The following is a 137,809-nucleotide window of genomic DNA, read 5'->3' on the forward strand; positions in this document are numbered from 1 at the left end:
TATAAGTAAGTTATTCGTAATTATTTTTTTTCTGTAACATAAAACAGTAAACAGTATATGAGTTTGCAGCCAAACTGGAATAATTTTAATAGTTTTAAAATTAAGAAAATATATTCATGTGTATTTGTGTTATTTGTAACGCCGAAGCAACTACCCACGTGACGGTGAAAAAATGGTCACTGACTGTATGTTTGCTTCCTTTTCCGTGCCGTTTAAGAGGGAAGGGCGAATGGGGTTCAACCGGTGCACGGTGCCACCCAAATCGAACCCACCCGGCAAAACCGATAGATCAACGGTGGATTTCAGCTCAAGTGCTTCGGTCGCGTTACCGGCCGACCGGGTGTGCAGATACCACACATTTTCGTAAGCTTTATTTACACGTACGCCGTAACGTGCCTGCGTGCAGACGGTGACAACGGTGACAAAGCTGTGATCAAACAATTTCACCCAAGGGTGGTATATAAAGCCGGCGACAATTGATCGTACTGCATCATTCACAGTACTTAGCGCATCGTGCGATCATCTGCCCACTCGGGAAGCCAGCCTTAATCGAACGGGTTCCAGCCCTGACAGTAGAAAACAGCAAACGGTATCAACGATGAAGCTGCTAATTGTGGTAGGTTGCACTGAGTTAAGGAAGTCCTGGACGAAACGACACCAAATTCTACTCTAATCGTACCAATGGTCGCCCTCTACCCAACAGTCCTTCGCTCTGTTTGTTCTGGCTGTGACGCTCGTGTCGGCGCTGCCAGCCGTCCAGGATGAGTCCATTCTCGGTGGGGACGTGTTCGAGGCGGAAGTAGACAGCTTCAACCCGCAAGATCCGCAGGCCTTCCTGAAGCTGAAGAAGTTGAAGAAACTGCTCTTCCTCGGTTAAATCCTGCTCCGGGTAGTTGTTTTGTTTTCTTACGAAGGAACTACGTGCTCAAGATGGATCATCACAATTCCGTACGCAGTGCAAAGTTCTTTAAGCCATTCATCCACTTCGTCTAGTGCCGTTCAACGCATCTCAGTACCATAGAATTATGCAGATGTTGAAGCAATGTTGTCCATTTTCACTGCAAGATGTCATACTGCCGGCGCACTTAGGGCCTTGAGAGTTTGTAATTAGTTACAATTTCACCCACCTTTATCATATGTTTTTTTTTAAATATACACTTTTATTTTGTTAGTGTTGTTGTTTATTTCTTAAAATCTAGTGTGAAAAAATTTATCATTTAAGTTCTTATTCCTTCGCTCCTTCTTTGGACATGCACCACAATTAGAGTACATCATGAGAACGATCACGATTCAATGTCGTCTGATGTTAGTTCCAATAATCCTTCGAGACTGTCTGTCGTATACTGTCTTAACAAGCTTAAGCGCAATCAGACGTGTTGCGACTGACTATGAATCACCGACTAAACCCTAGCTCAACGTATTCTGTTTACGGAGCGATCGTGCCTTATTCCACCTCTCTTTTGAAGATCAGCCAAGCTACTGTTTGTTCTTCTTCACGCTTGCCAGATAGTTCCCACCGTCTGCTTGTTTCATAACACTACGATTGGAACAGGCGACAGTTCAGAACGTTAGTCGCGAGTAACGGCCTCTAAACCGGTTCTAATACCTCAGACTGACGAATGCTAATAAGAGCTGCCCCCTTTTTAGAGTAAAAATGCGTTGACACACTCACAGGTCATTCACGCGATTCATTAATTTGAAATCGAAAAAAAAACCGCCATCTAGCGGTAAAAAGACTAAGTTTTATAGGCATTTATGTTACGTCTTTTGGCTGTCACACTAGTTTTTTTAAAGGAAAGTAATCGTTTTTATAATATTGATAACAATTCTAATATTTCCCATTCTAAGTATTAAGTAAGTGATATCTTACTTCTTTACTATCGTGGACGCTGACACCACAGGTGCGGTGTTAGACGATAGTCTGAAAGACACTGACCGTAGCAGTTGCTTGTCCCTGTCTATCTAGCATCCCATGCACTTTCGATGAGCCTTCTGAAACACTAGCCTTGTCCACCCTGTGACGATAGAACTGCTGGATGTTAGCAATAATAATTCCTCGCAAAATGTTTAAAGTACGATTAAAAAACCTTGTCAGTATCATCCAGAGACTAGAGCTATTCTTCCCAACAGAGCACTGTTGGGCATTTAGGGAAGTAATTTTCTGACACTAAGCCAACATCTTGATGTTGGTAACTTCACAGATATTTGATGCATAAGATTGAACGATCTGGTCTAGACATTCACTTTAAGTCATTCTTTCAAGATCACGTGACACGATCATTCTGTTCCAGTATAAACTTCAATAGACCACGCTTTATGGCTTTATTGAGATCTGAGATTTTTGAAAGTTCTAGTCATTTACTTTGCAAGATCTAGCCATAGAACTTTGCGAGAAGAACTTAATAAGCTCGTTCTTATTTGCTAGCGTCAGACACAGCTGAAGAGCTGATGTATTACAACTGTCCCGAGATCGATGTGTAATTGCCTGTTGTTGATCGTCATATTGTGATGCTTGAAGGCATATCAACTGTTTTATTCGATCTGCCAATGAGATTAGCTAATAAAGCTCGAATAATCGTGGTTTCGGTGATCCTGCTCCGGATTAGCCTTGAGCTTAAAGTAGATTTACTGATCAACCTCGAATTCATAAGGAAGTCATCAGAGCACCCTTAAAGATACAAGTAGTCTACATGGTATGTTGCAGTAGACCGTATTGGTTCTAGAGATTGGACAGCTCTAGATTAGCCTTGAGTTTAAAGTAGATGTACTGATCATTCTCGACTTCATCAAGAAATCGCCAGAGCACCCTTAAAACTACGTCATTGCTGGTCTCCATGATATGTTAGTTGGAGGAGATCAGTTTAAGTAATTAGCAAAGAGTAACAAATTAATTAAATTGTACTTTGACATTTCACATCAACAACGATATTGCAATCTTCCATATTAAAGCTTCTATCTGTCAGTCATTGTTTACAGCCTTTTAGATTGAGCAACTTATGCTTAGGATTTTATGCTAAGTAACTTAAGCGATGCTTAAAATGCAGTTCTCGCCTACGATACAAGCTGCTAAACCTTCTTGATGTAGCTCATGTAAAATGTATGAATCCAACGCCCAAAACCACAGATAGCTGCCAGTACCTTCCAAAATGCATGCCGCATGATCAATTTAATCGCTCCGCTTCTCGATATCCTAACAACCGGCGTCGGAAAGGGTCCAGTTTCATTCACGGTGGTCAATGCCAATGGTTATCGGGGTGCCCTTTACTGACGCTGCTGCATCTTTGGGGCGTAGCGGATGATAAATAGGTGGAAACGAGTCGCAAGCTGATAGGAAAAAACAGTAACCACAAATAAAATCCCCCAAAAAATAAGAAACCCCCCCGGACGCACTTTCGATTTCATTTGCATAGGAAATTTGCATACTTCACAGACGCGTGTAAATTAACTGGGGGTGACTGATTATGGTGATATGAGTTGGTGTAGCCCCCACCCATACTCCTCCCCCTGCCCCCGCATCCTAACATCCGAAAACTGGACAACCGAATACGGTATGATGTAGCCGTGTGGCTACCGAAGGTCATTGTCACCGATGTTGCAATGGCGCGGCCTCGCGGCAGTTCAGTGCCTCGTAAACCGTTGATCAATAGAAGCCGAAGGTTGGTGTTAGTTGTATGCTAATGGGTTTAGGGCCACCCAGCCGCCATAAAGTTGGGTAATCGTACCAAGCATGTAGACCCAGTTTTCACCGGTTTATTGCTCCTGTTTCGGGGCAGCTCGAAAACTCTGGACTGGCATACTTAAGAAGCATTAATTTTATTATATTTATCGTCGGAAATACAGCTTTCGGAGGGTGTTTTCGTTACCATGCAAATCCCCGCTGGGGATGCATTCCGCACCGTCCTTCAATCAACGATCAACACGATCGTTGATCGATGTCACACGTAGGATAACGTTAGCGTGCCAAAACATTGTAACGTTTCCTTTTACTGCACGTTTGTTGCGTTACGTGCATGGATGGAGGCACGCACTGTTTCATGCCGTACCGAACTACCGAACGGGACGATAAACTACTCCATGATGCGATGGATACGTGAACTGTCACACGCACGTGTCGGTGTACGGGCTGCATAATCAATCATAGCCTACTAGATGCGTATCGGTGACGTGTTGTCTGCTGCATCCTGATCGTATCCGTTAGATTGTTGACGGATGCTCTCAAAAACACTGGAGACTAAAATAGTATACAGTCGACCCTCACTGGTTGGAATTATCGATGGTTGGCACCTCAATAGTTGGGTTGCACTTCCCACTACCAACGAGGATGTTTTTTCAATTAACATGGCCTACTAAGCATGATTTTTTTTCTTTGCACAGTCAAGTCTCCCTAAGGTAGTATCTCTCAAAGCATCTACATTTGCGACAGTCCCTTCAATTGCAATACATTTTATGTCTCTCAAAGCTGCGAAATTTCCTCAACATCACTTTCTCTAAGCTGCACATGATATTTGTACACCAATGTCTCTCTTAAGTAGCCGTGTTTTGGTGTTTGCCACTGACAGCTCCCTATGGCTGTGTTTACAGAGCATGGTTGAAGCCTTTGATAAATAAAACGAGGTGTTACGTACTGTTTTCACCTTTTAGTTCAAAACTTCAGCTCTACATTTCAGAATAATTCATTATTCACGCATTTGATGCACCTATCCACGTGTAACCTTCAAAAAATCAGCAAACCAACATCAACCATTGGAATCTGTTTCCGACTACTTGACGCACGAGTGAACCTGAACTAGTTATCACTAGGAAGCACACCAGCTTGTTGTGCAGCTAGCCCCGGAAACAATCACTTTCTTGCAGACAATCATCATCATGCGCGATCGTCAGCAGTAACACAAACATTTCCTTACACTCCATGAGCACCCTGCCACCCTTCGTCAACCCGCCGGGTGGATACAGTAACGGTCCAATATGGACAAGATGATTCTACCCAGTCCCGCACTGCCGCTTCAAAATCCCGCATGATGCAGCAACAATTTGCCGCCCATCATCGTGTGGGCCTAAGTGTGTGAACAAAATATTTCCATCCGTCCAGCCGCCGTTAACAAATTGTCCATACCGGGTGTACGGAACAGCATTTACGCAAGCGAAGAGATGTGGACGATTGTGGACGTGACAATCAAACATCCTAAAAAAAAAAGAAAAGGAAGCACACACACGGCACAGCGTCTCTTTAAACACATGAACACACTTTTTGACGGAAGATTCTCTGCGGGAGGGGGAGTTTTTTTTCACACTTTTGTGTAAGTTTTTCTAATGACCCTCGATCGTCTCAATGCGATCGAGGTACCTGATCGAAAAGTGGTAAAGTACCACCGTTTACTTCCGAGTCGGTCCACCCCGATTGGTTTTTTTTTTTTTAGGAGGGAGGGTTCGTTGCTTTCCGGCATTGAAGTCGTTTGTTTACCGACGCGGCCAGCCGTCAAACGGGAAATGATAGTAATGAATCGAAATGATTTGTCTAGCGTGGCACAACGAAAATAAAAAAAAACCCTAAAAACGAACGAAAAGCCAAATCAACATAATTAAAAATTGATTTTATGCGTTTTTTTTTTACAATAAAAAACTATATTTTTTTTACAATAAAGAAGCCTTTTTGGGTGAGGTATTCTTTGGTGCGCTGTTTGTGTTTCAATTATTTTTTTTTAATTCAATCAATTGCTGCTGGAAGAGGTATGTTTAAATAATTACAATTTAAGCAAAAAATATCATAAAAAACGAATTTAGTTTAAGTTTATTATTATTGTTTATTATTTAAGTGCTTCTTCTTCACCTTCCACACTTCAGTACTTTAATGCAATAGTAGTAAATTGTGTACTTAAAGCACTACCAGACCCTGTAAGGTTGTTCAATCTCTCTTTGCGTTTATATTTCATCGTGGAAGAATTAAATTACGAAAACAATAAACAGCACCTCGTTAGTATTGGAAATAGTTTCATCTTTGCCGAATGAAATCGGACAAAAAAAAGTGTGTGATGGAAAGCATTTATTTAATACAAACAGTAAAGTAAATATGAAAAACCAAACAAACAAAGCGAAATTTTGAGAAATGCTAGATTTCAGCCTCTATAAACGGTTTATTAAAATCGTCGTCGGAAAGTTCCTACCGCATTCTACCCCACAAAAAAACGCGATCACGCACACACATTATTCCCATTCTTCCGCCCATGTTTGCGGTGCAAATATTAGCCAGAAGGCCATAAGGTTTTGTAGGAAAGTAAAAAGAGCCTCTTCGGGGCCCGAAACTCCCAAAAAATGCCCAAACTTCGAACGATGAAGTTCGGGACTGTAGCGACTACATATGCGACCGGGGCGCGTCTCAGTAGCGCAGGTGTGATAGATTTGCATTTTGTTGTGTTGTTTTGAAATTCCAATTCAAGATCCACCTCCCCCCAACCATCCCCTTCACCCTCCCACCCTCCCACGATACGTCACCCATTCGCTGCGATCGTCTATGTAAATGAATCCTGTTCATTCCGTTCGGCATCTCGGAAGCTTTACGGGATCTGCACGATCGTACTGCGCGCGTCGTGAGTTGTGACTTTTTGCGCCGTTCTGTTCTGGTGAAAAGCACTTCTTCCTGGTTGGTGACGTATGCAATGGGGGGGTGGAAAAAACCATCCGACCACATATGTTTTTAATATGCAACAGAGAGGATTCACGAACGACTATAAATACCTCCCATTCCGGATCAACTCAAATGACGCCATTTTTTTTTTGTTTTTTTGCATAAAACAATGGCGCAACAATGCTGAGGAAACATCATCGATCAGCTGCACACGCACAGCAATGATAAATGTGACACCTTTTCCAATGCCGACTGGTGACTGATTGACGTTCGAAGGAGGGGTAGGGGGGTGGTAGGGGGAGAGTTTCGGCACACAGGTCAACCGACCGTTCGGCTAAAATCGTTGAAGGCCCTTCAGACCGGCTTACCCGCCCGGGTAAGGTCATTGCAGGATGGTCACCGTTTAACGCCTCGATCCGACCAAACCGTGGGCCGCCATAACGACCGCACTGGGTGAAAATTTGTGCTGGGGCGGGAGATGTTACAAAAGAACGCGCCACGCACGCCACCTTATCAGCCGCTCGGATGCACGGCACAAACCCTTGGCATTGGGTTTGGCAGTGTAGCAACAGTGCGGCAACAGCCCATCCCGTGCCGTGACACACCCGAAACGGCAACATCCCCATCAGTGACGGTTCGTAGGGCAGCTCGAACAACTCGATCACCAATTGCTCGGGTAGGGGGAGGGGAGGCTTGTCACGATGGGGTTAAGTGTGTACAGAAGAAAAAAAAAACCGGGAACCACACACAGACCGACCGCCCGATAAGCAGGCTGACGTGAGTGTGTGTGAGAGAGCGAGCGAGAAGGCGAGCGAGAGAGCGAGGACGTTGGTACGCGGAACCACGGTACGGTGACGGTGCGCACCATCTCGCCACGGACCCACGGCCCATCTTGAAGGTGTACAGGTCGATTCGTGGCAGGGACCGGTAGATCCGAACAAAAGCAAACAGCAAGATTCACCACCGTGCGTCGCATCGCCGGTCGTTGATGGTGGAATCATATAAAAGTGGCGGGCAGGTCGACGATCAGCATCAAGTTGCGTTCAGCTCACCGCACGGTAGACAGTTCTTCGATCGCCGGATTCGCGTCCCAGTGTTGCCAAAAACCCAAAAAAAAACCCTCAACACCGCCTCAACATGAAATTCTTGATCATGGTACGTTACTGCACGATCGATCTGCGGGATATCTTCGTGGAGCACTGTGAACGAGTGATACAGAACAGTGAAGTGAAGCCGATTTTTTCGGCCCATTGTTAAGCGTTGCTGCAAAGGCGTTACCGATAAAAGCCCGCAAAATTTTGGCAAAAGCAAACCGTTCCGGGCAAATAGAAGAACAGAGTGTAGATGCCTCAGTGGGGAAGATTTTACTGGGGGCTTTCTGTCCAAAAGTCGCATCTCTTGGAGTGTTACTCTGCAGGTGTTGAAGATGTCCGAGTGCCATATCGAATGACATTCGGTAGACGGGTTTTTGTTTAGTGCGATCTTTAATGTCCTCAGAGTTGTTTTCCTGTGACAAGAAGTTGTTTCCAATGTAGTTCTCGATGGTGTTTCCAAAACACAGGAAACTCCCCAGAGTTTTTGCCCAACATAGACATAGATGATCATTTGAAGTGATTGGTTCGTTGAGTCTTGGTGCTCCGGAGGGTTAAGAACAGTTTGCGACTGGCATTTGTGATGCTCTTGAACGTTCCAAATGATGTGAAAATATTTGGCCAATTAACTTAATGTTTGAACCATTTCCTCGGGAAGAATTTCTTTGCAAAAAAGCTAATCTGTCCGTTTGTTTTGCTTTCCCACAGACTATCTGCCTGTTCGTGCTGGCCTTCGCCCTGGTGTCGGCCGTCCCAGCAGTGCAGGACGAGGGTATCTTCGGTGCCGATGGAGCTGCGGACGAAACCCTGAACGTCCAGGACCCGCAGGCCTTCCTGCTGAAGAAGCTGCTGCTCAAGAAGAAATTGCTACTGCTCGGTTAAGAAACGTCAAACTCGTCCAGTCCACCCCTCCCCCCCTCCACCCCCACGTTCTCTTCTAATAGTAATAAGTGTTCGGGAAAACAATGCTCACAACCTCCCTTCCCAATGACCCCGTCTCCACCGAAACCCCTGCTCTTGGACAGTGTCCCAAGTGTGGTTCTTTATTCGACGGTTGGACGCGCTGCACGAAACGAAGGACTACGACACGCGCCCCGTCAACCGGGATGCATAATGGCGTTGGTCATTTCGTGTCCGCATCGCTCCGGAAACCTCCCGAGAAAAGCCCCCCGGTAGTCTAGCAAACGAGCCAACCCCAGTCACGGCTCCAGCAGGGCGTCAAGAACCATGCGAAGAAAGAGAAAGGCACGGTGCAGAGGAGGGCAACTACTATTAAGGTGCAATATGTAGGATCTACGCTACAGCGAGTATGAGCGAAAGGAGTTTATTTTTATACGTAAATGATAGCCTGCGTCTGTGTGTGTGGTGTTTTTTTTTTTTTTGTAACTAGACCGCGCGCTATCAACCGGGCCCGCGAGAATCTACTTCAAACAAATGAAATAAAACAAACAAACAAACAAACAAAACAGTTGCCAATCGTTACATATTTGTCCGAAAATACTACCCAACAGGATCTTGGGGATATTCGGCATTGAGAGGTGCTAATTTGTTGGACCACGACTTTTTCCTACTTCAAACACAGCTGCTGCTGAGTTCTTCTCGGAAGATCTTTCTAGAAATTCGTTTGAGGCTGATGCAACACAGCCCGAAATAAAAATTCGGAACAATGCCGAAGACCATTACAAACTGTTTACATAACAAATTCTAATGTGATTATTTCATCTACAAAATTACGGTGATATGTTACCATCGTTAATAAGTTGGGGCTGTCTACACAAACTCTCGACTCTAATAATAAGCTACATAATGGCATTCATTCACCTGTGCCACGTGCCAGTTGAGTTGAATGGTTTCTGGTGTTTTTTTTTTTGGTATGTGCTTATTTCGGGGCTGAAGAAAAGTTCCCACCCAATCAATTAACGCATCAAAGCAAAGTGGCTTTGCTCACGCACACACCACCGCCCGCCGCCATTATCTTCTCTGTCGCAAACCGCATTTTGTTTGATAATTTTACCTTCCATGCTGAAACGAAAGTGAAATACCAAATGAGTGTGCTGGCTTAAGACCACCTCCCCACCTACTTACATCATTGACCCCACTTGGAGTGTTTTATTGACCCGAAGAGAGTTTTTTTTGCTGTTGTTATCGTCAAAGTAGATCAAAGTAGCCGGTGATCTACTTTTTTTGTTTTGCTTTTTTGACGCATGGAAATGAGAAACTCGATTAATGTTTTGTTCAATATTGTTTTTTATTACTACTTAAGAAGTTTAGTACAGCATGTTAACAAAACAATCGGATCTACTTGCTAAGAAAGGTGTCTATTTTATCGTCCACTTTAGACAAAAAATCTTCGAGAGACAAGTTACTGATAAAAAAAAACATAATTAAACGACTATTTTCCTCCTAATCAAATAATCTTACGGACGAGGACAGGAAAGTTATGTTAAATACAGTAAATAATTTTGCTTAATAGCTTTTGCATCAATGATGCTGCCGCAATAATGTCCGCCAATTAGTAAGTAATGTTCTTCAAACACGAGCGAGTGATGCAAATTGCCTACCAGCAGGCGTTTATCTTTCAATTTGCAACGTTTATTGTCTCATACATTTTAAATTAATGGGTCAACTATTCGTAGCCTAGTTTTGTTTAATTTTTGTTTTTTTTTAAGTAATAAAATGGAAAAAAAACATAAAATACAGTGAAGTCTAAAAAATAATTTAAACAACTTTCTTCCATCAATATATTGTCTTTTAGGCAAAAAGACTAGAGAAAAATATCATAATCATACTGCAATATTACCCCTAGAGCATTTATAACTTTGTAGAACTTTTAATAAATGTAATAAAAGCAATTCCAACAATGATATAAAACATATTTGAATTAAAAACATATCCACATTGCATTGTAATATTGAGGTGACAAAAGATAAATGTTAGAGCAAGAGGTTCACACAACAAGCGATAAGAGAGTTGTAAAGCGTCAAGTGATAAACATTACAACAGTGAGTAGATTAGCTTGTTAAAAATGTTTTTGTGACCACATTTATGCATCCATAGCCGGAACACTTTCAGAAACAAAATAAAAAAACCAAACATTGAGTAATACTAAACGATTATATTTATTTGTTATTGTGTCAGTAAAAACAAAATTTGTTCACAAAACGTTGACAAACATTTGGCAGAATGTGTTTTTGCGTTTTTTGTTTTCTTTTTTTGTGTGTGTTGAACGTAACGCTCACTTCAAGCGTGTGGAAAGCTCCGCCGCGCACGGTACTGCTGCCGTTCATCCCAAAAAGAGAAGCTTCTTGATTTGCCGCCATTTGAGAAAGGCTTGCGGGTCCTGCGGGTTGAAGGTGTCCGCCTGCTGCACCTCTAGCGACGGCCCGAACAGTGACTCGTCCTGTGAGGCGGGTAAGCTCAGGACGGCGGCAGTGAACAGCAAAACCGCCAACACAATCATCTGCAAAGCAGACACGAACGGGGGAAGCACATGTTAGCGACCGTAACTTTTTTCTGCAAAGAAACACCTCCAAAACTTACCGTAATTCTTGCGTTCATCGTGATAAACCCTTTGGTGACACAGGCGGGACGATCTTTCTTTTGCTCGCGCTAGTCGGACGTACACTTGCTCGGGTGCAACTGATTCCCTCCGTACGAGTCCTGACACTTTTTATACGTGCCGGGCCGAGAGAAGCCACACACCGGTAACGAAGGCGATCAAGAAGAAAAGATCGCTGCGCAATGCAGCGCTACGCAACGAAACCATCCCCCGACCAGCCCACGTGGAGAAGAAAGCACTCGAAGAAGGGATAAAACGAGTACTTAGCACGTATACTTGGACGTGGTTGCAGGGTGCACGTCATGGCAACTGTGGGTCCCTCTTGTCGGATTTTGACAGAATTTTATTAGATGGCACGATTGATGACATTTGCAGTAAACTTCTATGATTTGTTCTAGGTCTATATAACCCTCACAAATTTACTAAAGATTCACTAATTATTTGTCTAATTATTTTGTTGTCTTATCGACTAATTATTTCCTGTTGTGTTTACTTATCATGTCAACATTACTAAATGACCCTAATACTAATAGATAAATTAAATCGAACGTGTCACATTCATTCCACATGCCAAAGGGCGTAAAACAATTACCCCGTGCGAAAGAATCCCAACCCCTTCAGCTCAGTTGATCCCCAAATTCCTCCACCGGCACATCGGCACGGATTGATGGATTGCATTACGGTGGGAACTTATCGCATCGCAGCCACATAATACCCTTTGCTACCAGACGCGAGGAGAGAATGAAAGTGGAATTGATGATGGCACGCATATGTCTAAATCGCAAACCGGTCCCGGTTTTGCGTCCACCTGGCCAGGATCATCTAACAGTTGGCACGGTGCGGTGTTTGCCCTACTCTCAATATGGTTAGCACCTCACCGGGTTTTGCAGGTGGCGGGATTGTTTTTCCTCCCCCCCGTATCAATGGGGAGATGCTGGAACTTTCATGCTCGGGCGATCATTACGTCCAGTGCAAGCCATACACGGTGGTGAGTTACTTGATATTGGAGACAGTCACAGCCATTACGGGGTGCAAAGAACAGTCCAGAATTATTGGCAAATGCTTCTTTTAAAATATTTCATCATCGTTTAATTGAATTGTTATGTTGCGTTATAGGACTGTGTCAACTACTCGTGTTCTACTATTTGTTAGAATAAATTAAAAAGGGATAGACAACAATGACGTTTAGAAAGAAGCTATTTGTGAGTGATTTTCGAACAGTTTCAACATATTTGAATGGATTATTTACAAAGCATTCTGTAACAGATCATCTGGAATCCATCTGTAGCACCTCATCATTAAAAGTAGTGTTGGATGAATCTGATTCAGATTCGTGAATCAGAATTAATCTTTAAACAGAATTAATGAATCTGAATCTCCATTCCAAAGATTCAAGAATCCTCAGAGATTCATAAACCTCTAAAGAAACATGATTTTCAGATTTGTTTTTCATTTTGATTCTAAAATCACAATTTGTATACAACTGATATAAATTGAAGTATAAGTACAAGTTTAAGTTTAATAAAAACTTTCGTTATTTTGGGAACATTTTGGGAAAAAAGTTGTCTTAAAGTGATGTGAACATATTATTTCTTCGAAGTTTGAAGTACTTGCGTTTAAAATAATTTAATTATATTTCATACAATTACTATTAGCTATTACGGAATTCCTTTTAAAATAATTACAATTTTCATTAACACAAAATTAACACGTAGTATTTAACTACAGCGAACTCTGCTAAGGGTAACACAAAGTGGTGTATACATAATATAAACTAAAATAACTACTAAACACAAAAGGCGGCTCGATTGCATCTTTTATAAAAATCAGAAACAAAACGAATAAAAATTACCCTTAAGCCATGTTTCCGGGGGGATCATTGAATCGGTGAGAATTCATGAATTTTTGCGTATATAGTCGAAAGAAAACCGTGAAAAGATTAAATAAGTATTGTTTACTATTGCTTTTGTGGGCAAAATCTCACATTTTTCACGGTTAAGTATATTACTAGTAGTAAACACACACCCCTGTCAAGTGGTTGTCAGCTATTCAAAGCTGTTTATATTGCACATTTCAATTCTTTAAACCCATTCGCCACGATCGATCCCGTGTAGTGATTTACCAGACAGGGTATTTTCAATGTTACGTAAAATTCACCAAGTAAAAACGTATTTTAAAAGTAATTTGGGAACTTTTTTTGTCATTTAAACAAAAGTTTTTCCCCAATTGATGGGGTTTTCCCGACGAAAAAAAAAACCTCACATTAAAATACTAATACAAAGCAAACAGGACTGGTTTACCCATGACTGGCCATTTACATCACCGAACACGTGCACAGTTTACATTTCGTTTAACGCTGTCGCGATTTCGTTGCCATCTGCGGCAGGATGCGATAAGGCATGTTTCAGATAACAATACCATTCCTTCAACTGCCCACCAACTGGAACACGGCCCTCGGTGGATCTTGGTTGCCCGCGGTACGCTTCATCTGTCTTCGAGGATGTAACCTTTTTCCCCAAAACCGTGTCACCGAAACAAATGACCACCCATTTTGTTTCCCCTTTTGCTTTTGGGGTAGGATGACGTTCGGCCCTGTACGCTGCGAGGGTTACGCATAACGGGCAGCGGGCATGGCTTCCCACCCCCCCCTCCCCCCCTTGCTGATGCGGTAATCGCAGCGCAAATGCATCGAACGAAAAGAATTGGCCCTTATCTGATTGGCGGTGCGATCGTCGGCACAATCGGAGCACGCGGACCCGGCGGCCCGGCGTTACCGTTAGTGCGAACAATGTTGATTAGCAACGCGTCCTGCCCGGCCCTTCGCGTGTGCGCGGCCCAACGCTGCCGGACGGTCGGACGCACGCGTTCCCGGGTGTGAGCATGCCCGGCGCGCATACGGTGGGCACCGCTTATGTAAGCACCTGCGACCCGCGACAGAAAAGGTAACTAAAGATAAAGATTTACGCGACAACAGGCCACTCAGGTGGAGAAAGCGGGCGGGAATGGGGCGGGTAATGTGAGTCACGAACGGGTTGCCGGGAGGGGAGGTGTCACGTAGATCGTGAATGAGTTCATTCCATTTTTGTGCCACACTAGCGAACGCGGTGCAGCGCCAACGGTGGGCTGTGTGGGATGATGATGGTACGGAGCAGTTGTGTCCAGCCAATGGTCGATTGTAAAAACAATAAAACCTACCCCACAGTGGAGAAGCGCCGGCACAATCAGATGCAACGGATCTTCAGCAAACAAAGGGCAAAGCAAATGTTCATGGTCAGCGATCGAACGAGCGCTTCCCGGCGGGAAATTCCAATACCATCCAATCATCGCAAAATTCAATAAAGGCCCAACATTCCGAAAGTTCACCGAATGATGAATGAAACGCCCCGAAGACCTGACCTACGGTGGTAAAGCGATACGAATAAAACAAGCTGGGTGTGTGACAGCGTGCGGTCAGACGTACTTACCCGATTATTACCTAATACAGTCAGCTGCGAACCAATCGCGGCGGTGCGTAACAAGCATCAAAACTGAACGGCAATTATCCGCCAGCTCCGGTGGTCACACCACACTCCGGGCACATACAATTTTACATAAACTCCAATAACTCCAAACGCCAAGTGTGAGTTGGCGTAGCACAGGTTTGTAACCTCAGAAGTTCCAGAAGCATCCCAAATAGCCCATGGTAGTGAAAGATATCTGAAATGCTCGATCGTGCAATCGGATGCATATCTTTATTTATGTCGTGGAGTTTTTGGTAAAAATGAAATAGACAAACTCCACACCCGAATCTTGGATGTACAAGTGCAGTTCATCAATGCGACGAAGACATAGAACTTGTTTGCCGGAGGCTCTGACCGTGATAGGGTCCTCCTCGAGAGCAGCGAGTATCAGTTGACGATGGCGATCTTGAGGTTGCACAGGTGTTCTGCTACCTTGCTACGATCGTAACTTCGGATAACAACCTCACCAGCGTAATCAGCAGGCGCATCGTGGAGTCCACAAACGATCCAGAAGACTCCAACGAGCGGCAGGTGTTACGGACTATCTTTGTAAGTGGGGCATGTGGAGATGATTGAACCACAAAGGCTAGTTAAGCTGTTTGGCGGAGCAGACATCCTGACAGTGTCCCAGGCCAGAAGTATACAGGGCCCTTTGCTACCTCCAAGGGTCTGTGCCAAACGGATGGGCTAGCTTGTCTATAATTCAACCTAGCGCTGGAGAAAGCCTTCCGCGACTCGGTGGACTTCCTGGACCGTCTTCTATAAGTCAATCCACCTCGTGGAATACGCTCATGACATAGACATCATTCGTTTACGGCTCTTCTCCGGTAACGAATGCTTCCCAAAGGATTGAGTTGATGGTGGCACCACTAGCGACTTTGCTAACAAACCCTAACTTACGCAGGGGTGACGTACAAACAGTTGAGCGCACTTTCAAAGTCTTCCAAAATTTTACCTATCTTGGGTTAAAGGTCAGGACCGACAACAACATTGATGTTGTTACACATGAACTTTGTCCAAAACTGACGAATCGCTCTTTGAATCTTAGTGTTCGAGAGGAAGATGCCATGAAGGATTTTAAGCCCCCATATGTGTGGAAGGACAATGGAGGAGCCGCTACAATGACGAGCATGATCCGGTAGGCTGGTCACATCATGAGAATGACCGCGGATGACCCAACTCGTATTCTCGCCTAGGACAGGACCGATTTCTCAATAAGAAATATCAACAAACTATTTCTATTCCTCAATTTTATTTACTTACCTATCAGATGCTGGAATGATTTTGCGATCCTTGGTCTGCTGAAAATTGTACATCGTCTGTCCATCGATCATCTCAGAGTTTTCTGATGTATGTGCCATCCTTCTCAGCTTTAGTTTTACCAGCAGCTTGGCTTGAACTGTAGACTTAGTTGTACCATTCATAGAGCTCGTCTTGTTTTTGCCTCAATGGTTTGCGAGATTTCTTCTTGGGCGAACCTTCCATGACCTTCTCAAGCACCTCACCGACAAATAAGCAATCCACAAGAATCTTCTTTCACATTTCATCCAATTCTTTTCATAGTTTATATGAATTAATGTTTATTTTGGCTTACACGACTAGATATGCATCCCTGTGTGGTACGAATACTGTAGCGTTACTGCGCTTTGCTGCGCCGGTTACGGTACATACTGATGTACGCCGTGCTCAGCAGATTAAACACATTCATCCCGAACAGTCCTCCTATCGAGCCGACCACATTCGGGATGGGATAGACCTGCCACGGTCGATCCCAATCCAGCGGAGCAACCACCGACGCACCCCAGGCACCCAAAATTACACCGATGCAGTTGTTCTTAAGCAAATTTAGATAACTATTCGCAAGCGGGCTCTTCAATTCCAGCGTTTCCGATAGCAGCAGTTGATAGGTTTGCGATTGTCCAAGAAGCAACATGATCGGAAATATGGTTACAGTCGTCAGGGTCACTGCCAGGGAGAGCGTTTCTTCATACTGATCCAGTGGTGCGCCAACAACAACGCATATAAATGCATAGAAAAGTGTGGCCAGTGCGAACAGCACTACAGAACCGAACCATTCACTCCAGCGTGCTTTGGTGGCTTTGGCATTCGACGCTCCCGAGCCTCTTCCCGTCGAAGGTTGTGCGGTGGTTTTCGGTCCGGCTTCCAATTGAAATGTGCGCTTTATGTAGAGATGTTTTAATATCTCCGACAGTGGTAAAATTAGCAGCACGAAAGATGAACAGCACTTTCCCACATCGTAAAGCCGGTTGCTGTACAGCAAATAACCAAAAAACGACGAGTTCAGCGCAATCGACAGAACGCTGATGTTGATAAACATCTTCGACGCTATAATGCTTTGCTGCAGGGCGTCCATGTTCTTTACAAATTGCCTCTGAAATATAGCCAACATAGTTAATGAAACTTGCAAAACTTTTAATTAAAATTCATGCTCTTACTTACGCTACATTCGGGAAAAGTGTATCAGCAAAATATCAGGTGAAATCCAGCTCACAAAACTTTTGTTTATGTTTAAGCGTCTGACGTTTCTGCATTTGTTTGCCGAAACGTCTTACGTCTGATGGGCAAGTAATGTCGTACCCAAGCAGCAAACATTAGTCGGTGACTACACATGGCAAACAAAGGGGTTTTGTGAAAAATGCAGGGCTCGTCGTTAAAGTGAAAACATGAAACCACCCTTTTCCTCGACTTCTAGCTAATAAAAATTAATTATACCGAAAACTATAGAAAAGCAAACTAAATTCTCTTGCTAATGCTACACCAATGCGAGAGATGGTGATATGTTGCAAATCCAAACCGCATACCCACCTTTCGACAAGTGCACCGCGCAAACATTGATTACCAACCATTCGCGTGACCAGCCAGCCTCTTTATTCAGCTCGTACAGGGGGAAAAGAAACACTCAATTAGATAGATTTCATTGATTCAGTCTGTATTGTAGCGCCAATTTCATTATTTGATTCGTCATTATTCTATCATTAGTCATTCAGATTATACGTCATTCCTTACTCCCAAACACAAAGATGGATAGTGTGTAGCATTCGAATCGATTCGCTCCATTCCGTATTCCAGAGATCACGTAGTGTGTATATATGTGTTTATGTGTGAGTGGTTCTGTGTGCAAGCGCGATATGAATCGCTTCCATTTTTCATCTGGTCATATGCATATTGTGCATTTATATCAATTTACAGCAAGCACACGTTGCATTTGCAAGTCATTGATGCGTCCGATTCAGAGTTGGTATGTTGTAGGTGTTTACTATCGTCTGACAATGGTTATCAGTTGAATGAAAACGAAAACCTTTCTAGAATATTTCCCAAAGACGTACGACGCACACATTTAAACATAAAAGATAGGCAGTGATCCTCCACCTTGACGCGTTTGACAAATACCCCTTCAACCAGCGAGGAGTGTTGTCATTCTATTCCGTGGGTCATGAACTATGTCAGATTTCATCACCAGCAGCCCATTGTACTGTCACAAAGACAAGCCCTGTGACGGATTTCCGTCATCAGTGACGAGAATCTGTCAACATGATACCGACACTTTACGCAATGCCGGCCCCCACATCCGCAGGGACACAGAGATAAAACACGACAAAAGGAAAACAGAGCAACTTCTCTCGTCAGCCAGTTATTAGCAAACATATACTTAAGGCTCGTTGTCACCGGACACACTTGATCTACCCCTGACTCTCTGTCTCTCTCGTACAAACAACAAAAATGGCCATTCGCTCATGGTGTGGTTTGAATTAAGTATTTTAAATTTGTATTTGTTTGCTTCTTCCGCTTGTCTTTATGTATGAAAAATGTGTTTATTTTTTATGTACGATACTATCTCGAGTTTATGTATCATGCATATGCGTATGGTATGTTATGCGCGAGTTATAAACGTAAAATGGAACCATTCCTTCCGTATAAGAGATCAACGGACACCGATGATCAGCTGACACTAAATATATTATGTCCTGCTTCCTCCTAACTGGCCTCTCGCTACATCTTTCTCTGTCACCTGTCATGCTCTCTGTCGCCCATACATACTGTTTTTAATCGCTTCGATCTGCTGCATTTTTGCCGTTTTCCTCTTTTTTGTTGTCCTTTCCATCGGTCCGTATGTATGTTTGTGTGTTGGTGTATGTGTGTGATTTTTATCGTTTGTGTTCCGTTTTTTTTGGATGTGTGTGTTTTTGTGGCTGTGTTTTGTTTATTATTGGAAAGAATCTATCGAAAACACACTACCACATGTTTTTTTTACATTATTATAGCGCTCTCTCTGCTGTCTGTCCCACTGCTCTAGCTCTTGCTATTTTCCCTTTGCTCTCACGACTTTAATTCGGCCCAGTCCAATAAGTGGACGACGAATAGGCTTGCTGCTTGCTGCCAGTCTTTCCCTGGTTGTTAGTCTGTGGTCTTTGACCACTGCTGTTGGAATCCTTGGAATGGAAAAGAAAATGTGTTCATTATGCCCGTGGAATTGGGGGGTGTTCTATTTGCGGAGAACCGCATACACAACACAGTCATGTGCGTCACTTTACCTGATGCATGTTTTGATGCATATTGATATTGTGATGCGTAGCCATCGTTGGTATGTACGCCAGATGCTGCCCGTAGGGTTGTGCGGAAGTAGTTCCAGCCGTCTGTGTTCCGGCAATGTTGTACGGCGGCGGTGTTCCAGAATGGAACGATTGTTTGTCATACTGTAACAAATGAAGAAAACACAATAATGAATTGTCGAGAATTCTGTACCGGAAGGACACCTTCCGTCGCCAAACGCTACTTACATTGACTTTGTTAATTGCCACATGATTTTTCCCATACATTGACGGTGCCATGTCAGATCCACTGCCAGTGCCGGACTGTGGATTGGCCACCGTTTGACCCTTCGATTGCTGCTGTCCCACGATCGACGCTTGGTATGCATTCTTGTTGTAGTCCTGCCCCGATTGGCCGAGCGTATCGTACCCGGTTGCCGAACCATATCCTCCCGTATTATACGCAGGCTTCTGGAACTGACCGCCGGATGTTGCCGCGTTTGTGGGCATCTGTTGCTGTTGGTGAGGACGATGTTTATGGATGATGGATGGTAATTTGTTTTTGACAAGTAGGTGTAATTTTGATTTGGTGTGTGCAATTCGAATCGATTTTACGGTCGGGATCGGGGATTTTGGAAGATAATTCGTAATAGGATGAAATGGAGGAATTTGATATTGTGTTTTTTTTCCACGGTTCCATCATATCCGGATTGATGGCGGGCATCACATTCGTTGATATACGGAGGGCGTGTTTCCGTTGGCGGTGTTGGTTGGCAGAGATGAAGTGGTAGGAAGTTGTTTGGTGGATGATGGAGAAACATGCAAAAAAGATACAAAACGGTCAACATTTCTACATTCATATGCGCAATAGCGTACATTACTATGAGCTAAATTCTACTAACAGGATAGACAGGTGTGCCATATTGGAAGCTGCTGGCCGGCATCATATTGCCGCCGTAAAAATAAGCGTATGGCAGGTTCAACATAGGACCACCAGACCCTGTTTGTTGGGACAAGGAACTGGGAACATTACTAACAGGTGACGAGTTGTTGTCGGTTCGCGTGAACCGACCATCGGACATGGTCGAGTACGCGACGGAACCGAGGTTCGCATCGCGTACACCGGCCGCGCCGAGACTCGTAGGCGTCTGGTAGTTGATGTCGTAAAAGCCAGGCACATGCGGCAGACGCTGCTGCATCAGCTGCAGATCCTCGTACGAATAGACGGCGGCCTGCTGATAGAATGGCATTCCCGGTGCCTGAATGTACGGATTAACCAACGGCATGTTGGTGACCACACCGGTGCCGCTAGTGCTACTGCTGCTTTTCGCTGCAAAAAGAAAGAAAAGCGTGAGACATTCAATTCCGCACGAACAGGGCACTGTTAAACTATTCCTCACACGTACTTGTCGTGGATACCACGGAACTGATGGGCAGCGAAGACGAACTGGTTACATTATTGTTGGAATTATTCGTACTACTGTTCGAAACCGTACTGGATGCCACACTGCAACAAGAAAGTACAACACAAAACACATGAGAAACAAGTTTTCCACTCACTTACGGCCATGTCACACATACTAACGTCCTGGGAACATAATTACTAACAACAAATAAAAAAAGGTCTTTATAAAAAAAACATAGTACAAACGTTTGAAGAAGCTATGTAAATTAAAAACAAATTATTTCTCTATTCACTATAATGAAGCAACATAAATTAATTGTAAAAATGCTTAATTTAAATAATATTTGACAATTCGTGCAGGTTTTTGCTTATGTTTTTAAATATTTAAATAAATGTAAGGTACGAGACATTGTGCAAAAACTGACACGCAAAAAATCTCAGCCGATATATGTAGAAAAAAAAAACATAGAAAAACAAATAAACGGAAAAAGAATCGACAAATGACGGGTTTTGCACAAAAAATTGATGAATGTGAGCGGAATAAAAGCGTCTTACAGATAGTAAATGTGTTATACATTGGTGAACAGCGTAAAACATTGCTTTAAGGTCGAAAATCAAACAGAAACGAGAGAAAACAGAATATGCACCCACATGGATTGTAATAGCACATTAATATAAAATTTAAAAAAAACCGTTATTGTTGAAGGGACAACAACACAAACCTACCTTTCGAATGGCGTTGAAACCACCGGCGTGTCCTTCAGTTTCGACGAGCTAAAATTACTACCATACTGGCCGGATGTAGTGTTTGTGCTTCCGGAATACCTAGAGGGGGGGGTTCGAGTGGTTGTAGTGAAGGAAGCGATTATGTTTTCGTCGGGGAACTCAAAGCATTTGGAATGGGTTTGTGTTTCGTTGCGTTTTGCAAACGTTTTTTGATTGTTTAGAATTTTTGCTCTTTTTTCGCTCTCAATATTATAGAATGATAGCAAAAGGAAACGAAATATTTTGTGTGTTTGCCAATCAAAAGTGAACACGACCATGACACGATACATGAAGCAAATAATTAGAGAAGCAATAAATGTACGTTCACCATGGACATAATAAAAAAAAGTTGGTTAAATGGGAAAGATGAATGATAAATGTTGCAAAAGCATCCCCTTCCTTCGAAAGTTATGATGGTGGCGGTGTGTTTAAAATTAAACACGCTCCAAACATGTTTACAAAGCATAAAATATACAACCGAAAAGAGGCATTCAATATAAATCGATCACGAGATATATGATGTATGGATCAGTTTGGTTAAATGCCACACAGTTTACCTGATACAGCAGAGTAACGTATGTGCGCAAAGTAATGTTCAGCATGACATGGAAAAGGGTTTTAACTACTAACAGCAAAACGTCTAGAATAATCCTTTTACTATTAAATGACATCCATCTGCGCTGGCCGATTGATTTACCAGCATACAGGCAACAAATAGAAGGACAAACAATATATATCCGTAAACTCAGGGGCGTGAGTTGATCAACCGGGTAAGCTATTTACAAACAAACACACACACACAGGCATACCATACCGTGTTCGAGACTTATCCAAAGAAGAAAAAAGAATAGCCAGTGCTTAACAGTATGATTTAACCCACGTCACATCTTCACAAAGCAACACACAAAAACAAAGCTCGTTTAGTTCCTACACGCCACCAATAACCCAAAGCTACCCAACTTACCCTGTGTTGCCGCTGAGTCCGGCATTACCGTACACGTTCTGCGAACTGTTCTGATAGTTCTGCTGTGACGGGAAGGCAGACGACGTCTGGCTCACAGGATACTGGCTGGACAGGTAGCCACCGGAATTATTGTTCGAGCTGCTCGACCAGAATCGACGGCGGCGACGCACGTACACAAATAAAACATTGAATAAGAGGCATTGCATTGTTGTTAGATTCAAACAATAGGAATTTCCATTCGTTTCGTTGTTTAGAAAAGGGGCAGAAGGGACTTAAGTTTTGAGGACACTGATGTCAAACTGGTAGCGACACGCGAGGGAGTGGGGGTCGATCGAACAGTCTCTTATTTCACTCACCTGCTGTTCACGGCGTTGTTGTTGACCGGCAGGTTCGATTGATTCGAAACACCGCCGACGGAGTTGCCCGTGTTGTTGTTCGGTACAACGTTGTTGGTCACGCTACTACTGGGCGGCTGGTAGGCATTCACATTACCCTGGTTGTACGAACCGTAGTTATTCGTCGATGGAGGATAGGCGTTTGTAACCTGAATTGCGGGGAAACAAAAACACATGTGTTTGTTAATAGGCGATAACAGAACTTCTCTTCTCATTTAACATTCTTTGCAAGAAGTTTACATGACAGTTTTAAAGAATTTCTTCAAGAAATTGCTCCAGTCAGGTTGTTTGGCATAACAGGCTTTAGACTGATACATGATGCTTTCAATTCCTTGCACAAAATTTTCTCGATTTAGATGTAAGGCTTAAACTCAACCCGATTAACACTATTATATGCACAGAGACTAGCCATTTCGAATGGTCTTCTTCCTTGTAACCTCATTAGTAATAATCATTACTAAAAAAAAAATAATTGATAGTTGTAGTGTTCTTACCTGGTTACTAGAATAACCCATGTTGTTGTACGCTTGTGGCGCACCGGTAGGAGGATACGACTGCGCTTTATTCGTTTGTGTTGACGAGTAAGGTGCGTTCTGGTATCCACCGGTCAGGGCCGTATTTGTACCAGCCGATTGACCGTACGGATCCGATTTCGTCAGCTGATCCAACGCTGTTAAAGTAAAAAAGGCCAATATTATAATAAATTCCCTATTGCTTATATAATTAGAATCGTATGTCAAATGGATTCTTACCCGCAGCCGCATTGCTCATGGAGTTTACACCCGCACTGACGGACGTGGACACCGATCCGGCTGCATTGTTACGCTGCGAGTAACTGTTGGTAAGCGCATCGTTCTGGGCCGAAAGCGCTTCCGCTGCACCCTGTCCCGGCATAATCTGTGACGATGCCAAACCGGGTGCCACGGGCAGGTTGGACGGTTTGGGCTGCAAATTGTTCGGCACTACAACACTACCCGCTACAACACCGCCGCCAACCTTCGACTGATAATCGTTCACATCCGGTTGCTGGACGGCTTGCTGCGGGGTTTGCGAAACGACCTGTTGCTGTTGCTGCTGCTGCTGCTGCAACTGATTTTGCGTTGGCTGGGGCTGCACGCCGACCGTTGCCTGCGGTACCTGCGTTCCCTGCTGCTGCTGCACGGTCTGGGTTTGGGACGCCTGTGGCTGGCCGACGGATTGTGTCGCTTGCGACACTACTGAAGTTTGGCCAGTTGAAGACGATTGATCCATCACGACACCGCCACCGCTGCCTCCAGAGGAATTGAACTTATCTGACACCACTGCGTCGAACGAATCGTCCGCACCAAAATCGAGGCCACCGAACTGCACATCCAGGTAGCCAATATTGTTCATATTGTCGCCCGGCATTTCGACAGCACTGGATGGAATCTTCGATGGTGGCGGTACCCTTGCCCGTTGCTGCCGCCGCACCGGCGGTTGCTGGGTTGCCGCAGCCGCGTAACTGGTCGGCGCCCCTGCAGTCGCCTCGTTCGTTCCCCCAACGTAAGCGGTCGGATATTGCACGGAATTAGATTGGGGCGGTTGGGCCTGTTGCGCTTGCGGGACCGACGTAGGTTGCTGCTGGGACGGTACCGCACTCGCCTGCGACTGCTGCTGGAAACCGACGGCGCTCGACGTTGGCTGGAGATTGGAATTCTGAGATGATAATGTGCTAAAATACTGACTTTGTTCTGCCGAAAGGGATGAGGACGTGTTCATCGGTGGCATATCGAGCGCCTGCCGCAGGTGCTGTGCGGCGGTTGACGCGTTCGGTGTGCCGGCATGCAGATCCGAATACTGAGGCACAACGCCAGCGACACCGGTGCCGGCGCCGGCACCACCACCAGCTGCAACCGCAGCAGTTGCCGTACTCGACACGACGGTCGTGCTGTACTGCTGCACTAGCTCTGTATCTTTAGGCGGTGGTGGATTTAGTACTTGCTGCTCCAGCCCCGGAGGTGCCGCCAGTTCCGTAACATCTAAAAAAAAAAGAGGAAATTGATCATATATTAAGTTAAATGACCATTGCTTATATTATAATTTGCAAACATTGCGCCACTCACTGGAACCCGCCGTTGATACACCTGTCTGCGTGGATTGCTGCGACTGCTGCTGCTGTGCGCCTGTGGCAGTAGACGGACCCGTTCCAGAAGTGCTGCTTGCGGTAAAAACTTTGGTATCCGACAACGAACCTGTATACTCCTCGTTGTCCCAGTCGCCCCACGTATCGGTGAACGCCGAACATTCTTCCGGTTTGAGATCGTTTGCGTTTGCCGGTGTCGTCACCGGTTCCCACGAGTCGATCTCCTGATGATCGTTGTTCATCATCCGCGAGCCTCGGTTCTGGTCCCGTGAGCCAGGTCCGCGAGTGCCAAGTCTTGGGCCACCACCACGACCACCTCGCGATCCATAGTTACCGCGACCTGGGCCACCCGGTCCGCCACCATCGCGACCACCCCGCATACGACCGCCGTCGCCTCCAGTCCGGTTACGATAGCCACCGCCTTCGCCGCCCTTATCGTACCCATTACGATCACGGTCCCTATCACGATCGCCACCGCCGTCACGATAGCCTCCCGCACGTCCACCACGACCAGGCCCACCGGCAGATCGTTGGTTGCCCGGACCGCCCCGATTGCCGCCACGGCGCTGTTGTTCCTTCAGATCCACATTGATGCCACCGAGCTGAACACCGCTGCCACCGCCACCAGTAACCGCTCCAACCGTGTCCCAGTCACCGTTGTCATCGCCATCTTTCTGCGCCGCCGCCTGAGATTTGCTCTTTTTCTTTTTGGACGTAGTCGCGAACGCACCAACCGGCAGCGTCTCTAGCAGAAAGATGACGGCCCGATCGAGATCGCTGTCACACTCCTGCAGGGCACAGCACACCTCCTCCTCCGACCGTTGGGTCGTTTCCATCAGGCTTTGGATTTTTTCCTGAATCTTCGGATCATCCATGCCGCTCTTGATGTCTGTGATCTGAGCAATGCGGATCTGTTCGGCGGTCGGTTGCTTTGCCTTTACCGCAGTGTGAGTAGCGGATGCACCACCGGTGCCGGTCCCAGCACCACCACCACCACCACCAGACGCTGCTCCTGTAGGTCCACCGGATTTTTCGTTGTTGGTGCCAGTAGTGCCACCGCCACTGCCAGTTTCCTTCTGCTGCTTTTCCTTTACATCAACAACCTTCGGTGCAGCGTTGTCTGTGCCCTTGTGGCCTCCGCTGCCCTTCTGTTTATGATGGTCGCCTCCTTTACCGCCGCCGACAGCAACCCCAGTTCCAGCTGACCCGTCATTTCCACTGACATTGTTCGTGGCCGAACCACCACCTTTCGGGTACTGCTGTGACTGGTTCTGTCCTTCGTCCTTGGCCAGATTTTCCTTGTTTTCATGATGTTTGGCCTTGGACTTGTTACGGCCACCGCCACCGCCGCCACCTCCAGAACGGGTTTGTGTACTCATCTCGCTATATGTACAGTATGTATTTACAAAGTAGCTGAAAAGTTATAACAAAAGAGAAAAGAAAACATTTTCATTAGATTAATTGCGAACTCTTTTACTGTTTGCCACTCTGCAAGCAAACTCAAGATTTGCTGCGGTATTGGTTAACGGGATTTCATCTCTGGTGGAATACACACGCTCGAACGAACACAACGACACGACGTCCGGAAGGTATATAGCAACAAAAACACACACCTGATGAATTTCCCTATGTTGCTATGATGAGCATAGAATATTTATGTAGCGAACTATCCTAAGCAACCTATTGTTCGCAAAAAAAAATGCTTTAATGTTGTTTCACATCATACCCATCCCCGCGCGTGCTTTCCCCTTTTTATCAATGATTACAGTAATTGTATCTGCTGCTTGAAAACACTCCAGCAACACCAACCTCTCAGCTCACACACGCCGTGCCTTTGTCTGTTTGATGACGAATGCGTCTCCGTACGAAACGTCGAAACTGGCTAGCCTCGTCAAAGATTGCAACAAAGTGCACCAAACTGTACAGGCGGCGGCTCTCGCGCAAAATATTAATGCACACAACGCGCTCTCATTGCTTCTCGCGCGGCGTTGATGATGATGATGTATTCCACTGCGCGCTGCTCCACTTCATGTGTTTTTCCTTTCTCTCTATCGAGATAACACACACAACATGTATCCATTTTGCTCCACATTATGTACGGCCAGCTTTAAACTGCTGCGTTCATCGCAAAACAATAAGAGCAACAGATTTTATGACAATTTTGGAGAAAAGAAATACTTTGCACATAATCGCAAGAATTGAACAGTCTGCTTGTCCTCATGGTTGACGTGCCTGAAACTACCTATTATCAACGTCAAGCCGCCTCGCTACATTGGACGTCTGGTTTCTTCTGATAGCTTAATAGCCTTGGCGATACTGACAACAAACGCTATGCTATGCTCCTAAATCTCAAATGAATAAATCCAGCTTCTATTCCGGAAATTAAACACTTTGCCCTAAATTAATGCCCACAAAGCGAAAAAAACACATAACCCTATCATATAAAAGCTCGCCTACTTTCGATGCATTTCTTGTTTTCCTTTCCATACATTGGTGTGAGGAAAATGATGTACCATTTACAAGTTAACGCAACGCATACCGGGGTAATGCACAACTCACGCAAACGCGCTGACTCGTTCATTCTACAATGGCTACAATGTGAAATAAGTTCATGACGGCAAACTTTCTGCGAGAAAAAGAGAACAAATCCCAAGGTAGCTGAGCTTCAGTGTTGGGGGGCTTGGAAATGCTAACACAGCGAAAGACCCTTTAAAGCTTTTAAGGGGGCGCAATGAAGGCGGTCGCTCTGTTATGCGACCTTTAAAAAAACAGCTTCCGTCCAAAATTTCATCCAAATCGCAAGCAAAAACGGGCACTATATTCTCTCATCATTCGCGCGTCCATCATCATCAGCGCGCCCCAACACTGCGGTCTCTTCGGTCCGTGGCCTTTTTTCTGTTGTGTACGGAAGCGTTTATCAATTGATACTGGAAGAGTAGGCTGGATCGATTCGGAGATGGTACGTTAGCTAAACCGTTTCCTTGGTGACACACAACTAGCGTTGATCTGAACAAACATCAATATCTCGTTGTCATTGCATCCGTTTTATAGACTACTTTTCGCTGCCACGTTAATTATCGATTGGTACAGGAGGAACATAGCACTCGATCGCCGCCCGGAAAGATGGATAAATGTCGGAACCCGACAGGGGCTAAATCGAACGCATCAACATGTCTCTCCATTGTTGCGCTCCATTCGTTCTCGAACTGACAATCATCTTGACACGCACACACTCTTGCACTCCCGTAACAGCGTAACATGCACACACTCGCACACACTCTCGCAGTGCCGTTGCAGAGTCGGACGTCCAGTCTAGCAGAGCCCCGCACGTTCTTCAATGGGCTGATTTTCCACCACAGTTCGTCGTAATGTTGCATTAAGAAGAAAGCGAACCTGGTCCATTCAATATCACACGCACGTAACCCGGTGAATGAGGTAGAAATTTTGGGGGATAATAGACAATCGGTCCCAAACAATCGGGTTCCCCTTTTGCATTTTCACACCATATTACAGCCATAGAAACCCCTTTTTTTTCTCCGTAGCAGGCTAACAAAGATTTTCCACACTTATGCACACACCACTCCTACTTGTAACGCCGGAACACACCATCGCGCACACGGTCATCTTGACATCTTGGTAAAAGGTTAATGAGAGCAGGCTATGTACAACCGGTCACTTCCGCTTTTTGCACCTTATTTCTCATTGCATCTTCCAAAATCAATGTGCTTCCGGTATGGTGCGTTTTACAGCGTATTTTACCGACCGCCAGCCATGCCCGAGTGCGGAAGAGGAAGCGCGGATCCCCAACACGGGAGAGGCAGAAAAGGCACGACATCGACGTGATTCACACTTCTTTTATCGCGGCGAATTCCACGAAATCCAATTCGGTAGGGGGTTTTCCTATGTCCAGCGACCATTAAAACCGGACGCTTCACATTGTCGCTTAACACAAGGAAGGAACAAAATGAAGAACCATGTGCCAAATTTCGCTTACTGCTGCTTGCTTGCCTGCTGCTTTTGCTGCTCACACCACTAATGCGTACGCTCTACTACCTCCGGCCGTCTGCTTCGGCGAACTAAAAACTATCCTTGTCGTTGTACAGGTTCAACGTCGCTCAAAAACCAGACGCCATTTGTAGAAATTTAAGTATGCGAAGTATCTCCTGCCAATCCGCGTGTGTGTGCGTGAGCTTTGGTTACCGCTTCAATGTGGAAGTGTGTGCGTGTGTTTTGGGGGCGAAACTATTTTCTTAATACTTTGGCTCTCTCGCAGCGCTACTAGAGGTGCCGCATGTTGCAAATCTCCAAATTTTGCCGGACTCTGCACCGAACATCACTCAAAAACCGCCCTCACATCGTTGATCATTTCATCACGTCATTGATTTATGCCGCCTGGTCGGAGGTCATCGGCATCGCCTGGGGCGGAATAGGTGCGTACTGTTTTACCGTTAATATGCAGTCAACCATTCGAGATCGCCGCTTTCGCTTAAAATCCGCAGTAATATCTCGTTCTATCCGCTTACTCTCAAAAAAACCCAACGCGTTGGCTTCGTACACACGCACACAATCGCACAGACGCATACTACACCCGGCAGACGACGCGCAGCCTGCACCAACTCACTCACACTCTCGTTCAATAGGTGCCCCACCATGGATAAATCTTAACGCACACACACTATTAACGGCTAGCGCGCGCACATCGTGTTACAAGGCACGAGAGAGAAAGAGAGCCGCTCGGCTAGAGCAAAAATCGTTCGCTCGTAACAGGGAGGGAAAAAACAAGAAGCAAAGAAGACATCCGAATGGAGGCAGTCCGAAACCAAATCGTTCGCTTAAAAACGGCGTTGTGAAAAGTGGACAAACGGAAAGTAATCACCGCTTGATACGTATCGTTTCGTCGCTAACTTCCACCAGATTCTAATTCCCTTTCAATACCGATTTTTCTCACCGTTCACGCGCACTAGTTCTTCTTGCTTGGATTGGGATTGAACCTGAAAACGCTGGTAGGTAAGGAAAACTTGCAGCCGTCAAATTGACAGCTCTGCAAAAAAGAAACCGACACCAGATCGCGATAGGAAAGGTGCTGCCATCGAGGTGTAGGGACGCCATGTTGAATTTTCATTTGACAGTGCAAAGAAACATTAATTCAAATTCATTGCGATTTCGTTGACGAATCGATGATAGAAATGCGGTGTTAATGACGATCTTGATTGGGATAAAGTTTAAACTGCCCGCGAACGTTATTCTGATGAAATATAAACCTGGAATCCGTCCAACTTCAAAGTCTTTAAAATTAAAATTCGTGCTAGTTAAATTCAATCACTCGCTTGGATGTATTTACACAGAAATCATTAACTTATCTATGATGGACTTCTGGATGTTGGAATACGATCGATTCCCATCTACATGAATCACGACACAAGAAAGTTGTTGCTGGAGTGCTTCAAGCATTGGTTCATGATGAATATGGTAGAATTTCAGCTAAAAGACAAAAAGTAAATCGTAATTACTATCCCTATTATTCAAGGAAACTAAAACTCTATACCTCCGTTTCGAACATAGTTCTTTGCCAACAGTCTGCGGTCATTTGGCCACAATTCCTTTGTGATAATTTCCTACGCCGACATACGGACTCCTCCGTGTCTATGAACAAAGCACTGCAATTTCGTATAATTAGAATAAAATAGCTTTCTGGACAGTTCTAAAATACTAACATTTTGGGTGTTATTAACAGCTGGTAGAAATTTTTCACATCATCAGCGTTGTTAGGAAAGTCTACTAAAATCCAACCACTTTCAAGACAATCCGGTTGCAGAAGTCGATGTTGCACAATCGACGTTACTAGCTCGGATGTGTGCACATTTTCCAGTGACCCGCAGCTGAGAGCTTTACCAAAGCCATCTAAATTTCGCTCATGTTGCGCAACTAGATCAGATACAGACACTGCAATGAACAATAATGAGTGGAGAGGTGAATCCTTTAAAATAACAAATTGATACCAAACTGTACCTAAACAAACGTTCAATTTCGTTGCTAGCCACTTCGCCACTCGATGTTTACCACAGCCAGGACGGCCCAGGAGTACAATTCGTTGCGCGTGTTTGATAACCGAATGGTGTGGTTCCATCTGAAGCAGTTTAGTGCGTTCGATGATATGTGTATGCAACTTCTGGAGTGGTTTGATATTTGTACTACGCAATGTCTGATGAAAATGGTAGTGTTTTTTCGCTTCACTTAAATATTTTCTATCGCCCAGCATGATAATATTTTTACCATGCATATTTAGTTGTTTGAGTCGATCGTTGAGCGTTTGAATAAATGTTTTCGTTCTTAGTGATTCTTCCAAACTGATCACGGGATAGTATCGATCACTTCGTTGAAATGCACGGAGAAAGGTTTCGGTGTCTGTAAATCAAGTTTGATAATGCTTATAAGTCTAGAACCATCTTCTCGGCTAAAACGGCTTACCAGCATTATCCGCAAGGCTTACGTACGTATTAATTTGGCAATACTTCTTCGAGATGGCGACAATGTGTTCGGCAGCATATTCTTCAATGTTGGCTGGTCGTTCTTTTTGCAACAGAATCATCAAATCCTGGATGAAAGGAAAATCCATAACGATAGGAGCTTTTGCCTAGCATTTCACAAATATTTCCGTATACTCACGAACATGATTTCAAATATGTGATATTTTTCGAAGTAAAGCATCAATTCTGTAGAATAGTACGTTAATCGGTATGAGTTACCCGTTTCGTCCAAAAATTTATCAATTAAAATATCCATTTTGCACCCGAGAATCACCTGAAAGGTAGAACGACGAAAATTATTCTAATGCATAAAACGGTGTCAATGCCTCGTCGATTACGAAACTTACCTGAACGGACATTAGTTTTTACGTCGCCAACAGTCCACTAACGATTGTTTAGCTGCAACTCTTTGCCGGAGATCGGCGTTTTTTATTTCTATCATCAGCTTCTCTTGTTTCTCCAATATGCGAGAGTTTCGTTTGTTTTCTGTCCGATTTTTGTTGGAAAAATGGTGTTCACTGCGAACAGGTTTCATGCTGGCCAGTTAATTTTTTAACTTTGGAAGCATGCCCGCTTGAATTCACGACAGGCAACGTTTACTTGGATCATTTACCATGCATGCGTTTGCGTGCTGTTATTTTTTGTTTGAAACAACATTGTCATCCACGCGGTTAAATTAATTGCACTTTTGTGAATTCAAATTGCGACGATGACGTAACGAGCGCGACTGTCATTTCAATGTTGTTTTCCTAGCCGGCACACGGATAGTTTCCTGCATAAAAAACAACACGAATAGTTGTGCTAAAATCTCTAATTGCTCCAAGTAAAAATGTCGCTAGCTCCGGCCAGTGGTACGGGAAGGTTTTGGGCACGATCGGCGAAAATAATACGCTTTGTACGTCAAGGATGCACCAACAGGCCCTTTTTCCACATCGTGGTAATGGAGGTAGGTGCTAACGCATTTCACCAATCCGCTACGGAACTCATCGACTGTAACCATATTTACAGCGCCGAAAAGACCAATATCAACCGGTTATCGAGCAAGTGGGCACCTATGATCCGATTCCGAACGAGCATAACGAGCAGTTGGTATCGTTTAATTACGAGCGCATTCGACATTGGCTTGGCAGTGGAGCGCACTTGTCGAAACCGGTGGCGGAACTGTTAGGTAACAAACACAGTTGCTAACATCCTCGACGTTTGGTTCCAGTCAATGAAACATCTTTTCACTTTTGTTTTAGGAATTGCTGGTTTGCTTCCAGTACACCCGCAAACCTATATGACTGCATGGAGAAACAGGCAAATGGCTGAGAAGCTGGCTCAGATTGAAGCTGTTAAAAATGCAGAACAAACAGAAAACACTACCAGCAGTTGAACATGATTCAGGTCAAAATCTACATGTTATTGCGCTTGTAGACAACCGTGTACCAAACAATTTGTATAGAGATAATGTTGGATATTCCTTGATGAAGGCAATGCTTGGCTATTTGAAAGCTGCGAAACGTAAAAATTGCACCGCATTTGAACCAGAAATGGATCCAACTTAGAATTTGCCGTACAAGTCCTCACGTCATTAGTAATAAACGAATATTAAAATACCTTAACGTGCAATTTGCAGTATTAGTTCCATCATTAAAAGAAACGAATATCTAAGCACCAAGACAGTTCCAACAGTGGCTCATGTTTCATAATCCCTGGTTGAACAACATTAATTCTCACTAATATCCCGTGTCAAGTGTGGTCGCCAAATTTAATTTCGGATCTATGTAGAGAAAGGGTCGTTATAAGAATAAAAATTACCACAGTCAGATGACTGAAAGCTTCGGAAACTACTTACTCACGCTTCCACCGTTAATAATCCACGCTACAACATCAACGGTTCGTGAAGTATTTTGTAATTTTTTAGTTACACAACCAAAATTAATCATTCCATTCTCTACCCAGTGAATACGCAACATTTCATCAACATCCATCTGTAATACAATAATGCGAGTAAAAAAAACGTGTTGTTTTTGATTGGTGATAAAATTCCATTCTTTTTCATGTTTTCTCTAATTTGCTGTTCATTGCTATTGAACACTTAAAATTAATTCTTGTAACTCATTCCTCTCGCGCGCTCTCTCTCTATCTCTCTCTCCCGCTCTACTATCATTTCACTATCAATGCACAATAAAGCTGCTGGGAAGCAAATAGGGGATCGATTTAAAAGCAAAACTTAAAATTGATTTCAAAAATCGTGTTGGACCGGTCTGTTAAGGATCGCTTCCAAATTACCAACAGAAACGAGGGTCGTAGAGAATTCAGCTAGGACTATTTTTCGTTCGCGTTATAGTAAATCAAAAACTACAATGGTGGCGGTTTACGATGGCGAATGATTTGTATAATTTTTCGTCTTTCTCAATACCCCAACTATGTTCATTTGCTAACAGTTTTCTTTTACTAATGTATGTCGCAAAGTTCGATCGTCCGTCATAGAAGGGGGTTGTGTTAGAAGAGGTCGGGAGGGTTCTTTATATCTATATGTGTTTGTGTGTGCTTAGTGTGTGATTGTTGTGTAAGTGTTGTTGGGAGTAGTGCAAGATATGCAAGTTAGGTTGATTTGACTTTCGAGATCATTTCTCCAGCCGTCTGCTTCAGCTTGTCCGTGGTGTCGCTGATGAAGTTGTCGGCAACTGCGATAGAAAGAGGGAAATTGCCCAATTAAAACAAACAAAAACTAAATAACCAAAGGACAAACGTCCAACGATAAAATGTACGCACCCTTTTCGTATTTCTTGAAGTATGGCTGAATAACCTTATGGTACATGATGGTGGAACCGTTGTTTTCCATCGGTACCATACACCATATGTGGAACAAGCACTGTAAAAAAAAAACACGAGAACGATCAGTATTCGCGGTTCGGAGAGCTGCGGGAAGCTTTACATGCGGTATACCTTCAGCAACCAGTAGAACGGGATGATCTGAACCAGGAAGAAGGAAAAGTGCTCAAATACCGAAAGCACACCGAACGTTACCCAGTACGTTAGCCATTTGGTGTCGTCCTCCTTAGTGCGGGTTTCAATGGCTTTCATCGAGATGTAGGCGGGATAGGCAACTCCAATCACGTTGCAGAGGATCTGTGCTCCATAGCCGAAGGCAAGGTACAGAATAACGACGGCCACGCCACCTGGAGAGGGATGAAACGATGGAAGAGTTCATCAACATTATGTTTTAATTGCAACTATTTGGTCTTCTACCTAAGTCATTTTTATTTACGTTTTAAAATATATATTATTATCGAAATTCTTCATGCTTAGTTGCGATAAACAGTGAAGTATTAGGGGCAATATTTTTAAAAGTCGTTGCTCACAAACACTTCTCGACAGAACCAGTAATCCCATACTCGAGAGGAGCTCGCATTTCTTACTGCGAAAGCGAATCATTATATTTTAAGATCAATTTTCATTTTCACGTGACATGGTGATGATATCCAATAGCAGCAGATTCGATTCAACGCAACCAAATCAAGCGCATCGCGTTGCGGTTGTGCAATTTTCTACGGCTTTATTAAGATCATTGCACCAACCATGGTCTTTCCCAACCAAAATCGTGACATTTACACACACACGCACACATGATGAAGGAAAGCGTTGGAAAAATCTCTCACACAATCAGAATTTGTTTGAATTTTCTCGACATTCGTGCATGCGCCAATTTTATGTGATCGAATATTCGGATTCGCCTGCCACGGTAGTCATGCCCGGCGGCATGACGGCGCGCTGTAAGTTGGACAGGGTTGGATCAATTCTAGCAGCAAACTCATTAGACAACACCGGACACGGATCAACGCGTCCCGATCTAATAAACTCCAATGTTCCGCGGTCGAATGGACCAAACCCCAAACGGTTATAAATAGTACGTCCTAGGTACCCTGGCTGCCACCGTCATATAAAGCATCACATCAAGCGCGTTGAGTGAGTGTTGTCTGCCCGCCCGGACCGGGGCATAATATGCGGCGATGAGTGAGGAAATACGACGAAGAATTGTGCGAGCGCACCGGTCGAACAAAATGAAATCGTTTTATCCTTGATCTTGCAAAATGTCTCGCCCAGCAGGCATGACAGTCGAACTGATTGATGGAAGATCTATCATCTATGACACCGAATTGTTGATTACCTAGTGCAATGTAGCCCGAGTTATCCTTCTGCGCGCCTGTCTCTGCTCCTTCATCGCGGCGTCCACTTTGTGCTGGCATGTTCACTCGTTGATTTCAACTAACTAACCACTAAATTACCGATCTACCAACCCAGTACTGATTCCAAAATGTGCTTAACGATATCACCGCAATTACCGGGTAGTTTGTCTATCTTAGAAGATCACAATTTTTCCTGAGTTAAGGGAAAACATTTAGTACCGAAAAAAAAACCCACTACAACCGTGTATAGAATGCTCCCGATCACTAAATGCTTTCCCGCTCGATCAGTCTTAGAGGTCGCCGTTGAATGCTGGGAGCTTTGTTTTAGGTTTTAACAAGTGATTTTAATTTTACTGACGACATGCGCATGATTACGCTACCACACCCCACACCGCACATCGTAACACAGGTCAGCGCTAAGTACACCGGACCCGGTTCATGAGGTGCTTCTTGGGGCCGTTGTTCCCCTGCGTTGCATTTTACTATTCTACGCCACGCTTGACAACACGTACGGGAGACAGATACAATCGCGACAAGAAGGAAGCAAGCCGAGCTGGTGGTAAAAAAACCACCATCCACACACCAGAAGGAAACGTGTCAAAAGACGAGCATTTGCTGATCATTAAAGCCAGTTGGCGACTGGTGCGCCTTCTTGGCCGAACCAGATTTCAAAGGCAAAAAGATTGGTTTCGCACAGCTGCTCTGCAGTTCGTCGGGGGAAAAAAAGAAATTAAACATACCATTATGAGCAGAACCACATGGGCGGGTAAGGTAAGCAGGCACTGTTGTAAGACACGATTTGGTGGGTTCTAATAATACAGTGACCTATGATCATAAGGCAAAATTCGTCGAAATTATGCCGTTGGGTTCGCTAGGGGAACTTAATAACGAAGATCTGCTCATGATCTGCTAACGATAATTGTTGTAATCGAAGGAGATATAGAGAATTGTAGACGAGAAGGTCATCTACGTGGCATTCAAGTAGAGCAATCGTCAAGGATAACAAGATCGCTTGAACAAGATCACTAATGGGTAAGGATGGGAGGACATTACAAAAAAGTTATCTACGATTAACTGTGTTTATTTTGGTAAGAATTTGTAGCTCTACATTTGAAGACTAGCCTCCACACAGACCCAATCTTCTTTAAGATATCCACCTGATTTGGATTAATATTGTACTGTATTAGAAACAAACCACTAACCACCGATCAGATCTTCACCATGCGGAAGATCTTGGAGAAGATGGCGGAACAGCAGCTACACTCCTTTCATCTCATGATCGACTTCAAGGCCGCATACGACCACAATGAGCTCTTTTGGAATCCCGGTCAAACTTACCAGACTAGTACGAATGACAATGACCAAATGTCACATGCCAGGTGATGTTGGATGGAAAACTCTCAGGGCCCTTTGCTACCACCAAGGGTCTGCGCCAAGGCGATACAGAGGGTCATCCGCAACTCGGAAGGTGGAAATTTCGGGGACCATCCTCAATAAGTCAATCCTACAGCGGATTAGACTCACCAGGCTCCGGTGGGTTGATCACGTCATGAGAATGGCACCGGATGACCCAGCCCGTAAAGTCCTTTTAGGTCGTCCACATGGACAGAGGACGCGTGTTAGGCCCAAATTGAGATGGAGTGATGGCATTTATGCGTCCTCCAGAAAGGCCGGGATAATGGATTGACAGACGGACACGCCTAGTGTTGTGCTGTGATGAACCTTTTGAGAAGAGTCATTGATATGAATCTTTAAGTGAGGAGTCATTAAACTCAGGATTCGACTCCCTGAAGATTAATTAACCCCTAGAGCAGTGGCTGATCATACACCTTTGAAATAGAGATTCACATTCATTCATTCAGTTCCATGAGTCTGAATCAGATTCACTCAACATGATCCACACGGGGTAGAGTATCAGACTTAACGACCTTTTTTTAAAGCTCGATGGTCCCCCAAAAAATAGTGTTTGGGAGTGTTTATACTTCAAAATTACAGAGTCGACTCTCTGTACTTTATTTATATTCAGCAATTGAGTCGACTTTTCGAACGCAAACAGTAATAGGGATTAAAAACAAACCTTTTATACGAAAATAGAAGGTATTTTCGGTCAATTTTTCACCTTTTTGCTTCGTTTTTGTGCTATATACTAACTCAGCTGTCAATCCTCGAATTCGCGTATAAGAGGAACCGCGTTTCTCGGTGAATGTCCCATATATGGACATCTGTGGTATGGACTTTACCTCAAATCCCAAAGAGATAGATAAAATCCATGTTACAAAAAAAGTGTGAAATTCCAATGTACGTCTTTCCGCGGTTTTTTTTTATTCACGTGAAAGGAATATTCATGAAGAAAGCTTTTATTTCATACCATTCGTTCCACATCTACATATGAAACACGGGTCGGAAAGCCTTTCACTGATGTTTGTTTGAATAAAAATACCACAACAACACATTTGGTTACTCTAGTTACGATCCACCCCACAAGATGCCGCGTTGGAAGAGGGAAAATATTACCCCAGTTCCCCACTGCCGAGAGGATCAAATGTTGTGCGTTTGATTCGCTACAGCTCGACAAGTTTAATTTCTTTTACGCCCGAATGATTTTCTCGCTTACAGGACGACGAAACGGACCGAAGCCCTGTTTTACAACAGTAACGATCAACTTACTAATTAACAAAAACTTTGCTGTACTGCACTATACGGTAGCGTATTCGTTAAATAAAAATTACCCTCATACGCTCAGAACAATTAATCCTGACTTATATACACGCACACATACACACAATATACGTCAGCCTATTGCGCATTGTCGGCGGGAGCATTGAGTGCAACGCGGATCACCCAAACGATCGGTCAAAGCAGGAATGTAAGCGTCGCCTCCTATTCGCATTCGGCAAAAAGGCCGCTTTTGCTTTTTATTACACACCGCCGGCACCTGCGACAGAGCATTTGGCATTATAATCGCAGGCATATGCACTCCGAAACAGCGGCGCGCCTAAAAATAACGCTCCTCATAAATCACTGCAGAATGAATGGCCGGTAAATTATGCACCACACGTTCGGCGAAAATTTTTTGGCTTTTTTTTTTGTTTTTGCAGAACGACTCACACACATCAAATTGATTAAAAGAGCTCACATCTGCATTCTTTTTTTTATTGTTGTATTGCTTAAAGTACACCTAATGCAAAGCACCCGCAGCAATCTACGATTATCTAATAATGGTTCGCTACACTTGAACTTGAAATTCAACAGACCCTCCCCTGCTCCGTATTAATCTCGCGCACACGTCCGATCTTCCCGTGATCCGCAAGCAACGGAAGATGCATCGTCAAGCGCATAGGGCTTTAAAGGTTCATTAAGAAGCCACTCATCCCGCAGCTGATTAAGCGTATGCCCTATCAACGCTACGCCCCCCATACGACCCCATGGCTTCCTCATTATCAATTTCAGTGCACTTTTGCGATAAGCGATCATGAATCGAGTGGTAGTGTTGGCTCTCGACTGCTCCTCCATCGGACACAACATTTCACTTTTAATTGGGCACACAACGCAGGCGCCACACCGCACGCACGCCCTCAAGCAACACCGTAATGCTCCGGTTCTTTTCCTTTTAGTTGTTTCTCGGGGGTTTGTGATTTATATAAGTTAAAGTTTGTTTTTCACGTTGACGTGGCTATCGGTGGTGTAAAATTTTCATTTTTGTTTCGTTCATCATCTTCGGAGACGTTGGTTTGGAAAGCGATTCGTTTACGGTGCAATGCGCTCGAAATGGAAAAGATTGTTTTACGCCTGGTACGTGTGTTGCCGAAGCGTGTAAATTGGGTCGTGTGTTTCATTCACTGTTTTGCAAGATGTTTAAAAACTTTCATTTAAATTCCACCTTCGTAATAGGAAATGGTGTGTGAAGGAGCTGCCCAACTTCGCGTGCAGATAGATAACAAAAAGCAATGATAACACCACACTAACACTGAACCGAACTTGATAAATTTTCTCCAGTTTTGCTCGTGTTGCTCTGTCGCGCTTAGTAAAATCTTGACACACTCTTTGTGACACTACAATATCGTCTAATTCCAGCACCGTACCGTGGCTAATTGAATGGTACGCGAATGGAATCGTCTTCCACGTGTGTTTGAGCACAATTTTTGATAAACTAAACCTTCGGTTGGCAACGGTTTGCGTTCACGGCAAAGAATCAACAAAGAACCTCAGCCGCCAATCCGTATCGGTCAGCTGCCCCCGTTACACATAAGCCCCGCACGAAGACACGATTACACACACACACGGTGAAGCACAGTTGATGTTTGGTTGGGGCCAGGTCGACTCACCCAATACATTTGGGCTCTGCGAACGATTCTTGCTGACGTTCTAGCGCGATCAACGATCGACTGAATGAGGGGGGATGAGGAACCTTGTTGTTGGCGGTAATTACAGTCGGTTCCATGGACAAAAAACCAAACCGGTCCGATATCAGCGCATAGCGGAATATGGCTGAGAGCCGCGTGCCTTTTGTCAGCCACGGTCTCAACACACATCTACACACAAAACCCCAAAGTTAAGGAGGTTGCGTGTTGGACCGCCCGGTGAATGATGCCGGTTTAATCAACATAAATGATTTATCATCAAATAACCAAATGTTTCCTCCATAAATGAAAGTAATATTTTAAACAACACGCTGCTTTCATTCAACATTTTAGTTACTTTTCTATAATTTGGGAATTATGTTATCATATAGTAAGTAGAATACACCCTCGGGTTTAGGAGGATGTGGCACAGTCTCTCCGTACGATTGAGACCCTCAATTATAGTTCCCGACCGAAAGGCTACGCACACAAATGCTTCCACGGGTCCAAGACTGGGGAACAGCTTACGATCAGTTTTTCACGCGATCACGAGCAACGTTAATTGTGTTGCAAAAGCTCCGCGTGTCGCATTGTTCTGTCTATAACGGGTTTAAACGTTTCCCAGCTACGTCACTGTTTTCCGTAGCAAGGTTGCAAAAAGTTCCAGCCAATACGTACGCACCGAGCGAATGCAACTGTACACACATACACCATCGGTTTTCAGCGACCCGCCTTGTTGTCAAGTGCAAACGCGCGACTCAATTCCGGAACAACTCGGAGGCCTAAAAGTGAGCGTGAAAAGTGAAAAAGATGATAAAGAGAATAAGAATTTTACAGCACAGATGCCCAAATGGAAATTGATTCAGCTTTCCTCTGTCGGCTTTGTATCGGTGGTAAACCAGATCGATTGAACGATTTGGCCTACACATGATGTGTGCCGATGAATCGCCGTCACCATCGCGTCACCGCCACGCATATTAACTTCGACCGACTTGTTCCGTCTCGTTGGCACAACGGATTTTGCTATCTGCTTATCAAGGTTGTTTCCTTTCAATGAGTTGGCTCCGCAAACACGTCACAGAGACTCGGGCGGCACGGCGTGAGTAGCATGCAGCAACGGAGCAAAATGGAGGGTTTGTACTGTGTGGCTGCCTGTGCGGTATCACCGCCAATCCGATCGCAGTTAATTACGCTGATGACTAACATGAGACGCACACCTTGTACCCGTTGTTGTGTATCGCGATTAAAACCGGAGCAAAAAAAAGCAATTCCTAAAACGGCATTTAGGACTGAATGTGTGTTTTTATGCATCGCTAAAAGGGTAAAAAAAACGAAGACGATCGGAACGGCGCCATTGCAAGTCTCACTGGCAAAGGTCGAAAGGTTTGGTTAACCTTCAATTAAATCATTCCTTAGCACGGCAATGCGTTCGAAACCACTGCAAGCCACATACTTAATTAAACAAATAAGAAAAATAGCCTTTTGTTTCAATAACTTGATTATAGGTATTGAGCAACATGTTTAGATTATAAAGGAACTCGTGGTTAAAGAATGATTATAATAAAATTTACCTTAAATTAATGAAACACAACTCATTTTGCGACAAAATCTGCCTCTCTAGCATTTTCGTATGGCCGTAATGTCATACAGGGCTTCCACAAGCCTTTGGCAAAACCGATCGATCCTAAGTGCCTACACACGGTAGCGATAGGTAGCCAGTGAGCATAGTGACGCCAGACAGCAAGTCGCCTCCAAGCGCATTAAAAAATGTATTAAGTTTTGATGGTGAATTATTGCTGCAAACTAGTATTCCTACTTTTCCTGATATTTTCGGATCATCGTGCATTGACGTCTCTATATAATGCAAGTGCATTTCGAACTCTTGAAGCTCTATGCAGTTCTTACGCAGCAGATGCATTGTTCTATGCGCAGCAAAACCTGTTTGTTTGTTGTGTCGTCGAAAGGCAAACTGCGATAGATTATCTAAACGGCAACTGCTGGCAATAAAAGCCATTTATAGACAAATTCTTCTTTGAACAGCGATAGCATTATCATTCACAAAATTCAATCTAAACACATCGCGCAAAACTTGTCTACGCCCCACGACACTGATGACAGCATCCCACAATCACAAGAACACATCATTAACAAGATTAAGCAGGTTTTTGCTGTAACGCATTTCGCGTTCCTACCCTGACATGGGCAGAATGAACGATTAGGTTCGCCGATGTTATGAAATACGGTTGCTTTTGATCCCTCTAGCCTCTGAACAGGGGACACGAATTTGGTTGCATGGTGTGTACCTTCAACGACAGTAAATGTGCCAGGAGTGACGCGTAAGGTTCTAGAAGATTACCCTTATCGCTGTCTGAAAGATTAGATAATGAGAAAAGTTTGCAGTGAAAGACCCGTCTCTAACGGAAATGCAACACTGCTTGGTCAAGTTGGTACATTGTTCTTTGATTCCACACATTAATGGAACGAAGTCGCAATGTCAAGGACGAAACGTGTGAGCATGGTCAAGTGCAAGTCTTCTGCTTCTTCTTCTTTGTGATAAGCTTCACACAGTTGAACACACCATGCTCAGATAACTAATACGGTGCTAGAAAAGTCGTTCCAAGACTACTCTTACCAATCTCGGGTTGCATTTAATGAACCCGAACAGGTTTGATGGACACTTTCTGTTTGGTGTAACGTCCTGTGTACCAGCCATTTTTGGCTTTTTGAACTTATTTTACCAAGTAAACGGATGGGATTTTGGACCGTTCCTGTCGTCTGAAGACCGGCACTGTTACCAATACACCATTGATGGTGGTGGACATTTTAGCACGTTAGAATCAGATAAGTTTTTACTAGATAAGTCAGCAAATACGTAAACGATCTCATAGAAAACAGAGGATGATTTACACGGTTACTTACGAAAAATATATTTCTTGTAGAACAGCTTAAACACCTTCACACGGCCGTGCGCATTTTGTGAAGTGTGTGCGACAAAAAACCATTAATATAATTTGCACGCGGAGTGAGCACCGTTTTTTTTTTTGTATGGCATCTAACCGTTTGTTGATTGTCCATTCGTCTGGCCCCGTCATTCGCGTATGTACGGAATGATGATGGCAGAACGTGGATGCATGTGAGCGTTACACAGAGACAATTTTCATCGGTTGTGTAACACACAATCCGGATGTATGCACCCCTTATGGTGGCCCCCCGTGTGTGTGTGTGTGACGATAATAATAATGATTATAAAGTCAAACAGGTACTGCCCGTAAACACAATACACCACCATCTACAGTGGCGGCGATGCGTTGTTGCTTCTGTTACTGCACCGGATCGATCCCCGCAATGCGAGCATCTGGATTGATTATTCTATTTCTATCATATCAAACAGCATTAGTGTGGTGCGATGATTTAAGTGGATGAATCTCTTCGCTTTGCCATGTGCGTACCCGGTTGCTACTGGTGCTGCATCAAGCACCCCGGAAAAATGCCATGTTAAACACTTTTGTTTTCCGGTAAGCCGGTGTTCAACTAGCACACAGTGTGCTGGCTCGCGTCCTAAAAATATCTTCGGAAATTCTGCTCCACCTCAAGGTACGTCATCCGGGCGACGGGCGACCCCCGCACCGGCGTTTGCCGTTTGTGGGACGGGTTTTTAGCTTGTGGGGAGTGCCCCGGCCACGGAGAGTGGAACCGCTGGGGAGGGGTTTTTTCGACGAGAATTTGCTTGATTACTACCACTACTTACCCAGAAATATGTATAGCCGGGGGACGTTCGTTTTCTCCTCGGCGAGCTTGAAGAACTGCGTCCATGGTTTCGACTCATCCTTCAGTGACGTCTCGATCGATCCTCGGATTTCTTCCACTTTGCTGGCCATGGCGAATATTTATGTGCTTTTCTTACTGCATTTGGGAAGGTCCGGCGACGCGTGGTGGCCGTTTTTTGAGGCACACATATCCCGCAAAGATGATGTAATGGCATTTATCGACAATTTGCCCCCAACACATCGTATCGGGTTCGAAGCACCGGCGAATTAACGTTGTCATCGTAACACCGATACCGGGGCAATGGGATGTTGATAGATACATACGGAAACGGGAAATGAAAGCAACAAGAAAGGTACGTTACCGGAGAGTGTCAATGAGTAAAGAAGCATGTGTAAAAAATAAATTAAGACCCCTTTCGATATGGCGTCACAAGGACTCCATATGCAAGGAATGTATGGTCGAAGCACATTATGCGACAAAAATAGTACATGATAGCGTTTAAACTGATTCAACGTTTTTTTATCGTTAAATGGCCAACATCCATTCAATAATTCAAAAATGCATCCCACACTCCCAAATGCAACAGAGCTAATGGGACGTGGCTGGGTGGTTATGCATTGTACAATGGAACCACAGCAACGCTCCTTCAAGGACACGGCTTGACAAAACGTTAACACTGACGCACCGCACCGCAAAGGACACGCAGATCGTAAATAACTAAATTTAGATCGCCGGGAACGCACTATAGTTAGGGAATGGTGAAAATTGCAACGCCAAGCAACAATAGGATGCACCGAAAGGTAATTGGTTGGATAAATTTACGCACTTGAGAGATTTCCCGCCGGCAAGTCTAACACCGTTTTACCACTGGCGCGCACACGAGAAAATGCGACCGCAACGGGATGAATTGATTCACGAAAATGGCGAATTTGTTGCCGATTTTGACAGCCGCACACATTTGACAGATGCGCTTCGTTTCGGGCTGGACCATACGGTGATGGGAGACAGATTGGTTCATTCGGAACAAACCTCAAGCGATGGAATGGTGAGGATTTTTCGAGTTTTACTGAGATATGAAAAAAAAAACTAGATGACTGAATTATTTGCTTCAGTTACGAATGCTTTTAAAACTCTAAATAAAACTGTAGGTGCAGTAATGGCGTAGACGTTTTGCAAAACGAGCGTTCAAAGATGGCTTCTCGAACAAGAAAATGTAGCGGCACGGTTTTTTTTACCATTTGGAACCAAACTGTCAAATGGAACACAGCCTTTGATTGTCACATTGGGATAAACAGTCACGGACGCAGCCTAATTTTTCATGTTGGCCTTTTTGAAATGCTGTTTTTCATCGTTTATAGTAAGATTCGTGATTTATGTGCTCTAATATTTGAACCGATGTGTATAAAAACTTTTTAACTTGTGCTCTTATGGTTTTTTTGTGATAATTGTTCAATAAACTGTCACGGGTAATGTATGCGAATTTGCGTAAGCCGATTGGTGTGCACAGCCGGTATGTTTTGTTGTGATCGTGGAACATTGAAAACATTAAACTCAGCTTGAAAATAGTTTTGCTGCAGCACTTGTTCAGCCCACAATTAAACGGATGCACCGGTTATCAGAAAACCATCTATTCGACATAGATGGAAGCGTTCTGGAAGGCGTGAGTAAATATGTTTTCTGTGTGTTTTGGTATGATTTAACACAGATAAATATACACCTTATCGCAGGGCGGTCAGATCTTGCGGATGGCATTATGTTTCAGCGTGCTCACCAAAACGCCGGTACGCATACGCAACATTCGACAAGGTCGTAAAAAACCTGGACTAGCAGCACAACATCTGGCCGGTGTGGAGCTGATGCGTGAGATCTGCCAAGGCCGGGTGCACAAAGCTGCACTCGGGTCAACGGAGATCGAATTTTACCCCGGACACATCGGACATGGACGGTTTGTCGGGCACATACAGACTGCAGGGTAAAATAAATGAGATCTAGAGCAAAGAGAACACCTTAATACATAATTCGATAACCATTTCAGAAGTATAGCCTTGTTGCTGCAAGCAGCACTACCCGTGGCCATATTTAGTGCCGGCCCAGTAACGCTGGATTTGCGTGGTGGTACAAACACGGATCTGGCACCACAGGTGGATTTCTTGACAGAAATATTTCGACCCAATATGGAACGATTTGGTGCCAGCTTTGATTTCGACCTGATGCGAAGGGGCTACTTCCCCAAGGGCGGAGGACAATGTGTGGTGGAAGTAAGGCCAGTACAATCACTACGCCCCATCAGTTTGGTAGAGGTGGGCACGGTGTGCAGATTCTTTGGATGGAGTTTCGTCGCTGGGGTATTACCGTTGAAGGTGATTTGAAGATCATAATGTTTCATTTTTGTAAGATCAAAATAACAGTCTACTGTAAACCTTTTTTGTTTTCAGATTGCACATGAAATGTCCAGTGGCGCAAAATCGATCCTCAACCAAATCGCCGGCAGCAGAGCAGACATTGAAGTTTATAAAGAAAGTGTAGACATGGCACCGGAGGGAAACTGTTCGGGTATCATGTGGGTAAACTGTCGGTCTAGCGTTCCACGCTTTGTAATGTAAACAAACCATCCCGGTCCTTTCTTTTGCACATGTAGTGTCGGCTGTGAAACGAGCACCGGAGCCATCCTTGGCGGTTCCGCACTCGGTGAGGCAAGGAAGAAAAGTTCGCAAAGTGGCGAAGAAGCAGCACGTGAAATTCATAGCGCCCTGTCGGCTGGTGCCTGTGTGGACCGACACGTGCAAGACATGATGGTTGTTCTAATGGCGCTGGCGGACGGGACGAGTCGCATTCGCACCGAACCATTGACGATGCACACCAAAACTGCAATCTATGTGACGGAGTTAATGACGAAGGTGCGTACACAATGTGTGGTCCTTTTGTATCGGAGTTGATAACAATCTGATCATATGGTTGCAGGCTAAATTTAACATAATTGAAGAAGACGGCCGAAATGTGATCATCGAATGCGTTGGCATCGGTCTGCGTAATGTAAATCTTCTTACTAATGCAAGAACGCACTGAGGCGCCAATTGCGAATCATTCCAATTCGGGTAAGTGTAGAGTAAAACATTAGGGTTTTAACGTAAAAGATGGTTGGGTTAAAATTTTATCTACATAAGAGGTTATTGTAAGCAGATCAATAAGCTTGTTACGAAGTTACACCACCATTATTTTTGAATGATGAATCCGTGTTAGTTTTTCATCGTTTAATTGACACCAGTCAGAGCCTTTTTAGCTTTCATGTTCGCTAAAATACATCACTTCTTGCACACCAATCATGATCATAACCGATTTGTGTTGTTGTTCGGGTCCAGAACCGTAGTGTACCTTGCTTGCAGGACATTAATTGATAAATAGTTTCTTAAAGAGCATTGTCTAACAAGCCCCTAGGATAAGTTATGTCAAATTTGTCCATCAATAGCTATTCTACTATCGCCTGTTCATATAGTCATTTAAAGCTTATTACTTATATTAAAGCCAGGCGATTTACCTATCAAAATTTGTTCAAACTATATCTAAAAACTTGAATGGCTCTAATCAAAATTGTATTTTGCAGGGATTTGAGTTATGAGGATTATAATTTGAAATGGAGTTAAGCCGATATATTTACGGAATTGTTATTATTAATATACCTTCACGAACAGTAGTGCATTGAGCAACAAGTTAAAATGTTAATTTCTCAGAATCCTTTTAATTTTTTGACTATTAAACTAATAAGAAAAAAATCCCATTTTCGGTCCTTGCAATTCTAATTTTATATCAGCAGACACTTAACTCCACCGGGCTGGAATTACGTTGCGTTATTTTAATTTCTAGTGTAAACGTACGTACTAATTACATATAGCCACCGCTACCAGCCGGCAGTTTCAATTGGGCAAACTCTGGGACGAAAACAGTCCACCTTTTCGGTGTTTTACTCAATACCAGGCTTACCGTCAAGGTACCGCTTGGCTAAGTTGTACCAAGAATTGATCAAGTAATGCCAGAGATCATTAATACAACTCGTAAACCTTGCGCGGTCTGTTTTAAATATTAATATTCTGATGCAGACTAACACGGTCCTCGTGTATCAAAATGAGGACCTAAGAAGTAGTCGTATTGACGCTTCTACACTGTTTTAGACATTAAATTTCTACCTTCTAGGACGCTTTTAGGTCGGGCAATAAAGTCTATGAATGACTCACCAATGTCTGTTCGCTCTACCGATTCAATACTCAAACCATCCACTTGATTATGTTTAAATACATTGAGAGGCACAGGCCCGAAAGAATTAAATCTTGCGAATTATCGATATGCATGGGACATTTGTATCTAACCTGTCACTGAGCTATTAGACCAATGCCTATCACATCGTGTAGACACGCATATTGGAGTGTAAAATTTGAACTTTTAGCACTTTAATGCCTGTACTTACTTGTGTTGTATCTACTAGACTTCAGGTCATCTGGTCATCAATATATGAATGCTCCTCGTCCTAGCTCATGAGATCATTCGACCAGTGTCTCGTCGTCCCACTGGTCCTTTCGGACTATCGCACACACACAAAAAAAAACTGTCGATGCAACCGATGCAAGCCGTGAAAGGTTAGTGTGGATGTTCTCTCTCTCTCTCCCTCTTCAACACCCGCTCCCCCAACCATCGCGGTCGAACTCGAATGATCGACCGTCGAGCCGTCAACGTGTCGCCCCGACACGGCTTCATTGACCGAATCGAACCAAAGAAAAAAACAAAACCATTCACTCATCGTTCAGTGCCAGTCGCCATTGTCCGTAACGTCCCACCGGGCGTCCGGATACCGTGCGGGGGATTCTCCAACATCCGTCAAGAGCATCCACTTAAGATGCCCTTAAATTTCACGCCACCGTCTTCCACCGCGTCCGTGGCGGTGCAGATCGGTGGGAAGGGAAATATACTCCTCCCTCCTCCACCAAAACACCCTTCGTGGGCGAACATAGCGCGTGCGCATCGGGCCGTGGCCACGGCTGGTCTGGCTGGATGGCAGCGTTGGGGTTTCGCTGTGAATGTGTGGTTTATACACGAATCCGTCCGATCAAGTATGCGGGCCCGAAACACTTACGTAGGTGGATTCTCCACGAAAGGCGGCCTGTGGTGTTTCACGCCACCTTCTGGGTTCACCTTCACATCCGATCCGGTACTAATAATAACACATCGCGCATCTCGCTCATCCGGACCATTTCCCTCGCTCTCCGGGGCTGCGTTTGTGTGTGGGCTTCGCCATGTCATGGCATCCGTGGGTATGTGTGTGTGTGTGTTTTTTTTTTCGCTTCTTTGGTCTGACGACCCACCCATAGGATACACTCCCCATTTTCCCCTCCCGTCCCCACCCGGGGGTACCGTTTTGCAAGCCGGCAAAGCGTTCTTATTTCCTGTCGCCCACGATGGCCCGGCATCGGGTTCGTTCGGTCCCGGCATTCATCGCCGCTCTACCGGTCGGAAGTGGAGGGGTTTTTTTTTCCTCTTCCTCTAGCATTGCCGTTCAATAACATCCACACCACACCAACGGCCCACACGCGACACAACTCAGCGGCCATATCGTCTGTTAATCAACCCCCAAATCACGCCCGCCACCGTTTCCGCCCGCCGGTGCGCTTTGCGTTTGCATCAATGAATCGGGTGATATTTTTAGCGTTCGAATAAAAGCCATTTTTACTACGCGCCACAACCCCTCCACCCCCTGCCCGGATGGGTTGGATCGGTTGGTGACCATCGTTGACAGTGCCCCCGGTGCAATGACAGCATTTCGGGGTAGCTTGTTTATCCGCACTCGGCACTATCGTTGGGTTTCGCTACTCACCAAAGGTTCATTCTTGCATTTGTTTCATTGTGATTTGGGGATGAATGAAGGCAGGGGGTTTGGTTTTTTTTTGTTTTATTTTCGATAGCAAAATTCATTACATCCTCTACACCCGGTGACACTTTTCGTAGGTTAGTTTCGATCTCGATGGAGACAATCATCTCATTAGTGTTTTTTTTTTGTGCTTTTCTTGACTTATTCCTATTTTGTTTACGCATAATTGGTAGCATTTTTTAAGTTTATTTGAATTCTTAATTCATAATTGAAACTCGTTACATGTTTTAAATTCATCTTTCACTTAATGCTACTCTACACTAGCACTGTTAAGGGGGTAGCACACTGTAACGGCTTGGAAAAAATGTGGCTTTAGGGTTTTTTTTTAAATATAAATTTAAATATATTTGCACACAATGGAATCGGGATGTGTTTATTCAACTGTTTTCTGCAAGTAAAAAAATATTTTTGTTGAACAATATCTTCGGCTACAACTTGGTAATTCCCAACATCGTCTTGCTGATCGGCGGACATCACAGTGGGCGCACCGTTGAAGCTAAAACAAAAACCATTATTTTGTCTTTCTCTTCGATCATTTTACTATCATCGTACGTAGTATTATTTCATTATGTTGATAAATGATAGTTTTACAACGTATAAATCAACAACCACAGGTGTTTGGATCCAAAAGTTTTGCATAAGGGCTTACAATCGTTGAACAATATTTCAAACCCAAACACCATTTGAACCCAACATTCAAACTCCGTTTTAATTGGAAGAATCGTTTTAATATACTTATAATGAATCTTCAGAGATTCATGGCGACAACGTTTGCGGCAGTGGTTATACTTTATTCATATGCATAAAAAATCTGCTAGTTTCAGCTTAAAATCATGTTTCCGGAAAGATTCATGAGTCTTTAAAGATTCATGAATCTTTAAGGATTCCTAAATCTTTAAGGGCTCATGAATCTCTGAGGATTCATTACTCTGTAAAGATCCATGAATATGTTGAGAGTCGAATCCTGGATTGAATGGCTCCTCAATGAAGATTCATTTGAATGACTCTTATAAAAGGATTCATTAAGCACAATATAAGCCTAACATCATGTTTCCAGAGAGATGCACGAATCTCGGAAGATTCATAAAATCATTAAAGATTCACAAATCTTTTAAGGGTCAACTTCTGATTTGAATAACTACTCACTAAAGATTCAAACGAATAATTCAACCTCTCACTAAAGATTCATATTAATGACTCTTATCATAAGATTCATTAAGCACAATATAAGCCTAATATCATGTTTCCGGAGAGATGTACGGATCTCAGAAGATTCATAAATCATTAAAGATTCACAAATCTTAAGAGAGTCGACTTTTGATTTGAATGACTGCTCACTAAAGATTCAAACGAGTGATTCAACTCCTCTGTAAAGATTCATATTAATGACTCTTATCATAAGATTCATTAAGCACAATATAAGCCTAAAATCACGTTTCCGCGGGAATATCGCAAGATTCACAAATCTTTTGAGAGTCGACTTCTGATTTGAATAACTGCCCAGTAAAGATTCGAACGAATCTTTACAAAACTACTTCGGTTTTGGATGTGTAACTTTCGAGTTTTGGAGCGAAGTTAACGAAAATAACGAACAGAAACTTCAAAGAATCTTTCGAAGCAAACAAAATAACAATTTGCTGTTACTTCCAGAGTGTACAATCGTTTAAAAAAAAACCCCAGCCGATCACTAAATGCCCCTTAGTACATGTGTATCTAACTCGTTCTCTCTCACGGATTCAGCGTTTGCTGTCATTCATACTTAAAGCGGTTGATAGGTGGCGGATCCGGATGTTTCTTATTTTACCCATCCCATGCATCAGCTCCAGCACCACGACCTCGGTCTTTGCCGTTTGCCCGCTTCTAAAGTATGTGCCTCACATGTGTGTGACGGCTTGGAGCATCTTCTGCGTCGTTGGAAACAAGCGGTTTTTTTCCTTCCTTCTTTGCTCAATTTCACCCCCATACACGCATCAGCGGACGGTTCCGTTTGTCAAAGCAGCAAGCCCTACGGCACAGGTCGCAGGTGAATTCAGATGCGTCGAGAAGGCGCGTAAAGCCATCGAGCACGATCGCGCACTGCAGAACTGGATGGCCGAGAGCGCGCAAGCTTCCAAACGTTAAAACAAAACTGGACTGAAGACAGAAGCCGTTTTGTGTGTCGCAGGCGGACTGAACGTGGAAACAGCGAGCTTATGGTAGCATCGAATGCAGCTTCAATGGATGGCAAGTGAAGAAAAACATCAGGCTCGCTTAAACTCACCCATTCCCTCCCCTGTTTTCGGGCCGATGCTGATGCTGCTTTTGCCATTGAGAAGTTTGGTTTCCCTTCCTTTTCTCTCTATATATATGTGTGTGTGTGTGTGTGTGTGTGTCCGGGGAGAATATACAACACGCGTTATTTATAAATATCGTTGCATCGGAAGATCTGCCCCGGTGTAGCCCATACGAGACCGGAAAAAGTCATTCCAATGTACGGATCGTGCCCGCACTGTGATGTTCCGAAAAGGAGTTGCGATGAAATATAGACGCGGGCCATGTGCCATGTGTGTCCCCACCGTATTCCATCCCCCGAAACAAACACACACACACCCACTGTCTGCTGTGTTCGATCGTATCGGGTGTGTTTAGCTAAAAGCGATTGTTCGCTTGGCAGACTGTTGTCAATCGGGAATCATTCCGCGTCATCAGATCATCGCATTATGGGAGATAAAGTCAAAAGCTAGATAAACGGAAAACTGCACTGAAAAAATAGCAGGAAAAAAGATGCTTGAGAGTGCGCGCGCCCAACGTGGGGCTCGAACCCACGACCCTGAGATTAAGAGTCTCATGCTCTACCGACTGAGCTAGCCGGGCGTCGGTGACGGGTGGCGTGATCGTGACGGTTTGCTTTGCACGATCATACATTTTATTTGCTGTGCCGGTTGTTTTTTCCACCACCGGAAGAAACGTTTGCCGTAAATTATGGTTGCGCTTTTCTTTTTTGCTTGCAAATTCCCTTGTTTTCTCCCATTTCCGCGCACGTGGAAATGTTTCGATCTGTAAAAGATCGAGAGAGCAACTTAACCTTTCTGCCTGTGTATCATATGGTCCACACCATATGGTGTTGGGATGTACATATTTGCTTTAAGATACGAACCACCCAACGCCCTCCCCCAATGCCACCCACAATCTGTCACCATAGCGTCACGAAGCAACCTGTGCGAAGCCTGTGTGAAATATTTCATTGAACTCCTACATACACATCCTACCACATCCTGTTTTTGTTTTTTGCTTTTGGGGTGAAAGGTGGGAGGGGAGTTGTTGGGTGGGAGGGTGTTGTGTTTCGAGAAACGTCGTCGAAACGCGGTTTAAACTTCATTCACTGTTCCGCACACGCTGCGCCTGACTGGTAAAAACACCCTGTGCTCTCCTTACCCCCCTTTGCCGCACCCTGTACGAAAAAAAAAACCACTCATAATGGGGGTAGTAGTAGTAGGTTTCGGAACAGAAACTGTGAGTACGGTGATGGGATGGTGGGTGGCGGGGAGTTGCCTGTAGACCAGGAAAGGTGTACGTAAGTCGTTCAAACAAACGATCACAACCCACACACATACACGGAGGTGTGCACACGTACTCGCTGCTTCGTCCCCATTCATCTCGCGTTTCTGACCAAAACGCTCTTCAATTCACCCCTCCCCACCCCGCCAATCCACCTCCCCCTCCCTGACTGTACCATTCAACCACTGTCATCCGTTCCAATTGAGAAGATGTAAATTTCAATGAAGGCACACCGCTCCACCACATCACCACCTCTCGTTTCTCTGGTCAACCTCCCTTCCCCTCCCCCTCCCACTTCACAGTATGGGGCGGTAGCAGCCGGCACGGGGACGGGGCCTAGTAACACTTTGTTGGCGTAGAAACGACGTCTTCGACCGCCCTTGTGCTGATTTCTGCCATTTGCTCTCTCTCTCGTTCTCTCCCTCTCTCTCTCTCTGTCTCTTTTACTCCGTGTAATGTTCCCTTTTTCCACTCTCTTCCGCCGTTCGTTCATCTCATCTCACGAGATGTCATTTTAAGGAGGCTACCCCTGTTTGAATACTCGGCTGTGTGTTTTTTTTCCCTTTCAATCGAGCTGTTTTTCTGGTCGTGTGTGTGTGTGTTGAACCCCCTATTTCCCCCCCCCCCCCCTTCCTCCCACTTCATCTTCCTCTTGTTACGCACGTGAAACAAATGGCCTGTCGCACCAAAAACCTTCATCCGGTTAGAAGGGGGGTGAAGGGGGGTGGGGGGGAGAGGAAAGCAAAAAAACACAGAAAAAACGCGAACGGCGGCCGGCGCAACGTTTCGCGCAGCTTGCGGCTTGGCGTAGTTGCGCCAACGTAATCATGAATGAATCGAGCCATATACTATAACACACAACGACACGACACGGCAACACACCGCTTCCCTTTCCAGCCCCTTGACAAATATCGCCTCTCCCCCCTCCCTCTCCTCCCCTCCTCCTCTCTCCCACACTTTATCTGTGGGTTGTGGCAAATGGCACACAGCTGCCAACGCTGCTTGTGTGTTTGTGTGCCGTGTCTCTCACCCTCGCGCTGTATGTGTGCGAGAGTGTATGTGTGTACATTTTTCACCGGGTGGAGGGGGGGAGGGGGGGGGGATGCGCTCATCGCACAATAACCACACCGCGCGGTCTCGATTACTCGGTTCCTCCGGTCTTCCGGTTGATTTATTTTATTTTGCTTGCTTTTTTTTGCCACGTTTGCCAAGCGTGTGTGTGTGTGTGTTTTTTTTTGTGTCTTCACTCTCTCGTGGTTTGGTGCGCGTTTTTGTGCGCACGCATGATGCCGGGAGCGGGGGGGGGGGGGGTTCGTAAGGCACACACCTACACCGTGCGTCTCGCGCGGCAATAAAGCGGGCGACACACGACGACGCACCACCCATCCGCTTTTACGCGAGTGCGTCCCACGCAGTAAGTCGCAGGGATGGGGGGAGGGGGGAGGGGGGGAGGAGGGCGACCAGTGCCTACGCCCTACGGCTCACTTGCTCCATCTACGCCACCTACGCACATTCATTGCCTGCCCAATGTGCTTGATCGCTGCCCGTCCCTTCCCCCCCCGGGAACCATCCCCCGTCCCCGCTCCCTGCAAACTGGCCCATTGATATTGTACGACGGGATGGTGGCGTGCACGGGAACGGGTCGCGGGGAAAATATGGACATGAAAAAGAAACACCCGCCCGGTTTCCCGACCCCGCTCCCCCTACACACCCAAAGGGGGGAGTGGGGGGGAGGCACATGATGCCCGGCGAGCGAGTGAGACAGGGCGTACGCTCGGAACGGAAATGCGAACCGGTATGGGACGGGTTTGGTAGATAGATGGCGCAAAAGCTAGGCTAGAAAGAGAGGCGCCGATGTGTGGACGAAACGAGCACAACAACCTCCGAAACCGTAAAGAAAGCAAGCGACAAAATTTCGAAAGCCGTCCGTGCACAACACCAATGTGTATGGATTCTTCTCCGTGCAGTTGGCGTTGGACCCGGTGGTACTTGGTGGTGCGTTTTACCCGCGTGGTGGGTGGTGGTGATGGAGCACACGGATTGATAAGTGCTTTGAGCTGGCACGGTTCCATCGTTTGCAACAAGTAAATAATATGCTGAACTTGGAATAAGCAGCATCGTGATGCTTGTTCGCTGTTTTAAAGGGGCAAACGATCTTTTTTTCAGCCTAGAAGCTGTACCGGGGCTGTATTTGGAATTTTGGATTCATACACTGTCATTTATGAATTTAAATCTACGTTGCATCCGGTTTTTCATCATGTTTTGTTAGATAAAAGTTAAAAAATAATTTACTACCCTGTATTACAGTATTAAAGGCTATATTTTGTTAAGTTCTCTACGACAAGGTGTAAGATCAGGTTAATAATATAATAATAATATTAAATATTGGAGCTTTTCGGATATATTTAGAGGATTTATTCGTTCAATTATATCGGTGGAAATGATAAAGTACAGGGTGTCCCACATGTATCACGGTTGGGACTAGAACCCCCTTAAAAACATGCCGGAACTAAGGTATTATTGAAAAATACTGGGCTATCATGAAGCAGCCACTACGGAAACATTCCATGAAGGTCAATTCTTACGCAGATATAAAGAAAAAGTGAGATTAATTAGTGACAAAACTACAGCTAAAGAATCTGATAAGTTTGAAGAGTTAAACGCAAGGTGCTGAAGTTGAACTGAATGAATTTCCCGAAAAGCTTACTTAAAAGTGATATTGTATTACCACAAAGTTTTAAAAGGATCAAAGACAACATCTTTTAAGCGAGAATATTTTATTTATTTTACTTTAATATCATACATTGTGCTGTAATGGGTTGGCTGCATGTTGCGTGCCCTCTTTAATGTCGTTAACATAATTTGTAGTTAACAATCAATTTCTTATTTATTTATCAGGACTAGCGCACTATTACCAACTGCAGCTGTTCGCTTAAACACCAAAGAACCTCTACTAAACCAGACACGCGTCCTCTGCCAGCCGTTTATCCTTGTTTGGAGGATGCAACAACACCAACACTCCATCCATCCACAACTTGTTCCTCCTAGCGTGGTATGCGGATCAATTGAAAAATACACTGGAGATTGGGTTCGGTCGGTGGAATTCTTATGCAGTCAGCAATCCATATGAGCCAGACAGATCTTACCAACTGTACACTACATTTGTGATCTTCAAGAGCTACTCAGACGATCGTATGGAGGATGGTTTTCTTTTTTAAGCGTAGCTAGATGATAACTTAATGACGGACAAATTAAAGTTCTTATTAGAGCGACCTGTCGCTGCTAAGTTTCTACAAAGGTACCGTTCAATGGGTGTTCAATGTTATGGCTCAAGACAGTAACAGCTGGTAATATTAAGGGTAAATAACTAATTAGGAAACACAACTAGAATGTTTATTAGTTAAAAAAAAAATAACAAAAAACAAGAAAGTGTTCCAACCAAAAAGAATCAAACATTTATGTGACATAAATGAAACGAAACAAAGCTGTAGGTAGTGGAAAGAAAACGTACCATTCTAGATGCTTATCAATCCAGCAAGGCGTAACCGGTGGCGGGAAGATTTTGTCCTCTCCGGTTGACACGAACCAGCGCGACCCGAACAGCGTATGGATGGTGCGATGGGACGGTCGATCGGTGCGCGCGGAGTGCGTTTATGCAAAATACAAATTGTGTATGCATGTATGCGTAGGTAACCGGCCGCCGCGTCCGGTCCCCCGCGCCCCGCCCGTCAATCTTCGCACGAATCGTTCCACAATTGTGTGTTACCGCTCGGGCAGCCTCCACGCACACCGCTGCTCGATTCGTGCGTGCGTATGCATGCCGCCACCGTACGGCAGAAGGAGAGCGACGATGATGACGACGCTTCCAGCTTATGGGCAGCTTCCTCCCTCGTTCCCCCTATCCATCCGTTCTCCCACCCGTTTGCCGGGTCCCGTTTGTACAAACACAATGCTCCCCACAGGCCAGCTCACTTCCTGCCGACGTTCGATGGCCGATAGTCGACGGGCTGTGCGCGCACTCTTAAATATACACCCATTAAAATATACGCGCATGACCGGATGTACTTTCCGGCTTTAGTTAGCAAGTTCGCCCCGCAAACTGCTCCCCCCCATCCCTCCATTACCCCATCGCTGCTTACGCTTTCCGTGCCGAGAGCGTGCGCGAGCCCGCGCGCTCTCCCGTCACCTCGGGCCCGCGTTACCGACCGTTACGTCCCCAACCATCTGTGGCTGTTCGGGGTTTTTTTTGGTTTTAGCTTCACCCGGTGCACAACATGTTTGCGCAGCGGATCAAAATAGTCGAGAACTTTAAACAAGGAGTCGATCGATATCATCATCCCTCCCCATCCCCTCCCCCCTCGTCGAAAACAGGGGGAGGGGGGGGGGGGGGGGCGGAAATGGTTTGCGAGATGCGCGAGCTGGAATTGGTGTTGATGTTGATGAGAATTATGGTGGAAAAAGTTCCCCAAAAGGTGGTAAGTTATGTTTTGTGACATCGACAGTGTGGATCGTCCAAATTCTGGTAGTTTGAAGGTTAATCATTCGTATAGAGTCATTTAATGGATCGATTGTCACTGTTATACTTTACTAGTAACAGGAATAAAAGCTCAGCTGACTGAGTGAAATTAAAATTGGTGAGATAGGACAATGAACATAACAACGAAATAAACGAAATAATGAGTTAACTCTTTAAAACACTCTCTTTAGAGTCCATTGATAACCTAGTTTTGAGTTACAGAACTCAGTAATAATACAAATCAAACTGAGTGGTAAATCATCGTGCAGAATTTCGAATCCCAATCTAACTCACTCACTCTTCCTGGAATCATTCAATGAGTTTTATTAGTCTGTAATGATTAAATTTACTGTTGAGTGTACAATTGCATAATAAAAAAATCTTTGCAGTGATTCGAATTAACTCACTCACTCACTAACTCACTATGATTTATCACACTCAGTCATTCTTACTCCGTTGGCACTAGAGATGGGAAATTTAATTCTTTTCAAGGCTTTAAATCCGAGTTAAAGCGTTAAAATGACGATTTAACTCTTAAACTCACTCTTCAAGGTTATAATAATACAAAATAAGCGACGTGTGGGGAGGTGTTGATGCGGCCTTCAACTCATGATTCAAATTGTGAGTTACCTCGCGATTTAATTCTCCACGACCACCTTTAACTCACGATTTAAATCTTGAGTTCACTCTTGTTAACGTTCATCGTGAGTTATAGGTCGCCGTGAAGAATCAAATTGTGAGTTAACTCCGACAAGAGTTAACTCAAGATTTGAATCGTGAGTTGAAGGTTGCCGTGAAGAGTTAAATCTTAATTATTTTGAATGATTTTATTCTTTGTGAGTGAGTTTAATCTCATAGAGTTATAACTCCTACTGTTCTTGAAGATGTAAATCAACTCATTCCCCGGGAGGGATTTAAATCATTCATTCATTCTGAATCATTCTACACATCACTAGTTTGCACCTCACCTCAGGCACTGCGAGGTGTGTTAAGTATTCACTGTACTACTGCACTGTTGCTGTCAGAATGGATATAATTCCAAGATGAACACGCTTTGATTTGCTCGATAGTATGAATCGTGGACAAGTAAACCTATTTGAGCACTGGGCCAATGTTTGCTACCATTTGCGGTTCATGATCATCTGTGTACGCCTGCGGAGGGTCCCAAACCGGGGATGATCGGGCGAGGTTTATTCCTACATGATGATCGTTTAGCGTATGTAAGGGTTTTGAGCCGAGTTTTTGCTGGTTTGTTGTTGCCTTCTTTCACTATTTTCTTACCCCCCAAAAAAAAAAAAGAAAACAGCCACACTTTAATCTTGCTCGAACGATTAACGAACGGCCACGCAACGCTTTCGGCAGCATGGTGTGTGCACGGATAGGGGCAAATGGAAATCAAAGGCACACTAACTTGTTGTCGGTGATCGGAATTGGGGGAACAAAATCGAGAAGGTTATGGAAGCAACGACGCTATCCTTTAATCTGAGCGAGGGAAATTTAAACATGTCTACTAAGGCAGGGCAACTACATTAGCTGGAAGTTTTGGTCCGATCGTGTGGTGTCAAGCCGGAAATGGCAATGGGAGATAGAAATATGCTTCAATGTTTGCTATATGCATATTGGAGAAATGCTCCAAAACGTCAGACATCAAGGCAAGTTACAGCTGAAGCAATATTTGTTGTTTTTAATGCGAATTGCACATCTTGCGTAGAATTCTAGGAACTCTGGGAATTCTTGACTTTATATTGCTTAAGTTAACATAATCTTCAATCTGAATAGCAAAAGCAATAGGAAAGCTAAGCATAACGATCGTAAATCACTTGATAATCAACAAATAACTCAAGAATTCCCAAAAGGTAATTATTTTATCAGAAGAAAATAAGGGACAAAACACTTCAGAATTGTATTTTTTTTTTGCTGTTGCTCTATTTCTAGTTTTGATACAACACTGAACTAACTGTTACCTTTTACCATTCTTCGTTAGACATTGATCGACGCGAGTGTTCCGAAGCTACGGAGGAGCAGCGACAGATGTGCCTTTCCATTCCGTGTGCGTTTGTGTGCGTGGGCAAGACAGCAACAACGAGCAGAACGACTGAGAATTGGAGAACTAACACACGGCTGTAGCAGATAAGCAAGATGTCCGACGGTGGCCCAAAAGAGCCCACAGCCACATATCCACGCACGCATGTGTATAGACCGCTCGATGCTCTCATAGGCGATCGCACCCAAACAAGATCGAACCCCCGGGGGGGGGGGGGGGGGGGGGGGTGGGGGGGCCGCGGCAGGGCCGAGTATCGAGCGGACACGGACGTGGCGTTGAACGTACTACGTGCGCGAGAAAGAGACGCAGATGGGATAGCGAGAATAAGCGCGAGAGAGAGAACGAGAGAGGGGGAAAAAAAAGCGAACGCTTGGCCTGGTTGTCGCTATCACCACCGGAAGTGGCCAGTTTACCGAATGATTGCGCATCGCATTGTATAACGGCATCGTGGCGGGGTTTGTGTCGAGCGCGTCGAGAAAAGGCGCTCTTGCACGAGCGGGTTTTAGGAGAACTGAACGTACGAGAAGTTAACGAACAGAATGCCGTTTTAGACCGATATATGTCCGGGCGAACTCATGCTACGAAGACGTGGTCCGGGTTCGTGGTGGTAAGTCGTGCGGTTGCAATCGTCTTGTCTTCCTGAGGCTTTGCGGGCTTCTGCGAAAGTTCGACTAGCAGCAGGCACAGTGAGGCATCATTTGTAGATCTTTGCAAGTGTGAGAGTTAACTAAACGAAAGCAAACATGGCCCGGAAGGGATAAGCTAACAATTGGAGGATCTCTCAGCAGCTTACGGTGGGCTTTCGGGAGGGGTTTTTGCACCCTTCAACCAACAATTTAACCAAACTCAACAGCTTTGTTTTCGTACCTACAACACACCACATCCCCGCAAGGAGCGCAACAGCAGCAATGTGGAATCTGTTTCCGGTCCACAACGCACCCACGGTCACACAGGGCAGCCACCCGAGTCCTTTCCGCCAGATGTGTTTTGTTGCACGCAGCAGACGCGCAACATCGGACGATCGACTTTCCCACGCTTCTTGTCGCTCGCAAGCATCCTTCGAACGCGGGTCGCAGGATCAAAGCCAGGCGGGCACCGGTGGCTGCTGTGCCACTGGCAGTGCCTGCCGACGGGCCGGGGAATGCACAGGATGCAGCCAATTGCGCAGCTGAAGCTCCTTGGCCCCGTAGCTAGGGGTGTTAAGTGGCAGTGGAGTGGCCCCGAGACGCAGACGCACAAAGAGTGCAACGGTTTGCCACAAGTCCCAAGTCCCGGGTAGGGCGGACGATCGGTGGATGGGAAGGTGCAAGAAGATGAAGGAACAACGAAAAAAAAAGAATCGGTCGTTGAATAATAAATGAGGGTGTAACGCGTACTGTTTCATTCAGCTTGTCTCACGCGAAGGCGAGCGTCGCGTAGTGGTGTCGACCTACCTCCCATTCATGATCCTTTTAGAACCCCGTCTGTGTGTGTGTGCTGGATGTTTATCGCACCACATCAATATGCTGGTACATTTTAAAATGGCTAGCATTAAATACGAATAAAGCAGGAAGGGCTCTCAACCCTTCTTGTAGTTGGTGTTTTTTTTTATTTTGTCATGTGCCCAAGTGTTTACCCTAACCGAGGCATCCATATAGATCGTCGTCTGGCGAGGTCATAAAAATCTAAATCACAGCTTAAGGAACTGTAGATCGGTAGAGCAGAGCACATAAATCCTTGCTTCTATTGGTACGGTTGATTGACTTAAGGACCAGTTACCAGTGCGGTACCGATCCTCATTTGCCTATCATAAATAATACATGAGATGCTCTAGGATGTGACTCATTATTTATTGTCTAACATTTTCGATTAATGGTTATTATTGATCACATTCCAATTCTCCGAGGAGTGGGCACTCTCATGGAACTGGACAGCACAATTCCACACATCCCGGCTGTCTGCGTACCCATCGAAAGGGAACGTCTCTGTATCCGTTTAGGCAAGAATCTTCAGAATTCTTCTCTTTCTGGAAGGGGTTTTTTTGCTATAACTATTCCTGTCAGAATGTCTTTCTTATAGTACTCTTCCTTTACTCAACATTTCTCGTCTACTCTCCCCATTAAGCTTACTGTTCTCTAAGGTGAGACCATCGACCCTGAAGAATGTCAGATTGCTATCAACTTAAACCTCACACGAGAGTGTTTTATCAGGTTGAGTGCAATGTACTTCCGGTGTCAATTAGGCGACTAGGCGAATTAGTTGTTGTGGTAGTACCTACAGTCGTCTGTGTCATTAGGTTTGGTAGCACGTTCTTTACGATCTCATCTTTGTTGATAGGATCAGTTCTAAGAGATAGTTGATCCGTGACCTTTTTGCCGTAATTGATCTTCATGTGATGGAACGTTAAGTTAAATCCTTGGAAGTTGAAATCTCAAACGTTCCATCGAATTTATATTCAGTGGTTTTCATCTTCGCGGTTAAGGTCTATGTTGGAAAAAGGTGATCTTAAAACACTTCATGCCAATTTATGAGATGACTGTAGGTAAATCTTCGCAGCACCGACTATCCAGCTGTGAAGAAGTCTAGAATTAGCAGGCCAAGAACTCTTGAGGTTGTCGTGGTGGTAAAGAAGTCGTTGGAGAACTTATAACCATCCGAAATGCTGGACATTTAAGCGATGTAAGTTGACGGGGTAATTCTTCATGAGATGCCAAATACAACGCTCTCAATACCGCTTAATTACTTACTTATCAGGATCTCCAGTTGATTGGATGGAGGGCTCTGTTCGGAGGGATTCTGCTGCTGGAATCGTCTAATTCGCTCACAAAGCGAGGATCGTGCTGATGATAGAGCACGTGTTATTCAGACTTCTCTAACTTGAGCTACTGGAGATCTGGGGAAATCCACGTCGTTCAGGACTTAGTGTCTTCTCATACAAGTGAATGGAAAAATAGCATAGATGCTTAACAATTTCCTTCCAATTGTGCACTAAAGGAGGAGAATGATTTAACATTATCGTACCAAATTAAGCGTTGATTCTTGGCTTGCTGTGGTTTTTATGGCTGATGTACTTATGAGTATCATAATGAAGTTTATTTCGTTCACCAGCTCATAGAAGCTTTCGGAGTAGGCGCTGAGAATATTTTGATTACAAAACTTTTGCCATTCTCCTTACGCACAAAACCACTGCATTGAAATACTATAATTAGAGTTGCTTAATGTTTAAGAAAGAAGACGCTCCTCTCCGGTTGCTCACCGTTACCAACCTGCACGGTTTAGCAACGCCCGTCGCTGTGTCCGTTTGTGACTACCAGACTTATTCCCAACTCCCCAATTTGGATCGTTATTCAGCGTTACCGCACTAATGAAGCACAAGCGTTCTGTTTGCTGAGCATACATCCGCCCCGTTTCGCCACACGTACGGTTCGGGCCACATCCGATCGGGTGCCGTGATCGTAGCAAACTAAATAGAAAATAAAATAATCGTGTACGTGGCAACGCGCGTTTGCTCTGTCGCTAGACATGCTGCGATGGAAATGGCCGCGCTAGACGTACGGTTCGCCTCCGGAATGGGATAACCAGCGTAATAGGAAAGAAGACAACAACAACAACAACAACAAAAACCGGCACCCGGTGTGGAATAAGGGTGCGTGGAAACACACACACACACACACACGGACCGACAAAAAAAAACAGGAAAAAGGAGACCCATTTCTATCAATGTATAAATTTAATTAATATCTACTCCGAAGGAAGAATTTCATGAATATTAAATACATTTCAAGCTATCGAATTGAATATTAATTCGATATGTTTTGTTTCTTTCTTCGCCATTGATCTCCCTTTCGATGCGTCCGTTCCCGCCCGACCCAGCCGCATTCCCTTACTCCCATTCCCCCCCTTTCGCGCCCACCAGTGTGCACACCTACGATCACTCTGCGGTACGATGCGAACCACGGGGTTCATATGCGTCCGTTGGACGCTGAAGGTGTCGCCCGTAACCAAAAAAAGTAAAATAAAACAACAACAACAGCCCAACACTCCGATCGTTGGCCAGTGCGCGCGGACGCTACAGGTGCCCGAATAGCTGGGCACCATCTCTGCCGCCACCCTCCCGTACGGCCAGCGTGACCGCGGCAACGGGCGGAGACGGTGGCTTTCCCTTCTCCATTTCCTTTCAATAACAGAAAAGAAATTTCAAACCACGAGCAATCCTTGTGCCCTCCACCGTCCCGAGCGTTGTCGTCGTCGGTCGCCCCGGGTTTTGGGACGAAGCGGCTAAGTGCGGATGCGTTAATCGCTTCTCGATTTCTTTCCCGTTCTACCCCGGGGTCCCCGTGGTGGACCGATTACGAGCGGTTCAGGTTTTTTTTTTTTTCTTTATGGTCCAGGTTTCCCGGTGTTTTCACTTTATTTTTACATTCCATTTTATAAATCAGTCCACACCACCGCCTGTCCACGCGGTGCTGCGGTGGACAATGGAATATTTAAATGATGATCTTCCTTCCAGATCGCAAACCTAGCGACGATCCACCGCATGTTACGCACTTTGATTTCTGGCCGATGGCGAACGATTGGGTGGAGAGAATCTTTAGATGGTGGCTTTATGTTTTATGTTTGTTTCGGAGTCGGAAGCAACGCTAAAGATATTCGAATTTATTGACACGCTCGATCACCAGAAGCTTTACTTACAAGCCATAGACTTTCAGTGCAATCTTGAAGTGCACAAGAAAAGAATACTCGATAGCCGATTGATCTTCAAATGTTAGGGCGAAGGGCGAAGTCGAGTGTAATTCGTTGGAAGATTCGAAGAACACAATCGAAAAATTTTGGAAAATTCCCCAAGTCTTTAGATTGTGTACACTCGAACGATCTCCACTACAACAGGAATGTGCTAGATCGGGATTCACCTCAAGAGTCACTCAGAGGAGATTCAGTTTAAGGTACTTAATCGTTCTCCGGTACAAACATTATTTACTAGAGCAAGTTCGAGTTGCTATTCGTGGAGCTATCTAGGTATTCCAGCTATTCGCATATACTCGATCAATCTCCTTAGAATCGGTACGTGCTAGACCAAATTCTAGAGGAACTCACTGCAAGAGTCGTAACTCTGAAGAAATTCAATTTTAAGTACTCAATCGATCTCCAGTACAAAGAATCTATTTACTAGAGGGAGTTTGAGTGCAATTCGCAACAGTAGTCGAAGAACACAAGCCAAGAATTGGGAAAACTTCCACAAAGACATTGGATTGCATGTACTCGATCGATCTCCTTTAGCATTGCTATGCACTGAGTTCTAACATATTTCGCTGCCAGAGTCGTAACTCTGAAGAAAATCCAATTTTAAGCAATCGATCTCCAGTACAAATACTATTTACTATTCTTAGACTTGCAGGAGTCAAAGAACACACGTAAAAAATTGTAGAAATTGCCCTGGAGAGCTCAGTTTTATATACTCAATTGATATCCACTACAAATTTCCAGTTGTAAAGTGAGTTCTAGTGTAATCCGATGCTAGACTAGTAACTCTAAATAAATTCGACCCAATTCCCAATCGATCTCTGGTACAAATATAATTTATAAGACTTAGACTTGGAGAGTAATTCATTGCAAAATTCCAAGAATACATGTCAAAAATTGCGAAACATTCTACAAACCGATTGGATTGCATAAACTCGAATTGTTTTGTACTAGACCGAGTCATAAAGCCTCATCCGCTGCAAGTCGTTGCGAGTCGTAACTCTGCAGAAATTCGACTTCTACGATCTCCAGTACAAATACTGTTTAATAGACTTAGACTGTTCACTAGACAAGAATTGTAAAAACTGCCCTAAAAACATTAGAGCTCCACTACAAATTTCTTGTATTGAACCCAGTTCTAGTGTCACTTAATGCTAGACTCGTAACTCTAAAGAAGTTAATCTCCGGTACAATTGCTTTGTACCAGACCGAGTTCTAGCCTCATTCGCTGCAAGAGGCGTAACTATAAATTCAATTTTGATCTTCGGTACAAATATAATTTACTGAGCCTAGACGTCGAGTGCAATTCGCTGCAGGAGTCGAAGAACCCCTCTACACCCAAGCCATTGGGTAATTAAATAAGGAACTCAACAAACGCTTGAACACTTGCCGACGCGGGCAGCCCCACCCCCGGATGACAACGTTCCAATTTGCCGTGGCAATCAATTGCCACTAACGGGAAATCCTTCTGAGGGCCCTTTGTGGCCAAACCGTCCCTCAGTCGGTTGCTCTGCCGTGGTGCCAGGTTCTCACGGTTCGTACACTTCCGGTGCTGGCTTTGCTATCGAACGGTGAAATATGATGTCGCAAAATCGCGCTTCTTCAAAACGCTGTAGACCCACGAAAGGAAGGAAGGAAAAAAAAAACACACCCAACGCACAAGAAACAAACGGCACAGCACCAAAACAAATAAGAAGCCGACAACCTGCCTGCCGGAACTGCTGCTGCTGCTGCCCACTGTCTGTTCACTTGCTCGGTTCCCTTTGGTTGCGGTTGTTGCGGTGATGTTTTCCATCCGTTCCGGAGGCCCCCATTGGTTTCGGGTTGTTGGTTTTTTCTTCTTCCTTCTAAATCTTCCTTTGCTGTCCCGTTTCTCGCACGCAACCGTCCATTCGGTACCATCCTTCGTGCATACCGGCCGAAGGTACCAATTGGTGACATCCGGTGCCGGTGGAACACTACGCAAAAGGTGGCTAGTGTGTGCGCCTCCCGGTGTGTGTGTGTCTTTTCACCTTTTCCTCTTTTGGTGCCGTTTTTGCATGCGGCAGCGGACCCCGTGCGGGGGGTTGCAATCGTACCGGCCATCAACCGGTGTGTGGCTTCCGGTTTCCGGTCCCGGCGCAAGCGGATGGGCCGAGGAACCGTTCCTCCTGGCTCTCGACTCACTCGGCAACGGGCGGAAGTCACATCTATGGCCGATGCACCGGGCCAGATAGCTGCTGGCTCAAACACAGCAGGCAAATGCTGTGTATTTGTCTCTCTATCATTCTCTCTCTCTCTATCTCTCCCTCTCTGTACACCCCCTGCAGGGAAGGTAGAAAGCGTACAACATCCGCCGCACGACGGATGTCGACCCAATTTGTCGCCGTGTCCGCTGTGTGAGCAAATAGCAACAAGAAGCAAAAAATTGAATCAAATCCAATCTAATCACCAGCGCCGCTGCACAACGAAACCGCTGGTGGCAGAGTGCAAAAAAAAAAGAAACAGCGTCCGGCGCTCATTTATCAGCGGTGCGTGAAGCCAAAACTCGGCCGGGCCGGTGTACGATGGCATGATAGAATTACATCACTTCCTTACATACAATAATGCACTTTGCTGTACCTGTACCTGTCACACGGCGGAAAATGGACCGCATACAATGTTGAACAGATTTTGTCAACTATTCAAAACTGTCAGTTTGGATGATCTTCTATTAGTTTTGAAAATTAAATTCACTTATTTATTACTCATTACTCGGGTAGAACTCTTTGAAATTTACTGAAATATATTGCTTACACAAACTTCGTAAAGATAGTTAAATAAAAGGGCAACAGAATAAGTATTGTCTTCTTGAAATTCACTAACAGATTAATAAAACCTTGCTTACGGAGGAGTGACACCTTCGAAGTTGTCCAAAATTCCTCCTATTATGCGTCAAAAGTTAGTACCGGCATTGATGTTGAGATTCCCGGTAGAGGGCTCTTTCTACAGTCTGAGGAAACTTCTCTACTCAAAACACCAGTCGCAAAGAACGAAGCTGGGACTGCATAGAACTAGTGTCAATTCCAGTACTCACTTACGTCTCTGAGATATAGACTTTGTCTAAAACAGTCGAAAAGAAATTACTCAGAAGGATTTTTGGGCTCCATTTGTGTGGAAGCACAATGGCGAGCTCTACGAGCTTTACGACGAACTCACTACCATAAAGCGTATTAAATTCGTTAGTTAACGGCGGGCTGGCCACGTCATAAGAATAACACCGGACGATCCAACCCTTAAAGTCCTTTTTTTAGGTCGTCCACATGGACAAAAAAGGCGTGATAGGACCAATTTAAGATGGAGTGATGGCGTTCACGCCACGATTATGGATTGGCAGACGACGGCACTTGATCGGGAGCGGTTTAGAAGACTCCTGAATTAGGCCAAGACCGGTTGTAGTGCCTGATAAGTAAGCAATCATTAAAATTCTAACACTTTTACATTCCCAGTGCTAGAAAACCCCCGTAAAACTGTGTACAGTCAAGGGTACCATTCTCTAAGGTAGTTCTTGATGCCTAGAACCCAGCTTCATGTATATAGTAGTGTTAGTGAAAACATTAGGATAACTAAGTGTAAGTATAAGAATTTGTAAATAAAATTTTAGTCTTAGTTAGCAATCCGTTCCGAGAACAACTCTGTCTTCAGCTATTGAACCGTAGTATCCCTCAAAGATCTCTAAGTCTCTAAGTCTAAGATGAGCATTTTTGACAGTTCCTTCATTTTCAATACAATTATGTCTCTCAAAGCTGCGAAATTCTCCCAAGCATCACTTTCGCTGTTTGTACACCAATGTCTCTCCAAGGTTTTGGGGTTTGCCAATGACAGGTCCCTTCAGCTTGCAGGTTAGCGAGATTTGACTGTAATTCATATAACTGGTATCATCCTGAACATGACCTAGAAAAAGTCGAGCAAAATGATCAAGCAAAAGTATTCTGACAACATTGCTTAAAACCGTCGGATTGGCATCTGTAATAATCTAACCGCCATCCAACTAAATCCGCTAGATGGCGTTAGTGGCAGCATCTGTAGTAACGCTGGTGGCATTAATTCCTTCAGATGGCGCTAATATAAGCTGCTTCATGATCGGGATATTCGTCATAAGGCAGAATAGGCAGACATCCTTAACGGCTTCTTCGCTGAAATGATTTTCCAAGGTGCTTAAGCCAACTTAATATTAAAGTAATCAACTACTACCCAAGTGCCTTAAGATCGTTTCAAAATGATTATTGTTGGTCATGATTCTCGCCACGTTTCCCGTGCAATATCGTTGCATCGGCGGTACGGTGCCGCACTTGGTAACGCTCCTGGGCACCATTCACACTTCTTGCTATCGTTAACATTAAAAGGTGCATAAGGCGCTGGAAAGCAATCGTCATCGCTTTCACGCCGCTCGCCGACCACGTCCCGCGGCTCGGCACGGTCCAGATTTAAATTACGACTCATTCAATAGAACGATGCCGGGGCAACGCGGGGCTAGAAATTGGAGAAATCCGTCCAATCGTGCGGTCCGGGCCCGGTACGGTGAAGGGCGTCCGAAAGGGTGTGCGCTTTATGTGCCTGTGGGGCTCGACGAAGAAAGAATTATAATCAGTGGGCCAGCGCACTGCTGCAACGCTGCGGTAACGGTAATGCTGTGCTGCGTATTGTTTTCCTTATACATTTCCCTGTTGTGCCGGGTTGGGGGCGACCCCCATCTTTATACAGCCCCGGCGTTCACATTTCGCTGGCATCGCAACTTTGGCGGTGCCGATTTCTCCGAAAACCCGTGCCCGCAAGGGAGTGGCCATCGCGAGGGGGACACCGGTGACACCACCCGGGGTGGTGGTTTCGCGTGAGACTTCCGGTCCGGCTCAAAAGCTGACCGAAAAAACGAGTTGACCGTTTTTTTTTTTTGAGACGTCGGCAAAACTGGGCAACAGTTTGCAAACCCTGCCCGCGGGGAGTCGCCGATGAAATTGGGCGAGGCGTGGGTAATGTTTCACTTGCTTACAGTGCGAACGTTCGGTGCGCGGTCGGCTAGGCACTCCGACACTTGGAAAGCATTAGACCCGATGTCAGCAAGCTGAAATGTGAGCATCCGGTTGCGAGCGTACGATCGTTGTTGAATAGTCGTGTCGTCAAAGGTTGAGAGACCTGCAAATGGCAAGTTGTTTGTGTTGGGTGCGAAGGGATGCCCTTTTGAGTACAGAGTTGCAAACGCTCGCAGGATTTGCACAGGAAGTGGACGAATCTCATCAGCGAGACTAACGGAACGGGGAGATATTGAGCAGCTTCAAATTCCGGAGGAATTCCTCAGCAATTGAAGTTCATACGCGAGATCGTGTGCCGAATAAGCGACATAAAACATAAAAGTTCCCCTCACCCCTTTTGATGCAAAGAAAAAGAATAAAACGAACTGCGTTATTATGCTTTTCTGCGCAGCATCAATATCAGAACGAGACGGAGACGCTAGCGAGAGGCACACTCGAAAAGCCTTGAACGCCACTACGGCGAGACCTCGACCTGGAAAGATTGGAGCGCAGTAGAATTCGATAAAAAAAGCACTGTTCTTACATCGCGAGCGAACAACGAACTAAAGAGAGAAAACCCAACTAACAGCAAAGAACAAAAAAAACACCTCGCCTTCTACGCAATGGAGCTTGAAAACAAGACAACCGCCGTCGCCCGACGCATCCGTCCATCCTGACCGCGAGTCCGCGTCGTCCACGTTCGTGCCGAAGGTACACACAGCAAATTTTGAGGAATTTATTTCGCATTCATGCAAGATGGTGGTGCCAACCTCCCCCCCCCAGGAACGACTCGTCCATTCTGGAGATGGATGGAAACCCACCTCTGCCCCCAACGGGTTTGACCCCCCCCCCCCTCCCCCTCCGTGGTGTCGATCTCCGCCCGGGAGGATCATGGGAGCCCCCGTGATGGGCGCGTGAGTGGAAGAAGACCTCTCTGCCTTCTGCAGTAATTTATGTCGAATTCGTTGCATTCCAAAGCGATGAATCATGCAACGAAGAGCCCAAAGAGTTTCGACGCCCCGACGCCCGGTGTCGATCGTTCAGGAGAGAGAGAGAGACAGAGCCTCCAGAATGCCTCCACCGACAGAAATAACCCGAAAAAAAAAACCCCATCCCCCACGGGGATGGTCCAGTACTGGGCCGCACTGGGTGAAGGTTCTCGAACCGGCCGTAGCCAGGCTCTAAACGCCCCAGGTTATCGTAAGGGGGGGCCTCTCCACCATGATCTCGTTCGCCTCGGCCCACTCGGAGGAGGGGGATTTGAGCCCCCCCCCCGGGAGAAGATTGCAAAGCGTTTCGTTTCGGTGGATGGGCGGATGGACAGAAAATGGAAAGATTTTTGGCAATTACTGCCAGGTTTGATCATTAACTTTTTCCCGGATATCGCTCTCTCTCTCTCTCTCACCATCAGACGCTGTGGGCACTTATCCGCTTTGGTACGGTGCGATGCGCCTCTAGTTACATGCGCGCAGGTGCTGTACGTTGTTGCGTAGTAGTCGATCGCAACAGCAGAAGTTGAAATCCTCCTTCGCTCCGAATGGCACACCTTAGCGGCCCGTACGGCTCTACGCAAAACCCATTACACGCTCGCCACCACACAGTGCACGAAATTGGTTAATAGCCAAGCCGTATGCAAAGTCCGTGCGGTTTGATGCCGATGTGTGTGTGCCGTACAGGAACGACAGCGTAATGTAGATCGATCAATCGATCGTTTGCATCGACGATCGGCTGTGCACTACCCACAGCGCGGCACAGTTTGCTCGATGAAACTGTACTGCTCCACCAACGTACACACGGTGCCCCACACACTGCGCCTGTGAGTGTGTGTAGTGCAGAGTAGAGACGCTGCACGTTCAAACAAAGGAACTGTGGGACCCGGGCCCCGAACCTAACGGTGAATGTTTGGCGTGGCTACGGTGTGGATGTGGCGCAGGCACCTGGTTCCTGGTGCTGACACCAGCCACATTGTATCACCCAGCTGCGTACTACCGGCAGCCGAGTGTGATCGCGAGCTCGCCAGATTAGCTTTACAGGGTTTTTGCAACGGACAGGGTATGGCGAACCATATCTAGTTTTTTTTTCCAGCGATTCAGTAAAATGATTTTGTTTTACTATTTACTATTTAACACTAGAACTACCAAGCGTTTTAAGCGTTTTTCAGTGATGGTCACTTTATAAACCATTTCGAAGTCCATGATTAATTTTTAATACGTTTTTGAGTTCGTACTACAGAAAAGATATTTAGATGCCTTGGTATAATTGTTTTACCTCAAAAAATAGTCTAATAAAAATGAAGCGTTTTAGTCAAAATGACTGGTCCGGTAGTTAATAGTATTAACATTCCTGCTTCCGCGTATTCGTTCGTGCGATTCAGTACGTTGGGCTCGCAGCCATGTCTATTGTAAAACCCTGTAAGCATCACCCGACCGGACTCGGGACACCGCCGTTGTTAAAGGGACAGAGCGCAGAGAAAGCTATGTCGAAGCCAACAACAGAAAAGCCACAGCCCGAGGGAGGGGATCTCCGGGTGTTTGGGGTGGTGGGGTAGTACAATGGGCACTGAAATATGGCCGCGATCGCAGCCGATTATAGGCAGGAAACGGGGAGTGTTGTAACGGAAACTCGACCGACCGATCTGCGCGTAGGGGCATCAGCTATCGGGGACCAGTTTCATCGCAGCGCGCCGGTTTGACCCAATGCCTCAAACCTCCGAGCCGGATTCATTCGCTGCAGCGGACTTGGGCCGCCAGAGTGCGCCGGGTTTGCCCACGTCACAGTGTACGGCGCAAGCTGTCAGACGACCTTCTCTTCGGTGCGGTTGTGTTTTTTTTTTATTTGTTTCCTGTCACCCGTTCACTGGGCCGTTCTTCCTCCGGGCTGTTCCCATTTTTGGTCCAGCTGGGTAAGGTGTCAGCCCCCGGCTCACATCGGAGCACACTGTTGGCCTTCTAGGCTAGCGGCTTTTGGGGCGACAAACACTCATCCTTCGAGATATCTCGCTCGAAGGGACGGTCCACCACAGATCTCGGTGTGTTTTGCTGAAGAACTGCAAGTTCCAGGTTGGATAACATTCGTTCACCAATTCCACCGATGAAGTAAACGACATCATCATCACTGTAGAATTCTTTCCCTGCCACGGTACACAGTCACCTCCACGGCTACGAGAATGCGCTTGCGAAGCAGCACCGAACGACGAGAAGAAAAAAAAAACGACACAACAACTTCAAATCTCTGCATGTCGTCGCCCCGCGTTCGGACCGTTCCCGTAAGCAGCGGCCCTGGATTTGCTGGCCGGGGCCCTGTCTGTTCTGCCAAGCAGAGGCGAAGCCTTTTTGTGAATCTTTTTTCACACCGCATCTCTTTCCCACCGCTGTGGAGATGATCGAGACCGAGCGGATCGATTGCGTGCGCTCTCTCGCTCTCCCGCTCTCTCTCTCCCTCGATCGCTACCTACAGCGCTGCAGAGCGTTTGGTATACTGCGCAACGATCACCATCTCATCGCCATCATCATCATCCACTTGTCGTCCACTCTTCTTCGCCAGTGCTGCACGCTCACTCCACGGCTCGGATGATGGAGCGTTCTCCGTATCTCCGTGTGGTGGTGGTAGTGATGCTGCGAGAGTGACAGAGAGAGAGAGAAGCGAGTAGACCCTCGGAATTCAGCGTGCGGGCGCGCATCCGTTTGGACCGGAGACCGCGAGCTGTAGCTCATGGTTCTTTGAGGCAGAGGGGCACAAAAAAAAAAACAACATCAACATACATAGGGCTACCGGCGTTACGCGTTTTGTTTTGTGCGGCCCCTTGTTGTGTGCGCGGTGTACAGCACAAAAACCGGCACGCGGACGAGCGACCCGTTTCGAGCCGGTGAATGGACGCTGGGCGATCGCGACCGATCCGCGATCAATGTGTGTGCGGAGGGAGAAACCTGTGAAGAACTAAGGGGGCAGGAGAGGGAGAGATGGAAAGGGAAGTGAGCGGGATTCGAACCGTTCGTTCGCTCCATAAGCACCACCACACAGCACAGTCGCAACCAAACGGCAATCGCGGCCATCGGGTTTTCGCGGTGTACGGTGCGGTGTGGTTGTGTGGACGTAACGCGCGTACAGCAGAAAAAAAAAACGGAACGAGGAAACACTGTCTGGAGATGCAATACGATCGTGCGCTCGTGGTGTGCCGGGATGCTGTGTAAAGCGCGCGTTGGTACGGGCGTGGTGGTGTGGAGCAGAAATTGAATACCAAAATACTCAACGAGCCAACACGGAACAAATAACAGAAAGAAGAACACGATGTAGCACACACACACACATGTACACAAGGCAGTTGTTTAACATAAAGGCCATGAACGAAGCCTTGCTTCATGGCACTTCAATCTGGTCGTGGTAGGCGACGATTTTGTTTTGTTGAAGGTGCTTTTTTTCGCTGGAGTTGGAACGAGGTGGAGCTCATACATTGGGATATGGATATGGAAAATCAGCGTGCCTCTACGCAATGGGATTACGGCCCAACACCGTGCGGAGGGTGTGTTCTACTTTGTTCGTATTAACAGTCAGACCTTCTGCTTGCGAAGACGACTTCGGATGGAGGTTGTGTTGAGGTGTTGTGCTAAATGAATCTTTAGAGTAGAGTCAGTCACATGAATCTTAAGTGAGGAGTCATTCACATGAATCTTGAGGAATCTACTCTCAAAAGGTTCCATGAATCTTGAGAGCAGTGGTGACTGAATCTTCGTCGATTTATGAATCTTTGAACTGGACTTTCAGATTAAAGATTCACTTAGATCCATGAATCGGAATCAGATTCACTCACTTTAGTAAGGATTTCGTGTAAATCATACTCCACCAAAGCGTTTTTACGTAGTGTTAAGTTCTCCACCCAAGCTACGACTCTGTGAGATGAAGTAGAACACACGCCAAGCAGCAGATCACTCCCGTGTGTTGTACCTGACAGACGCTTTCGATCGAGTACGGGGCACGAGAGAAGCATTTAAGATTATCAAACGCAGGCACTCTCGCAGCACGCGCACGAGGCCGGATCGACGACGCAAGCAGAGAGAGAGAGAAGCAGAACGACCACGCCAAGAGCAGCGGAGATTATTGGCGCGCTCCTGACGGCCAACAGCCGTTTGCCAGCGACGAGTCTGCGGGCAGTGGCGACGCAGAACCAGCCAGCACATCCATCGGCCATCATAATTTTGTGCGCCGTGGGGAGTTCAAGTTCCTGGCGGTACGGCCGGTAGGAAGGGAGACCGGCGCAACGCATCGCTCGGGCGCAATCGCAGTCGATCGCCAACCAAACCCCGGTGCGCGTCGCGTCACTCACCGGGGGGAATCGGGTTTTTGTGAAGCCCGGTAGCTACTGTGTGACCCGGACTGCGTCAGGAGTCGCCTCGTCGCTACCAATGCTCTGTCACTACGCAATGGGACTCCTTCCACACGCCACTCCTTCTGGAGCCCACAGTTCCATGGGCAAAAAAAAAAATCGATCCCGAGCTATCGTGTCGGAAGTTGGAAACGTGCCTTCCCCACCGGTTTTGCGTTACCCCGGTGCCCTGCCCAGACCCAAAACTTGTTCGTCATGTTCTTGCTTTCTTTCTCATTCTCTCATTTCCATCTCTCTTTCGCCTCTCTCTCTCTCTTTCTTTCGCTCTCGCGTATAGCCTTTAGAGTTCGAACTAATTCTTTCTTTTGCCCTTCTTCAAGTGGACTAACAGTCCGCGCCACGCCACGTATATACCCCGCTGTTAGGCTGTAGACGTGTCAGTGCCGCGCGGCACAACGTTACTACCTAAGGCTGTTCCTGCTGCTCCGAAACTCTGTGGGCCCTTTCCGCATCGAACTGTTGACTTTTTGAGGGGCAACAATCGGTTCGATTCTGTTCTATTGCAAACACTCCCCCGCCCCATCTCTCCCCCCACCACTTTGGGTGGAAATGGAAACAAACTGAAATCTGATTGTATCCGGGGACGACACTGGCAAGGGACACGATTATGTTTGGGAAGTAACGCAGCGTAACACCGAAATCGGTTAATCAACTCGGGTCGCTCGGGAGGAAAAACATTGATTGCGCGAAGTTGCGCGGTTGATATATGATTGATCGAGAGCCACACTATTTTATCACCATCAAATGTGGAGGGATCGTACACAACACATGTGCCAGCTATTTAGAATATAGGGTAATAGCTGTAAAGTGTTGGACAAGGTTTAATTATTGGAATGAACTCAGTTGCTTCTGAAGGCTCATTGTTAAGGATGAGGTTTCGAAGGGAAAGTGATTTAGACAACCAGAGTAGTGTTGGGTAAACTTGATTCCGAGTCATGGATCTGAATCAATCTTTGAACTGGATGAATACATCTGTGACTCTATTCCTAGGACTTATACATCTTCAAAGATTCGTGGCACCATTGTTGGCGATAGGGCTTAAACTTAATTCTTCGGCATATCTTCGCCCTTACCCCGTCTTTAATTCAGAAGTAAAACGAATATTATATTTCCACAGAGATTCAAGAATCTTTGAGGATTCAGGAATCTCTGAGGATTTGTGAATATTTGAAGATTAAGGAATCTTTTTGAGAATTGATTTCTGATTCGGATGACTTCAATGAAAATACCCACGAAAAGATACGAATAAAAGTACCCTGGAACTGCGAACAGGAACTTGCAAGTTCTCGAACAAGTAGGTCTAATATGGAATGTTCAGAAGTTGCTCAGTTAGTTGCATTGTGACGTGGTTCAAAAGTTAAGGCTTGGAAATGCAAAACAATAATTCTGAAGATCCCTATAAACCGAAGTATTCATGGAGTTGCAACTGTCCAGAAAAAAGTTTCTGTGCAGGAAGATAAGACCGAAGACATTCTGAAGATGTCTCTAGTATGGAATTAGTTCATTTTTCACCTAAATTATATAATTAATGACTTCAACTTTGAAGCGAATCTTGAAACGCTGTCGAATAATTCGCCATTGGACAGTTCCAGTGTTGGGCAGCAGGAAATGACTCCCAACTCAACATCCGCATCTACATCTCTGTTGCCGTCTAGCAACGTATCCGTACCGCTTCAGAGTGCTTCGAGCAAAATTCGTCCACCTTCATTTGCATTACTACTTCCGCAGAGACGAACCCATCCGTGCCTTTTACGCCGGCATCTACTACTACGCATTCAGAATCCGTTCATGTTTCTCTATCTTGCTTGTCACCGCTCCACGTTGGATGGAAGCAGTGCGCAAAAAGGGACAACGTACGCACGGTTTAAATTTAAACTTTCGAGAAAATGGCAGGTGCTACCCTCCGTCGAGCACTCTCGAACGTCGTGTGCGTCTCTGTGTTGTATGCGGTTGTTGAGGGATTTGAGAGGTGCGTCGTAAATTGCGTCGCTGGAGCGACAGAAAAGGAAATGTCTCGAAGGAAGTGTCTGCACGGGAGCCAACAAGTGTACGGCAACGAACACGCCAACATTTTGACGAGCGAGTGTAATGGGAAGGAAGGTACCGCGGGTGGAGGGAAGGTGATTCGATGATGAGTTCGACTTAGTAACCGGTGATTCGAAATTTGTCTGGGTTTGGGATTTCAATTCAAGCAGGCGAGAAGGCACATTTAGCTTCTTTGCATACTAGATCAGTTTAATTTAGCCCAACTGCCCTTGCCCGCTACTAGATTTAGTTTTTATTTGGAAATTATTGGAAACAAAAATATGTGCCACAGTGCGCCGATTAGAGCCCCGGAGTAACGATTTCCGAATTGGTGTAGAATAATTTGACAATCAATTATAGTGCCTTCTGTACGATCGATTCCGGTTTAGTTCATTCATCTTTATCAAACGGCCAAAACCAAAACCACCATCGGAAACGATTATCAAAAACATAATTATGGGACCGATGGCTGCTCTTATCAAACGCAGCACCAGAAACTTGTACGAATCGACATAGCAGTACGCAGGCTCAAAGACGACTCTGCTCCCCCCTCCCCAAAAAAGTCGTTCTATTTCGTTAAACATGGAACCAAGTTTTTGCCAAACTTTGATATGTTTACGAGGTTTTTGTTGTTGGTTCGAACACGCGGCGAAATAAGTTGAAAAAGTGTTCGGTACGGTACCAACCGAAACCATCCGGCACAAAAGTGCGTCGATGAGAGCGTAACGCTCGTCGCGCTGATAACCTTCTGCGGCTAACCCGAAATGATCAACCCGTTAATCCAGTTTTCCACAAAAAAAAAAAACGCGGGTACCAATTATTGTTGGGGACAGATTACGGACCGGGCATATATTGCAACAACAAACAACAAAAAAAAACCACCGTAACCGGAAGGGGAATGGCACCACACTTCCAACAGCGACACAGCGGATGTGCTGAGTTATGGTGCTCGCGTTTTTTTCATGCCACTGTTGTTGGCAGCCATCAAGCGTACTGCGGTTGTGCTGATTACACTAATGAAATGCAATGAAGCGAAACAATTGCTTTGCTAGTTTTGTAACGGTCGTTCGTTCACACTGCCACAATGCTACTTACTTTGAAATAGGGAAAAAGTGCCACGAAGAACCGCAACACAGAAAAGACTTCTGTAGACTATTTGGATAATGTGTACGGAATTTTGGGAGAATTTTGGACCAAAGCTGTAGGTTTCCAGTTTTCCCTGCTTAACCTTTTCCCTGCTTAAATTCTTAGCATTGCTTAACTTTTTCAAATATATTTCTTTTAGTTTGTCGGAGGAGAGAATCTTCATAGAGAACCCACGTTCAGAGGACGCCTGCGCGTATGCAGGAGGCACCACACCCAGGGAACTGCCCGATTCGCCGGAGCGCCTACGGACTAAAAACTCCTCAGGCCTCAGGACCTATGCTGGTTGGTCCATTAAGACATTACGTCAGCGATATCAAATATATTTAAGAGATGAGAAGTGGACGGTAAGCTTAGTCCTGACTGCATCAAATGTATCTTCTCGTTGTAAGATTACTATGTAAAGTTGCTCTTTCTAGTCATTGAAAGTCGATGAAACTATAACATTGAGAAGTGCTTTTGACGTCGTCTGACGATATCCAATGGTTTTAACTTGATGTAAAAGATGGTGAATTTACCAATGAATCTTATGAACAATGAGACGTTTAACCACTTACCTGTTAAGAAAAGGTTGTGTGAGGACGTAATATAGCGCACTACTCCAGAAGAAGGACAAACGATGAAAAGGAGGCTGTTCGACGATTAAGTTGAGAATGCACTGGGGTACCACGTGTTTCGGGTCCTACATCACTTGATCTTGACACTAAGCTAGCTGCCTCTCTAGATCATTAAAGCTTCACATTAAAGGAGCAAGAATACAAGAATGGTCAAATATGAGTATTCTTTAGCTGCCGATCATCAAGGAGTTGGAGTGCGACTACAAGAATGGTCAGATAAGGGTATTTATATTCACTTGGTCTAGACATTGTATTCCTCCGTAAGTAGTCTTTAGTAGTTTAGGTTACTGACAATCATCTCGTAGTTGGAACAAGAATACGTCATTATTACTATTCGTTCCAGCTGTTGATATCATTGGAATAGCCTCTCCTTTCTATTCGCATGCGATTCTTGAACGTTCTCGAATGGACATTTAGTTATCCCACCAATACTGTCGCATGTTGGTGCAATAGACGTGAAAGCAAACGTCATGAAAAGCACATCATCCTGTCAACTGTCTTTGTCTCCTGTCAACTGTCATAAGTGTACAGCGATACTAACTTCAACGCTTTGTCAAACGGGTCGTCATGGTGATCATAAAAGCAATGGTCAATTGTTTTCATTATCAAGTATTTCGTCCTTTTTAAAGATATTCAATCATTCTTTATACGATTACTTCTTCTAAGGTTTGAAACGCATCTCCCATATGATAGTAAAGGATTCGCATACAAACAAAATTGTACGTATCACAACTCGTCGATACGTTGATAAAAATGGACAAACACAATACAAACCATACAGTTGGAAACTAGCTTGCCGGCCAATCCTCAATTTGTTTAGCGAACAGCGAACCTAGACCGTCGCCAAATGGCACCTCGTGTCCGCGTGGCTGGGTACTACTCCGCGTTGCGTTCCAGCCCGACCAGGGACGCGTTCCCCGTTTGCTTACGGCAAACAGTTTGCATTTACGACGCGCCGGAATGCTGTGAATGGGGCACTGTTTTCCACGGATCCGGCGTGGCCAACCGGCTGTGACAAATGGTACACAAGAGCGTGCGCGCGCGCGCGAACACACTTACCCGCTCGTTCATACGCGCAAAAAAAAAAAAAATACCGAACCGATGTAGAATGGAAATAAATAAATAAACAGCATGACGACGCGACGGCAAACGAATTTCGACCCGAAAAAGTTAAAAGACTAAAAAAGAAAGAAAGCAAACAGCAGTTTTCATATGAACGACGCGGAACTCACGCCGGGTTTTTGGCTGTTAAAGCCTGCAAAGAGCTGGAGGGAGGAGAGGACAAACCCGGCCTATTTTGCCGTGAGACCCCTCCACCGGCAGCAGACCTCCTGTGTGTTGACACCGGTGCCGGAGTTCGAACACATCGCAGGCCCCAGAATCAATGGTGTTGATTATTCAGCCTGTCCCAGGCTGCGGTTTGGGAAGAACCTTTTGGACCCCGGGGTGGATGATGGCGACAGACACGCACGTGTGTATGGGTGTGCTGGGGGGGGGGGGAAGAAAGGTAGCGTGGTGCAGATAGGAAAACCGAACGTAGCCCTCGAAACGCTGATAAGAAGCGCCTTTTGAGCGTGCGACGAGGGAGAAGCGATCGATTCGGACAAATTTCTGGCCGAACACTCCGGGACCCTCAGCCGGTGTGAGTGTGTTGGTAGCGGTTGTGGTTGTGCAATATATGTAATGCGATGTACCGAGATATGGGTTAGGTGGAGATTGATCGATCGCGATCGATGCTTTACGGTGCACGGTTACTACACAGCTAGCTTTTTAGCGCAGGTTGTGTGCCTTATGTGATTGTACACCGTCTGCTGGACAGTACCTGGACTGACTTCTCTTGCCGATCGAGTTGGTAGGTACGATCCTCATATGTATATGTGTCTCTGCGTGTGCGTATTTTTCAACATTCACAGTACGGCAGCAATACGGTTTCCGCTTGGGGCTTGAATGTTGATGGGAATTTGCACATCCCACTTCGACAGCTAAAACAGAGAGAAAGAGAGAGATAGTGAGAGCAAAAATCTGAGACAACCGGGTATACCGTACCATAAGGAATATTTATAGAAATTCACAAACCGACGCCGATCCGATCGCTTCCGCTCTGCCAACTCATACGCGGCGGCGTTGTGTAACGCGGATGGGTGACGTTTCCAGGCCAAACTTCCGAGCGCGATAAGTTTTCCCGAAGCCGTTTTGCCTACCAGAACGCCGCTGCTAATTGCGGTGTCCACGTTTCACCGCGCTTCCGGTCGTTCACAGGGCCGTCTCCCGGTGCCGGTTGCCACTCTGCACTGCCTTTACGTAATACAGCGAGCCCCGGGACGCATGCCTTAGAAAGAGAGAGAGAGAGAGAAAAACAGAGAGAGTGTGTGTGTTTGCTTTGCTTATCAACCGCATGCTGGGGCCCACGATCGCTTGCCGCTGTTATCAATGAGCTGTCAGATTGGCATATTGACCTCCCTGCGCGCAAGTGCCGCGCTGGCTGGGCTGTGCCGTCCTCTCGATTTCATTCCCCAGCATTTGTGCTGGCCACATGCCACATCGATGTCAACGGATGTGTTTTTTCCCCCTACGGTGAAAGCACAAAAAAGGCGAACGCTTCACAGAACGTGCGTGACTCCGTCACCGGAAAACAAACCTGCAAGCGCGTTGCTTCCATCACTAATCGAATCGGCAAGGCGTTCTATTCGAGCAACACCATACCATCACCACCGCCATCGTATCGGTAACGGTGCGAACTGCGGCGGTGTAGTAAGTGCACTAAAAACAGGAGTACGAAAATAGAATATTCCACTTCGGATATATTGTTTTTTTTTTTCTCCTGTGCACTCTCCACCGTTTTTCGACATGGTTTGTTTGAAAGCGGAACGTGCGATGACATACTACGCATTCATAAACGGTTGGGCCTGTGTGCGTTGCTTTGGTAACTGGCTATGGAAGGTCCCTGTAACGTCAATGCACACTAGCATCATCTAAGCATCTCCTGTATCCGAGTACGCGCGTATACTTTGCTAACATCCGAGTGTAATTCTCTTACCAATACCGGTGCGTGTTTCGGGGCCGGGATCGATCGATCGATTCCCCTTCGTGTGCTGTACGTCCGCTTCAGTTCAGCACCGGTGTGTGGTGCAGGTCAAAGTATCTTCTTATCTGACGCTCCGCAGAAAAAAAAGCGTTTGCGTCGCAGCTCCATTTTTTTTCTCTCTCGCTTTAGAATACACGGTGAAAAATAGTTGGCTTGTGGTCGCGGCCGAGAAAAGGCACCCTTGTTTACACAGACCGTGGTATTCGAACGCGCGCATCGTATCCCTTCTCGGGTATGGACGGTTTCCTGCCCTTCTTCTCACGGAACCTCCACCAAAGCGAAGGAAAAATGAATCGGATCGGTGTAAGACAGGCGTTGGCGATGGTGGTGGTGGTGGCTGCTGCCGCTGGGACCATGAATGTAAAGGTGTGTACTAGAAGTAGATCTCTTGCTCCCCCTATATCTCGGGCTGGTGGTGTTTTGTCGAGCAGCATAAAAAAATGTTAATGAAATTGAGTAATTTCTATTTTTAGACAATTCCTATACCCCAACGCACGCTTTCCCGATTTTCCTCTGTTGGTCACGTCGGCACGCACACACACACACGCGCAGCTAAATATACAAACCACTACCGTGCTTCTTTCCGACGAACGGACGGCAGGTTTTCCACCGCCGAATCGGTAATGTTTGGTTTATTAGCTAGCGTTGTTGTTGGCTGCTGCTGCTGCTGCTACTGACGTCCACAACAGGCAGCCATGCTGTGAAAAATGGTTGACACACTCGCTTGCCCATCGAGGGACCGGGAATGCCGGGGCACCGGGGGAAAGATCGCCGAGTAAAACCCAGCTACAAGGACAAATCTTTGGGCGTCTTTCATTCAACTCACTATCACCACCATCACCCGGATAGGGCCGGGAGTTGCTTGCACGTTGATTGTTGCACGATGCGATGCGGAGCACTTGATGGCATTTACTGATACAGCTACTCATTAGCCAATCGGACGGACAGTGCCGTGCAGGGTTCGGCCGTGTTCGAAATCATATCTATCATCAATTATGCTCCCGTCACTGCAGCAGAAACGGCAGATTTTAAACTGCAACCAGAACCAAGAGACGGAACGCATCGTTGGAACGCATTGCTGTGATGGCGCCATACGAAGGTAAGCGGTTTGTGTATTTTGCTCCCCTTTCCACACCGCCCGGGGGTGCGACGAGTTCCTCTCAACGAATGGGTGCATGAGCGCAATGTGAAGCGAAATGTATATTCTGTCGAAAATATTGGACTATTTATGTCAACGGTTAGGGCGCTACCGATGCAGATGTGCAAAACGAAACCGAGTTGAGATTGCACGGCAGGGAAAGGGCAGAAATACTTAACAAAACTGCACAACATTCCAAAAGCACGCGTCGTTGTTCAACTTTACGGGGTGCCAAAATGAGAAGGTGTTATAGTACAACCTGCAATGTGACAGCGCAACTTTTTGGGGCGCCTTGTTTTTAACTTCTACCATACAAGAGTTTTCGGTAAAGAAAGGCACATTTAACCAAGTTTTCTCTTCTCTCATCACCTTGCACCTTGCATCACCTCAGCGGAGTATTACTCCGGCTAGATTAGTCCAATGCAGTGGACTGATCATTTCATTAGAATGGTACCTGACAACCTAGCTCGTAAAGTCCTTTTAGCTTGTTTACATAGACAGAGGGGGCGTGGTAGGCCCAAATGGGGATGGAGTGATGGCATTGGGCTGTCCGTCAAAAGGACCGGTAAGGCGACGACGACCGACATTCGAGCGTGGATCCTGGAGCAAGCCAAGACCACGAAGTCATTATAGCGCTTGAAAATTAAGTCAATAATTAGTAGACCCTTTCAAGATGATTAGATGATCAACATTGGTAAAGGCCTGCAAAGACATCCCGCTGAGTTGAAGCGTTGTCCAGAAACACCAGGATCAGAGGGACAAATAGCTGAGATGGGAATTCCTTATCGGACAGTTGAGTATTTCCACCGAGTATCATAGTGACGCAAGATCAATTTGGAGGTTCAAATCGGTTCGATCGGTTCGGTTCAAGGAGTGGATATCGTGCGTGAAAATAGCAATGATGAAATGATCTCAGCTACACATTTTACTAAGAAGTAATTTGCCGTGTAAGTCAACAACACCTTCGTTTAAATGTGTAAAGCAATATGCTCTAGAAGGACTTCCAGTGATGAAAGATTGTTTATTTATTTATGAAAGATATATAACTGGAGACTTCGCTAAGGCTCTGGTACGAAGTCAGTTGCGAAGCATTGAACTTTGACTCATAAACGCGACGCATGCATGTGTCATCGATGTTTACAAGGCATGCTTTGATTCTACACCGTCTTAGTAGCGCTTTGGTTGGTAGGAAATGATTAAATTATTTGCTTTTTCAGAACTTTATTCGTTCCGGTGGTTAAAATCATTTCTATTTGTCGATTCATCCGTGCCGAGACAGTGCGCAATCGATGTAAACAGTTTGAAGAACATATTTTTTTTTGTTAGTACTGGAGCTTGAGTTAAGTATAGGCACAGTTGAGCTCCGTATGCAGACGCAGACTCCGCATGCGCACGCGGCGGATGTTGTGGTTTTGCACCATTTGGCAAATTGCACTCTAGCGCGTTACGCGTCACACTTCGCTTGCATGGCAGCGGCCGGAAGTGATCAACATCCCAGCCAACCGTTCAGCTTAACAGTTCGTTTATGGTGGGGTAGTAGCGCCTTTCCTGTATGGGAGCTAAATTTAAAGTTTTCGTAACAATGCACCATATCCGGTTGGGACTTTTCTTAGGCCATTAACCCTCTTAGGATCGGTACCATGCAGGGGGAGGGGTGGGAGCAGCACTACCTGTGGTGCATCATCATTTTGGGTTGAGTGTTTTCTCTCTCTCTCTCTCGCTCTCCCGCTCTAGATGCAACTTCCACGATGCGCACCAGAAAACTCAACCAAAAAACCGCCAGACGCGCGTTCTTCATGCCGTGCAATTAATTATAAATAGTTGGTGTGACACAGACAACATACCGCTGTGGTCGCTTTCGTTTAAAAGTCAATGAAATGATATCGTATACGTACGGCAAACCCCCCATCCAACCCATTTGTTTATTTTGCCTCGCCGGCTAAGGTGTTTTCCGTTTGGTGCGGCCATCAAGAAGTACCTGCGTGGTACAGGTTGGGGAGCTTTTCTTTCCTTTTTGTTTTTTTTTTGGTTGATTTTCGTTTGCCTGCCGCTGCTATTAATTTTAACGATATACTAAAAATACGACGATGCAAAAGATCACGTTCACCGGCTGTGACGTTGATGTTTGGTCCCATCAACAATATTCATACTTATGGCGCAAAATCTGCAACTCTCTGTTCCACCTGCTGTATATGCCCGTTGGGGAACCGTTCCTGCAGCTCATTTTGGGTTGAGCTCATTTCCATTCCTTTTTCCTGTTACTTACAAGAACGAGAACAGATTAAGGAAACCTACGACAACTTGCCCCTCGGGATAATCAGAACCACGTGGTAAAACACGATGGAGCCGCCTGGTAGTTTAGTACAAACACATGGCTGCGTAACATTTTCTTTCCAAGCGAAACCGTTTGCACAGAGTCGTGAAACTAAAAGAGAAAAAAAACACGCACACACGTAGATTTTTAAATTGGTCATTATGTTATTATTATTATAAACAGGTAAGGTCATAATTACAGGTTTTGTTTCCGAAATTAATAGATAAAAAAAAACATAATTATTCAAATCGTATAATATAATACATAAATATATATACCTATATACAAAACATGTACAAAAAACAAACAAAAAGCTTTACGCATGTACGGTTTCAAGTAGTAGTAGTATTCACACACACACACACATATTTCGGTCAGTGCATTTAGCATAGTGCTAGCGTGTATGACTGTTTGCATCACTGTGTGTTGTATTTCTTTCTTCACAATTAGTTAGCCGACCATAAAGGAGTACATTTTTGCATGAGTTTGTTTGTTTCTTTTGTTAATTGTTTGCCGTAGAATGTCTAACCGGCTTAAATGTTTTTTTTTTTTTGCTTTTGTTTCTATTTTTGTATTTTGTATTACGGAAACTGCTGCATATTAATATACAAAACACATTTATATGCTGTTTTATCATGGGAGTTATGTGTGTGTGTGTGTGGTTGTTTAGGTTTTTGTTTGTTTGTTTCATACTATGTGGGTTTTACTCACATTCAGTTACAAAAATATGTCTCTAGTAGTTTGATCTTGTTGTTGTTGTTTTTTTTATATGTGTTCTGTTTTCTTTTTGATTTCACTTTTTTGTATTAACAGTTTTTAAAATTGTGTTCTCTTTGCTAGAAACATGTTGCATGTTTAGACGATCATTTAGTAGGTTTATCTTTCCGTTTATCCGTGTTTTTTTTGTTTCCTCACCCGATCTCAGCTGCCCCCCCCCCGGTACGGTCACAGTTACTGGTAAGGTTGTATAAGGTGTTCCGCATAGTAGCTGTGTTTGTATATTGATCTGTATAATAGAACTCTCTTCATCGCCATCACGCCGTAACGTGCGTTACGGCGTTACGCGACCCGCAGCAATTAATCGTATTAGTAATAGTAATCTTAGTTCATTGGTGTTGTCTGATGGATGAGAACATTTTTAACATTCAGGCTTTGCGCGCGCACACAGGTAAACAGTTTTGCTTTGAAGTGATACAAATACACACAGTCAGACAGTGGGGCCATCCGCAAAATAGATCTCGGTTTTTTTTTTGTTGTCGTTTGTCACACATCTGGATTGAATAAACAAAAACAAAACTCTTCTCGTTTGTTTTACACTTCCGTCTCAGGTATGTAGTTACTACATTGCATTTAGGCAACAGTTACACAGTTACATTGGTAGCAGTAGTAAATAGTGGTAGTAGTAGTAGCAATAGTAGTAGTAATAGTGTGCCTTAATTACTTTTCCTTGCGTTTTATCGTGTCGGGAGTTTTTTTAAAGTGGTACCACACGTCCCTTACAACACTATACAATCATGTTCATATCTTTTGGTTTTAGTAAACGTGTAATGTAATGTTTAGGTGTGTTGGTGCGCTTTTTGCTTTTTTTGTTTTTGTCACTTTCCGAATTCCAGTTTAGAATATATGGTTTCAACCAATACGCTTTTCCCTTATCCTATCTACCATCCTCCCACCGTGGTGGCATAGTTTATACAGCACACACACACATACATACGCAGAAGACACACACACATACACACACATATACAGGTGGCTTTAATTGCTGATTTATGTACAATTCATTAATTTCTATTTGTTTCCAACTATCACCCGCCCACACCGCATAATCGCATCCCCTTCTCCCATTCCCTATCCCTATCTCTTTTTTTCCCCCGTTTTGCCCGGTGCTAAAAGTGCTAAATGTGGTTCGCTCATTAGTAAGTAAAAGTCTTCTTCGTTACCAGTTTGATTTTTGAATTAAACTTTCACCTTTTTTTCTTCCTAAACTGTTTGCTCTTTCTGCTCACACATGCACTTGTTGCCTTTGTTTACTATTATTGTGTAGCAATAATAATAATAATAATAATAATGATAATAATAATGATAATAATGATAATCTTACCAATTTGTTTCATAGTTTTGTTTATGCTTACTTCTCGTTTCTTTACACATTTCCATGTGTTTGTTTTCTGTTCTGCTCCCTCGTTAGCGCCACTTTTATGCTTTTAATGCAGTTTCAGTCCATTTTTTGTATGTTTTGTTTGCAACAGTAGGAAGTTTCATGTTTTTCTTTCATCATTTCGGTGCTTATCCCCCTCCTTTTTTTTGCTCTACTTTGACCTTGCACCACGGAAATGCGTATGATTTACAACGTTTGGATTATATTAGTTTTGTTTCCAGGGGGCGGCAATTTTAATCAGTTCAATCATCACTATTATTCCCGATTCAGGTAGCGTAAGGTGTGGTAGAGCTTCGATAGCATCGAGAGATTGCCAGCTGTACTCAGCCCTACACTCACACACGCAGACACATATAAATGTACGATTTGCAGAAATTCTTTCGGTCTTATCTAATGTTGGTTTAGTCATACTCATGCTAATTGCTTCGTCACAATACGTTTCAATGAAGGCCCACAATGATTTGTTTCTTTTGTTTTGTTTTCTAAATGTTTGTTACCTCTTGAAGAACAATGCAGTCGGCGGCGAAGATTGGGGTGGAAAACGCGACAAAGAAATGTGCAACAGGGCGGCAGGGGTCCCACCCTCCCCCCCAGGTCAACAATCAACCCGATACACCCGAAACATATTCGTAAGGAGACCAAAGTGCGCGACAGCCTTTCCTTTTCTTTCTTTCCTTACCGCAACAACAACGGCAACCTCAACAACGCAAACAAACAAGTGCAATGAAGCAGGGGATGCTGCTGCTTGTTCTGGTTGCGATACTTTCCTTCGTTTTCTTTCCACTGCCGAAACCATCCGGTGATCCGAACCCTCTGTCCGAATGTACTCTGTCTCTCTTTGTCGCTCTTTCTCTCTCTTGAATGAATTTGTTCATTTTTTAGTTCTTGTTTTGTTTTAAACTGTTATGGTTTCGATTTGTTAGCTAAATAATTTATTTTCTCTTTCTTCTCTTGTTTACTTAGTATATATTACATTCGCATGGTTTTGTTTGCCTGTTTTCTTCTTCTTCTTCTTCTTCTTCTTCTACCGGAGCAACGAAGCACACACACACACACTCACACTTCCGGCACGTGCATTTTACTTACAGGTTTTTTTTTGTTTTAATATATTCAATGCCTTTTTTTACAAGTTGCTTCGCTTTCTTTTCGTGTGTGTGGGTGTGTGTTTTTGTTTCTTTTTGTTGTCGTTTAAAGCGTCATGGGATTTTCCTTCCGTCTCTTTCGCTCCGGCACTCTAGGTTTTGACGCCTTGCTACGTACATTCTTGCTTCCTACTTAACTAACCTTCCTACCTACAACGCTACATACATACAAACATACATATACATCCTTCCTTTCTCTTTCACTTTCTCTCTCTCTCTCTCTCTCGCGCACATCCGCTTTTGATAGGTCGACAGAATATTTAGCTTAAGCTTAAAGATAGCATAATAATGTTACGCGTGTCCTGCCCCTTAACTTTGCCAAACAATGGTTTTGAAAACAACGCGCAATAAGACACCGATGGATAAGGGGACAACCACCACCACCACCACCTCAGCTGTCACAGCAAACCATTTTGGCGTGTACTAAAAAAACGTTTGCCCATTTGTTCGGCGTTTGTTGCATTTAGTCGTGGAAAATGGAGCAAACAAATAATGCGTGTTTCGTGCATCTCCAAACACGCAATCCACGATTGGAGTTGGTTCCTTGGTTATCGGTTTTTTTTGTTTCAAACGGTTCGCTCCTAGGGCGTGCTCTAGTGTGTACTGTTTTGTTTCGCGTACAATTAAAATAATAATAATAATAATAATAATAATAATTAGCAAATAAAACGTAACATAAAACACAACTAAAACCGGGATTCGACGAATGCACAGAAAAGTAAAAACGGGCATGTGTATGTGTGGGTGTGTGGGTGTGTTACACTAATTTCCTTATAACTTGCTCTTTCGTACACATTTGTTTTTTCGACATCATTTCGACTGTTGTATTTGCTGTTTGTTCTCTCTCTCTCTCTCTCTCTCTCTGTCGTTCTCTTTCGGGTTTTTTTTACATTTATATATCTTAATTTCTCTTTCTTCATCGACCACTTCTTTACATACTTTTTTTTTGTGTGCAGAATTGTTGTCTCTTCACTCCGCAAAAGAATTGTTTCTATTATTTTCTTTTTGTTTTGTAAAACACATCGAACATCGAACACACAGGCTCTCGGTTCGATTCGTGCCTTCTTTGCCCTAAATGTGACACGGAAAACATGGCGAAACACAGCCTTGTTTCGTATGTTTCACGTTTCGTTTTTGTTTTGTTTTGTTTGTTTGTTTTGCATTGCAATGTCTGCCCTTCGTTCCTTTGCTTTTTACAACACTATATAATGCACGACTAGATAATACTGGAAATTAAATCCTACTCGAAATCTTGAGTTCGTTTGCTTTGTTTTTATGTTTTTTTTTTTAATATATATTCTTCTGCTTCTGGTTTCTGTTCTTGTTTGTTTGTTGCTTCCATTTGTTTGCACCGATTTGTCTTTGTTACCTTTCGCTGTTCTTTGTTAAATGTTCCGCTCAGATAGCTTTCTTCCCTTTGGAGGGTGTTTTTTCGAGTGGGGGGGGGGGGGGGGGGGGGAGATGGATCAGGGAAACGGGATAACAGTGGAATGATAATAGTTTAGATAAGAGTTTAGTGTTAAACACAACTACCGAGCAGTTAGGTACGGGTATACCGGAAAGTGAAACATGTCAGACACGGCGCACTGATGTGTGCACAGGGGTGGCGGCGGAGAGCCTGTTTTGGCGCTTGTCCAAAACGGCAAAAGCGGCACCAGCACCAAATCGAGGGCATCCGGTTTTGGATGGAAATTTTTCAAATATTCGCTAGAACGCGATAGAAAGAAAAAAAAGAAGCACAGCAAACATCTAAAGGATCAAACTTATAAATATAGTCACCGCCACCAAAAAAAAAAAAAAAACAAGAGCCGTTACCAACGCCGTCGGGAGTGTTGCACGCGCGAAAGGAAGCAGCCAAACGTTTATGAATGAATTTTATTTTTAAAACTTTCAACTGCCCTTTTTTGAACCGTGCGGGCGCGCGGCCATCCTGCTGCGCACAACATTTCACAACGCGCATTTGCGCACGTAGCGCGCAATCCCAATCGTATCCCTTTTTTTTTGGGATGGAGGGGGGGGGGGGCGAAAACGAATTTTGCCAAATGTTTATTACAAAATTTAAAAAAAAAATAAACAGAAGCAAAAAAAAGGGAAATAAAATTAGACGAATGAGCGTTTTTGTGGCGGTGGGAGGGTTTTTGGGACGGCAACACACAGCCACAAACACAAATAGAGTGTGCGTCCAAAACTGCACCGCATTTTTTCGACCATTTTGTCCGACGCAATCCGGAGCGGATGACGCACGAGCCCGAGTGTCGGTGTGAGCAGCGCCTTTTGTTTGCGTCGATCAGTCAACCATACGACACGCGCACAATAGCGCGCGCATGTGATCCTCCTAAAATACTAAAACACTAACACACCGCCGGTGCGTTCTGCTGTACGGAGAAATGGTTGACGTTGGACGTCTTTTGGCGGGAATGAAACTGCCAACAGCAACAACTAGTATGCAATGCGTAGAGCGCAAATATGGCAATTAACACAACGACATGTTGCGTAGCTGGGCGTGTGTGTGAGTATGCGAAAAGGACAAAGCAAATTTCTAGGAAATATGAGCTTCGGGGTTGAGGAAAAAGAAAAACATGGCCAAAACAGAAGACAAAAAAATGCACACACTCACACCATTGCAGACTTTTGTTGTTTTTTTTTGTTAACGATTCGTGATACAAAATATGCAACGAGAACTATACGAATACTCTGTGTGTGTGTGTGTGTGTGACACGACCCGCTTCGTTTTGTTAGCCGTACCAGATGGTAGGATGCGATCCGATCGGAATTTTGTGGCGAGTTGTTGTTTTGTTGCTTTCGGCTCTTGTTTTCCCCTCCTCCCTTTCCCTTCCTCCGGAGCACGTCCTGATCGATCAGGTACGTGAAAAACGGCATTGCCCAAATGCTAGGACGTCAACAACAAAAAAAAAAGGTGCAGATCACATCCGCGAGCCCCGGGCCATGTGTCCTGGCCGTTAATATCTTCTGCAGAGCTTCTTCGCCTACTGCATCCCACTGCGCAGGAGGGCAGAGTAAAGAATGAAGGTTCTCCAAATGCTACACATTCCACGTACCGTCCCTTTTTGGTGGCCATCAACACCAGTTGGAAAGCGGTAGAGAAGTCCGACATCCGTTGGGATAGAATTCACTATGAAAACAAAAAAAAAACACCTCGGCTGATAACGAACGGAACGGAGGTTGTCTAAGGAAGATGAATGATCTCCAGGGAGAGCATGGGTGATCTTCATCTGCGGCTGATCGTTCCGCGGACACAAACCCATCGTCAGCTGTCGAGACAGCAGAGATGAATGAAAAACCTCGTAAACAAAATGTCATTAACGAACGCTCTCGTTTCGTTACGCACTTCGATCCGATCTTTACGAGATGTGGCGGGATCCTGAAGAACTTGGCGGAGTAGCGAATTGTAAGGGATCTTCATCGATTTCGTGCAATAACGCATTGAGGTTGTTAGGAATTCTGACCAAGCATAGCAAGTTTGAGAGATGGAGAGTGACCCAAAATGGAAGATGACAGTGGATTCCTAAGGACCTATTGGAACCATCAAACATCTCTGCCAGACAAAGACAAGAACGAGTCTTCTGAGGCTCAGTAGTGGAATTACTTGGATCACGCGATAAGTAAATTCAGATCCTGGCATACGTGGAAGATATAGACATCAACATCATCATCTTCAAAGAGTCATCTGAGGTTCAGTAGTGGAATCACCTGGATCACCCGATAGGTCAATCCAGTTCTTGGCATACGTGGAAGATATAGACATCAACATCATCATCTTCAAAGAGTCATCTGAGGTTCAGTAGTGGAATCACCTGGATCACCTGATAAGTCAATTCAGATCCTGGCATACGTGAAAGATATAGACATCAACATCATCATCTTCAAAGAGTCATCTGGGGTTCAGTAGTGGAATCACCTGGATCACCTGATAAGTCAATTCAGATCCTGGCATATGTGGAAGATATAGAAATCATTATCATCTTCAAAGAGTCATCTGAGGCTCAGTAGTGGAGTCACCTGAATCACCCGATAGGTCAATCCAGATCCTGGCATATGTGGAAGATATAGACATCATTGAAACACGACTCTCTTACAACTATTGAAGTTGATCTCCAACGATAAGTGATCGTAGTTGTGAAGCCCGTGCACCATGTTGAGATACGCAAGCGCATTAGTGTTGCTACAGTCTGAGGATACTTCTCGACTCATCTATATCTATATAAGCTATATCTCTGAAGACGAGACCTTCATTGCAGTATACTCCTGACCGTGTTTCTGTGACCGGGTAGTTGGTGCCGGAGGGAAAATGGGAGAGGGGGGGTAATGGTACGATAAGGAGACTCAACACTCGAACACGACCTCCGGGGGAGTGGAAACATAACCCTACAGCAAAAGGATCCCCAGTGCCTGAGGCAGTAGCGGTGAGTTAGCAAATGAGGAACGAAACAATGTGGACACGAACGCGCCACGGTTCTACAGGTGCAACATCATCATAATCATCGTCGAATCATCGTCCTCGTCACCGTCGTGCTCGTCGACGAACGCGTCCCGATCGTAGCAACCCACCGCATCCTGCACCACATCCTCATCCTCCTCCTCCTCCTCCTCCTGCTCCTCCTCGCCATCGGTTTCGGTGTGGAGATGGTCGGTGGCCGACCAACAGTGCCACCACCGTCAGTAGCTGGTATCGGTGCTGGTATCGAGCAGTCGCTTCTCCGGCGTGGTCAGATCGTTCGACGACGCATCCGCCGACCGGTGGTGCAGATGATGCCGCAGTTGGTGGTGCAGATGCTGCAGCGTCGCATCGCCATCCGCCGGGTCGCCCTTCGCCCGCAGCTCGTGCAGCCCGGCCGCGTTTAATGCACCGACGCCACCGCCCGGCCCACCGAGCAGCTCCGTGCCAAACATTGAACCGTTGAGTATGCCACCGGGCGCGCTGTTGCTGGCTCCCCCGGGCGCAGCCGGGTGCTGCGTGCAGCGGCAACCGTGGCGGGAATGTTTGGCGTAGCAGCGGGCACAGATCGCGACGCAGCCGCGCATCGGCCAGTAACACCACAGGCAGGGCAGGGCCACCGACAGCGCGCCGAGACAGCCCCAGCGGGTCGTGCGCTTGTGCGGCACGCAGGAACAGGGATCGTCCGCGCAGGACACGGTTTCCGTCTCGATCGTCCCGTCCGGCCCGACCACCTCCCGCTCGAACTCGTGCTCCTTCGAGCAGTGGTAGTAGAGCGCCTTCACGCAGCACAGACAGGACGCGTAGTCGATGATCGTTTCCGCACTGCACAGGCAGCTCTTGTCGCAGAGCCAGTGCGATGGGAGCGGTCGGGGCTTTTGGCACTCCTCGCACCGGCACCGCCGGCACCGGGGGCACGTGATCGAACCGATGCCGATCAGCCCGTCCGCACCGTTCACACCGGCGGTACCGAGCGCGCCGGGGCTTACCCCACCGACCGTCGCTATCGCCGCCCGGCCGTGGTGCCGATGGTGGTGGTGGTGGTGGTGCTGCAGTTCCAGCTCCAGCAGCTCGTGCCGGTCCGTGCCGTCCTTCTTCTTCGCCGGCTGTTTGGTGATGATGGTCGATCCGCGCGCAATACTGTTCGCGCTCCCGAGCGGCCCGCCACCGACGGTGCCGGTCGGCGCGGTGAGCCCGTGCCGCCCCTCCGTACTCTTCACCACCCGTATCGCGTCACTGTTGCCGATCCCCGGCGGGGACCGCGTCCGGTCGGCCGCGGGCCGCGGCTGCCCCGTTATGACCGGCACCGCCGCATCACCCCCGACCAGCAGGGAGAGGTTGCGGTGCTGCTGGTGCGGGACGGTGCCCGGCTGCAACCCCGACAGCAGTCCGCCGGCCGATGGAATGTTGGGCCCACCGCCGACCGTCGGCCCGCTGGTGCGGCCGAACGGCGTGTCGACGTACTCGTTCGCGAGCCGCTCCGCTTCCGGGCGCGGTGCGGCCAACGTGACCGGGGTCGTCGGGTTGGAGGCGTTCGTGGTGGCGGCCGGTCCGATCGGTTGATCGACCGGCAGCAGCAGCACCGGCGGTGCACCGCCGGTATCGCTGGCCGACCCGTGCGGAATACTTGCGAGATGGGGATGGTGGTGCGCCGGCGGGCTGCCGGCCGACGGGGTGTGCCGGCGGCGGGCAAAGGTACTGCCGGCCGGTGACGTGGGCCGCTGGTGTGGTGGCAGCGGGGGCGGCGGCGGTGTCGCCGATCGGGTGTGGAGCGGCACGAGCGGTGCGATCTGGTGCGGCCTCAGCAGCGCGACCGTCGACGAGCTGGACGATACCGACGACAACGTGGACGAGTTGCTGCCGATGCTTCGATTGCTCTGCTGGTGCGGATGATTGTGCTGATGATGGTGCGGATGCGGATGCGGATGGGGATGGTGCGGATGGGGCTGATGATGCTGATGAGGTTGACTACTGCCGCTTCGGGCATTGTTGCCACCAGTGCTACCGCTACCGCCACTACTACTACTACTGCTATTATTATTATTATTATTATTATTATTATTATTATGATTTAGATTACTATTATTACACCTACTGCTAGCGCTACTGCTGGTGCTATTGCTAGTGCTGCTAGTGCTACTATTACTTCTACTACTGCTATTTATTAGGCTAGCACTGTTAAAACTACTGTCGCCGGTTGGCCCCGCCGCGGCGGCGGCCACCGCGCTCGTATGATTATGAGGATTATTATTCATAAAAATAGTATTATTATTGTTACTGCTGTTATTACTAGCATTATTGTTGCCGTTGCTGCTGATATTATTACACGCGACGCTGCTGCTGCTGTCGTTACCGTTGCTGACGCTACCACCGATCAGGTGTCTCGGTTTCGGTGACAGCTGCGGTGGCGCCCCTGTCGATGCTGCTGGCAGGGCGGACCGCTGCAGGTGGCCGGACCCCGTGCCGGTCGTTGCCCCGGCCCCGCTCATGCTGCCGATCATCGGCGTGGGGTGTGGCGCGGGTGCGACGACGGTGACGGTGGTGGCGTGCGGTTCCGGGGCCCGGGGACGATGGACGCGGGGCAACGATTTTGGGGGCCTTGGGGGCGCCAAACTAGTGCCGCCATTGCGCCGATCCATGAAGACACCCACCCGCGATCGGTCGCGATCCGGTTGCGTTACGACCTGGTTGGTGGGTGGTTCGAGGGGTACGTGAAGATGTTTCGCGACGGTTCCTTCCGGATGAATGGGCCAGCAGGTGAAGGGGGGTGGGGGAAGGGGGCGCGGGGTGGAAGAGGGAGGAAGGAGGGGGAGGGCGGGGGAGAAAGGATTTAGCGTTGCCCTTCTTCGTTGGTCGCTGCTGGGTGGTTTCGGGACCGTAACGACGCACTTCTCGTTCTGCTCGTCGCTGGTTTCGTTCTTCGTCTGCCGCTCAATGCGTTGTTCGTTGCGCCGTTACCGTTGCTTTGGTAGCGATAGGAATAATGCTGCTGCTGTTGCTGCACACAGTCAAACGCCTCCACGTGGCGGGTAAGTTTTCGCTTTGTCGTCTGCTTCTGCTTCGTCTTCATCAGCCGAAGGTCACCAAAATCCGTCGTCATCGTTTTGTTAATCGCCTTCTGGAACCGAACGCAGGATGGGTTTTGCGGATCGAACGGAAAAGAAGAAGAAGGAAAAGAAGAAAAACAACACACAATTAGATAAGTTTATCGCATGAAGTTAAAAAAAAAGTTTGTAAAAAAACCGCAAAAAAGGAAATTGAAATATTTTGTTCACTTAGGTCAAACTTCCACTGGACCTTATGATACTTTATTGAAGATACCCCCTTCGGACAGTAGAATATGCTAAGGAAGAACCTATACTATAGCAGAATAATTAGAATTCGCAAAAATTCATAGCATAGCAGAATAACTGGAACGTGGAAGTCTATTGAGAAATTTGGGTTTCATAGTGTTTTGTTTGAATTTCCTACACCTATGTAGTGGTGTGATGATTTTCCACGAAAAAAACGGTACTGTGGATAGCAATCCTCACTCCCAAGAGCTGTCAAAATCCCTCCTTCTACGAGTACTTTATATTAAATAGACCTAGATGTAGATCTCTATTACCAAGACAAACGCAAATGCCGGTCAGTAGTCAGTTCATCGACGAATGAAAAGCACACACTCGTTGACACATACTAATTGCTCAAATCATCTGTCAATGTGTTTGGCACTGCCAGCCACATTCACCTCAGTTCCGTGCGTTTGACGGAAGAGGGCGCTATCTCGCAACGCGTGAGCCCACTTGGCTTCTTATCTAGATGTTGGCCTTTAACGATGTTTTTTCAATGAATTACATGACAAATACGGCTTCAAAGTTGACTCATAGACGCTTTCCACACGTAAGCGTGGCCTAACTTACAATATCCTCGTCTAAAGTTTGTATTTTTGACACTTGATTGAAAATAGTAATTATACAGTCAAGGCTCGCTAACCTGCAAGCTCAAAGCTCAGAGAGATTTGCAGCTTTGAGACACAAAAACACTGCGAGGCTATACCATTTATGTATGGCTAAAGTTTAAAACGCAGGCATCATGAGCTGTCATTGGCAAACACCAAAACACGGCTACTTAGGAGAGACATTGGTGTACAAACATCATGCGGAGCTTAGAGAAAGTGATGTTGGGGAAATTTCGCGGCTTTGAGAGACATAAAATGTATTGCAATTGAAGGAACTGTCAAAAATGTTCATCTTAGACTTAGAGATTTGCTCTCTTTGAGAGATACTTCCCTAGAGAGACTTGACTGTATTTACAAATTCGTAGATGATCTTGGTAAATAACAGTAACAAGAATTGTTTCATGAAGTATAAACGCTTAATTTCTAATTCCACACCCACGATGATCCACGTCCACAGCACTGGAACTGCTGGAACCACCTCAGTGTCACATCGACTGATAACCAACTAAAGCGAATCGTATCGTAATTCGGAGCCTGCCAATGCATCGTCTGTTTTGTTTTGTGCTGCAATAGGATGATCATCACCCAAAAAAAAAAAAAAAACCTTCCTACACAGTCAATGGGCATCATATTGGGCGGTTGATAGTAGAGGGCACTATTCCACACACGGTGATAGTAAGTGCGAGATAAAAAACACCAACCACACACACGCATGGCGTTGTTGGAACAGTTGCGAACCAAGTGCAGCGGAATGAAGCACACGCACACACCGCCACCGCCAGTGAAGCGTGAAGTTTCTTAACAAACAATTAATCATTATCCGCCGGTATCAGGCATGCCGAGAGAGAGAGAGAGAGAGATAGAGAGCAGTAACCCAGCATCACTGTGTGCGCGTATTGGTCTGTATAATCATCCGTTCGTTCGTTTTTTCTATCCATTTAAGAATTCACCAAAATTGTTATTGGGTTGATATTTAATGTTTGTCCCCCTCTTTCCCCCTCCCTCTCTCTCTCTTCCCGCACACACACATTTCGCTGGGTGTGTGTCGGCCCAATTGTGCATGTGTTTTGCTGTGCCCGAGGAGTTTTGTTTGCATTCTTCGCATTTTTTCGCACCACACGGTGGTGGTGGGATTTGTTCCACGACGCGCCGTCGCTGTAGTGGTTCGTTGGCTGAACATTCGGCATTTTTTGCTTGTCTTTTTTGCACCCCTGGCTTTGCTTTAGTTTTTGCCACCGTTTATGGGCGTTGTGCTGATGGTGATTAAGAAGACATTTGCAATTGGCGATAATTGCACGCGGATACAAAGTGTAACGTTTTGCACCAGCGTTGTTGATCTGAGGCTGATGTACGGTTGAGACTTCAAGCTTCCCTCATAAACGGACGGGATGAAAGGAAAAGTAGCTAGAATTAGGAATGAATTCCAGATGAACTAGAGATGAACGATTGTACAACTTAGACTTGCGTTGGGTGTTCCAGATTCAAATTCTATTCATGAATGCCTAAAGATGTTTAAATTAACAAACATTCAAACCCAGTTAAAAGTACGTAAGTATACACAAGATATATTGTAGCCAAATGAATAAAAATGCATCCACTGTTTAATGTTTCGAGATTCATAAATCGTTAGAGGTTTATGGACACTCTAGGCACTCTTTTAGCCACTCTAAAAGAATCGAATTAGAGATCTACAATTTTCTAGCTGATTCGCGAATCTTCTGCGACTGATGAATCTGTTAACACTAGTGTTGTGCTTAATGAATCTTTTGAGAACAGTCGTTCATGTGGAACTTTAATGAGGAATCGACTCTCAAAGAGTCATAAATCCTCTTAGCTTTTTTGACACCTGATGATCGGGGAAGGGGTGGAGTTGGAGGTCACAAATCTTGAATGATTTATGAATCTTTCAAGTAGAGATTCAAGTCAAATTCAGAGCAGTTCAGTTCCAAGATTCATTCAGATTCTCCCATCACTAGTTGACACTAACATTGACTAAGGAAAAGACGAATTGTAAGTGGCCCTCCGACAAAGCAACAGCCAATCCTTTTTTTGGCATAAATGTAAAGAGTGTTGCTTCTTCGTCTAGCAATACAGAACAAAAGTAGCTTGTTGGAAATAAATAAGGCAACACGTCCAAAAGACGCCACTGGGCCTCGCTATATGGATTCCTCCTACATTTCAGCGTAATGCAGCACTTCTACTCGGTGTTTGAATTCGCCTCATCCAGTGGTAGAGAGCGAAATAAAAAAAAAACAAGAACAACAACCCCGTTGAAATTCATTGCTATCACAAGAGAAAAAAAAAATACCCGACGGAGAGAGAGAGAAAAAATAAACAAACAAACAAGCTAATCTTAATTTGCATAGTTTCACCATCCTTCGATGGAGGAGCAGCAGCAACGGCGGCTCAGACACCACTGGCCACGGATAGAAGGTCACCGCATCTTCGTCACCCGCCCCCCCCCCCCCACCTTCCGCCCCTTACGTTTCTTTATTCCCCCCTCCCCCCACCACCCATCCCACCTTTCTTGGCCAACCTGATGCTTGGACTAAATTGGACAGCAGCGGTAGGAACAGCACACGCACACACACCGAACCTGGATGAACGAATTCGAGCCGATCGGGGTCTAGTCTGGGCAGTGCTGCAAGAAACTGGAATTCCGAAAAGTGGAACTGGAATTCAAACACATAATGCGTGTTCCGTGCGTGAGATTTCCATTTTTAACGTATGAATGAATGAACGACCAACTGGCGCCAGCATTAACACCTCCCGGTGGAGGAACCGGCTAGGCAGGGGTGGTGGAATGGGGGAAGGGTGTGTGTGTGTGAGAGAGAGAAAGAGAAAGAGAATGGCATGGTGATGTCGAATTGGTTTTTGCGTGCGACTCAACATTCCATTCCCCGGTAGGGGTTGGCTTTTCGATCGACCCTCGCGGACCATTCTCGGTGTTGTTGATTCGCCTTGTACAAACTCACACACACACACGCAGCCCTCCTGTGTGATCTTCCCGTGATCGATCGTGTGATCAACCTTTGCATTCTTTTATGCCACAGTACAATGAAGCAATAGGGTCGACAATAATGTAGCGATCAACTATGGAGAGATGTCTGCGTTCGGGGCAGAGATCTCCAGATCGCTCAATATCCTTAGAATTCAGGAGGAGCTGATCATTACCTCTTTATGTGGGTAGAATGTTTTATAACATCTCCGGAAGAGAGACATAATTATACGCTCTTTTTTTCGGCACAACAAGAGAGGAACTTCAAGTGGTGGCCTTGCCTTTTATGGACATCTTTGATTGCATTTATACTAGAGATGTGCACGCTGAGTAAGAGTGAGTGAGTGATTTGAAACCTTCGAGAGAGTGAATGAATATAAATCAGCACGAAGAGTTTTTATGACTCCTTTAACCACTCTTTTGCGTCTATACTCACTCTTACTCTCTGTGACGACTAGAAACTCACTCAGGAGTGAGTAAAAGAGTATTATCACTCTTTGGATTATAATCACTCTGTAAGAGTGAGTAAAAGAGTATTATCACTCTTTGGATTATAATCACTCTGTAAGAGTGAGTAAAAGAGTATCATCACTCTTTTGGGATTGTAAGCACCGAGGATGAGTGAAAAAACGTCCAGGAAACGACAGGGGATCCCCTGGCGGGCGATGAATAAAATCCAAAGAGAGTGATAAAACACGTTTTCTCACTCATCCTCGGTGCTTACAATCCCAAAAGAGTGATGATACTCTTTTACTCACTCTTACAGAGTGATTATAATCCAAAGAGTGATAATACTCTTTTACTCACTCTTACAGAGTGATTATAATCCAAAGAGTAATAAAACAGTTTTACTCACTCCTGAGTGAGTTTCTAGTCGGCACAGAGAGTAAGAGTGAGTATAAACGCAAAAGAGTGGTAAAAACATAAATGCAGTGTAATATTTTTTAATGAATCTCAAAAGAGTGAGTAAAGGTTTCAAATCTTTAAACCCACTCTTTGACTCCGATTCAAATCATTGAAAAGAGTGATTATTCTCATCTCTAATTTACACATCGCTGGAATGGAATGGAGCTGGTTAGTGAATTTCAAGAATTTCTACTCCAAAAGCACATCAGACTTTACTCAAATTCTACTCCTATCTTCAATTTTAGATATGACAATCGCAAGATATCCCGGGAACGGAATTGCCATACCCAGCGCACCAATACCCCCGACTGTTCCGGGCATCTCCCGCCTGCACGAGACTGTTCGGAGCCATCATCGAGCGAAGGACATCCCACTTCAGCAAGTTCTCAAGTGGCTTACCGTAAAATCCCTTTATGGCCCCCGGTGCAACCTGTGCAGTACCGGACGCGCAGGTAAGAAGTTGACAGCCGGGACATTTCTTCAAAGGATCAAACTACGGTGGATCGAACGGTCGGTACCTGGGCGGAGGTTGCAAAATTGCGTACCGTGTTGGTGTGCGAGGTCCAAAGGGTCTCGGAATGGTGTGAATGGCTTTTCCAGGAAAGCCCTTCCTCACACTGCTCCAGCAAGCAAGAAGTTATGTGAAGCGATTGATGGAAAACGGCAACCAAAACAGGGTGAGAGGTTAAGAACAACCGAACTTGTACAATGTTAGACACTTATTTAAGCTTTATAGTGCTTATTTCGAGAAGTACCTCAGCACTGTGCCTTTGGAGGACTCAAAGTGCAACTTCTTCGCCGTTCTTTTCTGCATCATCCAATATCCGCGAGGAACTTCAACTACCTTTCTGAGGCGAAACCAAGCTGTACCTTCAGCCTCTTATCACTCCAGTGTCCTCGTAAGCTCGCACGGCCGGGAGCCACCGACGGTCACAACAACCCAGAAGGTGCCATTAGGGTGTGATTCATTTCCCGGCCGGGTTTTAAAGCCCCCGATCCGGTCCGGTGTCTCGGGTGTGTGTGTGCGTTCCCTGTGGTGTCGTCAAGAGGGCCATATTGCCAGGGGTAAGCGCACCGTTCACCTGCGCATTGTTTCGTCCGTCGCTTTATATGCGCTTCATTAACCGTGGCCTGCAACGATCGGCCACTTCAAAACGAAAGTGGAAAGAACGGAGCTCGTTTCGATCGAGATCCTGTTCCCTGTGGCTTACGTGGCGGGTAAGCATTACGTTTTCGCGTGAACGAGGGACAGTACCGTGGGTACGGTGTATATGAGGCGTCCACATACCGGCCAGGTCGTAAATCGCAATGGGCAAACGGTTCTCGGGTCTCTGGGGTAGAATGGCCCTTTTTTACGACCATAGCGAATGCAAGGTGTAAGGGCAAGGGATCGGTTAGGCTCGTGCACAGCAAAAGCTCCGGTGACCGGCGATGGTGCACCAAGGGCTTGCAGGGAAGCCATATCACTGTCGCGCTTAGCCCGTTTCGTTACAACCAGGAATCGATTCCTCTGCAGAATAGTGTCACTCTCTTGACTCATTCTTCCAAAAACGCTGGAAGTTTGTCCAAGAGCTCCAAGTGGAATTAACAAAAAAAAAGCCGACGCAATACTACCCTCTATAAGTTCCACCCAGACAGGGCCCCTTACAATCGCCCGGGGTCAATACGATGTGCTGCCCTGCCGTGGTTGTGTTGCCCAGAAGGGCTAGCGAGAGAGAGAGAGAGAGAGAAACCTGTCCGATCATCAAATTAAATTAGATCGTCTGACTCCACAAACTCCATTCCGGGTTCCGAAACACAACTGGAGGGGGGGGGGGGGGGAGGAGGGGACAGGAATAGGGCGCGATGCTTCAGCGAAAAAGTGCGTGCGTGTCCTCAACTCCCGTCCCTCCCCGTGGCAAGCTTCGCACCCCTCCTAAGACACAGTACCGCCGAGAGGCTGGGACCGCGGCGGAGGAGCACTGCTGGCGACAAAACATGTCGGGTGCGACATCAGGGCGAACACGCACGGTGCCATAGCATCATAGACAGTCCGCACACGCCACGCCACGAAAGTGAACCACACGGACCTTTAATTTGTTTCCCTCCGTTAATGCCTCCATGTGTGTGTGTGTGTGTGTTTGGGAGGGGAGTGGGGGGGGGGGGGGGGGGGGTTGTGGTTTTTTTTTTGCTCAAACTACTGCTATTCCCCATTCCAATGGAGAAAGCGACCGGTTGGGCGAAGGACCGTGGCCGTCTTGATGATGACATGACACGAGCGCATAAGGGCGGAAGAGAGAGAGAGAGAAAGGGAGAGAAGGAAAGAGCGAAGCAGGTGAGCAGAAGCAGCGGTAGGACGGCGCGGGGTGAAGCTGAAGAAAGAAATCCTCATTTCGATCATCATCGTTTGTAATTATGTCCCCGGGATTGTCGATCACCCGCGGGACCCTTCTTCCACGACGCGCCAGGGGTGGAGGCTGCCGGGGCGCTGTGTTTTCCTCTTCTGCATCTTCGGCCTTTTGTCCAAGGTTTTTCCACTGTCCGCACGTAGCGGTTTGTTATTGTTGTTCGCTCCGTGGCGAAGTTCATTCTCTTTCCCTCTCTCTATCGCACACGTCCGATGCGATCCCGTCGATCGACGATTGATGGAGTTTCACCTTCCGCGGAACCTCTCCCCCCTCCTCCCCCCCAGAAGGTAACACACCAACGGATGGTGGTACGAGAGCGAGACACCTCAACACTTCCCCGGTCAGAACCTGTTGGTGGAAAAGAGTAATTGAACACCTTTTACACCCCCTTCCCTCCCCCCACGGGTTCCCGCTACCAGGTCAGCCCCCCTGGAGGGGAATCGGGTTTGGAACCGGATTTACCACAGCCAACCCCCCCCCCCTTGAAGACAACGGCGCGGTGGCGGTTTGGCGACTCTCGGGCGTGAGCAGGCGAACCGGCGAAGCAAAGCGAAGACGAGCGGACGAGCTTCCTGCTGTTGCTGTTGCTGCTGGCAGTGGAATTAAGGTGAACGTGTAACAGCAGAAGCTGCATCAGCTGAAATAGACGACGGCTGTCCAGTTTTCCCCCCCCCCCCCCCCCCCCCTGAGCTGTTGTTGAGCCATAGAAAGCCCGGCACTGGTCGTGGAATGGACGAATAAAACATGACAGCCAGCTACGGACGCCCATGTGTGAAGCTGAGTTCGGTTACAGCACGGTGTGCAGAGCCCGTGGTAACTGACAACAAAGCGATCGGATGCGAACGACTACACATTCTGAGGGTAGTAAGCGTACATTGCTAGTAAAGACTTTGGGAGTACCTTTGGAAGGTGCAAAGCCACTGTGAAGATGAGTTACTTTGGCCCTAACATTGGGGTAGATCATCCCAAAAGTTAGAAAGCTTAAACTTTAAGCCTGTATCTGTCAAATAATCCATGTACCGGGCTGTATCATTCTGTACAGATTCGTAAATGACATAGCATTTTGACATAAAGAATGACACAAGGGATCATTTTTGTGAAACTAAAATTTGAGAAAAATCGATCTAAGTTTAGTAATTTGATTTTAATTTCAATGTATTTGAAATAATATACAAGTCTGATTATCAAAATAATCTTTTTTTAGTTGTTTTCGTTAAAAAAATTGTTTACCTTTTTTGCACACGGGAAACATGGCCCAACCTGGCTCAGACCAGCTAGCAAAATTCTTTGTTTTGACATTTGTCAAGCTTTGGGTTTTGGGTACTTGGGTACATTCATTGAGAAACCAATCTAATCCTTCTTTCCTAGGCTTAACTTGGCTTGCCATTTGTATGGCGAGCTGTAAGCGGATAAGCCTGGAAACGTCAAAACGCATACAAAAAACTGGCTTAGAGCGTGATCTACCCCATTAACAGAGTACAGCGATCTTCACACATGACACCAGGATCTGTTAATGATCATGATGATTGCAGCAGTTGATATCAACGCACAATAAAGGCAAGGGATCTTCCCAACTGCCCCGGAGAAAGGACAAGATCCACAGATTGAACCGGAACAGAACGGGCACCGTGGACCGTGCGCAAACGGCAACAAAACCTAAACCCACCGCGTGGTGTGGCTGACCCGTACGCGTTTCCTCCCTACCGTTTCGAGCCCCGTTCCACCCCCGTCCACCACCAACAAAACCAACACCCCCGGCCGGATGATCCAAATGCAAGCAGCATCAGCAAGGTTATCGACCTCTCTCGCCTGCTTCACCTACAACAGCAACGTTTTGTTTTGGTTGTTTTTTTTTTGTTTTTGGTTCGGTTCTCGTCTCCACAGCAGAACCGGTGGTGGAACAACACGTGCGGCGGACGGATCACCGATTGCTTTCGCGCTTGGGAAGCCTCAATGTGCCTCCGTTTTTTTTTTTTGTTTCTTTTATTATTTTGTTCTTGTTGTGAGGATTTCGCCCTAAAGAAGGAAAGAACGGTGAAGAAAGCGCGCTGATCCGGACGTGGCCGCGAACTGGTAAGGTTGGTTAGCTGGGTGCAGGGAAGAGTCTAAGCAGCCAGGAGGGACTGTTTGTGGCTTCGTGCAACAACTACAGGTAACTGCTGCCAGATCGGTTACGTTTTCTTTAAAATTGTTTTAGTTTCACTTCAAAAATGGCGTTTTATCTATTCGTACTATACATGCAATTGATTCAAAATGGAGATAAATCAACACTGTGCTATGTAGAAGTAAAGGTTCTTTCCAGTACAGTGGAACACCGTTTAATCCGGGGGTTTGATTATTCGTGTCACTTAGAAATGACAGCTTCAAACGCAATTTGACAGATCGTTCCTTCCTCATCGAACACTGATAAATAACATTTTTCTATTTTCCACTATTTCACTATTTTTTTTTTTAATTTAAGTGAGTGAGTTACAATGAAAAATTCATTCGTGAATTGACTCTTTAAAAAAATGGGTTTTCCCTAAATCCGGTAGCACTTATTCACTCTTTAATCTTAAAGCTCGAATGAGTTGTATAGGCCCCTGAGTGAGTTGCATTACGATTCACCTCACCAAATCATGCTCACCACAGTGAGCGGAATCTATTGAGTGATTTACATAAGAATAAGTGTTTGCTGAACCTGAATCCTGAATCATGAATCTGAAAGAGATTTAGAATTGAGCGAATAACGCCGCATCTCTATTCGAAAGATTGATGACTCTACTACTCCTCTTTCAGAAGATTCATTATTCATGTGTCTGCAAGGAATCATGAATCTGTGATGAACATTGTCAGAGAGAATTCACGATTTGAATGATTCTTCACTGAATGAATGAATTTTTCCAGAAGGTGAATATGAATGGCTCTTTGCTGATGATTCATATGAATGACTCTTTATTTAAGATTCATATAAAATGAATCTTTCCTGAAAATTTGTATGAACGACTCTTTGTTAAAAATTCACATAATTGAATATTTCCTGAAAATAACTCTTGGTTGAAGATTCATATGAATGACTCTTTGTTAAAGATTCATAAAAATATCTCTTTGTTAAAGATTAATATGCATGACTCGTTTCTGAAGATTCATATGAAGTTAGGAAGATTCATATAACTCTTTTCTAAAGATTTATATGAATGACTCCCTTTAAAAGATTCATTAAATACAACAACTAGTTTTAATAACTCTTTTTCTTGCGATTGCCATAAACACAGTAAAATATTTAGTAAGAAGCATTTACTCATTCATTGTTACTCAGTATGCACATCACCAGTGTGTACGTTACAACATCCTCACAAATACTAACAAAGGCATGCTTTTGCCAGCTATTTTTGTTAATACCAATTAAGTACGGTCAAACACAACCGGAAGTGACATTTTATCCCTCAATATGACGGGGCAAAGGAGAAGAAGACGAACAGCAACCAAACAAAAAACAAAAACACTTCACTGTCGTTCAAGATAAACGATCGAACACCAACACAATGAGCAATGGGACAATTGCTGCACATGCAATGCGCTGTGCGTCTTCTTGGAAAAGAAAAGCAAAAACAAAACGAAAAACCAACAACAGTTGGCATCAGTTGGCGTTTAATCAGCACACTTCCGGTGTGACTGAATCGACCGGGGTTTTGGTTTCCCACGGGTGAAAGTTTAGCATTTGTAGCCTGAAGCTTGGAATAGGCATCGACACGTGTGTGTGTGTGTGTGTGTGTGTGTGTGAGTGCGTTTGGGATCATTCTCCTTTTTGCTGTTTGCGTTCTTTCTTCCGTTCGCTTCACAAAAGGACACACTTGAAAGAACAAAAAAAAAACAAAACGAAAACAGAAGGAAACCCCCGGAATCGAAAAGAGAAAAAAAGGAAATGGAGAAAACAGAAATGAATGAAAAGCGCAAAAAAAAAAACAAAATGATAAGAAGAAGAAGAGGAGAGGAAAAAAAAAAAGAATGCTCCCACGCTTGCCAGCGCTGTTGCAAACCGGAAACGGGAACACAAAAACAACAACTCACAAACAAAGCGGGTTTCTTCCCGTTACCGGAATTAGAATCTTTCGATAGCGTGGTTAGACCAACTCCCATACTTCGGTTCCATCTTGTGGTGCGAAAGAAAGCGCGATAGCAGACGTACCTGGGGGACGTATCCCAACAGGCACAGGAAGAGACCAATGATGAGAACCCGGCTTGCCGGTGGTGCTGGACGGGACTTTCGCAATTTTGAAGGCGTGATTTCCGTGCGGGCGTACGCGGTTATGCTGCGTCCCGTTCTGGCCCGCTTCCGGTGCCGACGAAATTCCTTCTGCCGCGAAGCGTATGACGCAACGCGTTGGGGTGACGCCTTTTACGGCCTGCCAGGAAGGAAACAGGACCATCCCCCGGGGGCCGTAGCTTTTTTTTCTGGGTCGTTGAAAGCGTGAAAGAGCCGACCAGCTTTGTTGCGTGTGCCCCCCAGCACAGCGCAGGGAAATTATTATTAATTCGGTTTACATCGCATAAATGATAAGAAATTGTTCAAAAATTCGATAAAATGCAAACACTTTTCACACTTACTGCTCTAAATTTGGGGAGAGCCGCTAAAAGGCCGTGTGTTTGTTACGGGTAAACACTCCCCCTCCCCATCCGGAAGGGGTGTGTTGTTGTGAGTATCCCAACACCATCATTCCCCGCAAAAGGCCTCCACCAAGTGGACAATCATTGACATTTTCCAATCATCCTGCTGTCGTCAATTTATCGCACCAAAACAACCTCGCCCAATAAAATTGGGAATTAATTAATTCATCCAAACAGGCACAAAAGGCAGCAGCAGGCCTTGCTTCGATGGTGAGCAGAACCTTTGTGGTGATGGCATTTTCATCAATCATTTCTGCATTGCACCTGCGCAGTTGACAGTTGTGCAAGCAGAGCGGAGAACCCGAACGCCTACTCGACAGGACGACAGAGCGAGAGAGCGCGCGCGAGAGAGAGAGCGATACACGGTTTGGAAAGAGATTGCGAGTTGTGGTGTTTTTTTTTGTTTATGGCTTTCATTTCGACCTTCTCACTGTGCAATTTCTCACCGCTCACTGCAGCGGACGCTCACTTGCCTCAACACACTGCAGGCAAATTCCTGCACTACACGCGTACGCCTACGCATTCCGTGTGCAGTGAGTGCAGAAACGGCGCTCGCTTACACGCCTTTTTGCGTCGTGGAAAAAACACACACACTGAAACGGTTTTGTTCTTCACCCAGAACCCTTAGCTGTGAGTTTTCCAATGAGCTTTGCTCAATTTAATTGAAACACATTTATGTCAAAGTATTTTTTTATACCAATTTTTCCTCTTCTTTTCAAAGGCGCAAGAGTCCTTCCTGCTGGAAAGAGCATGAGGCCCGTGTCCCGAGGTTCAGAAAATTCTTAATCTTTGCGCTGAAACACCCCACCCACCCCCCCCCCCCCCCACCATCCGCGAAAATCTTAAGCTTAATCTCGGCTCGGGAACGCGAGCCAAGCGCATGAATCAACAGCGGCACGGGCAGCCGAAAAATTACGAACGGTAAGGCAAACAAATAAACATTCCAGGAACGCGGTGTGCGTTCTCCGTGCCGATCCGGTCAATATGCGGGGACGGACATGCAGGTGGAGCAATAAACAAACCAAAAGAAACGAAACAAAAAAAAAAACCTTCACGATTTGCCACGAAAACTGTGGACGAATTGCGGGGTGGGGTGGGTTTGCGGTGGTTAGGTGCCAACGGTGGGTTGGGTTGTGGGGGTGTGGTGGTAGCGTTATTTTTAACTGACCCTTGCGCGATTCCTTCCCCAAACAAGACATACTGCTGCTGCTGCTGCTGCTTCGTACGGTCTTGCACCTAGTGTGTTTATCTGGCCCGGGTGTTTGTGGTGCAAAAAGGGCCACAATCAGCAATTGACCAACTCCCACCTCTTCCGCCAACCCCCCCCCCCCCCCCCCCCCCAACTTCTTCCCTTTTCACGCTTCATTTGTTCCGATTGTCCAGCACCTGATTTGTGGGTGAAGAACCGGGTGTGTGTGTGTGTATTGACCACCAAGAACATCAAACAATGAATTCGCGAACTCCCCCCCCCCCCCACATCACCCCTCGCTGGGTGGCGCTGGCATTCTTTTGCGGTTTGAACCGCTGAGCAGGGAGGAATTTCGCAACCCCTCGAACACCTCCGTGGGGTCCGAAGGTATCTTCAGTCGAGGGGGAGGAACGCTGGGACGGATAAGCAGGTTGGAGGATCCTTCCACCTTTTGGCAAACACACAGACCGGTGTTGCACCGTCCCCGGTGGTGTGTCCGCGTTCGTTCAACTTTCCACTGCTACAACAAACGCCCGGATTGAATGACGGCGACAGGGTGAGTTGTAAACGTGACAGGCAGGGGAGGAAGGGGAGGGGGGGGGGGGTGAACGGCAATGATCGGTCGAAAAGGAAAGGAAACAACAATATAGCGTCATATAGCGAGAAACAAAACACAATCACACACAAAAGTTCTTGCACGAGTTTTTGTTCATTTCATGCTACCTTTAAGATTCTCACAAGAGAATCACTTTCTGCGATGAGTTGAATCTGAATCAAGCAGTTGCTTTTGCGATTCACAAGCTTTACATCACACGTTTTACTACTCTTTTTCTGCGTTATTACTCACTCACTCTTTGTGTCGACTCGTGAGACACACTCTTGAGTCTTTTACTCTTTTTGGCTTGTAACTCATGAGTGAGTTGGCTGGTTGGCGCAGAGAGTGAGATGAGTGTAAACGCAAAACAGTAGTCGAAAAGAGCCATAACTACTCTTCCTACAGGGTCATCTCCACATACATTCACCTTAGCAGGGTTTCACTCACTCACTCACTCAGACCGTGCCCGGATAAGCGAACGGCACGGATAAACGCTACATCTGCCATTGTTCTGTGCATAATGAACAGTTTATTAGTGCACGCTTTTTTGTTACATTTGTGATAGTTTATTGTAATGTTTGGTGCTGTTGTTTAAGCTTTAAGCTTTAGCATTAAGTCACAGCCTTATACTGTTGCACCTTTCTTAAAGGGATTGCATAATTTGGCGGACTCGGCCATGAAGAAGACAGACAATAGCTTTAAATATATAACCAAACTGGTATATTGACTTTTTGTTTGCTGGCTTTATTATGTTTTTCCGTACATTGGGCAGCTCTTTCGGTCAATACACCAACAGCAGCATGGCACCTTCAACGGCAACCTGCTATCTGGCGGACACCGTGGAGATCGTACCGTGGAAGATAAACCAATATGAATGCTTTCATCTCTACAATGGAAAAAGCTCGCGTCACCATACGTAGGACTATTTGATTATGTTGCGAAAAGGGCAAATTAACATCGTTCATGTGTATCTCAATCAGGGTTTAGAGCTGGAGTTAAGTTCAATAATTAAATAATTAAATAATAATAATTAAATAATTAAGTTCAATAAAAGTTAACGAAAGCAAGCCAAATTTGACAGCGAAGGTGAAAATATTAAGCCAAGATGGAGTCCACTGGTGGAAAACTCATCCAAGCTGGCATTGGTAACAAATTGAGTGCAGAAAGACTGAGACTTATAACACACGATTTGCCATTTGCTGGGCTGTGATGTGATGGCCCACAAACGGGACTACATGATGACATCTCTAGTGATTTTATTAGAGTACAGAATTTTTTTTTAGATGACAGAACAACACAAGCGCCTATTAAGCCCTTAAGCGACTTTTCAACGGTCCCAGAAGACACCACCCCAGTGTAAACGCGTTGTGGGAAGGATTTTGACAACCGAACGGTGTTTGTTCTGATCCGAAGCAATGTTTACTGAATTTATCGAATTAAGTATGCTTTAATTCATGAAAAATGAAGTAAATGCTACCAACAATCATCGTCTGGTTGTAAAAATCAAACCTAGGACACGTTTATACTTCTCGGATTGTACTTCACTTCTTCCCCGTCCTGCGTGTGTTGTGGTAAACGGTGCTGCGATTGTGATATCATGTGCTGCGCTTGTTTTGTTTGGTGCTTGCGTTGTTCTGTCACCTAAAAAACCCTGTAAGATTATTAAGTTTTCGCTTGCAGTTTCATGCCCATTGTCCCTTAAATTCACGCTTTAAAGTAGTCAACTTTAAGTAGCACGGATAACAACGACACCCGGACAAAACAAACAGCCCAACCCCATCAAATCGCACTGTTCAGCTGTCAACGGCATCCAGGTGTGTTACTAAGCCGAATTAAAGCTAAGTACAAGCTGAACGCCTATTTCATAGCCTCAATAGTTTAAAAATTCTTAAAATCCTCTTGCATTTGGTACCTTTCATAATGTTCCACAATAAGGCGAACAATCGCAGTACTATCGCGCCGTGACCTTAGCTGGTAGAACCCTCGGTGTTCAAGCCGCTCAAGGTGTCTAGAACCCGGCACAGAAGCTCGTTGGCCTCCGTTCCGTGTGCCGTGTGGTTTGAGTGAGTGAGTGAGCGCAATCAAAACCATCACAGCAGCGTCCATGACCGGGGTAAATGGTGACAGGATGAAACGTTTCGGGGCCACAATATCCCCCGCCTACCCCCCTCACCCCCTGCAAGGGAGAGGCGAGTATGCAGTATGCACAGGCAGGCATCATCCGCAACACGAGCAGAAAAAAAAACTCCAAACGGCAAACGTAATTAATGCCATATGAAGATGGAAGAGCTCGGCTCACGACTTACCACTTACGGTGAACATGGCAGTCCCAGAGAGGGAGATAGAGAGAGAGAGAGCGAAAGGGAGCTTAGAGGGTAGTGGAAGAATGTGGCCGTCTTGTTGCAACGATCGTCGTATCGGGCGGACGACGATCAACGGGTTTTGCTCCATTCAACAAAGAGCGCTCCGAGACGCCGAAGTCGAAGGTGGCAAGCAAAAATGCGAACGAAAGAAGAAGAAGAAGAAGAAGAAGAAGAAAACAAACGCACACGAACATTACACACGAGATAAAAACAAAACGAAACAAAACGTCAAGAAAAGAGCATACACACACACACACACACACACACACACACACACACACACGAAACAACAGAGAGAAAAAACTGGTAGCCCTTGAGGAAGTTGTGCCGCCGTTCACCCCCCAACCCCCCCACCCCCCTTTGTGGGCCGTGGATTACTTCTACCCACGCTACCCACCCACCAAGCCCTGCTCGATCGATTGGTTGATCGGACAGGGAAAGGGAAGGGGGGAAGGGAGGGGGGAAAGGGAGGGGGGAAGTTGTATATCGGTAGCATGTAATCACCATTCGAACGGGCAATCGTTCGCTTCCGCCGTCCGATTGATAATCATGAATCAAAGTCACCGTTGTTGTGCTGCCCTTTCTGCTCCTTCTTGTCCTTCTTGTCGCGCCCTTTTACACACCTCCCGTACACACGTGGAATTGTAGGGCCTGAGGTGCACCCCCCCCCTCCACCGGTGTGACGACATAGTTTTCGTTTTTTTTTTGTGTGTGCTTAATTTATGCTGAACAAATGGTGAAATGATTGCTACACCCCGTCGGGCGAGTGGCTAAATGATTGGGATGGCCGATCGTTTGCGGCGGGAAACCCACTGGATGGTGAGATGGCCGGTTCGATCTGCTTCCGGTGGGTAGCGGTGGATCGTTGCAGTGACGCAAAAGCGAAAAGGTGCGCCCTCTGGTGGGCTAGCCAATCGATTCGAATGGGTGGCGTTGACTGCGATGTGACGCTTTCCAAGCTGAATGTGCAGAACTAACACACATCGGATCAAAGATTAGCGTGACAGCGTTGGCGCACATTGTCAGAATTTTATTCCATTTGGTGAGTTTACGTCTCCAATCTCCAAAAACCGATTAAATACCTCGGACATTGGAGTTTATTGATACTTGATTGATTATCGATACTTGATTGATACTTAGGCTAGTTGCCATAAATCTTAAGACGCTCTTGAGAGTTTTTAGACATACGAATTTCCATCAAATGGTTTTGGCCAGTACTTGTCATTTAATAACGTTTTTTAATAACGGTTGACAAGTCCAGTCCTAATGATCTACTATGTAAGAGATCGTTTCTCTGGCTGTACGTTGTCCAGAAAACAATTTCTTGCATCGGTTGTTGACGTTTTTAAAAGAAATAAAAGACAATTTTAGAGATGGTAGATAGTTAGAGCGTTATCACGACGATTAAGGTGATAAGTGCCACCTCTTACACTGTCACACAGCCCTGAGAAGGACGGAACTATCTTTATGACATTTAACAAAAAAATGGTAATTGAAGGTAAGAAACGTAAAATTACGACTAACGAGAATTGCGAATTGAAGAGTCCATCGAGATATTTCTGAGACGACCAACGTGCAAGTTATTACACAAGAGGAAGCCATCGTATCTGTCAAAACGGCCTGTCAGATAGATCAGATATCTCTGTTTTGACAGATAGACGACGAAAACAGTTGACAGAAACCATCCCACAACTGAGAGCCTTCATATCTATCAGTCAACCCATCAAATATCGAGCGAAGAGTTGAGAAATTGAATTCTTTGATCTACCTGTAGCAACTTGGCCAAGTTCTTGAAGAACTTTAATCCAAAATTTAGCTTAATTCTTTAATGAACGCCAAATAAATTATCATTTGGAACAAAGCAGTTATAAAAACCTAGCTTGATTTTCTGGAATTTGGAAAACATAACCTTAACCTTAAGGTAATAAGTCTTATTTTGACATTTGGCAGCGCAACGAAACTTTTATCTAACCCAACACTGTGGGGTAAACCTTTGAATCAGATTCAGATGTACTGAATGAGTGACACTGAATCTGTATCGTAAAGAGTCATGAATGCTCCAAGGAACTCGTCTACTATGGATCCTTCCCCAGTCATCGCTTAGTGTCTCCAAAGTGCTTGATCCATCACTGCTCTGAAGATGAATCTTGAATCTTGGGAATCTTCATGAATCTTTTGGTGAGTCGATTCGGGATTTAAATGATTCCTCTGCTAAAGATGCTAAAGATATGACTCTTCTTAAAAGATTCATTAAGCACAACACTATATCAACAATTCTAACCTCACATACTAATATTGTGTCTTGTTGATATTTAGTGAGTGAATGTCTAAGATCTCCTCTGGTCTAAGATCAGTAGCTCACAACCCCAATTTGGTTTGACAGATGCGGTAGAATGAAAGTGGCATTCCACTTAAGTAACTCCAGCCACATCAAACGTCAAAATGCATACAGAAAAACAGGCTGCAGGTATCATAGGGCCGATGGGATGCGTCCGTTCGCGCCGCCTAACCCTCAGATGTTTGCTGCAGCAACGCGTGATCGTGCGCAGCGAACGGCTGCTGTCCACAGCACAAAGAGACACAGCACCTCGTGATGCTCGTCCGCAACAAAAATGGCCAGGTGTGACACTGACTCATTCTGCCCACTTGACGATCACTTCACTTGCGTTATGCGTTACTTATCAAAGCGCAAATGTTACATGTGTTGTGACAAAAAAATAAATAACAAAGTACAGCTGTGTGCAATAAAGGCGAAGAATGGAATGAAACACTAATCTGTTTGAGATCAGTCCATTGTGAGTTGGGCGGGTGCGGATGCTGCATGGGAAGCTCCCGCTGAACACATTTTGCAAAAACCCCACCCCGGGAGCTCCTAATGTGCGCAATCAACGCGACACAAATGAGATACTTCCTCTAGGTTTCGCTTCACACAACTAACGCAACCCAACGCCCGGGCCATGCCGGAGACCGACCGACCGTCATCCGCGTTCGCCTGCCTATTCGAGGCCATTCTAATCAACGTCGCGTCGCACACCAACGATCCGCCTCACCGAACGCACTGCGCCGCTGGACGATCTAAACGTCCGCGTGGCCGCACCTCTACACACACACACACTTGGGTAGATCAACGTTCCTTCTGTGTAGTGTTTTTGAGTGTGTCTGTTGCTTCGCTCGCGCGTTTCCTTCTAAGCATGTGGGGGAAGATCGCGTGGCGGTAGACAACGTTGTGAGCTGGTGTCGAGTGCCTCCTCTAACAATTTTGCCCCCTCTCCCCCCCCCCCCCCCACATGCTATCAACACAACGCGCCGTGTTTGTTGCGTTGTTCTATAAGCAGCATAAAACACGCATTGGAAGGAAAGAGCAAACGCACAGGAAACGGCAGCGGTTTTGCACACGTCACGAGATGAAGATACTAAGTAGGCGCAGTAATAGCGCTGCTTTAGTACCACTCTACCCCGTATCACAACCACCCTCCCCTCCCCCGCCCCCCAACCCCTTTTTTGGGTCGGTCGGTAGTTGGATGACATTTTTCATTCATAAAAGAATTTTAATTCCTCTCCCCCCCCCCCCCCACCACCCCTTTGTGTCTTTCACCACACGGCGAATGTTTTTGTATTTCGAAGGTGTTGTGTTTAACTGTGTGTGTGTGTTTTTTCTTCTTCTTATTATTGTTCAGTTTAATTCAAAAAGCAATCGCCAAGGCGTGGGGCACGCGAGTGTGCGTATGAACGTGTGTGCGGATGGAACGGTTTTAGTAGTTGTGCTCGCTTTACATTTCGAACAACTCGAACCGTGCATTGCGAATCGATCGATGTGATGAGAATTTGACGGGAGGGGTTTCTTTTTTACTTTATATTTATTTTTTATTACGGGGGAGAGGGGGGTTTTGCTAACCATTGTGTTCTGCCATTTATCGGATAACGATGAGTGGATGCGTATTGATAGCGGCGTGCAAGAAATCATTACGTGCAATTAAACCCTTTTTTCCCCCGTTCCCGCCTGGCGTGTTTAGGCCAGGCGGTCGAACAAAGGGTTTCGGAACACACACAACGCATGGGGACAATTTTCGTTCATTCATCAATTTTTTTTCCTTGCTTCAACGCCGGTCGCTGAACCGAGAACCGCGCTCCCGTGCACTTTTGGTCGGTGCGTTGCGTGGTGTGGACGTAGGGTGAGGGGGGAAACGAGGAGCAGAAAGGGAAGGGCTACCTTCGGCTTATCAACTGCACCATCGTAGTCTAGTAAAATAATCACCAAAATTCTACACACCAGCGGAGAAGAAAAAAACAACAACCCGGGAGACAAGTAATACCGTTTGCCGACGGTACTTCTGTCGAGCAGCGAAACCCAAAGAAAGCGGCTATTTACCCTTTTCCCGGATGTATGTGGATGTGTGTGAGTGTGGTGGTGCGATAAGAAAAGAAGCACACGTGCAAGTTTCTGTCTGGCACACAACAAAAATACCCCCATTACAGCCTCGAATATACGAAATGTTAGTGAATATTTGACACATTTTGGACACATGTAGGACCTCGTGTAACGTGGTCTTAAGCTAATAAAAATTGTGCTTTTTGGCAACACTGCTTAAAACAGTATAACAGCGCTCAAATATACCGCACGTTCAATGAATGCGACACATTTTGGGACCCCTCCCCCCCCGCAAAAGTGTCACTTTTAAGCACCTCGTATAACGGGGTCTTCATACGTTAGTATTGTTTTGATCGTTGGCAACACTGTTTACAAACGCTACCATTAAATGCTACACACTTACATAATGAATAAGCAATTAAAGACGGTGAATGTCGGCGTTTTTTTTTATTGGCTTGGAACTGCTCGCAAGCCGCAAAAAAAACGGACGCCGCACCGTGCTCGAAGTGCTCCTTTCCAGGTGGCCCGTATTCTGTTGCTCCTGGTTCCGGTTCTGGGGTGTGTGCGGTTTTAATTTTGGTTTTCACCGGTTTGCTGGATCGTTGCCGAATATCGGGGCAAAAATTTTCACACACACACACACACACTGACACACGCACACAGTGCACACCTTTTGCTCCGTTGATTGCTTCCGTTTGAGATTGCTGCTGCAGAGATACACTTTCTTCTTCGGCTTTCGATCGTGCTGTAGCACACACCCTTCCTTTGCGCTACTCTGACAAGCAATTAAACTTGCAGCACTGGGTGTTTTACAGCATAGAAACACACGCGTGTGTACCACACGGTTATATATGCGCACACACAACAGAGACAAACAAAAGCACACACCAGCTACAACAATGCTTCTGTTGCAATTTTGCCGTTTTAAAATGAAAAAGACTTTCTTCCTTTTGTTTGCCTCGTAGAACAAAAAATCACGCAACACACGCGCGTTCTTCTGCCGCAACAACAATAACAACAAAAAAAAACACTGCAATTTGGCAACACTGGACGCTGGTTGGCTGGGCTGCTGGTTGGGTGTACTGGTTCGACTATCGAAATGGATATCTTTGGATATATCTTTCGAAGAGCGAACACACTTTCGTCGACAGAATATGCTTCGTTGGGAAACTAATGACACACACCAAGCTTAGGCTTGAAATTCTTCCTTTTTACTGCTTTCGTTTCGGGTTTAGAGCACCCAAACAACACAAATCACCACCACACACTGGGCAACTACTATTTTTTTTCTTCTCCAATACGGTAACGCTCTCTCGTTGACACTTCACAGCATCGCAAACAAAATCGCGCGATCGTAGTACACACAGAAGCCGCCTCCTAACGTTGCGACGCGGTGAGGATATTTCTTTTGCGCGTAAAATTTTTCGGTCGTATCGTGTCGTATGATCTTTCGCTACATTAAGGTGCATGTGCACGTGAAGCTCGAACAGATCGCCCCGGGTGCTTTACGCTGGGAACACGTGTTAAATTATTCACTTTTTCGACGGTATTTTGCTATATGATACACCACATTAGCACACCTTTGGCACATCGCACATTAACACAATGATCGAATGCTCGTAACGTTATGCTTCTCGTAATAAGATCGATTTTTTTTTTTGCGGTAGACTTCTTCTTTCTTTTTTCTTTAGAAGTAACTAACTCTTTCACACTTTACGCCATTCATTCATTCTATTCCTCACTCATTATTCTTCTTCTCGCCATTCGTTTCAGTTGCGAACAAAAAAAAAACACGCAAAACAGCTTCTGCGGCTCGGCCAACTGATCGCCTGGATAGCCTACACAACACCTTCACGCACGTCACCTCAACGCACAGCGGTGTGTTGAGCGAGAGAGTGCGGGAGCTGTAGCTCTCGCGCTCGGAGTTCACCAGTTGTGGCCGTGTCCTCCGCGTGGGGGGACAATTTCCGGTGCCCCCGGTATAGGCTACTCCTTTTGCTCCTACCGTCGCGATCAAGCAACAAACAGTCGCTGCCCACTAATGGTACGTGTTTCGGGTATTCGGGCACATTTTCCACGCTTGCATCTTTACCGCACTGTACCGCGACATTGCACCACACAACACGGGCCAGCCACTGCCGCTGGCAAACAAACAATACGGAACAGCTCGCTGCTGTGCGTTTCACTTGTGTGGGTGTGTTTGTTTGCCCATATGTGTGCGTGTGTATATGATGATGATCTACCCACCACTTGGGGTTGCTTGGATTTGGCTAAAACCTGCAACACACTGCAACACTACCAATCCCCTTTTGCGGGAGGAAAACGGGAAGGTGCGGGGAAAGGAGGGGTCGTGATTGGGGCGGCACCCTATTGCTTGTCGTCCCCGATCAACCACACACAGCACACAGTGATTTGCTGCTGTTTTAAGGGCAGTTTTACTGGAACGATTTGTACGGCACGGTTTTTTTTTACTTGTAAACTGTTGCCGTTTTTGTGGCCACCACTGTTGGTACACTAACACACACCGCCGTCACTCTCGCCGCGTGCACAGCTTAACCCGCGGAGAGGCGTGTTTTTTGTTGTTGTTGCTGCTGCTTTGTGGCGGAATGTGACCGCGCCAACGCACACATACGGGTGTGGTGTGACCGCACACACAAACACACACCGGCACACAGGCACTGTGGAGAGTGCGAAGAAGCAAAACTACTTTAAACACACACCGAATACTAGGCAGGTTTTGGGGGGATCGCGCACTCTGCAGTGTTTTCGGGACAAGACGGCCCAACTTTTTTTTCTCTCTCCTTACACAACTACACACACACAAACACACGCGCGCGTAGACACTTTGTCGGTGCGGTTGAACAAAATAGCACACGGAACAGTAAAAGCGGAACGATCAAACCACAAAACGGCAGACGAATGTTTCGCCGTTTGTCACGCGTGTGTCACACCACTGCAACGCACTCACACCGAGAGGGGGGACGGGGAGCGCACTAACGAAAGCGACAACAAAAAACAACGCCAAACGCGTAAGCGCCTTGCCTGTGATTCTGCACGCAGCGCTCGGGTAAGCACGATTTCTGCCTTCTAGGCGGCACCAACCCAGTATGAAAACCGCTTCACGGCACAGCGCGAGCACACACGACCGACAGCGCCTCAAATCCGTGTATGAATGGAGTGGCATACGCGCGTATGCTGCTATGCTGTTTGCGCTCATTCACAAAAGCCCAAACCCCCTGGTTCGAACCGAACCGAACGCCCGCGTACGGATGGGCCCGGGCGTGGGTTGTGTGCGTGTGGGCAACGCTTCGCAAGCTGGAACACCGTACGGTCGGTGTGTGCGTGTCGGAAACGCTTCGCCAGAGCGGGACGACGGCTGGTGGTGAAACGCTTGCGCGCCCAGCCGAAGCGAGACGGCGTGTGGTTCGCACTAGTTCGTGAGTGCGCGCGCACGCTCGCACTGCGGTATGCTGTCTCGCTTTCGCACACGAGTGCGCGCGCTCACCCACACACACACCATCGCAGCGCGTAATTCGGAAGCTGCAGCCTTGCTCCGTCTCGCTCGCTGTGGTTGCTGCGACCAACACACATACACACACATGCGAACAACATTCTCGCACACGATATAACACCACGTTGGATGTGTGCGCAGGGCGAGAAATTCCACCCGATTTGAAGGATTTTTTGATTGTTTAGTTGGCCAAAAACAAAAAAACGAACAGGGAAATATACTCATACTAATTAGCTGTTTGCGTTTTCAATCCAGCACAATGTGCCCGATTTGCGTTGGCTTGATGAACCCCGATCGTTCCGCGCATGGTGGTGTGCGTGTGCACACGGTTCGTGCCTTTGCGAGCGGGCAAGAGATCGAACGACCCCGCTGCTGTACTGCCTGTGCGCGCGCGAAAGGGAGAGCAACGGCTGTACGCGACCGCGACGCAGAGCGGGACAGCAAGTGGGGCACGTTTTTATGAATGAAACTGCGCCCCGTTTCGATGTCTCTACACCGGACGGATGAATGGAATGGAAACGAAAACCGTTCGCACACACGAGAAGCGGGCTAACCTTCATCCCTTCTACCTGTGCCCGTGCTGGCCGTAACGTCCTACACATACACACACACACACACACACTTGGGTCGCCGCGCCGTCACCTGCCCTGTGTGCCTATGCTTCTTTTTCCCCGCCTTCCCGGCCCCTCATCAACCCTCCCTCCCCCCACACATTCCACACCCTCTGCATCCATTCAACCCCTGCACCGTATCGTCACCCTTGCTGTGTTCGAAATAAACGAAAGACGAATCCGGGCAGCAGGGGGATGAAAGAAAGCAACAAAAAAACAACAACAACAACAGCACACAACCCAAAAGAAAACAGAAGAAAACCTACCGTCGGTTCCACCAGGGCATTTTTGCCTGTTCGTTTCCCGTTTTTGGATCCCGTCGCCGTCGTCGTGTGCCTATTACATTTCCAGCGTGTAGCGCGCGTATAATCTTTTCCTCGATCAAAACGCCTCAAACCAGGTCTCTTCGATTCAATTGAATGCCGTAGTGTGTCGCAAAAGGGGTTTGTTGTATGGTGCGGTAAGGGAGGATCGAGACGCGAATGGCGGAGCAACGTGACTGGAATCGTCCCCATGTTCCCCTCCCCGCTTCCCCCACATGCCTGCACGACCAGCTACCAGCGCAAGGGTGTGTGAGTGCAGGGGTAGGGAAGAAAAAGAGTGGGAGCACGGTGCCGGTCCCGCACCCTTCCGATCTTTGCCCACTTACTTCGGAACTTGCCAATAAAGCGTTATGAAATAGAAATATTAAACTGCACACTTGCTACCAGTTAAATTTTATTATAAACAAATTCCTCGTTATATTGTAGCTGACGATCAAATACTTTCATCATAAATGCTTTTCTTTCAGTATACATATTTTTACATTTGTTGGCAAAACAAAACTCACTCAAAATGATGTCTCCAATGTGTAGGAATTTGTACCGGCGAGAAAAAATATATTATGACTAATTTTGTGATTGTTCTTGCCCACTGTGCAACAGCCGCTCGCTCTCGGCGGCTACGGTGGAACAAAACTATCCGACCCACTGCTACATTCATTGAATGAGCAAGAGAGAGAGAGAGAGAGCGCGCGAGCGAGAGTGGAAGCGAATATTAAAAACATGTCGCGTGTTGCTAACGTGCGAGGGAGATAGCGAGTGACAGAGAGAGAGAGAGAGCGCGCGTGATGAATGTTAAGTTGCGGAAACGACGATCGACAAATTTCCTTCCCCGCCGTTCCACAATGGAATCGAACGGAACTGAAATGTTTGATAAAATAATTAATTAAAACAGAAAAAACGCAGCCACACATGACAATGATGGATGATTGTTGCATCTTTTAAATAGCGATTCGGATACATTCCATCAGTTCAAAGATTCATTCAGAATCATGGATCGGACTCAGATTCACCCAACACTCAGTAAGATCGATAAATTCTTATAGATTCATGACTTCTTAAGAATTAAAAAATCGTCAACGACTCATGATTCGTCAAGGATTCATTTACTTTTATAAATAGCAAAGGGGTTCCGATGAATCTGATGAAGGATTCATAAATCTATCAGGAATCATACATCATTGAGGGTTCATCAGACTTTGAAGATTCTTGATTCTTTTGAGAATCGATTCAAAATTGGAATGACTCTTTTTTAAAGATTCTTAACACGTAACGCGAATTCTGTCTTATTATATTTCCAGTTTATTGCCGGTTGGCTAGATCACTATAAGTTAAAATGAATCTAATAGGTCATCGAGCTACAGTCGCAACTAAAGGAGTCAATAACTAGAAAGAGGCATGAAATGTTTCTGTGAAGATTCTAGGCATATATCTCTAAGAACTCTGTTGTATATCTGTTGGAAGAACAACAAACCCCACATAGTGGCCACGCATCGTAAATCACCTTCAACCGGTTGCACACCAGTAGCCCATTCATGTGCTTGCAGTTAAATGATATAGTAAAAAAAAACAAAACTAAAACAGGAAAAAATCGATACCAACGTGTTGACGTTCGGTTGAAAATGACGTTGCCGTGAACCTGGCGTGTTCCAGACTGCTACCGCAGTCACAGCCGAGCTCACTAGCTAGATCACCAACCGAGTGTCGCTGAGAGAAATGATGGATTTAAATTGGAAAATTGTTGCACTGCGCCGGTCCCGTGGTTTCCGGCTGGCGTGTGCGTGGCCTGGCAGATCGGTACATTTGCGAGACTGAACTGAGTTGACCGGTGCAGGAACTCTCGGGAGGTAACCCCAGCAGCACACCTCGCATACGTCAGTTGTTGAAGCTGTAAACGAATTATTCTTGTGAATGGCATTGAAATTCATCATATTCATTTTTATTGATTGGATATAAGCCTAATACTTGATAGGGTAATTAGTAATTAGTAAACTTCGCTGTCTTTGACGGCATTCTGGTGGACATCATGGATTGATTGGTTGATTGGTGGACATCATGGAGCCCGAACCGTTTGAGTGACAATCTGCTTGTGATTTTTCCCTTCATGTTCGATTCCCTGTCATCGTATGTACTCATACAGCTCAAACAGATCTTTTAAGTGAACGAACTAAGTGCGTTCGTCAGATTGTATTACAGTTACGTGAATGGCCCCCCTGTTGAACTACCTTTATAGACAGTAAATGAATGACGCAGGTTGAGCGGCTTGTAACACAAGTTGAACTGCCCGTAACGCTAATAGAGCGGCTTGTAACGCAGGTTGAACGACTTGTAACGCAGGTTGAACGACTTGTAACGTAGGTTCCTAAAGTTCCTTTAGTTAGGTTGAACTACCCTTAATGCAGATTGAACTGCCCGTAACGCAGTTCGAACTGCCCGTAACGCAGGTTGAACTATCCGTAACGTAGGTCGAACTGCCCGTAACGCAGGTTGAACTTCCCATAATGCAGGTTGAACTGCTTGTAAGACAATTGAACTGCTCCTAACGCAGGAAGAACTGCTTGTAACGCAGGTTGAACTGCTTGTAACGCAGATTGAACTGCTCGTAACGCAGTTCGAACTGCCCGTAACACAGGTTGAACTATCCGTAACGCAGGTTGAACTATCCGTAACGCAGATTGAACTGCTCGTAGCACAGCTGGCACTTCCCATAATGCAGGTTGAACTGCTTGTTAAGCAATGGAACTGCTCCTAACGCAGGAAGAACTGCTTGTAATGCAGGTCGAACTGATCGTAAAACAGCTTGAACTATCCGTAACGTAGGTTGAACTGCCCGTAACGCAGCTTGAACTTCCCATAATGCAGGTTGAACTGCTTGTAAGGCAATTGAACTGCTCCTAACGCAGGAAGAACTGCTTGTAACGCAGGTTGAACTGCTTGTAACGCAGATTGAACTGCTCGTAACGCAGGTTGAACTGCTTGTAACGCAGATTGAACTGCTCGTAACGTAGGTCGAACTGATCGTAATGCTGGTTGAACTGTCCGTAACGCAGGTTGAACAGCTCGTAATGCAGGTTGAACTGCCCGTAACGCAGTTCGAACTGCTCGTAACACAGCTTGAACTATCCGTAACGCAGATTGAACGGCTTGTAACGTAAGGTGGAGCAACCTAAAACCTACACGTCGCTTAAACGACGTACAAATAAGACCAAAACTCTAAAAATCCCTACGTCCACCAGCTTTGTACCCAAAATTTCGTGATAATTGCATTTCCGGTTGTCAGTTCTTGTCGATCTGCAACCATGGAAGGGAGTGTCTGATGGGCTCAGAAGGTTTTTTCGTGAAACTTGCAGTCTATCCTCCTTAATTTAATATCGCAAACACCAAATGCCCGGTAGTTAGTGGCAGGTTGGGAACTAGCCGCAACAGACACACAAACACTCAATAACGAACCGATTAACGCTCATGCAATCGAGCACGGCTTAGACGATCGCTACAAAAACTGCAGCCCAAAAACTCATAATCGCCACGAGCTGAGCTTCAACCCAAAAAAAAAAAGGTTCATTTACTGCCGTGTATAGCCGTGCGCTGTGGCCGATTTCCCGTGTTCCAGTGCAGCGATCGGTACACTCCCGTCCCATCATCAGGTTCCGCGGGAATGAATGATCCAAAACAACAACAACAACAAAAACCTCAGGACAGGAAAGGAAAATTGCTCGCAACGGAATGATTTATGTACGCAACACAAACTAACACCTCTAAGGAAGTTACCCCCAGCACCGCCGTTGCACGCAGCACTGCGTCACCGAGAGGTCCGCAGGATGGTGCGAGAGCGGGAGAGCCCCCGGGAGAATAAGAAGGATGCCCACAGAATTGCTACCTGTCATTCGGCGGATAGACATCGGCATCGTACATAACCCCCTGCCGGTCCCGGATTGCGCCGTCCACCCAGTATCTCGCTCCACCGGCCGGACGGCTGAAGATCGTGCACCGGATGCAGGCAAGTGGACTTGACGACGCACTGCTCGTCCGGGGGGAGGATTTTTTCTTTCTTTCCTTCGTTCCTTTTTTTTTAAATGTTGTTGCCATTTTCTGGCTCGAGCTGCACAACCGGACGCTTGACCAGCAGCAGGGAGAGGCTGTGAATCTGGACATTAATCCTGCGCTGCGTCTCCGCCTGCCTGTTTTCCCCTTTCCTTGCTTTGCTGCCGTTCTTCCCTCTCCGCGTGTGTGTGCCGCGTTGAATGAACGTAATGCCAACGCATCGTCGATCGCACGTTTCACAAATCGGAGCAGATGCAGTTTCTGATGTCAGCTTTATATAGGTGCCCGTGCGGCGAAGAAGGGAAGAAGGGTGCAGCAAATGGGGCCAGAAGATTGGAACGGTTGCGGGACGGGGGCCAGGCCAGGGTGCGTGTTGCATTTCCGCTCGACATCAAACCTGTTTGCTGTTCGCCATCGATCGATGATCGGAGCCCGGAACGGAACCGCGCGGGTGGTGCGGGGGGTACGTTTGTCGGATAGGCAGAGGCGTAGCTTGGTCGCAATCGCAAACCGTTCAACGAGGAACACGTTTCAGCACCCTAGAAGGGAAAGTCTAATCCGCGGTGCGGTCTCATTCATAAACGATGGTAAAATGTTCTTCTCGCGTGTGCTGTATCAAGAAACGATTTGTGATGGGATGTAGGGGGGAGGGGAAGGGGAGAGGGGGGGGATAGCTGGGAGTCCATCTTTACCCGCGCATAATGGGGTTTATGCTACGGTGTCCACGCGAGGCATTAGCCTGTCGTTGCATCATAATAAGGTTTGGTAATTTGTGCCGAGTGTGTGGCTGTGGGACCCGTGTGATCGCACCTGCTGCTCACAATGCACACGGTGTCCTGTAGGGGTTTTTTGAGATGAACTGGCAATCTGAACAGGTCGTTAGGTGAATCTGAATCTCTATTGCAAAGATACATTCATTCATTCAAGCGGTATGACCTCCAAGAAGCTTGTCCGTCATGTACCACAAGCCCATCTCCAGTCCGTCATGTGATCCGCCACTGCTCTGAGGATTTCTGAACCTTTTGGGAGTCGATAACCGATTTGAATGACTACTCACTTCAGATTCATGTGGATTACTATTCACTAAGCACAACACTAGTCGTGTCCGCTGCTAAAAACCATCTGAAGTTGAAGTGGAACATGTAGAATAGTTGAGGATTCCTGGCCACTTTCTGCATCTCGTTCGAAGATCTCAGGTCATATCAGAGAAGCCATTTCAACTGGTTTTGTTTAGTGAGTGCCGTGGTCTAATTAAGTTATACATATAACAGTTTATAACAGATTTCACAGGAGATGAAACCTATCTGCGAAGTGCTTGCTAAAAACATCCTGACGTCAAACAAAATATCCAAGATTGCATTAAGCTCAGCAGACATTCGAACCTTTGAAGAGGACTGACCAGTACTGAAACTAGGTTCCTGGGTGCTACTAGAGACATCATGGGATGCTAGACTATTCCCAGGATGTCTCTAGTCCTGAGAGGTCGAGATGGTGCGTAGATGTCAATGCGGGACAACAGAGGCGGCGGATCGATGTTGTGGACTTGAGAAAACTTTGGACAGTCTCCAGACAGGTAGAACACCTGCCAACACAATGTCCACCTCAATTTGAACGCAATTCGGAATTGGTTATAACATCACCACCTCAACTCAAAAACTGCTGCAAACGAATCCTTCTCGATCTTCAGTGTGCGGAGCTCCGTACACATCTAGAGGTGCTAGAAATTGATGACCGTACTTCAAGAATTCATTTTTAAATGCGATTTTAGACTTAGAGACGCGTAAACTACAAGTCATCTTCAGGAACTCCAGAGTCTCCAAAGGCTGGACAAGTCTGTGACTATAAGTCTGAACCATTTTGACGTGTAGTGCTCACCTTTCGGTCTGATTCACAAAGACAGGCCCGAGAAGAATTGATCCCAGCTTACTCACTTGAACTTGGAAACACTGCGCCGTCTGTGTATGGCTGGCGGCGTATTTTGGCTGTGCCCGTTCCCGTTTGCAACACCAGTTACGGACGCGGAACACACATTTCTTCGAAAAAAAAGGAAACATTCTCAAAAACACACAAGCATCGCGCCTCATCGTTCAAGGTCTTTCGAATGTTTTCTATTTTGTTTTGCTTTCTTCTTACCATTGGTTCGTTGTTTGCCAAAAAAACAAAACAAAAAACAAGAAAGAAATACACACACACATTTTGGGAATATGTGTAACATTAGGTTGCGGTTGAAACATTTGATGTATCGGGGACCGGTATAAGGTTTTTTGGAGTATTTGTTGTTGTACTGCCGCCCCATAGGAATGACAGCTTGGCCGGTTAGTAGCGATACACGCGAAGAACACACGCTCCCAAAGCAGGATGCTCCATCACAAACGATTAGGCGCGTTAGTAGGGTGCTGGGGACCGTCCGTGACGATTGGAACTGGCATGTCGGCAGGGACGGGAAACGACCGTACACGGCATTAACTACGCGCTGCCTAGCTGCATTGTCGCGTTGTCGCCGCTTGTCTACGGTTCGTCTTTTAAAGGCACACACACACACACACACATACATGTCCTCATCTCTTGGCCTGGCACGTCCGTCACGGATCGTTGAATCAAAATCCCCGTAGCTGACGGAACAGTGCTGTGGCCCTTGTGGCGGCATGTGCGCCCCAGATGTTGGCCGGAGGGTTGTTTTCGAGGTACCCTAAGCCTCCGTACCCGTCCGGTCGGTTTCCCCATGAGGGCGAAAAGAATGGCGGAGAATTCCACAGTGTCGTCGTCTTCGAGTTGATTTAGTCGTTTGCAACTGGAAGGGAGGGCAAGCGCAAGGGAAGAAGCGGAAGCACCTCAAACAGTAACATTCTCATTGGCACAAACACACACGCACCGGAGCATCCGGATCTGGAGAAGAAGTAAGAGGAAGCGAAAACAACCGAAAAGAAATCGCTAAAATAGAACTCGGGCGCGGCAAAAAGGCAACTCCTGGAATCACACGCTGCACCGCCGTCTGGTGCTGTGGCATGTCAAATTTAAAGTCCTTCAAAACACGGAAAAAATGGCCCCGAATGTGAGACGAGTGGCAAGCGCAAAAGCAGCCCTGTAACCCGTATCCGTGTATGCGAAAGACCATTTTTTTTTTCGTTTCTGAACGAAAGGAAGGAAGTACGCTGGGTACGGAAACAGGAATAAATTAGAGCGCCTCAGAATCCTGGGATGGGTTGTGCGAGCTTCAAGTGACCAAAAAAAAAAAAACCTCTACCAAGAGATGGACCAAAGGGGACTGGGATCTTCACGATTAACTCCTTCTAAACCGGAAAACTATTGTCCAGTGTAAAGGCAACAATATCACCCTAGCTCAGGGATTGACAAACTGCTGTGGTTGAACTGGGAATACAGAAGTACACGAGGCTACAACCTTTGGTGGATTTAGAACGAGCCTAACGTAGCATAGCTTAATGTAAGTCAGTTTTGGCAGTCTATGACAGAGTAAGCTGTTAAAGCAAGAAGAGTTCTCAAACTGGAGGTGTTGTTGAGGAGTGCATCTCAAAGTATCATTCAGTATTGATGATCCTTTTCGGCGTGAAAGCAGTGAAGCTATTGCAGGACTGTTAAATGTCAAGTAAATGTTAAACGATCATCAAATGGATTGGATTGAAGAAACGAGATCTAGAGAGCTCAATGTTGTGAGGATCTAAGATTCTAATCTGGATTGTATTTATTAGATTAGATTAGGAATCAGCTTCCAAGGATCTAAAAAATCAGGAGAAAAGGTTATTAACTCAGGTGGAGGATCATCCACCTTTCTCCGTTGTAGAAAAGATCTCTAGTACTTCAAAGTACTCCGTTCTTTGACTGTTATTCTCATTGAATAGACGATCAGTATGATCACATATCTATGTTGAAGAGTCGTGAGAAAAGTATTTCAACTGTGGGTCCTCAACGTTTGTCCACTGCACGTTGCGCATTGAACCTCAGTTGGAACTGGTAATCCTGGAACTGGAAGTCAAGAAATCCGTATACGGTAACTTCCAGCGGTAAAAACTGATGTACTTCCTGGTTGTTATTTGGTACTCATATTGAGAATTCTTCGTCTAACTGACTCTTTGACTACTGAGGAAGATTTGAAGGTGCGGACACTATTTGTTCCGGAGGTGTCTCTTGTTTTCTGGTGTTAATATAGGTGTTTTAGGTTTGGGACTGCACTTGGCAGTCGGAGATACTAAGGAAGATCATTGTAGGTGGGAGATCTTAAACATCTGACTGTTGGAACTAGTTGTTTGTAGTTCAGAAATAGTCATTCGTAGGAAAATGTAATGATGGAACAAGTAATGAATTCTCCAACAGAGTTGAATTCCCACCTTTTTGCAGAAGTTCCACTGCTTTCACGACATCTTAGGTGCCATATTTTTGCCCCTCGAACAGCACACCAAGTACACACTCCAAACCATTGCCCCATTTATCAATAGCTCCAATCGGCTTGTGCCTGCTTCATAACGCAAATGGCGGCACGTACCACCGTAAATCCAACGATAGTTTCGATTATGGACGAATGGCCTACATAATGGCCGCGGTCGTCAAATTTTTGGGCGATCGAGTTTCCCTGCACATTGAACAATGAACGATCATTTTACGGCACATGTCGTTTCACACAATGCAGGATTCCATCACGTACCTTTGCGAACCATTTTACAGCGGCGATACACTGTAGTGACGCACATCCGCTTCGTATAAAGAGTCCAAAGTACGATGTCCAAGAATTGCCAAGGTGGCTGCCAGTTGTGACCAGCAGCTGCATCTGTGGTATCGTTAATTGTGTGCGTTTTGTTTTTAAATGTTCACCGAGGAAAATATTACTGGAACAGTTTTTTATTCTAAATCAATTCCGCGATCATAAACTCAGATCACCGCAGCTTGACAGTTTGGGCATGTGCGGTCGCTCGAGGGATCTCGCCCGGTGATCGGTCCAATCATGCACGGGGGGGGGGAGGGCACAGCTTTCATCGTCCGGTTAGCACCGCGCACACGAGCGATGTGAAGAAACGGGGACGTCATCACGTCATTGTCACAACGAAGCATAATGAGGATGTACTTCGTTTACGCGTGGTATGGGCCAGAGGTTTCGGGTTCGGTTCTGCCACGCTATAATCTCGCAAATGCAAACCGTGGCCGCTGCGCGCGGCTCATGATTGCCGGTCGGGTGTACGCTTCAACGCATCGTGGTATCGTTTGGTTGGCAGTGCCAAGAATGTGCACGGTTTGTAGCCCGTGGTTTTTACCTTAAACTATGAGGTAAGTTTACTCACGGCTGAGATTTCTTGTGCTTTAAGGGGCAGATCTACAACTGAGAAGTTCGAAGACTTGTGGTGGGTATTTTTTGGAACATAACATAAACATTACCAGACTCTCTTCAGCAATTTGCCGAGAACTGTAAGAAGACACTTAAATCTTTTGCTTATGTCATCGGACACTTTCAATCTATCACAAAATGTTGGATATTTACAAAGTGGAAACGAACGAAGTTGACTCTTTACATCATCTTAAGTTGTCCATAGCTTTCGACAGAGAGAGAGAGAGAGAGAGTTCCAAACGGACGCGAGTCCCCCCCTCCTCCAGATATTACACAACTTCCAACGACGCTTATCAAAAACTTGTTAATGAAACAATCGAACGATTCGGTAACTCATTGACAAGCCGTACACCATTCATTCACCAGCGCTGTATGACCAGGGATCGGCACACCGTTTCACGAATAGTGCCAGAGAGTAGCTGCGGGCCAGGCACTCCAATTGGGGGTTTAGATACATGCGATAGTAATATTATAAAACTAGTTTTGTTCTTAATGAATCTTGCAAGAAGAGCCATTCATATGAGTCTTAAGTGAGGAGTCATTTTAATTTGGGAATCGACACCGAAAAGGATATTTTAATTCTCGGAGCAGTGGAGGCCCTAAACGAAATGGCAGTTGGTGCACATTTTTGGCAACTGAGAGTCATTGAGCTGGTAGGCACATGAAGAACAAACTCCAAGTAGGCCATGATTTGAAAGGTGAAAAAGGTTGGATAATGTATGGATCTTCGAGGATTTACGCCGCTACAATGACGAGCGTACAGCGGATTAGACTCGTCAGGCTCCGGTGGTCAGGTTGGTCACGTCATGAGAATGACACCGGACGACCTAGCCCGTAAAGTCCTTTCAGGTCGTGCGCATGGACAGTGGAGGTGTGGTAGTCCCAAATAGTGATACTTCTGATGCGATGATGGCGTTAGATCGGGAGCGGTTAAGAGGACTCCCGAATTAGGCCATGACTGCAGGATTCATGGTTCTTCAAGGATGATGATGATTTACATATCTTATTTGTTGGTGAGGTCTTCAAAATCTTCAACTAGCTCGGTTAGCATCTTTTGCCCGGCCCGGGGCACATTGCCGACCCCTGGCGTAGACACACACACGGTGCCCACCGGTTCCCCGCTTATCGCCCGGTGATTGGCCTGCAGTTTAATTGCGTTCCCATTGCGGGACGGTTTCAAACTTAAAATAACAACAAACCAGACCAGATCCACTTTCCCCATCCGCCGCTGCCACACCGTGCGGGGAACCGCGCCCGGACCTCCAGCAACCGCGGCCATCGGCAGTGATAATAAAGAGTGCGCGATAAGCGACAAACGAAAGGAAAAAAAAAAACGAAAAAGGCACAGGTAAATGCAAAGGTAAGGTTGCTGGCCGGAAATCGGCTCGTTGGCCGTTCGGTGGCCGGGAAGGAAATGCAGTCGTTTAATTAAGTTTACCCACCGCGGTCCGCGCGGTCGATCTTATCTCGCCGGCGGAAGGCCAATTCGCTCGAGACGTGATTCAAGATGAGCAAACATACGGGTGGCGGTTGCCCGGCCGGTACACACAGGAAGCGTCCGCACAAACGCACTATCGGAGTTTTATCAGCAAGCGTTTCGTTGGTGTGATGAAAAGCTAGTCGCGTTTGGTCGCAAATGCCTTTGTGCGTGATTTATTTTGCTTAATATTATTGACGGAGCTCATTTATGCTTATGTTCATGATTGTTTGGAAATTCAAACAATTCCTACGGCCGTTATCAGCTCAATGAAAGGTGGAACAATTATCAGAACGGTACATCGCCATGACGGTTGCAAATTTTCATAATTGGCCAACACTAGGGCGATAAAACCATCCCCCTTCCCTCCCTCCCAATGGGCCAATCTTACGAACGGGGGCTCGTTCTGGCAAAACAATTCGTAATTTCAATGGCAAAATCAATAAACCACCCCCCCCCCGCATACACACACAACCAATGCAACGCGTTGACGTACACACGATGGCCACGGGGAGGTGAAGCGTTCCCTTCAGACACCCTTCAACCCTCCTCAACGCAAGCAGATTGCTGATCGACCCGTGTTTTGTAGCTTCTTGGCAACGGATGCAGTGTTTTGCCTTTCTGCCGCCATAACAGTTTACACTCCCCGCGTGTGCGATCTTTGCGTCCGAGAAGCGGACCCAGGACAGCTTCCCCCTCGAGTGGAAGGAGGGTGGGAGGGAGTTGTGGGGGAGGGAAGAAATTTTGATTGAGAAAAAGTGGCATCTATTTTTACTTCTCATTACTTCATAAACAAAAATAAGTTTCGAGTTGGGCCCCCTCCCCCCCCCACTTCTACTCGGTGTATACACGGTATGGCCACACACACACACACCAAGACATTGGCGCTGACGAGTGCAAAATCGTTTTTCCCATCATGGAAAATCGTTTTTCCATCCACACTGCAATGCACTTTCACTGTAATCCGAACGCTGTTTCGTTCTAGCGTTGTTGGTAAGCCGTGAGCTCGAGCGAGTCACAGGAGTCGCTTGTGATCTTGTGATGTCTTCCACATATTAACATGCAAGAATTCTAAGTTCATGCGTTGATTATGTAGTTTAAATAAAGCTGAAGCTTCATGTGAATATTTGATGTACGTGCTGCGAATAAGATTAATTGCTTCACAATAACTACGGAACGACTCCAAAAACAGGGGAACAGAACATTTGGCAACTCCACTCACTGGCCACAAGGAAGACCAAAACGGACGGAAGATGGTGCAATTGAATACATAAGAAATGATTACGTTTTGTTTGGGATAGGACCTATCTACAGGAGTCTTCCACAGCAGTCTTCTATCAACTCCTTGCTGTACCAACTGCGTCATGTTTTTTCTTTAGACATCTTTAGAGGAGATGATGAAAGCAACAGTTACTTCAGGTGCCTGCAATAGTCGTCTGGTATTTTGAGTTTACCAGTATTATTACCAGCCTTGACTGAGGTGAGTGAGACTGAGCCTCCTCGATGAATTCTGTGGAGATAACTAGTACGAGAATAGGTATGCTCTCCTATAGGATGTTCTCTAAGATAAGATTTAGATTTAAGATAAGAACTTCTCGCAATGCGACAGCAGACGCCTAGATGTCAACCACCATGTTAACGCCATGTGGTAATTCTGCTTCTCCAGAGCTGCAATTTTCCCTGTGGACTTAGTTAGCCTCCTGTGCAAATGGACAGGTTGTCTAGAATCGAGAATTCCCGTACCTTCATCAGGAAGAAAGTCAATCCAAGGTCCCTAGACTTTACAAGCAAATGACTTGACTTGACGGATAGGCTTGAATTGAACGACTGTCTGCTTTTACCTAGCTTGAAACGCCCTGTTCTTTTCATTTTGACACTACAACCTCAGGATATCTTAATCTGCAAGTATTGGAGCTCGCCCTGTTAAGCGAATACTCCACGAAAATTGAAAGGGAGTCTTCGCTGCGGAGGATCATGATTAAGGTCTAAGTGCTTGTTCAGGCGTTCAGGACCCCTGGGAGGCGAAAACTTGCCAATGGTAGAGCGAAAGATGTCACGAGTCGGGGACCGAAGGAGGACCACTGTGCGAGAGGGATATATTCGCCTGTAGGAGAAGGAAAGGGGGCTTTTTTGTAGAAGAACTCTAGTAGTGCGGTCAGCGGACCAAATTTTGAACTTTCGTTAATCTTCATTATTTTTCTTTCTGGATTCTATAACGTAAAATAAAGTATTTGTGAAATGGTCCTCAAAAAATGAAGTGGAAGTGTAGCAAAGTTTACGCTGAATCTGCGTCCGAACAGTGCTCAACGATTACCTTGAGCTGCATGGGTGCTGCATCGTACGACGAACCTCATGACGCAATTTCACCTATTGCATATGCCCAGGACTTCCGATAGCTATCATTGCCAAGTTCGAGGATTCTTTACCCTATCCTTAGGAGGCTTTAATTAATTTAAATACAATACATTCAAGATCGGCAGTGCAAGATGTCGGCCAAAATGTATCAAGGATCTCGGCGTTCTTCTTAACCGGAGACTCTCTTTCAAGGACCACTTTGACGACATGATAGCCAGGCCGCGTTACCGTCCAGTGTGCGTCCCAATAATCCCACAGTGCTATGTCGTCAATAAACAATTAAACAATCAGGAAATGGAACTCAGGAACGGAAATCCAAATCTACCGGGAAACTATTCTAAATAATTTTGACCTAAGTTCGGCTGTATAACTGAGCTCAAGCTCCAAAATGTCATAAGATATTCGCTAATACTGCGCAGTATTAGCTGCACTTGAGGACGGTGGAAGCGAACATTGGAATATTGGTGTACAGAACATCTGGATTTAACGAACCTAACCAAGCCTCATGCCAAGCCCTCCAAGACCGATCGTACGCGATGTGTGCGCGCGTTGCCGTTTGTGATCGCCAACTTCCCGTTTGCTTTGCAGGACGTACGCACGTAGACCAAAACAAAAACAAAACAGCCAGAACTGCTTTCTCAGCCGACGCTGGCCGTCCACGATTGGCTGCCTCCATCGTTCAGGTGCAACACTGAATGCAGCACTGTAAAGCATAAGGGCCACATACACGCCAAGCGGCAGGAGCTGTCGCTTAGGTTGACAGCAGCCCGCGTCCTGGTGCGTGGTTGACGCGCCCGCGTTCGCGCAACCAAGCGGAGATTAAAATGATGCGCATGCCCGGCGCAAACCAGCGCCAATAAGCCGGTGCACGGTGCCGTGCGCGAAGGCCTCGGTAAATCATCGCAACAATGTTGCATGCAAATGAGATTCCAAAAAACATTCCCCCGCGCACCGCGCCCCCGTCCGGCCAAACGAAGCTGTTTTGATATCTCGTGTTTCGCTGCTGCAGCTCCCGCGTTTCGATCCGCGACCCCATCGGATCGGTTCGGTCGTGCCAGTGCGCAACGCTGCCTTCGTTGCCCTTCCGCGTGCGATTGCGTGCTTTGCGTATTATTTGGGATCATTTTTTGTTGCTGTTGTTTTTTGGAGCGGTTGTAGCCCCAACGCCAACGGGGACCGGGCGCTGGCTTACGGCACATAATCCGGCGATAGCTTTAATGATCGCGAACGCATCAACGAGGGGCAGAAGAGATTGTTTTCAAAAGCCTCCGCTCCGAGTGGGTATAAATGGGGAGATAAATGACACCAAAGCAGGCGAGGAAAAGGCACAAAAACCCACGTGAGACAACATGCATGCCAATTTAAATCACCAAACAAACGTACGGGAAGGGAAAGGAAGTGCTCTGAGGGCGGAAAGCGAAACAGTGTCAACCGGTAAGGGTAGAGTATTCTGAGGCACTTGAGCAAGACCAACCCAATAAAATTGGTCGGAAGAATCTGCAAAGCGGGAAGTGATTAATTTGTATAATTTCTTAAACACTTCTTAATGAAACTGTTTCTGTAAGTATACACTTCGGTACAACTTAAAACATGCCAAGATTCTTCCCACCCAAATATTTCTTCCCTGGGGGCGATAGTGTCCCCCAATAAGGCACACACACACACACTGTTAACTCAGAACCAAAAGTGCATACAAGTGTGACAGTGCGTCAACACGCAAAACAAATCGTTGCATTGGGGAGGGGGGTGGCGATGCTACAATTAACCATTCCGTTCACGGGCCGGGCGTCACCTCATTTTACAAAAGGTGACCGAAACCCGAACCGAACCGAACCGGATGCAACGCCATCAATGCGTCCATTTCCATCGGGACGGTTTCACACATATGGCCACATATGCAGCACGGCATGGACGCCGAAAACAATGGACGGTGACATACGCGCGCAGGTTTGTGCCACTTCACTTTACCTGCCCCAGACCCGTCCGTTGTTGGAAGGTTTTGTTAAATTCTTTTTTCTTTTTATATTTAATTTTAAGCATTTGATTAGGCGTGTGCGTTATTGGCACACATTCGCAACTGCTTACAATTCCCCGCACACTTAAGGGGGTTGTACACTATAGCACAAGTTTAAGCTAATTTGTTTGGTTTAATAATATCTTTGGGGCGTTTCATTTATTGTAAAGTTTAACCGTAATATGTAGCATCCTTTTCACATCCTTCTCATTTTCATTTTATGTTTCTTTATTGTTCTTTTCGTTTTCATTCTTGCCTTCCTCAATTTTGTTTGTTTGTTTAACTTATTTTTATATATTTTTAATAGTTGGTTTGCCAGGAACGGTTGGTTTGGCAGGGACGCAAGAACCTTTAATGTTACAAAGTCTTTTTAATGTTTCAACCAACCAAAAAGCAGGAAAGGACTTGAAAGTCATTTAGCCATTGATATCAGGGGTCTTTTTTCTTGTAAAGCTTTTCCCCCTGGTCGTAGATAATTCAAAGCGATAAACATGCATTAGTCATTAGTTAGATCAGCATCATTAAAACATAAAATTATTCGAACTCGAGAATAATCCCTAAAAAAACTATTACAGCTCGAAAGCAATAAAGAATTTAATAAGATTTATTTATATTTAAGGAACAAGCAGGATATCCCGTGTAAAAATTGTTAAACTTGTATAAAACTCAACACGATGTTGACATCAAAAGCCGTCCATCGGTTATGTTGATTTTGTCGTCTGGAAACCTGTGTTTACCTTTGTATTCAAAAATGTTACAAACTTTTCAATTTTTCATAACATTTTTCGCAATTACGTACGTAATCTACATAAATTTATCTTCAATTGAGGTAAAAAATATCGATTTTGTTCTAGCCCCAACCCTCAACGATTATCCGTTATTCAAATTAGGCCAGACAAATTAATTACTGAAGCCGGCAAACGATAAATTCAACACAAAAAATTCCAGTTTTGTTCGTACATTATTAGTTGTCTTAAAAAAAAAAGATCTAAAAAATCTCCTTTTTCCCGGTCATCACAGTGTACTACCCCCTTAACACGCTACAGACCCTTACATACGTTTAATGCTGCGGGTATGTGGTGGACGTGGGTTTATGGTACGATCAACATTATATAGATGAGGAGCCTGCATCGATTGCATTTCGTGTAACTGAAAAGGGGGGGGGGGGGGGGGGGGGGGGGGAGGGGGGTCACCTACGCAAATTGGTAGCCAATTCGCGGGGACTTTCACTTCGCCTGCTCTCGTTACATCTGGAGCGAATTGCGTAGGAACACCGCTTCTGCGCCAACGCCATTTTCCATACGAGGTGTTCCATTACGACTCACCGGCACGTTTCACGTCGGATGGGTTTGAAGAACAAGCTACACTATACTGCGGTACAAATCGGACTACATCCCATCAGTTTTGCACGTTAAGCGAACGCACAAACCGGCCCCGAACTCCACGTCGTCTAAGCGTGCACAACCACATAACAGTGTAACAGTTTGTAACTGCACCAACGCGCCACGTGTTGCGTGACTCCTAATGTCACCACAATGCGACTTCCTCGCGGTGACATCAGCATGGTTGAGGAGTAAGAAAAACAAAAACAAAACGCACATATCGAACTGGATGGACGGGGATGATGGGACTTTGCTGACCGATGGCCATCCGACGACCCTGATTGCGACGGAAGCACGCATCGCACCATCACTTGGAAGGAAGCGAAACAAAAACAAAAAAACGAATCAATACCGGATGCGCTTTCGCATTCAATAGTTGCTGCGATTGCTAG

At 45.8% G+C, this 137,809-nt stretch overlaps 9 protein-coding genes and 1 non-coding gene across 10 annotated transcripts; 4 read left to right on the forward strand and 6 right to left on the reverse strand.

Annotated features, from left to right (window-relative positions):
• Positions 1–598: 598 nt before the first annotated feature.
• Positions 599–877, forward strand: LOC128715112 (uncharacterized). Its single transcript, XM_053809993.1, has 2 exons — positions 599–616; positions 704–877. Exons 1-2 carry the CDS (start codon positions 599–601, stop codon positions 875–877), a joined length of 192 nt encoding a protein of 63 aa, XP_053665968.1.
• A 6,882-nt stretch (positions 878–7,759) lies between these two features.
• On the forward strand, positions 7,760–8,595 carry LOC128715380 (uncharacterized). The gene is made up of 2 exons (XM_053810271.1): positions 7,760–7,777; positions 8,422–8,595. The coding sequence occupies exons 1-2, from the start codon at positions 7,760–7,762 to the stop codon at positions 8,593–8,595; spliced, it is 192 nt and encodes a 63-aa protein (XP_053666246.1).
• Positions 8,596–16,408: 7,813 nt separating this feature from the next.
• On the reverse strand, positions 16,409–17,146 carry LOC128714709 (phosphatidylinositol-glycan biosynthesis class F protein). The gene has a single exon (XM_053809586.1). The coding sequence runs from the start codon at positions 17,144–17,146 to the stop codon at positions 16,409–16,411; it is 738 nt and encodes a 245-aa protein (XP_053665561.1).
• A 1,972-nt stretch (positions 17,147–19,118) lies between these two features.
• LOC128715567 (protein lingerer) lies at positions 19,119–26,361 on the reverse strand. The gene is made up of 11 exons (XM_053810473.1): positions 24,936–26,361; positions 23,604–24,851; positions 23,346–23,521; positions 22,813–23,000; positions 22,457–22,594; positions 21,454–21,552; positions 20,729–20,829; positions 20,225–20,652; positions 19,572–19,838; positions 19,326–19,487; positions 19,119–19,223 (listed from the first exon to the last, which is right to left on the reverse strand). Exons 1-11 carry the CDS (start codon positions 26,332–26,334, stop codon positions 19,119–19,121), a joined length of 4,311 nt encoding a protein of 1,436 aa, XP_053666448.1. The 5' UTR covers positions 26,335–26,361.
• A 3,931-nt stretch (positions 26,362–30,292) lies between these two features.
• Positions 30,293–31,738, reverse strand: LOC128713092 (uncharacterized). Its single transcript, XM_053807955.1, has 6 exons — positions 31,622–31,738; positions 31,424–31,550; positions 30,965–31,360; positions 30,670–30,898; positions 30,501–30,612; positions 30,293–30,436 (listed from the first exon to the last, which is right to left on the reverse strand). The coding sequence occupies exons 1-6, from the start codon at positions 31,736–31,738 to the stop codon at positions 30,293–30,295; spliced, it is 1,125 nt and encodes a 374-aa protein (XP_053663930.1).
• Positions 31,739–32,220: 482 nt separating this feature from the next.
• LOC128712206 (probable 28S ribosomal protein S16, mitochondrial) lies at positions 32,221–32,857 on the forward strand. Its single transcript, XM_053807102.1, has 3 exons — positions 32,221–32,428; positions 32,491–32,650; positions 32,724–32,857. Exons 1-3 carry the CDS (start codon positions 32,312–32,314, stop codon positions 32,855–32,857), a joined length of 411 nt encoding a protein of 136 aa, XP_053663077.1. The 5' UTR covers positions 32,221–32,311.
• A 1,191-nt stretch (positions 32,858–34,048) lies between these two features.
• On the reverse strand, positions 34,049–43,890 carry LOC128715844 (receptor expression-enhancing protein 5). The gene is made up of 4 exons (XM_053810762.1): positions 43,746–43,890; positions 34,417–34,649; positions 34,243–34,342; positions 34,049–34,154 (listed from the first exon to the last, which is right to left on the reverse strand). Exons 1-4 carry the CDS (start codon positions 43,873–43,875, stop codon positions 34,072–34,074), a joined length of 546 nt encoding a protein of 181 aa, XP_053666737.1. The 5' UTR covers positions 43,876–43,890; the 3' UTR covers positions 34,049–34,071.
• Positions 43,891–45,277: 1,387 nt separating this feature from the next.
• On the forward strand, positions 45,278–46,831 carry LOC128714584 (RNA 3'-terminal phosphate cyclase). Its single transcript, XM_053809457.1, is given in 7 exon segments — positions 45,278–45,355; positions 45,357–45,425; positions 45,493–45,737; positions 45,801–46,125; positions 46,201–46,325; positions 46,404–46,662; positions 46,727–46,831. Coding segments are annotated over 7 exon segments (1,206 nt in total).
• Positions 46,832–52,459: 5,628 nt separating this feature from the next.
• On the reverse strand, positions 52,460–52,532 carry Trnak-cuu (transfer RNA lysine (anticodon CUU)). Its single transcript has one exon. It is a non-coding gene; the product is annotated as a tRNA-Lys (tRNA).
• Positions 52,533–93,201: 40,669 nt separating this feature from the next.
• Positions 93,202–95,619, reverse strand: LOC128713491 (protein sprouty). Its single transcript, XM_053808351.1, has one exon. It carries the CDS (start codon positions 95,617–95,619, stop codon positions 93,202–93,204), a length of 2,418 nt encoding a protein of 805 aa, XP_053664326.1.
• Between the last annotated feature and the right edge of the window lie 42,190 nt (positions 95,620–137,809).

This window comes from Anopheles marshallii, chromosome 3 (genome assembly GCF_943734725.1).
Source record: "Anopheles marshallii chromosome 3, idAnoMarsDA_429_01, whole genome shotgun sequence".
Taxonomy (NCBI): domain Eukaryota; kingdom Metazoa; phylum Arthropoda; class Insecta; order Diptera; family Culicidae; genus Anopheles; species Anopheles marshallii.

Coding starts and splice junctions, on each gene's coding strand:
- LOC128714709 (XM_053809586.1), bottom strand. CDS start 17,146: ATGGACGCCCTGCAGCAAAGCATTATAGCGTCGAAGATGTTTATCAAC.
- LOC128715567 (XM_053810473.1), bottom strand. CDS start 26,334: ATGAGTACACAAACCCGTTCTGGAGGTGGCGGCGGTGGCGGTGGCCGT. Junction 21,553..22,456: donor GGACTCAGCGGCAACACAGG/GTAAGTTGGGTA, acceptor CCCCCCCTCTAG/GTATTCCGGAAGCACAAACA. Junction 19,488..19,571: donor TGGCAATTAACAAAGTCAAT/GTAAGTAGCGTT, acceptor CATTTGTTACAG/TATGACAAACAATCGTTCCA.
- LOC128713092 (XM_053807955.1), bottom strand. CDS start 31,738: ATGGATATTTTAATTGATAAATTTTTGGACGAAACGGGTAACTCATAC. Junction 30,613..30,669: donor CTGTTAATAACACCCAAAAT/GTTAGTATTTTA, acceptor ACGAAATTGCAG/TGCTTTGTTCATAGACACGG. Junction 30,437..30,500: donor GAACTATGTTCGAAACGGAG/GTATAGAGTTTT, acceptor TTTGTCTTTTAG/CTGAAATTCTACCATATTCA.
- LOC128712206 (XM_053807102.1), top strand. CDS start 32,312: ATGTCGCTAGCTCCGGCCAGTGGTACGGGAAGGTTTTGGGCACGATCG. Junction 32,429..32,490: donor TCCACATCGTGGTAATGGAG/GTAGGTGCTAAC, acceptor CCATATTTACAG/CGCCGAAAAGACCAATATCA. Junction 32,651..32,723: donor ACCGGTGGCGGAACTGTTAG/GTAACAAACACA, acceptor CTTTTGTTTTAG/GAATTGCTGGTTTGCTTCCA.
- LOC128715844 (XM_053810762.1), bottom strand. CDS start 43,875: ATGGCCAGCAAAGTGGAAGAAATCCGAGGATCGATCGAGACGTCACTG. Junction 34,650..43,745: donor CCGGCTATACATATTTCTGG/GTAAGTAGTGGT, acceptor ATCCCTCTCCAG/GTGGCGTGGCCGTCGTTATT. Junction 34,343..34,416: donor CGTTCTACTGGTTGCTGAAG/GTATACCGCATG, acceptor TTTTTTTTACAG/TGCTTGTTCCACATATGGTG.
- LOC128713491 (XM_053808351.1), bottom strand. CDS start 95,619: ATGGATCGGCGCAATGGCGGCACTAGTTTGGCGCCCCCAAGGCCCCCA.